At 42.6% G+C, this 142,504-nt stretch overlaps 7 protein-coding genes across 12 annotated transcripts; 5 read left to right on the top strand and 2 right to left on the bottom strand.

Moving 5' to 3' along the window:
• Window positions 1-15,150: 15,150 nt before the first annotated feature.
• Window positions 15,151-16,918, top strand: junbb (JunB proto-oncogene, AP-1 transcription factor subunit b). Its single transcript, XM_030058805.1, has one exon. It carries the CDS (start codon window positions 15,492-15,494, stop codon window positions 16,479-16,481), a length of 990 nt encoding a protein of 329 aa, XP_029914665.1. The 5' UTR covers window positions 15,151-15,491; the 3' UTR covers window positions 16,482-16,918.
• Window positions 16,919-22,590: 5,672 nt separating this feature from the next.
• On the bottom strand, window positions 22,591-32,962 carry rtbdn (retbindin). Of its 2 annotated transcripts, none has more exons than XM_030057597.1 (6): window positions 32,699-32,962; window positions 31,278-31,457; window positions 31,076-31,175; window positions 30,509-30,637; window positions 29,773-29,869; window positions 22,591-24,286 (listed from the first exon to the last, which is right to left on the bottom strand). In XM_030057597.1, exons 2-6 carry the CDS (start codon window positions 31,435-31,437, stop codon window positions 23,948-23,950), a joined length of 825 nt encoding a protein of 274 aa, XP_029913457.1. In that variant the 5' UTR covers window positions 31,438-31,457; window positions 32,699-32,962; the 3' UTR covers window positions 22,591-23,947. The 2 variants fall into 2 exon arrangements, with proteins under 2 accessions (XP_029913457.1, XP_029913458.1); XM_030057598.1 differs by lacking the exon at window positions 32,699-32,962 and adding an exon at window positions 31,683-31,917.
• A 26,817-nt stretch (window positions 32,963-59,779) lies between these two features.
• mast1b (microtubule associated serine/threonine kinase 1b) lies at window positions 59,780-96,783 on the top strand. Its single transcript, XM_030058380.1, has 26 exons — window positions 59,780-59,865; window positions 70,854-70,948; window positions 73,372-73,447; window positions 75,578-75,650; window positions 78,335-78,495; window positions 78,895-78,970; window positions 79,942-80,151; window positions 80,987-81,088; window positions 82,617-82,749; window positions 82,867-82,934; window positions 83,555-83,631; window positions 83,804-84,012; window positions 84,628-84,766; window positions 85,740-85,872; window positions 87,310-87,475; window positions 87,706-87,807; window positions 88,831-88,953; window positions 89,465-89,574; window positions 90,095-90,255; window positions 90,429-90,688; window positions 90,810-91,034; window positions 91,153-91,382; window positions 91,617-91,739; window positions 91,907-92,040; window positions 92,193-92,380; window positions 92,969-96,783. The coding sequence occupies exons 1-26, from the start codon at window positions 59,846-59,848 to the stop codon at window positions 94,672-94,674; spliced, it is 5,100 nt and encodes a 1,699-aa protein (XP_029914240.1). The 5' UTR covers window positions 59,780-59,845; the 3' UTR covers window positions 94,675-96,783.
• Window positions 96,784-97,013: 230 nt separating this feature from the next.
• atg4db (autophagy related 4D, cysteine peptidase b) lies at window positions 97,014-103,564 on the top strand. Of its 2 annotated transcripts, XM_030058377.1 has the most exons (11): window positions 97,014-97,153; window positions 97,851-98,101; window positions 98,232-98,315; window positions 98,491-98,664; window positions 99,517-99,820; window positions 99,922-99,986; window positions 100,701-100,849; window positions 101,527-101,605; window positions 101,705-101,781; window positions 102,270-102,389; window positions 102,641-103,564. In XM_030058377.1, exons 2-11 carry the CDS (start codon window positions 97,909-97,911, stop codon window positions 102,809-102,811), a joined length of 1,416 nt encoding a protein of 471 aa, XP_029914237.1. In that variant the 5' UTR covers window positions 97,014-97,153; window positions 97,851-97,908; the 3' UTR covers window positions 102,812-103,564. The 2 variants fall into 2 exon arrangements, with proteins under 2 accessions (XP_029914237.1, XP_029914236.1); XM_030058376.1 differs by having other exon boundaries at window positions 101,527-101,781.
• A 140-nt stretch (window positions 103,565-103,704) lies between these two features.
• On the bottom strand, window positions 103,705-106,376 carry LOC115363993 (galactose-3-O-sulfotransferase 4). 2 transcript variants are annotated; one of them, XM_030058379.1, is made up of 4 exons: window positions 105,892-106,376; window positions 105,350-105,646; window positions 104,616-104,712; window positions 103,705-104,501 (listed from the first exon to the last, which is right to left on the bottom strand). In XM_030058379.1, the coding sequence occupies exons 1-4, from the start codon at window positions 106,008-106,010 to the stop codon at window positions 103,803-103,805; spliced, it is 1,212 nt and encodes a 403-aa protein (XP_029914239.1). In that variant the 5' UTR covers window positions 106,011-106,376; the 3' UTR covers window positions 103,705-103,802. The 2 variants fall into 2 exon arrangements, with proteins under 2 accessions (XP_029914239.1, XP_029914238.1); XM_030058378.1 differs by having other exon boundaries at window positions 103,705-104,712.
• A 1,001-nt stretch (window positions 106,377-107,377) lies between these two features.
• smarca4a (SWI/SNF related BAF chromatin remodeling complex subunit ATPase 4a) lies at window positions 107,378-125,081 on the top strand. 3 transcript variants are annotated; one of them, XM_030058373.1, is made up of 34 exons: window positions 107,378-107,511; window positions 108,769-109,033; window positions 110,077-110,209; window positions 111,379-111,831; window positions 112,068-112,166; window positions 112,258-112,513; window positions 112,950-113,076; window positions 113,234-113,407; window positions 113,800-113,973; window positions 114,333-114,500; window positions 114,626-114,673; window positions 114,815-114,945; window positions 115,247-115,307; window positions 115,397-115,509; window positions 115,943-116,090; window positions 116,244-116,407; window positions 116,849-116,915; window positions 117,099-117,209; window positions 117,368-117,610; window positions 117,923-118,036; window positions 118,217-118,324; window positions 118,429-118,515; window positions 118,666-118,712; window positions 118,828-118,994; window positions 119,399-119,562; window positions 119,968-120,195; window positions 120,797-120,874; window positions 120,969-121,187; window positions 121,313-121,575; window positions 121,874-121,979; window positions 122,183-122,284; window positions 123,259-123,391; window positions 123,505-123,644; window positions 124,369-125,081. In XM_030058373.1, exons 2-34 carry the CDS (start codon window positions 108,812-108,814, stop codon window positions 124,399-124,401), a joined length of 4,881 nt encoding a protein of 1,626 aa, XP_029914233.1. In that variant the 5' UTR covers window positions 107,378-107,511; window positions 108,769-108,811; the 3' UTR covers window positions 124,402-125,081. The 3 variants fall into 3 exon arrangements, with proteins under 3 accessions (XP_029914233.1, XP_029914232.1, XP_029914231.1); XM_030058372.1 differs by lacking the exon at window positions 107,378-107,511 and having other exon boundaries at window positions 108,812-109,033; window positions 114,623-114,673; XM_030058371.1 differs by lacking the exon at window positions 107,378-107,511 and having other exon boundaries at window positions 108,812-109,033; window positions 114,623-114,673; window positions 121,871-121,979.
• A 5,116-nt stretch (window positions 125,082-130,197) lies between these two features.
• Window positions 130,198-141,863, top strand: ldlra (low density lipoprotein receptor a). The gene is made up of 18 exons (XM_030058374.1): window positions 130,198-130,420; window positions 133,349-133,474; window positions 133,575-133,697; window positions 133,865-134,245; window positions 134,703-134,825; window positions 135,036-135,158; window positions 135,299-135,418; window positions 135,818-135,943; window positions 136,570-136,741; window positions 136,879-137,106; window positions 137,604-137,722; window positions 137,860-137,999; window positions 138,238-138,379; window positions 138,822-138,965; window positions 139,068-139,301; window positions 139,423-139,503; window positions 139,647-139,810; window positions 140,145-141,863. Exons 1-18 carry the CDS (start codon window positions 130,348-130,350, stop codon window positions 140,199-140,201), a joined length of 2,676 nt encoding a protein of 891 aa, XP_029914234.1. The 5' UTR covers window positions 130,198-130,347; the 3' UTR covers window positions 140,202-141,863.
• Window positions 141,864-142,504: the final 641 nt, after the last annotated feature.

Raw genomic sequence — 142,504 nt, 5'->3', positions numbered from 1 at the left:
AGCTCTTCTCGCTGGGTCTCTGTCTGCCTGCCTGTTTCCCTGTCTGTCTGCCCCTCAGTCGCCATCCCTCTCTCTCTCTGTGTCTGTCACGCTTTGGGTTTTCACTTCCTGGCGTCTTGTAATAATTGTGGTGATGCCTCTCTGTCTTTGACAAACCTCCATTATCCTTTCTGGGTGATAATATAGCCAAGGGAGGGTATAATTGTGGTTATGAGATATGAAAAAAGTAAATTCCTGATAAATTAGTTTTAACTGTGTATACTAAATCTGCAACTAACAAACTATTCTACTTTCACAGATCATATTCACTGGTCACATTTCTTCTATAAAGCCTCAAATAAAAGAAGCAGCTTTGTAACAAAACTATAGTGAGCATATTTGAAGCCTCTTAATTTACTTACCAGTTCAAAACTCAGACATCAAAAAGATGTCCGAGTTTCATGAGACAGATATACTGAAATGAACCATACTTCACAGACCACATTAATTACTTTTGTCTCATTCAATGATTTACCTTAAACTTATTCAACATTACTTTAAAGTTATTGCACTGACTGTTCCATGCACATGTAATATATTTGCATAAAACCATTTGATGTCACTCAAACATGTACATGCAATGACACGACAGACTGAAAGGGCTCCAGCCCAGATGCCACAAAAAATTGTTGCCATTTTGCATTTGTGCAACCCAACAAATACATTTCTGAACAAAAAATGTGTTGCATTAGCTTTTTACCTACTTTAGCCATGTTTGTCAGCTTTCTTAGCCACCAAAACTACTTGGTTAAAGTTAGGAGAAGGTTCTTTGAAATGGTTAAGGTTAGGAAAATATACTTTGTCATGATTAAGGTTAGGAAAAGAATCCTTGTCTGGGTTAAGATTAGGCCAAGGATATGTTAATGTTGCAAAACATAAGCTGATATTTGCTAATATTAACTAGCTAATGTAAAAAACAAAACAAAACAAAACAAAACAAAAAAAACACAGCTGTCACTGGACAAACAAAACCTAAGTGTAAACAATTATATTGCACATCATACAGCTCAGAGCACACTGATACTGATGAACTAACAGAGAGTGAAGTGGATAAATAGGTTGCATGAGCTAATAATTCATCATGAAAACCAGCATCCTGCTTCCTGCTGTGGTTACCTATCAGATTCAGGTGGGGTGATGCAGAGGTGAGGTGGAGAAGAGTGAGTGTTTGATTAGCCAGTCAGAGACCCAGCAGCAGACAGGTGTGTCACACAACAAGGCGGTGGCCTGTCTGCAGGGAGAGAAGTATAGAGTACGTGCTGTCTGGCCTGTGCCAGCCTGTGTGTTTGTCTGTATGTGTTTCTAGGGTAACTCTGTACACAGGTAACAGATGTGATTTTTTTTTTTTTTTTTTTTTTTAATTTAAATTTATTTATTTATTTTAGGGTTTTGTGCCTGTACTCAAAATGGAGACTGAAAACAGACATCACATGGTAACATAAGCTTTGGATTTTTTTTTTTTTTTAAATTAGCGAAACTGCCACTTACAATAACTCATTACAACATTAATTTTGAGCTATAAAACAATGTTCACCGATAAGTTTGGCAGCCTTTGTAACTACCACTGGAAACCTGTAGCTTTGCTTTATGGCACAACACAGTTTTACTTCGCAGTTACCAGGCATTGTTAGTCGGCGGTGTACTGGTGGATATACGGGGGTACACTCACCTATCCGCCAAAAAGCCTTTGAAAAATATGGGAAAGTATACCCACTTCCTCCTTAGTGATCTACCTGTCTACTTAACAGTGTTCCCACCTCATCAGCTAGAAATACAGCCCTGTCATTGCTCCAGTTTCAGCTTCATGATGGCTTACGTCATGAAAATGCATTTGTTATCAAGGGAAGTTATCGTCTTTCATCCTTCTTCAATCACTTCAAACGAAATGCTGAGGAGGAGCAGGAGGACAACTTCCTCTTTTTTGACAGAATGCAGGGTTTATGAGTTATGGCCTTTTTTTGAGAAATACAAGATGCTACTCATAGTGCTTTTAACAGGCTATGGATCGCTAATTATCAGCTACTCTTTCGAGACGTGATCTATCAGATATTGAAAATATAGCACAAGAATAGCCGTACTGTCTTCAAAAGGACATCAAATTGACATCATGGAACAGATGGTACAAATAATTTTGGGAAAAAACATTTCTTATTGGCAGGGTCCTGTGTCACTTGATCATTAAATAATAAAACTGGTTTATATAGGAGCTCAGTTGAACAATTTTGGCGAATGACGTGGTTGCGGTTGATAAATTCAGACAGCTGCAAAACATGACATATATGATATTTGCGAAAACATCATCATGTATTCAAATAATAATCGTTAAAACTGTGAATGAGAGGTTTCAGGCACAGATATGATATGTACCCACCATTAGAGAAAGTTTCAGCCAGGATAAGGTGGTAGGAGTCGGAAAAACTGACCTGCGGAAAATGTGACGTTAATAATAATCTGTGCGGCTACGTGTTCAGTGACAGGTATTGGTGGCCTATAGCAGGGGTGGAATCTGCACATAATATTTCAGGCAACTGCCAAACGAGTTGTGATAACCTGACACACAGAAACACACAGACACACACACACACACACAACCACAGGATGCGATGAAAATTCAAACTTCCTCTCTGCCCCCACAACATCCTGTATGAAAACCCTACTACCACAGCAGCACAGGAAGTAACGTCTGTGCGGAAGGACACAGAGATTTGTTGGGACATGATGGGGAATACACCACAGAGCTGAATGAAAAATAACACAGATATTGCAATCGATGATAATAGAATTGAGGTTCAGTATGACCTCTGTCTGTCCCAGCCTTGACATACACAAGTGCTTAGCTGAAAAGTGGCTGACAGGCGCTAGATAAAATCCATTCATTACCACAAGAGACACTCAGCCAGCTGAGCGAGAGTACCAACGTGCATGAAAGAGTCAGTACTAATACGATTAGGTTTGATGCTGCAGATGATTTGCCTCAGGCCATTGTTCTACTCTCTGATCCTTCTTAATTGATACATAGGTGTGGGCGGATGGCTATGGAGGAGGAGGAGGAGAGAGGGAGGGAGAAGGAAGAGGAGGGGGCTTCGCGTTCGAAGAGAGAAGGCTGGAGGAGGCACCTGCTGGGTCCACATGGCTTTGAATAGCCCTGTTTAAGTGGCTAAACTCACGCACGCATCAGTCTGAAGTGCCGCCCCTGCTGCGAGTGAATGTGGTTGTGGGCACACGGTGCCTCTGATCAACTGAGACAGGGCTATTGGTGAGGTGGTAGGTGGTTTCAGAGGGGCAGAACGAGGTACTGGGCTAGTTTTTGTTTGTGGAATTGAAGCACAGGTGCAGACTGTAAAAGGCAAAATAAACAATAGCAGAAGAGATATAAAGAAATGGTTAAGGGTGGGGTGGGGGGTGGGGGGGGGCATGAAAAACAAGTACAACAAGAGGGGGTGATCAATAGATAGATAGATAGACATATTGCTTGGTGCTTTTGCTCTCTACCTCAAAGTTGCCACTTTCCAAATCAAAGTCCAATGTAATGTCATCTTTTTCTTGAATGTCACATTGAGTTTCTATATGTCACAATGTCTTCTTTGTCTGTTCAGACACGGTGGCCATCACTGCTTGTATCGACTGCTCAGCCTCCTTCTGCTCATTCGCTCTGTTGCTGCTGCTGAAAACGTACAAAAATGCCTCACTTCCTATGAACAGGAGGATTTTCCCTGGGAAAGACGCAGAGCAAATGTAAACATTTTCATAAAATGGCCATAGAGCTGATTAGTCACATGGCACCATGGTACAACAAGTGATTTTCTCCATGTCAACCACATGTCCAGCTTCGTTTTGTTGTGCTGATCACAGCCGGTCTGTATCAAGTAGGCTTATCGTCATCTACAGGGTGACACAAAGTCCTCATTATGTGATTACAATCATCAGTGATTGTGACCGTTTCATCCTTGAAAAAACAACCTTTTTATCAGACATATTCATTTCTTTGATACCTGCTGCAAAACCCATGAGTCTTGCCATCTCCTGACCAATCACATGATCTGATCATCTCTCCCAGTCTTACGCACATTCCACTGTCATGTCCTCCTCAGGGCCAGTTTAATATGGTAGATACCTCTATGCTTTGTAAAATCCCTAATACCCTGCGTGCCTGTTTGAAAGAGATTTAGTCTTACTGCACAACTCTGTTGCACTCTTGGGGAATCTGCAAAATGCCCTGTAATTGGTGACAATTCAGCACAAAACCATTTTTTCATTACAGAGTCCGCATTCTAAAGTGCTACGGTAACTGCAATACTTTACCAAGCTAAAGTTATTATGTTAACAGCCTTGTCAGTATAATAACTAATGATTTTTTTGTTGTTTTTCCTCAAATTTCAAAATAAAAATCTTAGTCATCCATTACTCTTGCACTGTAAGGCCTCTGGTCAACTGAACAAGTGGAATCATGTGGAATCCAACTATTTTGAAATCTGTGTATTTCAGAGGAACAGCTGCACCTGAACCTTGATGACGTCTGGGTTACCACACCAAAACATGCCGGAACCATAGAGGCTGAATCACTATTGTATTATGTTATATTGTTATTGCATTATATCAGTAGGTGATTGTTAGTAATAAAAGTGCCATGTGTCTATGAAAATGTAACAGTTTACTAGTTTAACGTTTCAGGCTTCTAGGTGATTTTTTCAGCCCCATATGCTGAATAAAACCGCAAACATCTACTGTTTCATAAGCTCATCATTTCCTTCAAGAGACGAACATTATTTCTGCAGCAGGGAGTGCAAAATGATAATATGCAAAGTTTATAAGCGTGTCTATGCATATGCGAAAGAGAGAGAGGGAGAGGGAGGGGGAGACATCCACTCTGTGTGTGTGTGTGTGTGTGTGTGTGTGGTTGTGGTTGTGCATGTGCATGAGTGTGTGTGTGTGTGTGTGTGTGTGTGTGCAGCCTGTGTGCACGTTTGTGTGTGTGCAGTGAGGAACATCTGCTTGGATCCACCTGCATGCAATCATCTGCACACAACATCCGTGCTTACCCCTGAGTAAGCACAAAGAAACCAATCTACTTATCCAATAACACATTTAAATGCCCAAAATTACTTTTCCATTTCAGTATAGCCATACTCCATGTCCATATATTCAGGATCACATGTCAAGAGTGTTTATGAGTCAGAGGTTTTGAATACCCACGGTCTTGGCAGAGGTTCGAACCAGATAACATCAAATGAATGCAAGTTGGACGCACACACACACACATACACATACACACACAAACTTGGAAGAGTCGTCTATGTGAGTAACTGCAAAAGCTGCACTGAGAAGCTTTAGGGTGGCTGTGGTAAGAAAAAAAAAGCAACCATGTAACTGTTGAGCTGCTGGCCAAGTCTGTATGCAGGCCTTCACTTTTCACATCTAACTCTGAAACTCATGTTCCACTTCGGTGTTTGGGGCGTTGTAGTGTTTCAATCAGATGAATGGAGGTGCTCGCCAACAGTCACTTGTACCGCAGCGTAGTCTCAGAACGTCAATGGGCTGGCGGATCACAACGTATGGGATGAGAGTACAACTTTCACTATTACTCAGAACAGAAGAGAGAGTTGAAGGCTCACCGTATAGTGTTGCTCTTGCAACTGAACCTTACACACCAATACAAACTGAGACTAAGACGGAAGAATATGCTTGTTAAATGTACAAAAATTAGTGGCTCAGGAACTGGGACACAAGTACAGTAAGAGTTTGTGATTAGCATCAATCCCTCAAGTAGGCGACTGCCTCTAGCTGGGATCAGAGGAGTGCTAATCACACCAAAATACGCACAAATCCATAGAGGGACCCAGAAATAGAATCAACCCAAGTAAACACAACAGACTTTAGAGTTGTCCTCACATGAGACATGATAATTTCAGCCACTTATTAGTGTGGAATGGGTGGAGCAATTAAAATCTGAGAAAATACAAGAGACATACAAATGGAATATAGTGTGTGTGTGTATACATGTGTGAGTGGAGAGCGCAAGCGAAGTGAAAAACATCTATCAGCAGCACATACACCGGTGGGCAACGTGTGTGCATGTGTGTTTCTGTGTGTGTCAGTGTATGTGTGTGCAGTGCAGGTTGTGGGGCAGCTGTGTGTGCATATGCAGTGTGAGAGTGCTGGGGGGGAGCGTGGAGACCACCTACACTTCCACCTGCTCTGCCTTTTAGAGGGGCCTCTTCAATCATAAGGCTGGGGTCATAATGGATGTGAGCCTCTTGCCGGCAGGCATTGTTTAGCTATTTCTGTCCTCTCGCTTTACTCTGAAACATCGAGCAACAGCCCCATTAAATCTGCGCTTAAAAACCTGAACAGCCGGAACAGGAAGCATCATGTCTTGTACAGAAGACTATCTCTTTTTTTCTACAACAAGAGGACAGTCATTTGAGGAACAAAACTATCCTTATCTGTTGTTTGTGTTTTTATGTTGCAGTATTACTGCTATACCTTACTGTTAATGATGGGTTGGCTTATTCCAAAAAGATGGCAATTACCACCGCAAATACAAAAACGAAAGTTCATGAGTAATGCTCCCTAAAGCAATGCCTAACTTTATGTGCAATCTGTTCCCTGCAGTTATTCTGCCGTTAACAAAATGTGTTGAGCTTCTTTTCTGACAAATTCAGAGGACAAAATGGAAAAATATCTGGGAAACTTTTTTTTTTTTTTTTTGTAGAACATACAACATGACAAATATCTTCATTATTATCGAGGTAAACGTGATAATAAATGAGAACACCTCTGACTTTGCCCAGACCGTCATGGTGATGAGGAGTGACAAAGCAGTGAACTGTTTGACAGGCACTGTGAAGATGACTAAGTCCAAACTTTCAAAGTGAGAGATGGAGGGGAAGATGTTGTTTGTTCTTGACTTGAGGGAAAACAATTTGAGGGCTTCTCGTGTTGCACAGAGACCTCAGTGAGTATTTTCTGTGTTTCGGTGGCTGTTTGTCTTTGCCTGTCTGCTCTGGTTCACTTCACATCCACCGCATGTTATGATACTTAAAAGGTTTGGGACAAGTTTGAAGGCGTGAAAGACAAAACAAATGTATATTACATAATTGCGTTTCCTTTGCCAATCCACAAGCTTAAGTCATGTAAAATCTCAGTGCTCCCTTAATACTTGCGCGTTGCTGAGCCTCCAAATTCCCCAAAGCTGGCCAAATATTTTCTGCGCCTGAAATCACCAGTAAACAACTCTGTCATGCAAACAATTAAACAGCGATTTGTGATAAAAGGAGGCCATTAAATTGCCCTGAGAGGGAAACAGAGTCTATATTTGGAGAAAAGCTTCCTAAATGCACTACTTAAGGTAAACTACATTAAATGCGAGGTAATTAAAGTGCCGCATACAGACCACAGACTGCTAATTGAGCTGCCTGTGGTAGCCTCTGCTTGTCTCCACCCAACAGGACCTGCAGACGGCTCTTAATGCTAACCTTAAAGCTCAGCCTTCGCTCTTTACACGATCATCTTGGCAGAGCACGCAAACAGTAATTGTCCGCCGACATGAGATACAAAAACATGCTTGATAGCAGACTGAGCTGAGGGACAGGGCAGCTGACAAACATGGTAGTGGACTGTCTGTACAGAATATTAGAGTGAGAGTGTGAGCATGGGCGAGTGTGTGCGCAGGTGACTGGATAAAACATGTGGGAGTTTGTGGGGGTGTCGGGTGATTTTTTTTTTTACACGCACTGATTCACTCGGGGGCATCCGTGTCTAGGCTTGTTTAAGACGTGCTGGATCCCAGGCTCGGGAATGGCACTCAGTTACAGGATCACGCAAGGCTCCCCAAGGCTTAACAGGAGTTGCAGACGCAGACAAAGTCAGAGATTTGTGGTTTTGTGTGTTGACAGAAAACCTGCATGTGAACGTTTGCCCCTAGAAACCGCTGGCACTGCACTTCTTTTGTGGACTATCCCTAACTTGTGAAGCAACCAAAGGATTTCTATCACCCTGACCCAGACCTTTTAAAAATAATAAACTGATAACTACAGCACGCCTTTTTTTTATGATGGATTGTACAGATGTTTATAATGATTTGACGATAAGTGTGTGAGTCCAACCTTACTCAGTCCTCTGTCGTAATACAGAGCTCCGCATCTCCCCTGTTTCACCGACCGGTGATGTCATTCCTATCAAGGTCATGACCTTCCCATCATGATTTGTATCTCCCCTGAAGGGATTCCCTGGTCTGGCTGTAGCTATGACATCCTGATGGCTAACGTTGCTAAGTTTCCACAGCCTTTATTTGGACTTGAGGAGATACCAGGAAGCGGATCAGACACTAAGAATGAGACTCAGTACAGACAATCTAAACAACAACTGCTGACAGGCGAGCTGCAAAGTGGGAACAGGAGTTTTCAGAGGCATACCACAGACTGACGGTTGGGGCTATAGTTCACACACACACATATGCAGATGCACACACAAGCGCACGTTTCTGATATGTCTAAAGGGAATTTAATTTGTTATTTAGGAGATGTGGGCTGCAGTGACAGCAGTAAATATGGAAGCTGCTGCTTTGAAATTTGCCTGGGTCGGCAAAAACCTCCAGAGAGAGCAATAACTTCTCAGGCCTATGATCTGTGTCATTCTGAAACCCTTGTTCATGAGGTCCAGATGGCCTGACATGGCAATAATCTGGTGTCGTCTTGTTTTAATAAAAGCCAAAGCCATGTTTCTGCCATGTGGCAGATAAAGAACCAAAAAGAAAACACAGATAGGGAGTGTGGCTGTCTGCTCGGGCCAAACCATAACTAAGAAGACCCACTCAAAGCAAATCTCAAAGCAGCTTGGCAGGCGACAAAGACACTGGGATCAAATGTGTGTGGATGTTGGGAAGGAGAGGAATTCATGCAGTATCTTATTCGCCACTTCAAGACTGTGAGGAGAAAATGTCAGCTATCTCGAATCCCTGTTTCACTCTCTCTCTCTCTCTTTTCCCTCTCTCTCTGTCTCTCTCTCTCCCTCTCTCTCACATACACACACACAGGAAAGATCTGGAGACAATTGTTCTCTCATGCCACAGCTCCCTCACCCCCGCATTCCCCCGTGTTACGCTAAATGTCCTCTTGCGCTACAGGCTCTGTGCCTTTTAACTTATAACTCTGAATAGGGCAAGATCATTAAGAGCACATTTTGCATTCATTACAACAATCGCATACTTCTCTACCAACAGACTAATGAACAGAGGAGGAGGAAGCGAAGGAGAAGGAGCGGAAAGAGAGCGAGTGAGGGATAATGGAGGCAAATGATAGAGCGGATGATGGCGCAAAACAAGGCTGAACAGAGCCATGGGACACAAGCCAAACATGTTGACCCTTAGCGCTAAACATCAGTGACCCACACTTTTGACTGACTAACAGTTTCCCTCTCTCTCTCCTCCTCTCTCTCTGCCTTCAGTACATGGCCCACTGCCTGCGAGGCTGCCCCTCCGATGCTCTGGTCAGCTACCTGACTCACAGCTCCTACAGGCTTTTTCAGGTTCACTGCACAGGGTGGGCATGGGACCTTGCCAAGAAGATCTGCTGTGTCCCTTTAGTTACTACAACCATGGCCAGCACTGTGCGTGTGACCATGTGTCTACCCAACAGGCTTTTACCCCCTCATTTTATCAGAAATAAGTGAGCAAGGGGTTGTGACAAGCACACAGACGTTACTAGTCTTTAGGGGAAGTAAGGGACATCTTGTCCTTTTTCGACTCAAAAAGAAGCAAAGGACTTGAAATAACAGGCACAGAAAGACACTTGAGTGTAGACATGGTTTACTCTGGAAAAGGCACAGTGGAGAACAAAGACTGGCGATTAAAGATTTTAAAGTGAAAATGTGGGTGTAAATGGTAGATGTGCTCACTCATATGTGCAAATATTCCACTACGTCTCGCTTGTGCCTGGTTGTGTTCTGCACTCCTCCAGCACAGTGCCATGGGCATGGGCGTAGGCGCACACTCTTTTTCCCTCCAACTATCTCCCGACATCAGATTGGCAAGTCCTTTTTTTATTTTGCTTTGGCAATGATTTGAGACTTATAATAAATATGTCCATCACTGTGTCCAAAATGGGTCTGTTATCAGCCTGTTGTTGTTGGCAGTTTCAACCAAGCAAACTGATGGGCAAAGTCGCGTTGCAGCAGTGCTGATAATTCCTGCGAGGCATGGCTAGCCATACCCATAATCACATTAAAAAAAACCTCTGAGGAATTATTCCTATATGTAACAATTTGAATAAAACACTACCATGATTGATAGTAGCACACACACGCATATGATATAGTCCCCTGAAAATACACACCCAGATGATAAACATGCTGTAGGCAGGGTGTGAGCTGCACCATCACGGCCTAATTTCAGTTCTGAAAATGATGTCAAATTGTGACACCTCAAAGTTCTTTCCCATATTTTTATTTATCAGTATGTTAAAAGCAAGTCAAGCATGAAAAACAGAGCTGGAGTCAGTCGTGCATCCCCAGCAAGAAAGTGCATGAACTTTACCCTTTAAATTAGCTGCACACTGAGGTTGGACTCTTTACAAGCCGCCCTGGCATCAATAGGCTGAGTGTTAACGGGTCAACGTCGGTCATTCGGGATCAATGGCTTGGACTGGAGGAAAACACCATCATGTGATGTTGATCGGAATGATGACGATGGCGTAAACGATGATGGATAGCTCTATTAATAAACCTGACAATAAAGTGGCCACAGTCACAGAGCACAACAGCAACGCCGTGGATGAGAGGCCCCATTATGTCCAAATGAAGGAGTCAGCCACTCTGTCAAGAGCCAGCCAAGAGGGCACTTCACAAATAAACCTCATCAAACTAAGCCTGCCTCTCTTTCTTTGTTTCTCTCTCTCTCTCTCTCTCTCTCTCTCACTCTCTCTCTGTCTCTCTCTCGTCTCTACCAAACCCACACCCCCACATCCTTGCTTTTTTCTGCTGACTGGCTGTTTTGAGGAGTTTGTGAAGGTCAGGGGAAAGACTCTGAAGTGAGAAGGGTGGCAGAGCTCCTCGGCTTGGGGCTTTGACCTCTGATTGGCCCCGACTGCTCCAGCCGCTCTGAGTCACAGAGCGGGAGCCGTCTAGCCAACCAGAGGCCTGTGTTGTGGAGGAGCAGAGGACAGTGGGTAGGGCTGTTGTGTATCGACTGCCCGGCTCTGACAAAAGGAGAGTTGTGCAGAGGTGGAGAAAGAGAGACAATGGGACGGTTTGAAAGGAGGAGGTGAGGAGGGCTCAATCCCCACCATAAGCACCTTACCATGAAAGCCTGCTTTGTTAAAAAACAGACTCTATAGGGAGAAAAAAAAATCCATTTTTTGAGGGGGATTTTCTGTTGTGTAGGAATTGGTGATACTGTACACTGAAGAACAGGTTAAAAAGTGCTGCACTGCGTTTTGTTGTGTTGTCATATTACAAAAGATGTACTGGTAATAACCCTTGCACAGTGCAGACTGCCCTCTTCCTTCTCTCTCAGTGCATCTTGCACACTTCATAAAGTATTTCCTGGGAATGAAGCCACAAAGATTAGTTCATCATACATTATTTATTATCGGGGTGAGAAGAAAGTCACTCTGACCATAATGTCAACACAAGAAAAGCTTCAGTGGTTAAGATGTAGGAATATCTTTATCTTTGTTATCCCCTCCCATCATGCAGATGTTCACACTGCGGTCAAAAACTTTTTTAAACTCATGAATACTCCACCCTAAGTGATATACGTGCTTGTTCACACAAAGACACACACACACACACACACTCACTCACTCACAGACACACACACACACACACACACACACACACACACACTCACGCACACACTTTGCTTTATCTTACGGTAAACAGCTTCCTTTTGCCCTCAGGCCTTGCCTTTCCCAAACTCACCCAGGACCAAGAGCAGGTAACACTCAGTTGTTTTTGGCCCCCATCCATGTGATCCCAACTGTTAAACCCATGTCTGTTGCCAAGAAGCTTGTTCTGCCCTGGACCTCATTGAGTGTGTACAAAAATATGCATAAAAAAAACATAAACACAAAAACCTAGTACAGTCTGTGGTGATAATTGCAGAAAAAGCAGAACTATAACAAAGGAAATGTCTGTACTTCATGTAAGTATACAGGACAACTCTAAATCTAAACAGACTAAACAGAGACGTGACTAATCAAAACGTGACTAAGACACATGTTTTTTTCTTTAACAAAAGCTGCAAACCGTAAAACTAAAATGTTCAACCAATTACCAGAAAAATACATAATACATTGCTGAGTGAGTGATTAATACACCTAAGCCGATACACAGATTGTTCAAGGGAAAGAGGAGATCACATATCAGTCTATAACACTGTACATCTGCCTCAACATTCACACATTTCTCTCTCCCATTGGCTGGGTAACATGACCGTTTTTTTTGACTAACATTTGGAGGAATGGCAGCTTGCCATCTCACGAGTGTTCCAGTAAACACTCACCACTCCGGACCCTACTGTTGTGCTTTGCCAAAATGTCACTGGGACTGTGGTCAACCTCTACCGCAAATGCTGAATAAAACCTAAACCCAGCGAGTGCAGAGCAGAGCAGGGCTGCATCAAGCAACCAGCTGCACAGAGAATAGAATTTATAAGGGAGGTGGCAAAGTGGAGGCACAACACTGCCAGGAACTGTTGTTTTCCTCTGTTTATCCATATTCCCATGGATACTGACAAAACGGCATAGAATCAAAATAGCTGTTCTGAATACCAGAGAATCACCTGAAACATGGTTATAATATGGGTATTATCAGGGATAGAAGCCCTAAAATGTCAATCGGTGGACTTAAATTTCAGGTTGTAACTTGAACCAGGAGAAACTGGGCCGACTTCCCAACAAGCGTCAAGATGATTGTAAACAGTTGTTTTCTCCTTTCTGTGACAGTTTTATGGAATCGTTACCTCTGTCCTAACAGGATTATCATCCTTAGGTCTAAACATGATTAGCAGATTCTGCCTGAGCAAATATCTCGTTTGTACTAGTACACTGAATGCATGTTGTCACATTGTCTCTGTTTGACTGCAAGGGGAAAACCTGTTGAGACCTTGATCCTTCTCCAGTACAGGCTGGAACCACTCTGACACGTGTGGATTAGTGTAGCAAAGGCTGAATAATCAAAGGCGGGGCTGCATTTGGATTGCAATATTCAAACACTGCTGCTGCACTCTTTTTTAATTGGAAAGTTTGCTCTGCTGTGCCTTTGTCTTTATCTAAACTGTGCCATGCAGTTTAATCTCCGGCTTGTTTTCTGAACAAACACATTTCTATATTTTATTTGATTCTATTGTTTTCAGTATTTTCAATATTAGTTGTTTCAGTATGCAGTAGATACCTGTAAATAAGAGATTTGATACTGCTGTGTTCTCTTGTATAAATGAAGGTTATTGAACCTGATTGGGGACCCATCCCTGGGGTGCAGCCAGAGGATTTATTGGTTACTGAGGCAAAGCATGCTATCTGACTTGTTTTGACTGTGCAGTGATATGGGATACATCTGTGAGGGCTTTTTTCTGTGTTTGTGTGGGCGTTGGGAGAATTACAAACAGGAGACAAAGGTTCCCTTCTCAACAACTAAAACAGGTGCACCATTGAGGAATCACATTTCCCTCATCTACACACTGTACTCTTGGAAAGCGAACCACAACTAACTCGCCATCAGAGCGAAGCCAAATGAAATACAATTTTTATGAAGCAGGTCCTCATAGATCAAAAGGGTAATTTATTGGACATCATTCTTCCTGCTTCAGATAGTAGCCTGGTTTTGGTTCCTCTTGCATGATTTCCTTTGATTACCATCTATGATTAAAGGAGGACTGCTCTGGGCAGAATGCCAAACGTGGGTCATCCATGCCTGAAAAACCTCCAAACAGAATGTAGGAAGTAGGATGTGTTGGTGAAGTGACCATAGACACACAGAGTTTGGCTTCAGTGGTGTGTCACTCACTTGTGCTGGGGGATCATGAGGCACTGAGGCAGTTAGCCAGCTATTTTAATGAATCAAATGTTTCTGCATCAATAAAAATAACTGGAATCAAGGAAGGGTTTGTTAAAATAATTTTAAATAATCATACAAACAAACAACATCAACCTAATTTGATCATTTGGAATCCATTCAGTAGGGCCTTGGTGGTGGCGACATCACACTGACCCTTCAAAACTATCTGCTGTCTTCCTACTCAGTGATCACAGGTGGATCGAAGATATATAACACTGACTCCCTGCTGACAGAAAGTCCCTAACTAGCACATGGATGGCGTTTATACAGCAGGAATGCTGCTGGAATGGGGCCCAGAGGGGCGTGGCTTCCCGGTTCTCCTGGGGAGGAACTAATGCCCATATAAGGCTGCGGACTTCCTCCAAGGGACGGATCCGCAATATCGATCAGCAGTATGTTTAATTCATAGCTAATGAATCAAACATGGGGTCGCGGATAGATTGAGCCTAATCTAATGTAGTCCAGGAGGGAGATGCTCCATTAGTCAAACAGTAAAAACACAAATAACTCCACTAAACTCTATCAAGGAAAACACTAGACTGTGATGGTTTGCTCTAAACCAGAGGTGGTAGGTGAAAAAAACATATTAATTGAATAAGACAGGTCGGAACCACAGCCATGTATTGATTAGCAACAATGTATCCAACTTAAAAACCGGTACATATAATTACTTTACATTGGTTACAATAACACCATATTTCCCACCATACAATCGAATAAAAGCAGCCATTTGCCCCTCGGGAGATGAGTCTCAGCTCGCCGATTGTTCACCAATGAGCCGACAAATTCAACCTAAACACGCAAAGCCATGTAGAACTGAGGTGAAATCTGTATTTCTGAGCCGCGTCCCTGTTAGGAGCCCTCTGCTCTGCTCTGTCTTGCCTACAGGCTTGTTTACAGTCGCTGGTTCCCGGCAATAGCGTCACTTGACGTTGCGCTGTCTGGGCGTGGAGACGGAGCTGCCCGACCAATCAGGAGGCTCAGCTACCCTTAGCAGCAGGCGTGTGTCTGTGTGTATATAAAATGGCACGTATTGCCCGATAGAACACACCTCATCGAGCAACGCGACGAGTATAGTCAGCACATAAGACTCATAAGGCAGGAGTTTTCCATCATAGGATTGCGAAGAAACCCACTGTCAGACATTTGGACATCACTTTCTGAAACTGCTGCCTCTGAGCTGAAACACGTTTTGCTGGATCGGCACTAGTTCAACACCCCGGACTTTCACTCTCGCCTTTTCGGAGTGATTTTTTATTCAATTTTGGTCTTTGGATACTGCTGAGACAGAAGACGGGTGACTGCATTGATGCATGCTCTCTGCTGACACTGACAATTGTTGATTATCCAGAGACTGTGTTTCATTAAGCAACTGGTAAGCTTACTTTTCCTACGACTTTATGTCTACAAAGATGGAGCAACCTTTTTATCATGACGACTCTTTTCTGTCGGCTTACGGCCACTCAGATGCAGCAATGCACGACTACAAACTGCTAAAGCAGAATATGAATTTGAACTTGACAGAGCCCTATCGCAACCTGAAATCGCAGCTGAGAGCCGAGACAGACCTATACCAAGGGGTGCATCAAGACGTGGGGTCCCTGAAGCTGGCATCCCCAGAGCTAGAGAGGCTCATCATCCAAAACAGTAACGGTGTGATCACCACTCCCACACCGGGCCAGTACTTCTACAACCGAGGCATCACCGATGAGCAGGAGGGGTTCGCCGAGGGGTTTGTGAAAGCCCTGGACGAGCTGCACAAAATGAACCAGATGCCCCCTCCCAACGTGTCCATCGGTGCCGGTGGAGTTACGACGTGTTCGGCGGCGGCCTCTAGCGTTTTCGGCTCCACCTTGCAGCCGGAGCCTCCCATTTACACAACACTGAACGCCTACTGCCCGAACACAAGCCTCTCTTCCGCATCCAGCTACCCCACGGCCACTATCAGCTACCTGCCGCCCCACCAGCAGAGCCACCACCAGCAGACCTCGACGCACGGGACGCACCCGTTCCAGCACACCCTCCCCGGGTCCGGTCTGCACCCACAGCGGCTCGTCGCTCTGAAAGAGGAGCCCCAAACTGTGCCCGACCTGCTCAGCAGCGACGGCTCACCTCCAATGTCCCCGATCGACATGGAGAACCAGGAGAGGATCAAGGCAGAGCGAAAGAGGCTGAGAAACCGACTAGCAGCCACCAAATGCCGGAGGCGCAAGCTGGAGCGCATCGCCCGGCTGGAGGAGAAAGTGAAGGTTTTGAAGAGCGACAACGCGGGGCTCTCCAACACAGCGTCGGTGCTCCGAGATCAAGTCGCCCAGCTCAAACAGAAAGTCCTGACACATGTCAGCAGCGGCTGTCAGCTGATGCTTACGAGCAAGATGGAGGCATTTTAGAAAAGAGAGACTGACTGACTGAGAAGTAATAACACTGGAGTAGTGTTCTACATGAGCAGCACTGGAATACGGGCTGATTTGTTGTCAGCAGTGACAGCAACACAGGGCCGTGGGCTATGTGTAGACAACTCTTAGGCTGTTTAGGGTGAAAAGACTGATTGAAATGGTACTTCCGGATGCTGGTCACCGCTCAAAGGACCATTCAACCCTAATAAAAACCGGGGCAGCATCCTAGACTGAACAGACACTGAGCAACACGCCAGGCACAACCGGCCTGGTTTAGAAAATGGGAATAATTATTGTATTTCTTTGTACTTTTGCAACTAATGATATTGTCATGCCATGCTGCATTTATTCATTGTGTAAGTTATTTTGTTTGTCAGGTTGATCCAGACAAACTATGATGATGTCGTATGTTTACAATGTCCTATTTTTTTTTTTTTTTTTTTTTTTTTATTATTATTATTTGTGATGTGTATTTAAGTAAAGTGTCTTAAAAATGAAGTGGGTCTCCCGATCTTTTGTGTTTGTTTGTTTCAAATTTACCCTTAGAGGAATAATATCATTTAACACAATAGGTCTATAATCTAACACATCATAATAAATATAGCCAATAGATATACACGGCAGCAGGTCGTTGAGATCAAAGGCTGCTAATTAATTCATATCAACGACCACAATCAGTCTCACCAGCTGCCATGATCAATCTGTACTGTTATCATAATGTTATTATAGCTCACAGTGAGAAACTCAAACACGAACACATTTAGGTTTCAGCGTTTTAGACGTACAGAGCGTAGGCACGCAAGCCTTTCCTATTTACGCACGTCATTATCCATATTTGGGCATGTTGGTGAAGACTTCGTCACAGGGGAGGATTTCTGGGAACCCCCGCCCATGTTGCGAACCGGTCTCGTTTCAATTGACACTCCTTTTATTCTATCGATAAGGTCGAAGGCCATACGCGGGTGGCGGAATTTCCTTCTCCCAGTAGGCTACAAATACTACAAACATGACCTATCTCAGCCAGAGGAAGCAAAGTTTAAGTTAGAAAGCAGGAAGTTGCTCTGCGGTCTCATAAAACGCAGTATTTCAGGAAATAAACCCCAATTCACATTATCTCTTGTAGTAGCCTACAGTCAGTGTTATGAGTTCTGCCTAATGGCTTATTATTTGTTCTGGATTCATTAAAAGACTTGAGCTGCAATATAAAGGCGTTCCTTAACCCCTCCCTTACTTCAGTTTTATATAATAATCTCTCTAACACTGCTGCACGCCAAAAAATCTAGCAAAGTGCAAAATCAGCCGAGCAACCAGCGCAGGGCAACCTATCCGTGGCACTCAGTGGTTAAAGTCATGTTCAAGACACATTTCAGTTGTCATCGCAATACTGAAGGAATGCACATGAGGGGAAGTGACAGTGATTTCGGGAATGTCGGGGGCGTCTCAGGATGCCACGACGCTTGGCAGAGCGGTAGGTGAGAGTGGGCGTCTGGAGCGCATAGGGCCATGTGTGTGTGTGTGCGAGTGAGAATGTATGGGGATGTGCGCTGCTAAGGACAAAAACATTCTGGGGCCGCATCAACGGGCAAATATGTGCGGCTTCTTTCAGCAGGGGTTGAACGGAGGGATACAGGGAAAAGTCCCCGCGTTAAGTAGACTAAAATTAACGTGAGTCATCGCTCGTTCACGGTTTTATCCAAACAGTCTGTGTAACCTAAACCAGGGCTTCCCAAGCAGTTTCATCTTGTCTCCAAATAAATGAAAGAACAGCAATTAAACCGGTGCGCGTTTTTTTTTTTCCGAGGGGACCCTTCAGAGCCCTCACAGTGACAGCCTTAGGAACGCGGACCGCATTTTGGAAAACATTTGAGAAGTTCAAACTATATGTGGAAAAAACAGTTGAGACCTCCTGTTGAGAACTTTGGCCGACAAAGACGCTGGCCTCAAGAAAACCGGAGGGGGATTTCTGTCCTGTTAAGCAGTTTGTGACGTACAAGCAAACAAGCCAGCCGGTCTGGTCTCACCCAAAAAAAAAAAAAAAAAAAAAAAAAAGAAAAAGAAAGAAAGAAAAAAAAATCTCTCACAGCAAATGAAAACCTGAGAAAACCACTTCAAGAGAATCGTTGAATGCTGTGGTTTTGAGCGTACTCTCACCTCATCTGTTTTGGAGAGGAAGGTTTAACCTCTTTTTCATCTGACACGCTTTTAAATAGCCTAATTTCCATCAATAACAACTCTCCTATTTTTGCCATAACGTGGAAACAGAACCAGATACACCCACACGAGTTCTCTTTTTCTGTGACTTTTATCAAGAAAGCAGTATTTCAGGGGATGTACAGACTTTGATGTATTTGATGGCTTTAAAAACACATTATAATCATGTAATAAAATCATCAAAGCTGTCAAAAGGTCTAAAAGTGTATTTCTACTGTAGTCACTGTGCCTTCTGGCATCTAGCATTTTATATTATATATTTTATATTTAACTAGAGTGATAATATTAAAAAAATCATTTGGAACCAGCTATTTTGATACTGGTAGCTTACTGAGCTTAATTCCTCCTGGTTAAATATCACTGCAGTGTTGAATCTTCCATCTATATGCATAGGCCTACATATTGTAACACACGCAGACGCACACACACACACACACACACACGCACACACACACAGACAGACAGACACATACACACACACACACACATACACACACACACACACACACACACACACACACACACACACACACACACACACAAACACACACAAATAACAAGCCAATTCAAGCCATACTGGCTCTCCACACGCCTCGGCCCACAACCCACACTTAGTGTCTGTGGGAACATCTGTGATGTGAATGGTGACGTATGAAGAGCTCTGGGTGGGTTTGATTTTCCTCTCCACTAGCCCCCTTCCCCTCCCACAGACACAGGCCTGCCTGGCTCTCTCACTCATTCTCTCCCTCTCTCCTCTCTTCTGTTATCTTCTCAAGAACCATGAATATTCCTCCCACCTTGCCATGGCCATCTGAGGTTCTTACAGTAATTGGATCACAAGTTGCATCACTACTTCTGGAGGGCCTTTGAAAACAAAGCAGTTTTGAAGAGGGAATGTTTTTGTTTTTGCTGCCAAGCCACTAAAGAGTTTTATTTAACTCTAATAATAATAATGATAAACCTTTTTATTTCAGGCCTTTCGAGACCCCCTCCCCCATTGTGGCCCTAGGTAATCAGTCCCGCTTTCCCCCCACTACGACGCCCCTGTGGATGAATGTATCATTTGTCACATAATATTTAAAGCTATGTCAAGTAATATTATATGCATTTGTTTTTACAGTAAAATGACCTCTAGCAAAGTGAGAGTCCTCACTGTGTGTCTTCTTTCGTCTGTACAATTTACAGTCAGCTTGCTATTGCCTGGTTTAAGCTTTCTAAATTTCTGTTGAGAGTAGAGAAAAAAAGTTCCTCCTCTGCCCTCTTGTTCACCCCTTCACTGCCTCAACTCCATTCAAAGCGTTTCTGAAACTGCACACTCTGCAGATTAACTATCAAACTTTCAGATCAACTGCACAAGTTCCTCTGTCACTGCTATCAGCACAGCAGTGATAGAAAAAAGTGCATGGAAAGCAGCTTACCTTGTAACCGAAACTCAGCAGCTTTACCACATTTTCAAATTGAGAGAGAAAATAACCCAATTAATCCAACCAAGAGCCTTGTGACAGTGACATGTATCCCTCATACACATCCAAAAACATATTTTTTTCAGCTTCACTTTTGATTTTGTACAAGTGATCTACCTTGAAACTGGAAGCAGGGCAGACTCTGCTTACAAGTGGAGCTTGAGCTCTCGACAACCTCTAGTGGTCAGAAATCGCTTACTGCAGCTTTACAACAATTTCATGGTTTTCCCATCACCAGAATTCTGCTTGTAAATGTGATTTGCCATTGTATTGTATAATTTCAACCCTCTGGAGGTACCAATTGTTATCAAAAGTGTTCATCATTTGTTATCATAAGCCCAATTTATAACAAATATAGAGACCGAATCTGAAAACACAGCATCTGGATGATGGAGGTGCTATAGACAACACTTACTGATGCACTTCTACGTGTACAATTATAATTTTTATTGATCTCTGACCATTATATCAATGCATTGCTCTGGAAGACTCCTCTAGTCACAGTGAGCTTCAAAACAGGTTTCTGGGTGCACATTGCCATCTAGTGGTGTTGCAGTAGCAGAGCCGCTTAAATGCTGCATCGTGAAGGCTTGAGAAAATGAAGTACCTTCAACGGTTGCCCTAGTTTCAGAGCTCCCTTTGCTCAGTTAATGAAAGGGGGAAAAAAAGACAGTCTAGCACAATTGCAAGCTTTGATAGTGTAATAAATCTATAAATCTCACAAGATGTAGTCACAGGTGTCAGAGGGATATAACAGGATTTGTGGAACATTTGGAGTATTTTGGTCAGTGACAATCAGATGCATTGTACATAATGTCAGCCTATACATTTCCCTATCCTGGATTTGGAAGGGTGTGAGTAATTGACAGAGATAGAGAGAAACCATGAATTGGGCTTTGAAGGTCAGATTCTGTCCTTGCATGAGTACAAAGGTCTCTATTGTTGTTGAACTCAATTAAAAGCAGATAACTTCATGTCATTTGCATTATTTGTCTTGTTACTGGTGCATGCTGGCAGCCGTCAGCTTAATGTATGTGTGGCCTGTGTGTGTGTGTGTGTGTGTGTGTGTGTGTGTGTGTGTGTTGTATCCCCATGTTGTTCCTGTGGTGTCATTTGCCCTGATGATGACATTCAGAAAGGACACATTATTAGCCAACATTATCAAGTATCACCAGTTCACTATATAAATAGCAGTGGTCATTTGCTCAGTCGCAGCCACATATTGTGTCTCGTTGTCTGCCCTTTTAACAGGAAAATGTCAAGTGGTATGTGGCATTATCAATGTGACTGCACCTCTGACGCACATCTTTTCTCCACCGCATTTCCACCTGTAGAGGGCTCACGCTGCTCTATCGAGATCCAAAGTTTCTGTTTGATAACCCCTTATTGGTCAATTTTTTCGAGTATTGTGATGATAATGTCTATTGATTAGTTTGACAAATATTTCAGTGATGTTTGTGCACGCAAGGTTGTCACAATGCCGGGCCCTTATTTGCAGAGAGTGTCAGTTCTCCTGATTCAGGTGATGCAAACTCTCTGTGCAGAAGCAGCTCAGACTGCATGTCAGTTCAAGTGCTGCAAATCTGCTTGACTGGGAGGATTTAAGCAGTTATTAAGGGAGGGTTGCCAATCATTACCAAGTCCAGTTGTAATAAAGCACCCTGTAAAAATAGATAGGGTTTTCATGGTGCATTAATTTTAAACGTTGCTTTAAACGTGTTTTCGCCTTGATCATAATATTATATTAACACAAGAATATTTTAATTTTCACACTATGCCCCCCTTAAGCAATGCTTGTTAAAGGTCAGCACTGAGTGACAGCTGTCTGGAAGGGGAGGGTAAACACACTTGTCATGTTGGATCAGTAAACTGGGGGTTGATAGTGGTGGGAAGAGGTCGGCCAGGGCATCGACACTCTGCCTCCATAATCAGAGGTGGAGGATCCTGGAGGCTGTGTTTGATGATGCTGTGTCACCAGCACATGGTGTTTGACCTGAGGTGATATGTCAAGATGTTGGAACTGATTTAATTTGCTTGGAACAAAAAGAAGTAAACACCTCACCATCTGCATGCACTGACAGACATACCATTATTGTTGTTTTAAAATGTTTTATTTAATGTTTTCATCCCAGTTGAAGAACTACATTTTCATCCATGACTAAAGAACCCCTAGGCTTAGTAAACACTTGAAAAACTAATGTTAAAAATTCATTGTCATCATGCTAAAAAAAACTAGACTGTCTTCCTTAGCTCTTGAAAAGCTGCCATTTTGGGGTTGCAACATTTTCACCTCAGCAATAATAGGAGGTATTAAGCAGAATAAACAAGGCATTCGTTGCACTTAGCCTCTCCTTCCAGAGCTTCAGTTTGCAATCCTTGAATTTGAAGAAAAAAATAATTCAACTGAAAGAGCTACAGCAGGGACAGGGTGACATTTAGAAATGTTTGTCTTTATTGAGAATGTAAAGAAAAGCAGAGAAACACCCATTCCAGCATGCTGACCATAAAGTGGACAAATCAAATTCCCTTTTTTTTTTTTTTTTTACTTTACAAAACATATACAGCTAACAAAGAGTCTGGCTCTAGAAATACTCCACGTCATTGTAAAAGAAACTGCCACAGTACATTGGTGATATGTGATCAAACTACCAGAACATTCATATCTGGCATTAATACTGTCTCTGCGGATTTAGTCTGTCACTTCGGCAGATTTTGTTTCTGGAAATCAAAACATCCTTCAAGTATTAGGTATGCTTCCTCGGTGTCATTATCGTACCTGATCCTTTGAGTGTGGGAGGGTAGCCTCAGTAAAACAGAATATGTTACATTTAATATAATAATCCTCACCCTGCGTGACCTTCTCCGCTATCATACACCTGACAAGTAGACAGTATGGTACATTATCACAACAGTAAGCTCTGCAAAGCGTTTTAACAACTGACTAAGGTACAGATTTGAATAATCTATATGGTTAAAAAGAACTGAAATGAAATCATGGTGGAGGTATACTCATGTATATAATATGTACTTGATGTCATGAACCCAAATAGATCACTGGAGAATGATGTGTTGCATGCAGAGGTGTTGATATGACTTCATATTTCACATGACACCACACATCATAACATCATCTGATGTGTATTGCCCTAACTGCAGGGATTTCTGATTCATGGCCTGGGAGATCTTCATAACTGAGTGAACAAAATGCCTCACTCTTATGATGACCTGGTCAAAGAATCCTCACTTTGCTTCCTCGAAATAATACATGTGTGCAACTATCATGTGGCCATGATGTTATCACCCTACCCTATTGGAAAGTTAAAGATAGTTAATGTGTTATTATCGAAGTTGAAGCTCTTGCGCAAAAGACCAGAATATTTTGCTTCTAAACGCTCCAAGAATACATTATTCATTTGTGCCATTTTTGCTGTTAAGATTAAATTACAAAAACTGCCTTCAGTTTTAGCATGTTGTTGAAAGCCTGGTTATTTCAGGTGGTGAAAGAAAAACATAAAAGAATTGCTTAGGTGAGTGCTGGAGCTGCTGCTGGCATACTGGATTACCTTATACCAGGTATAACATTACTTTGAACCGTGATGATTATATTTGAAAAGATGATGATGATGGAAAAGGGAGCTAAAGTTTGTGAGGTAAGGTTAGTTAAAGAGGAGCAAGTTTATGACTCCAGCTGAAGAGTTGAACAGTGCTATAGATCGTGCTATGGATTTAGCATAATAAGGGGGAGGGGGATACAATTCTTTCTAAATGCATAACAATCATTCCTCTCTACATGCCGCTCCCACTCCCCTCCACATCGTCCACCACGATGGAGCGCTTACGCAGCACGGAGTTACCCTTGCTGCTCCTCCTGGCCTGCAGGGGCAGTTTGGTCTGGCAGGGTGCGCGGTACTGAGGCAGGCCAGTCTTGGTGGTGTCCAGCTCCTCGGGATCGTCCTGCTGGGCCCTGAGGGCAGCGATCACATCCTTGTCTGAGGGGCTGAGGGTCAGGCAGCCGCAGAGACGACCGCCGTCGTTGGCCTCTCCGGCCTCCTCCGCCTCATCCTCCACTGTCATGAAGGCATCCCCCCACAGGCTCTCACACAGATCCCTGCCATGCTGGTACATCTACAGACACACACAGACACAACAGGCAAGTGGTCAGATGCACATATAATAACACACAAACACACACATTCAAAATATTTATCCACATTTGTATGACTGAAAAAATATATCGCAAATAATATGAGATTATCATTTTGTTTTGTTTATACAGCTGGAAGGTATGGACAAAATCAACTCTTTACCTGGACACTTTACATGTAATGTGAATTTGATGACCAAAGAGGTGAAGGCAAACAATAGAGCCTGGACTCAAAGTCTGGACTTCTTAAGTCAGTTTCAGCTTGGAATAATGAATCATTGCAAATGAACCACGTCCATGGAACTACCAACAAGCTTTTGCATTTGCAGTTCAGGCAAGCAACATCTGCTATGTGTGGCTCCCTTTAACCAAACAATGCTGTTGCTTTTTCCTACTATGTTGCTCTACATATAAATATCTGTCAAGAATATAGTCAAAACAACGTGTTGTTGGTAATAGAAGAGCATTACAAGTTGTTGTAGCCTAAAATATATGTTTGCCTTGTTTCCTAATGCATTTTGCTTGACCTGATTCTCTTAGTGCCTACAGACTGTGAGATTTCAGCAATGCTATATGTTTATTGCGAGCCACACTGTGCAGCATGGATCTAATAAACTTACGTGCAACATCAACATTGATAGATATAAACTATATGATGATCACACCTACTGAATCTCATAAGCACCGATACAAGTCAATGTACAAAAAAAAATCGGCATGCATCATCAGCGTGCGTCATCAGTGTGCATCATCCATTTGCGCTGTGATATTGGTAAACAATGACGCTGCGGAGCACTTGCAATAGTGGCATTATTGTGTTTGGACAAAAATGTAAAGAAAAGGATTTTATGCTGCACGCCTTATTGGTTGGTCAGTGGACTTGCAGCAGTCACATTGTCAGATGATTCTCCTAAATTTCTGATGCTGTCAGAATTTTGTCTCCGCTATCTTTGGTCACAAGACCGAGACAACGGCCATCTTTGAACCCGTCTCACAGTGTGACGTGGGACCACTGTTTTGGAGTCATGGCCAAAGATACTGCCACATTTCGTGCCTGCTGATCATCTTTCATCTGAGACAGCCCTGAATCACACAGTGTATGGTGCCTTTAAATATGATAAAAGTTATCATAAAACTCCTGTACTTGTGACTCTGAATGCAGATGTAGCGGGAAATAAGCACTAGATGGCAGTAAGGCATCATAAAATTACGTAGTGTACCTTTAAAACCAGGTAAAGACAACACTCAAATCGCAATATTATGCAACCCAAAATCCCAGACAATTTCTAATTTCTTATCGCAGCATGAGTATAATCTATAATATATCACCCAGCCCTACTTGTTCACATGATTGTTTTGAGGCTATTATCGCTGCAACAACATGGCCAGTCAGGGCAGCGCCGGCCTTGAAAACAAATACCCTCTGCCAGGTGTTGCAAGGAGCTCTAGGCACCTGGCAGCTGCTGTTGTCAACCGGCTTTGTCTCTCTCTCTCACTCGCCTCATCTCCCCCAGCCTTTGCATGCATGACCTTGACAAGTCCACATTAGTAACTGAGAGACTCCATCTCTGGGATCCAGGCTGTAAAAGTCTATGTGACACCGCTTTGTGGTGAAATGGTGACTCTATAGAGCCTCGCAGAGTGGAAGGATGAATATAAACTCACACGGCAGCTTACTTCCAACACCTTTCTCATTGCCATCTGACAGCCAAACCCCACAGCGCTAATAGTCTTTGTAAAGATAAGGCAGTTGTGCTATATGAGGAAAAATTCTTATTACTGCTGACATGCGGTATACAGCTCATCTGTATGGTTCCTGGAGCATGCAAAATTGCACTCCCCTCTAATAAGAAACGTTTGCAGATTAAGAGGGATATTGCATAACAGCATAAGGGGGAAAAAATCACAATTCAACAGACATTTAAGATGACTAAAACCTTCATGGACGATATGGTGCGCATTCTTAGAAATACTTGAAGAAGCTCATTAGTGAAGTTGGAGTGACACACACCATGATTCTCTGTTAAAGCTCCCATTCATAAGCAGCTATTAAGAAGAAGAGCTCCCAGATCATCATCTCTGTCTCCAAACACAGCTTACTGTGTCCACTGCATTGTTTGCACTGAATTTTACACACTGATTTCCCCATGCAGCTACCTTTTTCTTTCTTTCTTTCTTTTTTACTTTCTTTTTTTCTTTCTTGCCTCGGTTATTCGCCACCCTCGCTCTTCCTATATATCTCTTATTCTCCCCGTTTCTCTGTATTGCACCCCACCCCACCCCACCACCTGCTTCATTTCATCCTCCTGTCTGTTGAGGGATTAAGACTGAGTCACACAGGGTGCTCAGAGAAGAAAAAGCTGTAATATATTTACCGTGTTAGAAGGACAAGGAGGATAAGGGCTATTGCGCTCGACTAGATACTCTCTGTCTGACACTCAGGTCTTACCACAACAACCCCTAGCACACACACACACATGCACACACACACATATATCTGTCCTTCCCCAGGCAGACATGGTTAGCTGCCAAAGCTAATTCACCGCAAGTTCAAGCGGCTGTAGCAGACATGGTGTGATCAAATAAGTGAGATTCTGAAATTTCCTCGGGCCCAAACTTGTCCCTCCCTGCTTTCCTGTATTTTGCTTTCCTATTTTGCCTTCCTGTTCTGTCTTTCTCTGTGATATCACACCTTGTGCAAAAGTCCATGGCATCAAAGTTAAAACATGTAAATGTGAAAGGAAAAACCTCAACATCTACAATCAGCAAAAACAAATGGCCCCTCTCTTATTCAATGATGGATATTCGTAGCACCAATGAACAATATACGTGTTTCAGTTAATTATTTGAAATGTGCATCTTACAGTTAACTAAAACATGTCCTATCAAATTTTTAAATATACAGTAAATGAAAAGCAAATACTTCCCAGATACCCAGTGAGATCTGTTTTTTTTTTTTTTTTTTTTTTTTTAACATGTCTGCATGTTTTTTTGGTGACAGCTCCCTGCACATACATTGTCAGCGCATGCAGCTGTTATTACTGAAAATAAGCTCCTGTTAACCTCATTTCTAGACTATGAGGAGTAGGATGTGTGGCATGGTGATGGAAATAACAACAAATCATGGGAACAGGGAGGAGAGAGAGAGAGAGAGAAATAGAGATTGAGAGAGAGAGAGAGAGAGAGAGAGAGAGAGAGAGCTCCAGTGCCAGAGGGATTTCTGCAACCCCACTCACACAATGGACATTTCTGTGTTTGTGTGTGTATGTGTGCATGTATGTATGCAAGTGTATTAGCTTGTCTCTATGCAAAGTAACTGTACTCCCAGTCAGCACATGCAAAAGCCTGTGTGAATCCATTAGACACAAACACACACTTATATTTCACTGCTGTTAGGTGAAAACCTTAAAATCAGAAAATATGAACAGCCTTGATTTCAGATTGCCCACCATGCATTTCTGAGTTCTTCATTATCACTATTATTATTATTATTATTATTATTATTATTATTACTATTGTTGTTGTTGTTGTTGTTGTTATCATCATCATCATCATCATCATCATCATCATCATTAATGGGATTTGAAATGGTCCAAAAAAAAAATCACCAAACCTGGGAGTGCGAGGTTTTCACACAGAATCAGTTGCATGTGCCGAATGTATGTGCATGTGCATATGTGTGTGTTTGTATGTGTGCGTGTGTATGCCTGCAGTTTGGCCCCCCAGCGCAGTGCACAGCAGCCTTGAGGCAGTACCGTAGCGTTATAAAGTCAAAGTCCAGAGCAGCAGCCCCTGTGAACGCATAAGCTCCCCGTCTCCATTGTCTCCAGAGGAAACAAAATGAAGCGTTACGGCTCTGACCTCTAAAACTGTCAGGAGAGCTAGTCACTTGTGGAAGTGGAGTGCTGTTAGTTTTACCATCTCTCTATTAGCTGTGATTTGTTGTGCTGAATGTGGTGAGTCATCTTTCTCTATTCAGAGGCTGTTTAAAAGTCTCTGGAAGGCAGTACCCCTTTTTTATTCACGATTGGGAGCTGCTTTAATTTAGTGGCCCTTATTTTGTGCTATTACCAGCACCCTGCATGAAAATGGGCCACTGCATGCAACTCACACATACACACACACACAAACACAAACAAATACACACAAATACTCTCTGTATTTATGCATTTCCTCCTCATATTTGCCATTTCTTATCAACCAGTGAGCATTTATTTGTGTATATCTTGAGTCTGCTGTTGTGTGTGCATGTTCATTTAAGTGTGTGCCTCTCTGTGTATGTGCATGTGTGTGTGATTGTGTATGAGAGAGAGACAGAGAGAGAGAGAGGGAGTGAGAGGAAGACACACACACACACACACACACAAAGAGAGAAAGACAAACACAATTGCAGGGAAAGGGAGAGAGAAGAGGGAGAAGGAAGGACAGAGAACAGACATGCAAACACACACATAGAGACAGATAGAGGTTATTGTCCGGGTGTCTCCTGCTGTGTGTGTGTGTGTGTGTGTGTGTGTGTGTGTGTGTGGGCTTGTTTAGCTATACTTGTGAGGACCAACCATTGTGAAGCCACTGTTCTTGTAAGGACATTTGAGGTCGTGGGGACATTTTGGGTGGTTCTCACCAGGGAAGCAGCTAATTCTGGCTTGTTGGTCAAGGTTAATTTAAGGTTACGGTTAGAATTAGCGTTTGGTTAACATTAGGGTAAGGGTTAGGGTTAGGCATAATTTGGTTATGGCTAAAATTAGGGAAAGGCTGTAGATAATGAATGTCGGTCAATACAGTTTCCCTACAAATATAGTAAAATCGACGTGTGTGTGTGTGTGTGTGTGAGACAGTCACTTCACCGTTGGTCCCAGCTGTACAGCAGCCCTCGGTCACTCTGCCTCTTTTTATATCATCCAGCTGGCCTCTGCCCACTGAAGCAGGACCGAACCCTTTTATGCTTCAGCCCAGAGCGCCGCCTCATGCTCTTAACCCTTCGTTGACCAGACTCTGCCGCCACCACCAAACACACTCTGAAACGCAGCACCTGACCTTCTACCCGCCAAGATGACAAGGCATGAGGTCAGTCAGTAGGACACGGACCTCCATCTCAAACCTCCATCTCCCACAAGAAAAGTGGTACATGTTCTGTCGAGCTGGTACTTTTGGCTGAAGACGGTGTATTTTTGCTGAAGCAGGAATACTCTACATGTATAAAAAATATTAAGGTCTATGGATATCAGTTCATATTGCTCATGGTTTTGTTCTTTGCCAGGCATCAAACACCTGATTGCAGATTTAGGCCTGATACATCATAGGCTACTGGATTTCAGACTTCTTTTTTTTTTTTTTTTTTTTTTTTTTTTTAAACAATAATAATGATAATATTCTGCACGGATCTGATTTCTACTGATGCAGCAAAAAGCAAGGTCACAGATTTTTTTGTTACCAGTCAGTCCGAGTCAGAGATGTGTCTGCCTACCTGCTGATACTGAACACAGGTGCCAGTGCAATTATGTCCCCTGGGGTCCCTGGCCCAGTTGCGCGCACATGTCAAGTCCATCCTACAGGCGTCAAACCTGGGGAAAGAAGGCAACACCATGCAGCAAATGCCCGCTGTAAAATGCATTGTTTAATAAATCTTTACTAATGTTTAGTTATGTTTTGTAGCACACAGTAACAAAATATTCCCTCCTCAAATGCCAAACTAAAATTCCTTTTTTACTGATACAACAGATACTATATGCCTTGTACCAGAGCAAGGATAGAAAACTTTAGTCCCTAATAGACATGTCTTGCAATGTTAATACCAATTTGATAAAGATTTTGTCCAACTCCATCTATCTAAATGAATGTATTTTGTATTCTTATTTGGACCTCCTGAAGGGACCCACTTCAAGGACCTCTTGCTATCCATGAACTTGTGTTTGGAAATCACTCTTGTAACCACTGTTTGTACCCCTGAGAGAGCCAACTATATCCAAAATGTAGACTAAATTATGTAATCTGGCATTGGACCTGTGTTATTATAGATTTAAAATGTTTATTGAGCTGTTTCTCCCTCACAAGGGGCAGCTCAAAGTAAAGCAGCCAATCTCTGTTTCTTGTTGTGGCCTTGGTAATCTCTCTTGACAGTCTTATGAGCGAGGAGAAATATAAGCCAAGACAGATATTGATTTTGATTTAGGTTTCCTAGGTAATGCGTGCGGTGAGCTCACCAGTCGCGGCAGAAACTGTGGCACAGGGGCACAGCCTGGATGTAGGAGCGGCTGTGAGGGTGAGGCCAGCGGGCTGCGTCTGGGGAGCAGCGGTAAAAACATGAAACGCGCTTCAGGAAGCCTTCACACCTGAGGAGAGAGGGAGGGAGGGGGGAATAGTGTCGGCTTCATTTAAACCTTCATTTATCCTGCACACACCTCTGGCCACAGGGCCAAAGACAAAGTGGTGGTGCTTTTGTTATTGATGATGGTATTTGTTGTGCTGTTTGTCCCCAAGTCCTTATTCATCCAGCTTAATCATTGTGCTACATTACTGCCTCCTTCAACATTACTGTTACTATCATATATTCTGTTGATTTTGTAAACTGCATGCATTTTTGTCTTATCTTCCTTTTTCTTGGTCCTATTTTTCCCTAATTTCTCATCAACAAGCATTTTGTCTCTTGCAGGCCTTTGTTGTAAATAAGAATTTATTCTGATTTGCCTGTTTAAAAAAAGTTAAATTTAACTCATTAAATAAAAAAGTATACAAGCTGTTGAGACTGAAGTCAGATGGGTGGGACTTACGCAGGGCTCAGAGTTCCACACTTGTCCCAGGGTGAGTTCAAATTGCCAGCAGAGGGAACATGAGAAATGTCCTGGATGTCTTCCTCTGTGCAACAGCTATCTGTTGGCAACAACGACAGGGAAACATTTCAACCACATGCCAGCCAGGAGTTTAGGATTAGTTTGTGTATTTTTACTGTCCTAAGTTACCGCAGGCACTCACTGTCAGCATACAGCGTGCACTCCTTCAAGTGTGGCTCCGGACTGGGCGTGGCCTTGTGCTGGCCGTCTTGAAGACACACACCCTCCGAGCATATGCGACCAATCAACGCAGCCGCCAAATACGCACAGACCAGTAGCAGCGAGTGTGACGTGATACCCATCTCTTCAGCCAGCAGCAGGCCTGTAACAAAGCAAAGTTATCCAGTTCAGCACCTTGGACAGCGGGGCACCGAGGTGAGGTGAGCAGGACATTCAACTCGGTGTCAAACACAACTCACCCCCACTGGAACTACTGAGAGGGAAAAAAACAACACCTACAAAGTATAATGAATGTCAGTGAATATCATAGATATTACTGGCTGTCTTCTATTCTGCATTTCGTGTTAATTTCAATGAAAAACATTACCTGATCGATAGAAATTATTCAGCAACTCTTGGAAAGACAAAGATTTAGTCCTAGAAAACAAGGCGTTTCTGCTGCAACAACCTTAATCAAGGTTGTTTTCAGGTTTTAAAAATTTTCTGATCAGCCAAAGCTCCGCTGCAAGTTATATCTGTATGGGTTGTCCACCTCTATGCGTCCGTCTGTTGCGCAGGTTGTTTTGCTCCTCGTCTGCCCTGCGTGTGGTGACCTAGTAGACGGGGTGAGCCTAATTAGGTGGGACTGGGGCATCATGCTGAGATGGATGACATGCGTAGTTGTTTAATCTGACAAGCGGTTGGCCCATGTGTAGCCTACATAACACGAATTAAACAAATCTTTTGGACATGGCCACACGGCCTTGGACAGGACCGGTGCGCCCTGGTTTTAGACGACAGAGAAATTTAAAGAATAAACACGGAGAGATTTGGCGCACATTGATTCTACTCGCCTTTATTTCCAGTTTTAAACCAACTGCTTGGAAAAGCGGAAAGTACAGCTAATAAATATTGTTGAACAAACAGAGGAAATTATTCTTCTTTTCATTAAAAATTCCAACAAAACTGCATATAAGGACAGAGCTTGGCCTAATAGGGTAGTTATACCAAAACTGCCTTTGTAAACATTGAATTAGGTGCCTTAACCTAAAAAAAACAACAACAACAAAAAAAAAAAAAAAACAGCTTCACTTAAACATGACACGCTTAAAAATAAAATAAAATAAAATAATTTAAAAAACACTTTATAAAAATCTAAAACATACTCTTGACTGGTGCCTAATAGTTTTCAGTGACCTCGTGGCACTTTAGGCTTTTTTAAAATATATAAATCTGATATAGCCTAATAAGTGTAGGAATTGATATAATATTCCTACACTTTTGGTATTAAATATCTGTAGTAGCGTATTCTAAAATATATAGGCGCCCCAAGTCAAGTGCTGACTTAATCAAAGCGTGTTTTTTTCTATCTGTTGAAATACTTTTGATTCACATCTGTGTTACCTGTCGGTGGGGAAAGGATGCTCCGTCCGGATCGGTTTCCTCAGTGAAAATCGGTGTGTGCTCTTCAGTGTGTCTTTCTGCTTCTCTCTGTGTCTCTTTATGTCGGTGTCGTGTTGCTGATCCGGCGGCTGTGCGCAGTGCTCGGTCCTCCTCTCTCTGCTGCCCCGGGGCCGCTCGCCCGTTTGTCACCGGTTTAAATGAAGGACGTCTCAGTCCCAGCCGCCAAGCATTTTCCTCCTCGCTCTGCCCTGGGAAGCCTCTCTCTCTCTCTCTCTCTCTCTCTCTCTCCCTCTCTCTCTCTCTCTCTCTCTCTCTTTCTCTCTCTCCCGCCCCCCTCCCTGCCTCTGTCTCACTCTCTGTCCCTCTGTCTCTCTCTGTCTGCCCTCCCTCTATTGCACATACGCCTAATGAAAACACACACACACACATGCACGCACGCACACACACACACACACACACACACACACACAAATGACTGCTGGGCTCCCTCCTTGTTAATCTTCCAATGAAATGTTTACCAAAGCTTTCTTGTTTACAGTTTTCCATCTCCAGTATGTGGAGATTAAAAAATAAATAAATAAATAAAATAAAATAAAATCCCCATGTGCTGTGGTTGGAAACACTGGAATTAGATTATTCAAATTGATTTAGGCCACAACAGACCCATAAGGGACATGTTGCCCTTGGTTTTTAAAGTGCATCACTCACAGGTGCTGCTGAGTCACACCTGTCCTCCCCTTGCTTTCACACACACAGACACGCACACATACACACACACACACACACACACACATACTCACTGAGGTCAGGGTTTTTTCCAGGTGACAGGGTTAGAGGAGGGTATAGCTGAGATTTAATACTGTATGATATGCTGAGGACACAAATCTCTGCGGAACAAAACACTTTGAACTCGCCATTACCTGGAAGCTGCTGCGTGTTGCAAAAAACCCCAAAACATTCTACTTATCCTATTATCACAGAGCTCTATTCAATAAATTTTCAGTTGTTTTGCCACCTGTTTCTGTCTAAATGGACATAATTGATAAATATGGGTCATACGTGTGCAAATTTGAAGGAAAACTACCAGAGCTGAAGTCCCTGTAAGCACTCCAGCATTGCTGAACTCTTTTATAATCGCCTGGACATGGTAACAATTATGTAAAATAGATGTTTACTTAAGCGTCCCTTTGCAAAAACAGCTATCGGCTACACCATGTTTTTTTCTATTTAATATCAATCAAAAATTCATACTAGTTGGCCAATGCGTGGTCAATATTGGCTTTTGGATTGAGAAGGTATGTTATGTGGAGCATTGCCAGTGGCAATCCAGATTGGGAATTTAAGAGCAGTGTACTGGCGTGTTTTTCTACCTATAGCTCTTCCTCTCTTATTGCTCCTGGCCTTTTAATCTCACTTCCCCTCAGACCTGTTGTGCCAAACTAATCCCTAGCTGCCTGCGTCTCTCTCTCCCCGTGTGCCCTCCCAAGGCTTTTGGCCGCAGCAGAGCAGATGGAGAGTGTCTTGTGGCCTAGATGCGCCTGCCTAAAACCAAGACTGTGAAATTGGTGACATGCCATGGACATGATTGGGTTTGGCAACAAACCCGTCCAGAGACAGGAAAAGACCAGACAGATTGGGCATCAAATAAACACACAGATTGACTGGAGATGAAATGGTCTCTGCGGGGAAAGCGCTGTACACACTCGACTCAGATTCATACAATATGAGCCGAGGGACGGCATGCGGAATCTGCTACAGCGTGGCCTCACTTGGGTCCTGTTATTTCAGATTATTTTGTAACTGCAGAGGGTCGTTACACAGAGCACTTTATTTCTAGGGGTGAGAGGAGAGGAGCGAGAAGCAGACAAACAGTGTTCCATTTGGTAATTAGAGGAGGAATAATGATATCCTTTGTGCAGGAGCTATTCAGGGAACAGCGAGAAGGAGGACAAAACAGGCCATGGCTGCTCTCTGTGTACCCTTGTTTTCATTCTCAGTCAATATGGTTGGGTCAATGCTTGCATTTGAGCATCAGGCTTGCCCTCAGCTGGCAAATAGTGTTAACCATCCTTGTCGAATCACTAATTGAAAGACATTCATTCCCACCCCTTTTACAGATTCTTTGATTTTGTTCCACTGACCTATTTATTCCATGATGGCTGGCACAAACTGATTGGGCGTATGCATCAGAGAGACGGGAACATTTATCTGAAACCGCTTCATGACCAGCAGGAATACAATATTGAAGGGAGCTGCTTTTGCAACATGCTCCTACAAATGGTTATGTATGCAGAACCTCACCACGCCAAAGCTTCTCTCTCATGGACAGATTAGAGTTGTGGGTTTTCAATCGACAGGATCTGCCTTCTGAATCACTTCATCATGAGGAAATCCGACACGGAGGATATCCGAGATGGATTATCCTATACACAACAATATAGAAAACCCCTGAAAGCCCCTCAGTACAATCTGGTTGTGAAGAAATTATCTTGCATTTTTATCTCAGCCAGCCTTGGTTTATATTGCTTGATAACATTTCGTGTTGAATGTATTCTGAACTGCAAGTGTATAGGCTGCCTTCAAAGAAAAGATGCAATTCTGCTCGCTTTCAGTGATGGAAATGTCATCGATTTGACAACAAATTAAGATTTTTTGTGCTGACAAGAAATGTTTCAAGTGTCACCATGAGTGTGAAGACAGGTGTTGGAAAGATAATATAATAAAATGAATGAGGCTGTCAAGTCCGGGCTGTTCCGCTGTTTGGCAGACAAATGTTGTCTGTGAAAAACTGATAAAGTACTGAAAGAGTGCCTACTTTGTCTGCGCCCCCACCTCCTGCCCCCCCAATAAAGAAAGACGTAAGAAGGAGAGAAAAAAAGAATCAGGATCCAAAGTCCCTCCCCTGCCATTGAAATAAGAGGCTTTGACACCTGAAAGAAATATGACATAGTCATACAACATTTTTTAGTAAAAGACAATTTATTACAAAGGTTAAAAAAAAACTAAACAAATATCCACAGAACTCAGAGGTCATTTCGTCCTATTTCCAGCAGCTAATGAAAAAACATACTAACACAGTTGTGTTCTTTAATATCATCTTCCTGTCTTATTGGTGCTATTCGTGAACTAACTGAGCTGATATTGACATCCAGCATTTATATACTGAGCTGCAGGTTTGTTGTTGTTGCAAATACCAAAACAGTCCAAGTTCTCCACCCTGTGGTTACATGTCGGTACTGCATGCAAGATGTTCACGCTCATTCATGGACATCACCCCTATCAAGACACCAACACCAAATCCTACTGCTGGTACTCTGCTGGTGTCTAACAGGAGTCCTGACTGACATTGCCGGGCTCAGATGAGGACCTGCTCTTCCCAGCAGGCAAATACATCCTCACAACAATAAGCTGGGATGAGCTGCAGTGATTCATTTGGGTTCAGGTGAAGAATTTCTATTCATTTTTTCCGCCATATGCACAGAGTCGAGAGAGAGACAGAGAGTCGAGTCCAGACCTTTGGTCAGTCCGTCACTGTTAATTGCCATTTGGCCGTAGTCGTCGTTCCTGGATGTTTTTCCCAATGTTCATAGTCAAGGTGGTAACAGCATAGGTGGACAAGATCATTATAGTGCTCCCCACAAACTGGGATGAAGCTCCCCGGGGCGCAAACCTCCATCCACGCCTCTGCAAGTGAGGATCTGCTGCTGCCTCTGCTGCTACTGTTGGTGTGACCGGCTCCATGTCTGCAGTTTGGTGGGGCATCTGCCTCGACTTGTGGACTCCTCTCTCTCTCACTCCTCTCAAACACCTGCTCAGCTTCTCCAAACCCGCCACTTTATCTAGTCTGCCTTGTTCGCATGACATGCCACACGTCAAATCCTCAGACTTAGCAAGAGTGCCAGAGTGCGTCAACCGCAGTGGCAGACAGACAGACTGGACAAGGTTTCCTGCCAGGGGACCTTGTCCAGTCTGTCTGTCTGTCTCCGGTACCGCAGACCAAAGTGTCCTGGCAACACTTAGTTATAGGAAAGAATAGAAGCCATTCGAAAAGAATAAAGGCCCTTCCCTGTGTTTCGGCACCAAGGTCAGCACCAAGGCATGAAATAAAATCCTTGATGTGTTAGAGTGAACTTTGATTTCAAAAACAGAGTTGGGTGCATTCTGAAAAGAGAAATCAACAATCCCCCAAATTTGCTTACTATCCTTGAAAAAGGAGCACATCTTGCTTTCATTGTGCATTGTTTTCAAAGAGTCATCGTGAGTTGTCTTTTTTTCTTTTTTTCAATATTTTAATTAAAACTTTTGATTTGCTTATCCAAGATGAAGGCCAAGTAACGTTAGTCTGCTGTTTTAAATGTCAACAATTAGCTTTAAAAACAGGCTCTTTAATTAGCTCCCAGTTCAGTGAATGCGTCGTCATCTGATCTGTATCTCTGTAAAGTCTAATTGTTATTTTGGGGTGAAAATCAGTGTCTGTGAGTAAATCTGCCTTCACAGTAGGCTGTTCTGTACATTGTTGTCCTCCTCATTATCTCTCTCACGTCCAGATTATTACTCTCTGGAGGGGGGGGGACTGTTATTTGTCTTGGTTCATTTCCTCTGTTCACAAAGGAAGGATACCGCAGACAAGGAAGATGAAATACTAGGCAGAAAGGATAAATCTGCGAGCCACGATCTGATATGATTTTGACTTTGAGGGGGGACACACACACACACATACACACAAATGCTTACTGTACTCACAAACAAATACACACACACCCTTGCAGGCAGAGGCGATTCTTTATGCTTGAGTTGTGTGGGTGCACCTTGGGAAGATATATAACATGACAGCAGCCCCCTAGACGATTCATGTTTGTATTACAAGCAGAGCCTCTTCGGCTGCAGATGGATGGCCAGGGAACGTCCCCTCATTCGGTTGTATTTGTCCCATAACTCCAACACTAAATGACATAGAAGCGGGAGCAGATCAATACACAAAGCTGACCTCGCTCAACCTTTCTTCTCTTTGCAACAATCCTCTACTTCAGCCTGGTGGAAAAGAGGACCTGGTGGTTTCATATGACAAATACTCCAAAGGCAAGGCCAGTAATTATTCAAATAAAGCACCACAGAGTGGCACATTCAGCATATGTAAGGCTGAGTATGTTTTTGTATGTTCGGTAGATTTCAAGGACTGAAATTTCACAGTCCTGTGACTCAAAGCTGACAGTTTTTGCTCTTATCATGAAAGTCAGCAAAGGCTGTAGCACAAAGTGGCAGCTGTGTGCTAGTTGTCGTCCACTCCTGCAGGACCAAAACACACTAACCCTTTGCTTCTTCATAATAGGCTTAGCTGTGTGTGTGTGTGTGTGTGTGTGTGTGTGTGTGTGTGCGTGTGCGCATGTGTGTGTGTACAGGCCACGCATGTCAAAGCCATGTTCGGTTGTGTCTTCATCAACCAAGGGACTAAAAGGTCTAGCTGGGGTTTGCCAATGCTGCTATGACCCTGCACTCAGTTATCCTCTGTGTTAAACACTAAACCACACACACACACACACACACACACACACACACATACATAAAAACACATATACACACAATATATATATTGTATACGAGTCTCTGACTTTACTCAATCCATCAATGTGCTCTCTAAAAGCACTTTCCTCTGATAACATTTGCCTTTGTTCTTTCTTTTCTTTGTTTCTCTCTGTGTTGACTGTCACTTCTCCCATTGCTTTAGCTTTAAGTGATAATGAATTATTCAATAAACGTCCTGTCATGTCTTCTCTCTTCATTTTCCCCCTCTTTCTCTGTCTTCTCTCACTCTCCGGAGACAAACTGATGCGAGGGAGATGAGACGAGCATCTGCCTCTGTGTTGTTTGCACAACTCTCAACCAACAGGACCCAATTTAAAAAATGCTTACAAACTACAAAGGATTGCTGCACAGTCCACTCCGCGAATCTGCATGATCTGCGGTAAATTAAGTGTCCTCATCTCTAATAGACGAGGGTCTGATCCCAGATATAGTATAGTGGCACAGATTTACGGAGATGAGTGATTTTATTGCACTCTTTCTAAATGGACACAGTCTGCTCTGCAAGAGAACATTTTTTACCCAATCCGTGTTTATCTGTGCTGACCCCGTGTCCCTTTGGTTTGTGAACGCTGTGTGGGTGTGTGCGTGTTTGTGTTTGCCTGTGTGCATTACGTGCGTGCTTGTGTGTTTTGGCCAGAGTGAATGGACTGCACCAATCCTCTTATGTTGTCTGTTTGTCAGGAGTAGCAGTGGGTGATGCAGAGCTGAAGAGGGCTTAGGGACGTCCTGTTGGGCCGGTCTGTTGGTCTGCCAGTAGGGGAGGCGCCTCCCGGCTAAGACTCAGAGACTGTGACCACCGGGATTACCCACAATACTGCTGCCACTGTCTGGCCTTCACCGTGGCAACATCAATCTGTGGAGGTGTGTGTAATTGATAAAGGGGCAAACAGAAAGGAAGGGGGAGTTGAAAAAGAGAAATAGAGGAAAATAAAGAATGAGGTGGAAATCTCATGCGCAGAATTTGTTGCTGTTATATTTTATATTAGAGATGGAAAGAGTGATACAGAGAAAAAAGAATGAAGAAGAGGAGAATGAGAATCTCTTTTATTTTCTTCTCTTCCCTTCTTGTCTTTTAAATAACATTTATAGTCTTTAATCCATTCTAGAAAAAAAACGAGAGCAACATCCCTGGTTTAAGACTATTTGCCATGACGTCTGATACCTTGACTTTAATTTTGTCTAATTCTGGCCCCATCCTGACCCTGTGATCGTCTTACAGACTGAGCGCCTCTGCCAGTGTTCCCTCTAACTTGATGAGGGAGGTGACGTGCACCTTTGAATGAGTGAGAAAATAGACCAGAACATGGCTCCAATATCCTCTTAATGGCAAGAACATTGTTTTTCCATTGATGACTCGATTGCCAAGCTGACTTAACCCAAGCAGAAAATAAAACTCATTCAGTAGAGTTGTGAATGCCTTTCCCTGCAGATTCAAGGAGGTTTAAGATTTCATTCTGCTGGGAGAAAAATGGGCAAAGATAAAATAAAGCATATGAGATGTGACATTTCATTTAAGCCTTTGAATTCAAATCAAACAGGACAGCATGCAATACTGTTACGGGATCTCTTTTGCACTGTCACCTGTCACCACAGGGTGGCGCTGTGGTGATTTATTGCCACATGCTACATACAGACACTCACTGTGCAAAGAGAAGTTTTCTACAGCCAAAAATCAATAAAGCATCACACTATTATTCATTAGTAAGGAGTGTTGAAGAAAAACCATTGCACTAGTGAACTGACCGACACAGAGAGGATCTGTGCCAGTGAGCTGACCAGGAGCAACGCCAGAGAAACATCTTTTATGCAATAACAACAGACAAAATGTAAACAGGCAGTGATCGAAGGTTAAGGGAAGGTATTGTAGGGCAATGATCAGATGGGATGCAATTCCAAATAGTAACAAAAGGCATGAATGGTGTTTGTGTTCACACCAACAGGAAATAAAGACGCACAGTTAACAGGATTAAGGGGCCAGACAGCAGGATGACTCAATCAATCAGCAAGTCTGAATCAATCAGGAAGTCTGAGCTACCCAAAATATGTATTTTCCTTTCACAGTAGCCATGCCATATTGGAAAAGGCTTATTGATATTTGAGACAGAAGGTAAGAGAACTGAATACTGAAAAAATGTGCATCTGCAGCTGTTAAAATTCTGTTTTCTTAAAACAAGATGAAGAAAAATGTAATAAAAGAGGTGCATCCTTCTTTGTTCCACAGATGAATCTAAATCATCCTGATATTCTTATTTTGATTTTGCACATAGATACAAAATGAATATTCATGCAAAAATAATGAACTGCATTTTGCAGCGTTAAAAAGATGCGGACAAGCAGCCCAGTGCTCACTGAAGAAATATAACTTGCACACCTGATGCTAAAGAAGAAATTGCACAAATGCAAATCTCCATGTTAGCAAGTCATGTAGTCTCATATACTGAGTCTTAAAATCTTTTTTTTTTCTAAAAACAAATGAAAACATCTGTCAGTGGGATGAGATAATCCCACTTGTTTCCAGTGCTAATCAGCTTGTTTCCATCAATTTTCTTAAATCTAGTGCCATTTTCTTGATATTAGTAGGATGATCCACCTCATTCTGCCTCTATACAGACCAGAAACATTTCTCAAACAAGTGAAACTGCATCAGATACACATGGGATCATCTCATCCCTCTGGCAGATTTTTTTTTTTCATTTGTTTTAAGAAAAACAAGGCTTTAAGACTAAATGTGAGACTATGTCGATAAAGAGTGTAAAGGAGTGAGGAGGAGTAAAGGGAGTAACTCCAAAGTCCAAAACCAAATGCTTTTGTTCTCTTCTCCTTCATCCTCCTCCTTTTGTTTCAGTCTTTACACTCCTGACACGCTGGCAAGACAACAAGCGCCCCGCTTGCTCTCCAAAGCCCAGAGCTGTGTCTGTTTCCTGGTAATGCCAGTCCTCTAGGGGGCTCGCACTGTGTGTGTGTGTGAATGTGTGTGTGTGCGTGTGTGTGTGTGTGTGTGTGTGTGTGTGTGTGTGTATATATCTGTGTGTGCGTGCGTGTGTGTGTGTGTGTGTGTGTGTGTGTGTGTGTGTGTGCGCGCGTGTGTTTGTTTGTGTGTGTGTGTGTGTGTGTGTGTGTGCGCGTGTGTGTTTGTGTGTGTGTGTGTGTGTGTGTGTGTTAGGACTTGTGGCTCAGTTCTTGGGGAAATTGGTTGGTGTTTCTAGCATTGTCAAGCATTAAAAACACTTTAACAAAGCTGTGGATGTTTTCTCTGGCACGCACTCAAACATTGTCTGCAACTCAGTGAGCGAACAAAAGCTTAGACAGTATTTAGTCAAGGTTATTTTTTAGCTCCTAGTATTTGAGGATTATTTCTTTGATATTGTTCGCCTACAGTATTCAGTGGTCAGAGTCAACTTGGTTTATTCCTTACCTCCATGGACAATGCGTGGGGGTTGTATTCACCGTTATGTCCTTTATCAGGTAGTACATGAAATTATTCTGCCATTGATTGTGGGAAGGTTTATGAAAAGCAAGAAGTAAGTGTTTGGAGAAACCAAGGTCAAGGATTATTTTGTTTTTGTTGGCTCAAAATCAAAATAGAAATGAAATTAGATAAAAAGATAAAGATAAAAAGTTCAGAATAAGAAAATGTTGAAAATATGGCTATAAATAAAAACTGGTTTGCTTATAAATGCTCCAGCAATGCTCAAGGGATGTTCTTATATCTCAACAACTCATTTGGTTTCAGATGGATGAGATAATCCCACTTGTTTTCCAATGCAGCTTCATTTGTTTCAGGATTTTTTTTCTGGGAAGAAGTGTAAATATGTTCACAGAATAAAGCAGATCAGCCCACTAGTATCAGGAAAATTTCAGAAACAAGTTGATTAGCAGAGGAAACAATCTCAATTTGTTTTTTTCAATTGTTTTAATAAAAAAAATTAAAACAAATGAAAAAAACAAATTGAGATTTTAAGACTGAATCAGAGACTAAATAGCTTGTTGATATAGGTATTTTTTCCATGAATAATCAAACACATATCTGCACTGCAAAAACTCTAAAAATCTAACCAAGACTTGCAGTCTTATATCTAGCTTTGATCTTGTTTTGAGAATAATATACTAGGCAAGAACAGATTGGGTAAGATTATTGAGATTGTTTTTAGAATCCTTGTCTTTTTTTCTTACTTAGTTAAAAAAAAAATCTTAATTTTACATGCACATCAAGCTAAACTACTGTCAGAGACATTGTTTGAGGCCACATTGTGTCTTTGAATACTGTTTTTAGCTGTGAGAACTTGTTTCAAGACAGTCCAGTGACAACTGTACACAATCACACGTACAATTTGTATAGTCGCATTATTGCAGTTATTCTAAATACTGGTGGTCAACACATTTATCTACAAAGCAGTTACAAATCAGTATTATCTCATCACGCTCCTTATAAACCATATCCAGAATGGTTATGAATTTCCATTTTTAAGTGCAATGACTTCATCAAGGTTATATTTTGCCAAAACACACACACTCTTATTTCAAGAAATCTTACCAAGTGAAATTATCTTATCTTATCTTGGTAGATCATTTCACTTATTTCTAACCTGTATCCAAATCAAGTATTGATTTCTTGTATTTAGATAGTTAATCTTTGCTGTGTGGTACATGAACACTACAGGATGCTGTTCATTCTTACCTCCCTGTGGGCTGTAGGCCATCAGAGAGCCTTTTGTTTTTGCTGTGTAGCTCGGCAGAGAGCTCGGTACACTCAGGATCGGCAGCTGTACAGCTGTTTTTCAGTAAAGCTGCGGCTGGATCAGGGGAGAGGCCGTGATCCGGAAAACATCTCCTTGCTCCCATCTGCGCCTCCCTACCTCAGCTCACATTCCATCTGAGTGCACGATGCGCGCGCATGTGTGTGTGTGTGTGTGTGTGTGTGTGTGTGTATTATGTGCATCAACTGGGATTACACAGCTTCAGTTTATGACATCATGCTAACACTTTTTTACACACACACGTTCTACTGTCCCTCTTTCACATGTCCAAACATATACAGCTGCCACATGTGTTAATTATTGTGTTTGCCTCCTTGCCACAAGGACATGAAAATGCTCCTATAACCTCCACAAACTATAGAGTCACAAAATATTGCTGTCAAGTTAGAAACAGCTTCTCACAAACTAAACTGGGAAAAACAGGCGTTATTTTTAAACTTGACCATCATGTGCTTCTATGTCATATCTCTGGGTTTTAAAAGGGATTTGCCAGCCCAAGTGTTGTAGGATTTTCTAAACACATAGAGCACTTTGTAATCCTGCACTTTAAGATAAAACATTCAAATAACCAAATCTAGAGTGACGGGGTTTCCACCTGACAACAACGGTGTGTTTTAATCAAGACAGAGATGCTCCTATCCAATCTTCTGTCCTACATAAGATGTTCAGACGTTGTTGTGTTCATTGTGTAGGTGTTTCAGCTGTTTAATGGGGAGAGGAGGTCACTGCGGGTCTGAGCACTCAATTGTGCAGAGCAATAAACCTTTGTGAGGTATATCATTGCTTTAAAAGAGCCAGGAAACTAAGTGTTTTTTTTTTTTTTTTTTTTTTTGTCAAAGGTACTGTGGCCCTGTACCTCTAGTAGAGAGTCCAAAACAGCTCTGATCTCCAAGTCTATCCAATGCGGAAAACGTGAAAAACCAGACTCACTATCGTTTCTTTGTGTGTGTGTGCAATGGCAGTGACACGATTACCAGTGTAATTAGGATGTTTTGTACTTAAAAGAGAAACTGGATATCATCAGCTCTTGTTGCAAACAATACTGAGCAGCTGTTTTTCCTGTAAATGCAAAGAGATTACAAAATCATTATGTAAGAGGATCTGAAAGTGGCAAGGTTTCTCCACTAGCATCCATTCCTTCTACAGTGGCTGTAAAAAAATGACATAATGAAACTCAGTGAAGTGTGTTGTAATATCCACACTCCCACCTGGGCTTGGCTTTCAGCTCAGTCAGTGGAGGAGCAGAAATCGATAGTCGCTCCTGCCTTGCAATATGTCCACCAGCTCCGCCGCGGCACAAGTAATGCCCAGGACTTTCACTGGACTTGAGTGGGAGAAGCGACATGGGGCTTTGTGTGTGCATGAAAGGGAGTTGACAGTGCTGGGAGCGTTTTTGTCTGTGTGGCAGGGCACACACAGCACATAGCCTCCCCAACAAAGCGCTGCCATCAGCAATGCGAGACTAGCTGCCTCTCCCACTGCCAGCCAGACAGCCTTGACAGCTCCATTTAATCAGGCAAATCACCCACTGCATGCCGGAGCTTTTCTCCTACTAGATTTGTGCACCTCAGAGCGCATTCTGCCACAGAGGCTGAAGGCTCCTCGGTGTTTAGAGGTTTGTTGGATGTATTTCTCAGGGGCCAAGGCAGCAGCCTCATCTATAAATATAGTACGGCATGATTCTGGGTGACTCTGATGTACTGAATGTGTTATCTAGTAATGGAATAAACAGATCAAACATTTTTCAAGCCTCTATGTGCAGCATATTTGTGATTTTGGATGGATTACTCTGAACCTGTTGGGCCAGGATCTCATCCTGCTGGTTTGGTCTTGGACTGCTGCCTTGCCAGCACTTAGGTAGAGCATTTGGACTGCACACTTATGTGCTTTTGTAAAATGTGGTTTTATGTTTTATGCAGAGTGCTTGTTGTGTGTCTGCAAGATTTATATGTGTTGACTGATTTCTCTTGAAAGACATTCTTAATGTCTGTTGGACTGTGCAGTTAAATAATTTTTTGCTAAAATCAAAATATAAGGCTATGTTTGCTGGTTGGTCTGTCAAGCTATTATTCTTTTCCACAGGGTATTTTGTTTACAAAATGTATCTGTTCTGTGAAGGCAAACCGGCAGTATTCCTGCAGCCTTTCTGGGTGTTTTCTTTCGGACGGGTCAGTGTGAGCCATGATCGGAGGCTGTTTTGCTGATCCCTCGCTGTGTCCGGCACCAATGAGGTCATGGCTGTGTGGGCAGCTTGGACCATATGTTACATAAAAACTGTGCAAAAGTCCTAATCCTCTGCAAGGTGTTATGCAACCGCTTTGCCCAAGGGCCGCGCATCTGTCAATCACAAAGAAATAATATCACAGGTGAAAACACAGTGCTGTCCGGTGTGCGTGCTCTGGAAAGGTCACAGCTGATTCTATTGCTTTTCTTGCTGCCTTCAGGTTGTGTTACATCTGAGATTCTCTGTCTGTTTCTGTTAGTCACAAAGGCTGAACGCAAAAACAAAGCAGAGGGATGGCCAGCTCAGGTCAGAGGAAAACATTTTTTGTGAGGAACCCTTAAGCACAGAATGAAATAACCACTATTCAAAACATCCAACAAAACTCTTCCCTATCTATCTATCTATCTATCTATCTATCTATCTATCTATCTATCTATCTATCTATCTATCTATCTATCTATCTATCTACAGAGGTGGAAAAAAGTTTTCGGACACCCCATGCATTTGTGAATTATTGCATTAACAAATCAATTACTTTTAGTACAGTCACAGCCAAAATACTAAACAAATCCTAAAAAAGCCATTAAAAACTTAAAATTGATTGGTTCCATAAAAATACATAAGAAATTTTGAGTATTGGGTCATTTTGGTACCAGTGATGAAGGTTGTTCTTTTTATTAAAAGACGCAATTTTTGTTGCCAAGCTTCGTGTCTATATAAAGCCAGCACATTTGAAAGTTCTTCAGACACAAAAATGGCTAAAACAAGGAACCTAACGCAGGAAACACGCCTGAAGATAAAGATTAAACTGTCAAGAATTTAGTTTTGTTAGTTTTTCTTGTAAACAATAAACAAAAAAATATATAATTTGTATTTGTTTGTATCTGTCTAATGTAGCCACACCTTTTGAAACACAAAAAAGATTTTTCCACAAATATTTCACGATAAAATTTGAGATTGTAAAATTTTAAGGGTGTCCAAAAACTTTTTTCCTATCTATCTATCTATCTATCTATCTATCTATCTATCTATCTATCTATCTATCTATCTATCTATCTATCTATCTATCTAATTTTTTAATCATCGGGGAAATTTTCACTCTGCTTTAGGGTTCCTACAGAAAACACTTTATCTTCATTTGAACAGTGTTCAGACTCAAAAATGCAAAGATAGTTTGCTTTTATTTCTGACAAAATATCCCAGCGCTTGTTGGGCAGAAGGCAGGGGAAACACCCTGGACAGGTCACCAAAAATAAAGTATCTATCTATATATTTAGCTATCTATCTGTAACTCAGGGCTTTTGGTATCGGGTATTCATATAATCTCCACCACTAATACTCCATTTTAGCCTGGTAACAGCACCAGTAAGTACCAGTATCCATATCGTGGATCATTTTATACCACACATAATGTCATGGGTCTAAACATACAGAAGAAGCAGTACAGACACAGATATGTTGATAGTTGTTGATATTTTTTTCTCACAGGATAAGCCTCTTTATAGGGTCAGGTTTTGCACACTGACAGCTTTGCCACCACACCAGCTACCTGCTATTGAAAAAAATACAACAGATGTTCAAACCAATAGTACAGACTTGCAGACTTACTGGTTGGTTCATTGCTTACACTGGGGGTGAATTAATAATAGAGAGACCTTGAAATAATAAAAATTATTGTTATTGAACCATAAAGCAAGGCTGCACTCTGGTGTCCTTGCTCAGCATGAACAAGCTGTGTCTGTGTGTGTGAATGCATTTGACTGTGCATCTGAGTGTACATACTGCCTGTGTGTCTGTATACATCCATGCATATGAGCGCACATGAACACATGTACTGTGCATGTGCGTTTGCTTTCAGCAGAATTCAACCCAGCGCTACGAGCAGAAGACAAATAAATGTCCGTGATGAACTTTCAACACAGCTTGTCTTATCATGTGAGAGCAATACACAGAGGGCAGGGAAGATGATCCTACCCATTTTTACAGGATCTTCTGGACCTCCTTGCATTTAAACTTGAGTGCCATAAAAATTGCCATTCAGGCAGCATATAATTTTCATTTTACCCAGTACTATTGAGCCACCTTGGATCCTTCAACAACGTTAGAGTAACTAGTTAGATTACTCAGATTACTTTTTGTGGTAACTCGTTACTAGAAGTATTAGTTTGTCAGTTCTTGTAATCCAAATAAATAAATAAATAAAATAAAATAAAATAAAATAAAATAAAATAAAATAGAATGCAGAGTCTTCAATTTTTCATTTCACACTTTAATAGACCTTTCACTATCAAAGACCACACCAATAAATATATGGATTTGGAAAAAACAAAGGGGAAGGGATTGAATAAGGTGTGCTTTAATACATTGAGATGGGTAATGGGATGTGTTCAAGGCATGATTTTTGTTCACAAACCTAGTTATACTCTTCACAGCAACCATTTTGACATGAAATAGCAGGTAAACACAGGTATTACTGATGATATTGATGAAGGTTCTGTTCCACTTCTAACAGAGCAGGGGTCCTGGTGCTGCTCATGCTGGCTCACTAGAGAGGCTCTGCTCCACTTTAATGGACCAGAACCTTAACTGATGTCATTAGAAACAGCTGGGTTTACCTGCCATTTTATGTCAAAATGACTGCTGTGAAAAGAATTCTGAACAAATTAGTGAAAATCTCGCGGGATTTGGTCACAAAATGCCACTAATTAACAACATGTGGCCTACCTATAAGTCTGACATAAATGAGATTCCCCATAATAACATGACTTGACTTGCTCAGACTTATTTTGCCATTGTAATCTTCTTTATCTAAAGAAATAAAATAGCTTCTCTGTATAGTTTTTTCCTCAACACTGACCTTCAGTGATAAACTTTCTCTACCGCAGGACGGAGTGTGTAGCCTGTGCTGCTGTCCCTGGTGCTGAAGTTGACTCATTTTAGCTGACACACTTAAAACACCTCTACTGTCAAGTGTACTGCTTGCATCCACAATGTGTGAACTCTTCAGGAACGAATATAAACAGCCCTTTACCTTGATCCTCAAGCATTACCGAGTTGGCCGAATTGTTTTTATTTATTTATTTATTTTCAGAGGGTTTAATAGACCAAGAGCCGTTTCTCTAATCCATGTAGAAGCTCGCATTCCTTTAGTCGTGGTTAAAACCTGAAAATCACCCAAACTGCACTTACGAGGTTTTCAGCTGAGAGCGGAGCTACTGTTTTATGGCCCATAACAAAAGGGTGCTATCTCCTCATCACGGGCCTACCATTCATCTGAGGAGAGTCAACCCGCTGCGCGTGTATGTGGGAGGAGGGGCGAGAGGGAATCCCAGGAAGGGGTTACAAATATCGCGTTGCTGCTGTGGCCCGTCCAGTATCCAGTGTTAGAGGAAGTGGAAGTGGAGGAGCAAGGAATGAATGAATGAATGAACGAACGAAAAAGGGGTAAGAGTTAAAACTTTGCGTCTGGGTTTTGTAGAGACGGGAGGGGAGGGCGTGCTCCCCTGCGTGTCCTCACACACGGTGATGTTTCCAGACCGGACACACTCCTCAGCGGCGAATCAGCGGCAATGTCAACACGACCGAGGAGCTCGAGGATGAAGCGCGTCTCAGAGCAGCGACGCTCAGCCGCGGTGCGATTGTGAAGGAAAGCGCTCGGTGGTTTTTATTTTCGCTGGCGCTTGCACTGATCGCGTCACCGTTTGTGGAAAGAAACGCCGATTCCTCTGGAGATTCTTACAAGAACTTGGGGTCACTGGTCGGATCGGCTTGTCCTGACGTGAACATTGCGTTTGCAGCCTGCCAGTGATCGTTCAGGCCTACAGAGGAGGTCTTAGTCGCTCGGTTGGACAGCATCAAAGCCTACAAACCTTTGGCTAAATGTCAAGGATGCCCCCAAAAGGAGAGCAGACCGCAGAGGCAGCAGCACACTGCCAGCATTGAGACGTTTTCAGAGGACACAGGGCACAGCTGAGCCTGGGAGAAACATTGACTTTGCATTTTCAGTCCAAGCAGCACGTCGCAAAGCTTTTTTTTTTTTTTTTTTTTTTTTGTGAAAAGCAGACAGAATGGGAGCGCTTGCCATTTGTGTATTTCCAAGTGGTTCTTCAACGTGACACCGGACGCTCCCTCTGTGCGCCTCTTTGGCTCAAAGTGCACCAAAGGACGCCGCTGCTGCTGTGCAGTTCGGGTGTGAACCGGACCGCCGGTGGATACCGCAGCGCTGCCGGGACCAGAGCTAGACAAGTGTAGGGTCGAGTTACTGTTTTAGGCGGGGAAATCCCCCGCCAGGAGCTCCACTGCGCTTCATTACGCCATGGATGACTCGGGGATAATACGACGCCGGAGGCTGCAGGTGAGCTGTCCACGGCTCAACTCCTATTCTCGGATATTATCAAACTGTGAAGTGTCCCCTCTCTAAAAAAAAGAGTGTTTCTGCTTGAGGTCCTGTGTAGTGACACACCATGTCCTCCATCATGTAGGCACCCGCTCACTTATGCATGTGTAATGACAAGTTTATGTTATAGCCTGTTCATAATCAGGAGCCGGCTGTGGCACTCAGTTTACATTTTATGGTTTCATCGCCACAGGAGAAATCATTATCACGGGGCACAGCGATGACTTAGCCCCCTGCTTCATGCACCAATGCAAGCCTCATTATCAGTCCAAACGAAAAATATTCCCACTGGGACTGTCTGAGGCACAGTGAGTTTAGAGCAGTCTTATTGTAGGCCTACTTTGTGTCTTTGTTTTGTTTCCTGTGGGGTCACAATGATATCCCTATAATACTCATAATAGCAGGTTTAGAAATCGCTACAATTTATTACAATTTGCTGTAGTATCGGTCCTTCTAAAATATAGGCCTATTGCAGGATTACTGTTCTTTTTCAGTCTTAATCTAAACATAATACCTTGCTCAGACAACTCTAAAGAAAAATCCTCAAGCATTCATAACATAGTACTGCAGGGTCTTTTTTTCTCAGTGGTGGATGTATAGTGACCTCCTGGTGACTTTTTTATAATCTGCAATGTTATCACACTTCTATAATACTCTTGTGGCTTGGCTGTGATAGTATCCCTTTAAAAGTCATTATTGTCTTACTACAGTTCTCGTTTCTAATAGAATAATGCAGTTTATTTTGCCAAACGTTGACGGTAATAACGCGTCACTCATGCATGCTGATATGACGTGTTCACATTACTGTGGCCACTGAGGCCATACGTATTCATCCATTATGAAGCAGCCTGCTTATCTCTCTCTCTCTCTCTCTCTCTCTCTCTCTCTCTCTCTCTCTCTCTCTCTCTCTCTCTCTCTCTCACACACACACACACACACACAAACACACACACACACACACACACACACACACACACGCATGCCACCCTGTATGATTCAGTCAAGTGAAGTGAGCAGAGCTGAGCAGCCTTCAAACCAGGCGGAGCAGCTCTCCTAACTTGGGGATGGAGATCAATGTGTGTGTGTGTGTGTGTGTGTGTGTGTGTGTGTGTGTGTGTACTGGGGGCACTTACATGTGAGTTAAAGGGGATATTGAAAGAGAGTTTGCATTCATTATGGTAGTTTATTTAAAAGAGGGATTTTCAGTAACTACGCTGAATTTCACCTTTAAAATGCTCAGAGAGAGAGAGAGAGAGAGAGAGAGAGAGAGAGAGAGAGAGAGAGAATAAAGGAGGAAGGGATTAGAGCTGAGGTGTGTGGATGGTTTCAGGTCTCATCATCTCCACTGCTCAGCTCACTGCTGCTGTGATGTATGACAGAGGCTGCAAAGAATTCATCATCATAGAGTCAGACTCACAAAGTCACTGGCATTTTATAGGTATAGGCTGGCCAGCAGAGTGATTTATTACATGTGTGTGTGTGTGTGTGTGTGTGTGTGTGTGTGTGTGTGTGTGTGTGTGTGTGTGTGTGAATAAGTCTGCGTTTAGCACATCTCCTTAGTCTTATGCCTAGGTTTTCACAGTGTGTGCATGTGTGTAAAATTGTGTTTTGGTGTGTGATCGCCTCTGGATGGTTACTCCCTGTCTCATCCAACTGCCATCCTGTTCCCCTGGGTCTCATCATCCCAACTGTCTCTCTCTCTCTCTCTCTCTCTCTCTCTCTCTCTCTCTCTCTCTCTCTCTCTCTCTCTGTCACACACACACACACACACACACACACACACTCAGCTGTTGGTGTGTTTAAAACCCCCTCTGTCTCCATCTTTCTCTCAGCACCATATGGTGACACACCCCACTCCCCCGCAGTTGGGTCAGGGGCCATACCCATGATGCATTGCTTCAACATAACTAACATGAAATGAACATCTTTGTGTCTGTGACACTGTATAGCCCCCTGGCTTCCTTACTGATGTACATATATTTAGCATTATGAGTGGCTAGCAGAGATACAGCATTAATAATATGCAGAAGGAAGGAATATTATAACCTTCCATTAAAGTCATGATAATATTGTCATTATCAGTTATATTTCAGTGATTTTATCAGAATTATGAGAAACACATCTAACTGAGTGGCAGCCACATGTTTTAATGAGCAGCCATTGTGTTGCAATTGCAATCACAAAGCCTTGCTAGTAGCAATAATGTGTATGGCTGCACAAAAATGGATGAGGGCAGTGCCAGGCCATCTAGAATGCATGACACTCTTGCCTCCTCCCCACCTCTCAGCCCTCCGCCTTCCCCGTCTGTCAAACAAGCCAATCCCTGCTGTGCATGATGAGCGGCCCGGTTTCTGTCTCCTGGCAGCATGACACTCCTTGATTGATCCCCGTTGTCCATCCCCAGACTTGCTTCTCACCATTGTTCTCTGCAGCATCCACAAAACGACCAGGCTGGCCAGCCAGCCAGACAGTACAGCGACGTGCTCCAGGCATGCAGCCCAGCTAATGCATTCCATTATAATTTTCCTCCAGTGCAGACAAGAGGAGTTGAAGGACAAAATGGCAAGGGGCCATTTCAGAGACGTAGGTTTCACTTTAGTTTTGAGGAGGATGCACTCTGGGAAAAACCCTGCACGACACTGATGGTCTCTCAGTATAGAAATAGCCTAAATGGGAACCCTTCATTTTATCATCACACTGACACAAGATATACAAATTTATATAAGAAAAAATTCTAGTATCAAACGAGGGGAAAGGATTACTGGACAGTGTGAAAGGCAGTAAGACACTGCAACACTGAACCCTGAATCTGACAGGCAAAACATTACACAGTTGAAATTTTAGGGAAAAATGCCCTAACCCTGTGAAACCGCAATGAAATTACCTTAATTTCTTTCAGAAATATTTGATAACAATATAGGCCTCACAATGTATATGTTTTTATAATTTGCACATCAGGGTCAGAGGCATGCATGCACATAAAGGAGCTTCAAACACACTGGGAAAGAGCTCTATTCTCTTGTGAGTGAAGTAAGTCACAAAATGTGTTTCAGTAAATCTCAACTATGGCTGTAAAAATGCAGAGCAAGGCATAAAAATTTCCCTCCAAATATTGAAGAGGACATGCCCATGTCTCCCTTCAAAATCTCTGCCTATATGCACCATTTATAGAGGAACTGTTTGTCATATGTTGAAGGGTATGTGTGGCAGGAGATGACATCAGCTGGCCTTCCTAGATTCAGTTACTGTTTAACGTTTGCCTTTATATGTTTACCCCCTGGCTGTTTGAATGGATGGATGGATGGATAGATGGGTTCATGGATGACTTGTTGACTGGCTGGAGGGGCGAGTCAGCATCTCAGCCACCCAGTAGCATAAAAAAGGCTTATAAATGTCAGGAAGTAATTATTAAAAATCATTAAAGGGGCATGGAGACACAGGTTCACCTAAGTGGACCTCTACCAGGATTTTGCCTTTATAATAAGGTTTATGTAATCCCAGGGAGGCAAGAATATAAAATATCTGTTTTGCATTATAATTATGTACATAAGGATTTACAAAGACTACTTAAATTTCACTTGACATTCCTTCTGAAGGGTAAAACCCCAACAAGCCCATGTAGCTGCTATGTTAATTTCCAAGGCCTCTCTTCTCTGCACGTTTTTGCCTGAGGTTGAGTGAATTTACAAATGATGCATCAAGGATGACAGTGATTCATAATAGGAGTCGAGCTCTAACAGGCCCCTGGAGTGTTTGCACACATACGCACACACACACACACATGCACACGCACATGCACACGTGTGCATGCGTCAGTTTAAACGTGAACTGGGTTAGTGGTGATGATGTCAAAGTGAACATGCTTTGACAGAAATGGGCCGTCTGCAGGTTAGATGCTAAAAAGCCCACCATTCATCTTTAATTACAAAGAGGGAAGCACTTCATGTAATCTCAGGGCAAAATGCTCCTATTCACCACCGCGGCAATTACACTATACAACAACAGCATAAATACCCTCCAGTGAGAGCATGTGAATATTCATAGGCTTGTGACACCTGTGCCAGATTTTACATTTCTCTCTCCTACACACTTAAATACACATGAACTCACACATAACCCCATGCACTCCTGTCAGTGTGATACCCAGAGACTAAAAGGGGAGCAGACACATATAAGCTCAAGCCTCGGCAGCACACAGCTAAAGCCTGTGGAAAAAAAAGCAGCCATTCCCGTCAGGAAAGGAAACAAATATAGCATGTAATTGCTTTGCTTTCCAATCTGCGATCAGCGAGCGCGTCACTTTTCTGACGGAATCGCCAATCTGTTGTCAGTCACCCCTCAACACCGGCAGACTTCATTAGTGGGACTCAGAGCACAGGCAGCTCTAAAGCCAGCTGCACATCAGCGTCACATTATGTTGTCGTTTCTTTTTTTCAGCTTTTCACATGTTCTGAAATGGGAAATTCAGCCATGCAGTAAGCAACAAGCTTGGCATTCTGACACACTAATTATACCACAAGAGAATTAAGTTAAGAAGAGCTAAAGATAATTTTACCACGTCTGTGTTTCGGAACATGACACAGGACCTGGTTATAGAGTGAACAGTCATATTTTCTTAGTGATATAACCGCCCGCTCACTCATGCCAGTGTCTGAGAGTAATGCTTAATTCGCTCTGTGGAAATGATGATGATGAAAAACACCGGTGGAAAATGGATTTCTCTCATCTTGGAGCTCATGAGTCACAATGTCAGTTTTAGAAATGAGTCTGCCAGCACATTGACCACTGATGAAGTCTGGGTTGGAACTGGGAAATTAGTTTTATTTCGCTGACCTTTTCATGAATGAAAGGAGAAAATGCAGTGGAACTGGGCATAGTGAGGGAAAATGAGACAGTTTCTATGTGACAGTGAGCACTTGGACAGGCAGGACTCTTCTTACATGATGGATTCTTACGCCAGGTTAATAACTGTCATGCCGCTTGAGGATCTAATAATTGAGCTACTGCAGCTCAGGGATATAGCCGGGATCACATGCATCAGTTAGGACCCACTGTCATAACTCTGGGTTTGTAGCTACTTTTCTTGCCTGCAGTCTCAATCCTCGAACCAGGGCCAGAAGACAAGACAGAAAGGGAAGATGGAAGCATCATGTTTATGGTGCTTGTTCACTCTTGCAGGCACCAATAGATGGCTGCGCTTTGTTTGATGTGCCTGCTGGTTCTATTTATTGTCTAGACATGCCTGAACATTAAAGAGCCCTGCAGAGGGCCATCAGCCAGACAGCCAGCAGATGTTCACAGATATAAGAGAGGTGCATCCTTCTTTGTTCCACTGATGCGTCTAAAGTATCGCCATATCCTTGATTTCTTTTTGCACGTAGTTTCGTATGGACTATTCATGCAAAATAATGAGCTGCATTTTGCACCATTAAAAAATTGCTATAAAGCAGCCCTGTACTCACTGAAAACAGTTGCACACCTGAGATGACACTGCACTGCAAATCTCCTTGTTATCAAGTGAAAGTCATATAATCCCATATTGCATCTTAAAACGTCTTTTTCTTAAAACAAGTGAAAACATTTGTCAGTGGGATAAGATAATACAACTTTTTTCCGGTGCAATTTCACTTGTTTCACAAATTTTTCTTGGAAGTATAAATATGTTGAAACAAGGAAGACGAAGACAGATCAGTCCATTAGTATAAAAAAGATACTTGATATAAAAATTTGGAAACTTTTGAAAAACAAGATTTTACTTGTTTAGATGAGATTTTATACAGGTTAAATTACAAAGTTCTCCATGTTAATTTCATTCTTCTTTGATAAGTTGAATAAAATACCACCTTGAATCACTGGTAGATGATGTGCACACGCAACATCACCAGTTTTTTTTTTTTTTTATGTCCTACCTAGCACTGTTTTATGTGGTTGTATTTTTACTGCTGCCATGCCATTAGCTGTCAGGTCTAATACAGTGAGTGATTGTTTGAATTGTTAACCCTCCCCATCATTGGGTGGCTCCTTTAAGGCCTTTTTATGCCTCCTCTACGTGTAAGTCATCTTCTCCCAGGCCTTGACGGCTCAGGGTCAATTAGCCTGATCAATGAAGGACAAAGTGAGGGAGGATCAATAGTTTGAATATTCAGTTGTCCTTGTAAAGAGGGATTTGTCTCTTTTAACATGAGAAACCACTGGAGGGGTGGGCGCAGTCGAACAGGTTTATAATCTGTGGTTAGCCTGTGATCCTGACACAAATGTTAGGATGAGTAGGAGGCAAGATTTTTTTCTCTCTTTAACCGCAGTGAGGTTTCCATTTTGTTGCCTTTTTAGCTGTCATTTTTAGAAGCAACCAGAAAATACTCTGGTGTGCTGTACAGCACACTGCAAAGACTGCAAAAACAAATCACTTGGTTTCATTTTCAGACTTAAATTCTTGTCTTTTTGTATTATTTATATTTGTTCCCAGAAAAATATCCTGAAACAATAGTGCAATTGCATTGTAAAGAAGTGGGGCTATGTTATCCCACTGGCAGATTTAAGAAAATGAGATGCAATGTCTTGTGAAGATGGAGATTTTTTTTGCTGTGAAGACTTAGCCTTTTGTAACAAAGCGGCCAGGTTTCTACAGTATAACACATCTCTGCTTCAAAGGGAACTTTATTGAACAGGAAATCAGCAGCAGCATATCCATAAGCTTGTTCACATGCACTTGTGCACACTCACACACATGCTCACAAATTTTTATCTGAAGGTTAACCTAATAACTGCATCGACTGTGGTTACCAGGCTGTCAGTGGAATGCTAACAGCATCTTAACTGTGTGCAACAGGAGTGGGTGTGAAATGGAGCAGCTAATGCATTAATTGCATCGGCTCAAACACCACAGACCTGAAAACACTCAAAACAGCGTTTACCAGAACCTGACCAGCGGTGCACAGCCTCTCAGTGTGCCTCTGTGTCCGTTAACCTCCACTTGACTTCATTAGTTACACTGTCTACTCTCTCCACTTTCTCATCTCTCTTTTATGCAGTGCAGTGCTGCATTTCCCTGTGAATTCATCTTTCCAATTCGTTTGTCAGACGCACACATAAACAAACTGCAGAAGGCCAGAACACTCAGGCTCAAGGATAAGGCTGCAGGCATAAAATTTAAAAAAAAAAACAAGATGATCTTTCCCTCTCTGTTCTTTGCTCTCCCTCTCTCACCGTCTACTTCTACCTTATTTACACCCTCCATTCCTTCCCCTTTCTCTAGCTCAGCATGCAGGGTTTTGTAAAAAGCCAGGCTGTGCTGGCATGAGATCTGGCACACTGCTCACAGTGCCTTCATTCAGTGCAGTGAGTGTCTGCTGCTGTTCCAGCCCAATGTTCCCTGTCCATCTGGACTCAGGAGATGGCCGGATGGAAGGAGAGAGAGAGAGAGAGAGAGAGAGAGAGAGAGAGAGAGAGAGAGTCCAGTTAGTTAAGTTAACCAAGTGAATTCAAGCACACTTTTTCACTTGTTCCAGTTAACCAGTTATTATAATTGCCTGTTTAGTGTAGCGCTTTTCCTCTGCCACCCATGTGTATGCCATATGTGAAAGTCTCAGTACCTGATCTCTTTTTTTCTGCTTTCTTCTTTGTGTTTCTTCCAGAAGGATTTGCCCCTGCCCCGCAAGAACAGCAGGTGAGTGTTTTCTCCCCTTCATCACTCCATTCCTGCCTCCCTCCCAAACCCAAACCCCCACCTGACACCCCTTTCCTCTCTGGCCAATTGAATCCTCCATCCTGAAGGACAATCACCGCCAGGAGAGTTGAATGTCTGATCATTTATCAGCAAGTTCTCTCCTCCGGAGCTTACATCGGATTGGCGGTGCTTCTTGGAGGAGCAGGATTTGCATTTCAGCGCCCCGTTGAATGGGTTTGAGGATGCTTCAGTGGTACTTGTGGTGTCGAGTGGCGTCCTTGTGTGAATGAGGGGAAGGCAGACTGGAGGGGATCTTGTCTGGGAGTCTGGCTGTGTCTGATTAAGTCTGGCCGGGAGCTCTGGAAGCTGTCCATGGTGCTGAAAGCCTTATTCACTCGCTCGGCTTTTTGCTCTTTATTTCTCCTTCTCTCTCCCTAATGCTTTGTTATTAATCTGCCTCTGTTCTGCTCTTGTACCTCCCCCCTCAAGCCTTTCAGTTCAGTTTCAGTTCATCTCGTTACATTGCTCTTTCTTTAATCCTTTCTCAATCCTCTTTTACTCTCTTTCTCTCTTTCTTTCTGATTTCTCACTCTCTCACTTGTAGCTCATCAGGGAAAAAAAAGATGGTTATTAGTTTATTTGTTTATTATGGATCCACATTAGCCGACGCACAGGCCAATCTTCCTTATCAAATAGAAACCACAAAACTGGACAAATGGTAACACATCATGAGTATGAAATGAAACAGCAAAGAATAAATTATCATCAAAGGGCAAAATTATTATTAAAACAACAAAGAGCACAACGACGACGGTGCATGCACAATTATGTACAAAAAAATGAACCTTTATCACATCAAAGGAATTTCAGATAAGGAAAATGCATTAAAATGAATACATTTATGCAGAAAGAAAATGTATGTGTGTCAGAGGTGGAAAGTAACCAAAGTAAATAAGTATAGTACGTAAGTGCAATTTGGAGGCCCTGGCACTTTAGTTGAATAATTTCATATTGTAAGAATTTATACTTTTATTGCACTACACTCATCTGATGACTTACTATTTACTATCCAGAATTGGTTATACATGCAAATCGTAAAATATGATGCATTGGTAGAGTTGAAACTAGTCAGTTATACATGAAGAAAGACTTCTTACAGGTTAATGAAGAGTTTAACACTCTGCAAGTAGCCATTCATCACAATGATTACTTTTAACTTTCATACTTAAGTACATTTTACTATTATTACTATCCTTTTACTGAAGTAGCTTTACTGAAGTACCTAAGTATTTTGAATGCAGAGCTTTACTGATGCATTTTTGCATTATGGTATTGCTACTTAAATAAAGGATTTCAGAAGTCTTTCCCCCTCTTGTGTGAGTGTGTGTGTGTTTTTCTGTCTATGTGTCTGTCTATGTGTGTGTGTGGTCACACCCCACTACCTCTATTTACACCCCCTGCTCTTGTCCCCATACCCATCTCCCAGCCCTATCCATCTTCTCTACTCTGCCTCCTCATCCCTAGTCATCATGGGTAATCAAACATGAAATGAAGCCACAGGCCCGTCCACTCTGTTTGTGCGCGAGCCATGTTTTCCTATCCATCTCACTATGTTTTGGTTTGTTTTGTTTTGTTTTTACTTTCCATCCTTATTCTCCCCTTTTCGCCATCATCCCCCCTCATGAGACGGGGGATTCATCCTGTCTCGGCCTCTTTCCCACCGTGTCCCATCACTCTCCATAGAGCGCTATCAGGCCACCATCCATTATAGATGGGCTCAGTGGAGTTGGCCTCACATTCAATCTGTCGACTGTATCCATTCATGGGTAAACACAGCACACCCTCCGAGTGTGTGCGTGTCATATGTTTACCAGTGCAGTCATTCACCAGCTCTACTTTTTTGTTTTGTTTTATTTTTTGTTGTTTGTTTCCATTCAATATCTGCTTTAAAGTTACGTAATGCACATCCAGGCACTCAGAAATCCACATGACCCCATCCCTAAGTCATCTGCCACTCTGCTGAGATGAATTAACCCGCCTCATTCATTCATGCTATCTGTCCCCTGCAGTTAAAAAGCTTTTAACTCCCGGTCAGAGGTGCTTTCAGTGCACAGACACAGAGAACACGCACATGCAAAACATGAAATATGCTGCAAAACTTCCCCCCTCGCTGCACTCTCTGTTATGGCGCCTTACCCTTGAGAAAATGACCCACAATTCCCTGCTGCCTTTTTGTTCCTTTCTGAAAGGCAGATTCACCCTGCCTCCCTCCATCCCTACCTCTCTGTCCCTCTCTCTCTCCTCTCCTTTTGGTGCTCTGCCACACTTGCCCAGATACACTCACACACACACACACACACACACAGACAGACACCAGTGCAGATCTAAAAGGTTGTGGGAGCCATGCGGTGCATTGCGATGACATTTTCGCAGAGACCTGCTGCTTGCTGACTGCTCTCCCTCACCGCTCGGCTGCTGCTCCTGTTGCTTGGAGCTACGCCCAGATACTCATGCATGCAACATGTTTCGACGCACCAAGAGGTACAACCAAAGACGTAGACCGATGATGATGATTCAGTCTGTGATGATGATATGGGGTGTGGTAGGACTGCTTCTCTGCTTCTTTTCTCCCCACTTCTTTCTCTCTCTCCTCTTTCCACCCTCCCTCCGTGTCTCTCTGACTCTCTCTCCCTCTTCTTGTGTGCGTATGAGCAACTGTTCCGGTTAAGTATTCATTGCACAGAGGCTTGCATTGACAGTGCAAGCCGTATGTAAGGTCAGGGTGTGTGTGTGTGTGTGTGTGTGTGTGTGTGTGTGTCTAGCCTGGTTTTAGATTTCTGTTCTCTTCTGCTATCTGTTGAGAGGCTTTCATGTAGTTTTTCTGAAAGGTCAGTACAGTATATCAGCTGCATTTATAATGAGACTGAGTGGAATCATGACCGAGGACTGAATGTTAAAGCTAACATATCATCTTTAAATCATTATTTATTAGGGAACTACTTAACCCACATTTTTAAACATTTTTAAGATATTCAGGGTATGCTGATTTAAGTTTTATGACAAGGAAGAAAAAAAAGAAAAGAGTGTTAGTGATTTTTTTTTTTTTTTTTTTTTTTGTATTGCACTGATCATTTCCACATCCAGAAATTGCACACAAATTTTTCAGTTATTCAAACTTTTGTTTTGCAGTTTGGGGAAGTATGATCAGCATAATGTATTTGAGTGCTGTTACACTTACAACTATGCATTATAGACTTCACATTTTATACTGTATGTTGTTGTATTTGTTATTGTGAAGGATAACCCTCACAATCGAGGCATATGACCCAGATGACAGTCAGATTTGCCAGCCACTATCAGCAAATGAAGGCCTAGAAAAGCGTTTTGAGATATGTGAGATAGTCTGCAATTTTATTTACTGCTACATCATTGACGCTGACCATAGTTTAGCTGACCCTGCGAAAACACCTATTTTCTTATTGTATATGACAATGAGTAGTTGGGTGTCGGTAGCAACGATTATTCATCTTAATAACATGTTCAGTGGACCTCCAGGTAGACTGATTCACCAGTAGCAATCGATGAGTGATTTTGCTCTGGTGTGAGTCAGACAGAATCAGCTCTCCTGCTCTGTTTGATCCACTGGTGCTGTGAGATTGATTCTGAAGCCGGCTTATCGGCTGATCTAGTTGAGGATGGTTTTTTGCTTCAGAGGAGAACAGCAGGGCAGCAGCTGGAGGACATGGGTTTAAGCCCCCGTGTGGGCAACCATCCTCACTGCTGAAGTCTTTGAGCGAGAATCTGAATCCTTACCAGCTGCTGCAGCAAGGTTTTGTCTTTGCTTCGGTACAATTATCAATAAAGTATCATATTATCACATTTCATATTAAAAAATTACTGTCCCCATCATTTTCCTGTGCGCTTACAGCTGATGACTGATCACACTGATGACGACAGCGGAGATATTTGAGTTGACACTCAGACACCAGGGGTTTCTTCTTCTTCAGCAGCAGTGGATGTCATGCAGAGTTTCTCTGTATGACTTCACTCTCCCCTGGCTGGTCAGGATTAAACTGGCTCTGAGGGCTGTGATGATGACCGCATTACCGCAATACTGTGGTCATGTGATGCCTACTGTGGGGTTGAGCTCATCACATAATTTTTTTTTCCGAAACCCATGTTTTCAAATAGCATAAATGGACTGTAAAGTCCAAGTCATTTATTTATTTATTTATTTTTTTGAAGAAGTGAACACATTGGCACCAAACCACAGGGAGATGTTGCTTTTTCCCTGCGGTAAAAACTCCATACCATCACAAGTGTAGCTCTGACACACTCGTATTACAGCAACACATCTTACCACAACACACCTGAGCCCAAACACACAGGTGCACAGATGCACTGAAGTCTCACTGTTCTTACTTTCCTGCTGCACGTCTACCACAATGCTCCACCCCAAGAGGAGTGTTGTTTTGGAAACCCTGCGGTGCTACTCAAATGCAGAACGGATTAAGGGAGGAGCTTTGTACATTCATACATACACTCATCATCAGTCACTCTGGATACCAGTATCTTGCTTAATGGCAAAAATATAAATTTTTGCCATTAAGTTGAACATGTGTGCCAACATGTCCATGTACAAAAAGCACACATACATACATACATAGTATAAACACACATGGAGGCAAAACCCAACAGCTTTTTCCATTTGAAAAAACAAAATTTGTTCATTTTTCTTCCAGAAAATGACTCTGATTTTTTCCTGTCAGAGATTAAAATATTGACTTTTCCATACAGTTGTGCAGCCTGGAAAGTGGATTGGGGTTCTTATTTTCAGTGACACATCCCCAACTCTCAGGTCACATCCACATGATGACTTTTTTTAAATTCTTTTTTTGAATTAAAATCAGTGAAGGGAGTGGCAAGAAATGAAAAAAGGGAAGAAGATGAAGCGGCCAAGTCGAGTCATGGAGGAAGCAGAGAGTAAGGGAATACGTGAGAAGAGGCTGAGAGAGAATGTAAGGAGTAAGAGAGATTCAAAAAGAGGGACGCTGTGTGTGAGAGAGAGTAAGAGTGCAGGGCCCTGGGGTGATATCTCTATCTCCTCTTCCATTAGGGACCAGCTCACTGGGGTTACGTGAGCAGGGGAGACAAGCATGCTAGCGTACAACCAGCTCTCATCTCTTTTCACTCTGTTTCCTTATCTCTTTCTCTCTATTTCCTCTGTCTGTTTTCTCCCGCTAAGACTTGCATGGGTGAATTACTGTTTATTTAACAGCCCAGCACATGAGCGCACACGTGCCTCTCCTTATTATATGTGTGCATGTGTTCTCTCTTTGCTATTATGTGTGTGTGTGTGTGTGTGTGTGTGTGTGTGTGTGTGTATGTGTGAGTACCTATTGGTTTGATGCTGCAGGAGAGAGGAAAGTGAGCTGAATATAGAAGAGTGGAGAGCAGTGTGTTAGAGATAAAAGGAATAATAATGATTGCTGATGATTAGTGTATGTATATATACAGTTTATATGCGTGTGTGCGTGCATGTGTGTGTGTGTGTGTGTATATGTGTGTGTGTGTGTTTCCCCCATGCTGTGGCTCAGGTGCACGCTGTACCTCAGGGCAAACAGCAAAGACAAAAGGATAACATGCTCTCACACTCATACACAGACACGCTTTCACATACATGTACTTCCCCTCCTCTGCCCTCCAACACACATGCACACACACACACACACACACACACACACACACATACTGTATACAGAGACTTTATGCACATAAATACTCCTCCACTGGAACTGCATAACCACATCGGACAGCCATTACACTTCACTTAACCAATTGTGTGCACACCAAGGGAGGTCAGTGGGAGGCTGAGGCACCTGGGTCAGACCGCGGAGCGTCTCCTTCTGCGTGCTGCTGCTTCTCCCCAGAGGAGCCCGGCGTTCAATACTCACTGCAGGAGTAGCTTAGGTGCTACAGCTCCCATTAGCTCCCGACTTTACTAACAGCCAAGTCTCCCCTCGAGTAATGGGGCTCTTATTCCCTTTGATCCTTTCCTTTTCCCCCCTCGCTCTCTCCTTCACTTACAGGAAAAAATGCTTTTGGGAACGCCGGCTTCCCAGCAGCGCCGAAATGTGCCGGCGCTTGACTGATATTGCTACCGTCAGCTTGCTGTGTACTTTCCCAGACTCAGACAGAAGACTTTGGTTTATTACGGGGGGAAAGAAAACAAAGCAAAACAAGAAATTATAGTCACTTTCGTCGAGGCTGATGGGCTTTGAAGTGTTGTCGAGGATGAGGCGCTTGCTGGGACCCTGCAGAGAGAGAGAGAGAGAGAGAGAGAGAGAGAGAGAGAGAGAGAGAGAGAGAGAGAGAGAGAGAGAGAGGGGAAACTGGGATGGAAAGAAGCAAAAGAAGGACCATCATGTTGGTTGGCCTGGTGTAATACACAATGGCAAGGCGGTGATTTTGACATTTAACACAATGCTCAATGCGGTCGAGTGGAGATCTGATAGAGCTCGGTTAGGGCAGCGCTTTGCCTCAGGCTGTCACCGTGACCATTTTAGCATCTGTCCTTGCCTTTTACTGTTGGTTTGCATTTGACCTGTTGGGCAATACTGCTCGATTTACATAAAGAAAGCTGATTGGGTGCGATTGGAAGGATTAATACACTCTGCATGATTTATATGATTTATTACTGAGTTTTTAGCATGTGTTTTTGTGTGTGTGTTTCTGTTGTGTTTGGCTTGACATTAGTGTTTTGTCTTTGTTGTGTTCTTGTTGTGTACAGTTTGAAACTTGCATTTCTTTTTTATAGAATTGTTAAGAACTTTGAGCTGCATTGTGTGCATGAAAGGCACTATATAAATAAAGTTCATTCATTCATTGCTTTCAGATTCTACAAAATCTGAAGAAAGAATGGTTAAGCACACGTATCCCATTTGTCCATCTATTGTATTTGTACTATCCTTTCCTTTTCCCATGTGTTTTATCAGAACTTCTCTTATGTGATGTCCAATGCCTTTCTCAGCACTTTGTCATTGTTCTTCCATTTTTCATTGCATTGTGTTGTGTTCAGTTTAGTTCTGCCTTTGAATGCCTACTTGATTTTTTTTTTATTGCTTCTTTAGTCTGCTTTCAGTTGCGTTCATGGCTCCTTGCACCCTCTTCAGACTGAAGGATTTTCCCTTTCCACTGCCACATCGTCCTCTGTCATCTGTCTTCCTCCTTCTTAAGTGTCCGTATATCTTTTCCTTGCGCTCACTCTTACCTGATTGCCTGATGGTCGCAGGACCATTGCTAGAATTACTGTATGTTCCTTATTGTTCACTGGGTTAAATTTTGGGTAATACATGAACTGAGCCTTATTCTGCTGTTGCACCTATTGTAAATTGTTCTGGATAAGAGCATAAACTAATTCCTTTCTACCTAAAATTAATGATGCTCTGATGAGCTGCTTGTTGTTTTGTTTTGTTTTTTTTGTTTGGTTTTTTTGTCACCTGCACAATTTATCACTTTGATTTTCTTTATCCCTAAATTTTAAGAAGTGAAAATGCGTCTTTCAGTGCTTCTGCTCAGACCAGGCTGAGATGCTGTGTTGTGCTGATGTCGGCAGCTGTAAACTGGCTCCAGCCTGAGAGGGTCAGAAGGAAAATGAAAAGGAAAAGATTGAAGAGGACGAGGGGAGAAGGAGGATGTGACTTGAAAGTGATCCAGAGTGACCTACAAAGTGTAGGCATGAAAATGTTTAGTGTCTTACTAGAGGACCATTCTGATTTCATAAATCTGCATACAAATAGCATGACTTTACACTTTCAAATTGCATGCAAGTCTAGTTTTGCATGCAGCTGATCCACCAGTCCCTCCTCTTAACCTCTGTGGAGAGCAGATTCATCCAAATACCATGCATCACCTTGAACAGTCATGAGGTCACCAGTGAGGCTCCTTAATGCCGATTTATGGTTCTGGGGACACTGGACGCCGCGTGCACGCAGCTGCTACGCAGATGGTGTGTGCCTCTCATGTTTCTGTGTCCTGATGGTCTAGTACGCTAAGCAATTCCCCGCCTTTTCAAAAACCTTATTTGTAGCACTGTAAATAAACAGTGATGTTTTTACAATACTTGCTTGTTTTACTTTCTCAAACAAATAGTGCAAAACAAGGTGCCAAATAATTGAAATGTACATGTTAAGTACAAATGGTGCAAAAGAATTGAAATGCGCAAATCAATACAAACAAAAGGTGCAAAGTAGTGAGGTGAAAACTATTGGAATGTGATACTACAGAGGCAGTGAAGCCGGAGGGGCGAAATGCTGGACATGATGTAGTTCAGAGGACCAATCATAGCTCTTGTAGTCTGTGTAGTTCCAACGCATAGTTACAATTTTTGGGAGGTGCACGGCAGAGGGCCCGCAAGGGACGCATTTGCTTCGCAAACCCTCCGTAAGCTACGCGTACGCAGAACCATAAATCAGCCTTTGGGCTCACTGGAAGCTTGTTAGCTAAATATTAGCTTATTATCTAATATTAGCCACCAAAACTCCTTGGTTAAGGTTAAAGAAAAGCTGTGGTTAAGGTTAGGAAACAATAAAAAAAAAAAGTAGCTCATTTAAAAAGAATACAGAGAAAAAGCTGCTAAATTACTTTTTAGAAAAAGAGAGTCGAGGGCAGACTTCAAACTAGATTATTTTAATGGGAACAGTTTGAAAATATAAAATAATCTGAATCTGAACTGTGAAAAAGCCTTTGTTCATTGCAAAGCTGATCAGTTTTCCAGATTTGTCCTGATTCAGATGGTTAGGGGGAGTCCACGAAATTTACTCTCTGTAGTGGACGTGATGAAAAATGTTCTGTGGCTGAGTGCAGCACTTCAGCAAAATGTGCCTCAGTGCAAGTAAATTAATTAATGACTTTGAGGAGTGCTCAATAAAGAAGAGGGAAAAAACCTACTTAATTACAGTGACTGGAGCAAGTGTGATATTGCTGCCACCCTCGGTTTCTTTTTCCAAGTGCCAGGTGATGTGTTTGGCATTTTATACTGTTTCACAATTACAGGACATACTCCCACTCTTTGTTCTGATCCTCCCACAGCACTTTTGTTTTCTGTCTACCTTTATGTGCCTCTCTCTCTCTCTCTCTCTCTCTCTCTCTCTCTCTCTCTCTCTCTCTCTCTCTCTCTCTCGCCCTCCTCTCTGAAATTGAACTTGAATAACTCCTATAATGAGCAGTATTCGTCTCCTCAGCTTCGGTCCCCACTCAGCTCTGTCAGAGAGCCTCCCTGCTGCATGCTGCGTAGCAACAAGACGTCACGTGACCGCGGCTCTTTACTCCCTCTGCACGCTCCTCTCCCTCCTCTCCCCTCCCCTGTAGACTCAAACTCAATTTCCTGTGCTTTTTGTCTCTGAAATAAAGTCCTCCCATCTTTTTATGCCATTACATAAAACTTAACGACAGATCTGTGCGCCATAGTATACCTTACAGTAAAGGGCGTCAGACAGATGCGAGTTGCATGAATATAAATTTTTATTAAGGAACAAAAGGAGGAAAAGTTTATTTCTTTGTTCATAGTGGTGCTCATTCCCTCTGAGGAGTGCATCGTTTGTTCTTGTTTTTGGCTTTACAGCACTGCACACCTCTTTTACCCACCTCTTCTACCCTCTCACCCTCCTCCTCCTCTGCCTATCCAGCTTCTCCTCCTTCTCGCTTCCCTGCATTGTGCCTTTCATCTCTACCACCTACATATCCCATCCTCCTCTACTGCTGTGATTTCCCCTCTCCAGTCCTTCCTCATTCCACTGTCTCTATTTCTGCGCCCACCTCACTCCTCGTGCTGTGGAAGTAAACAAACCAGACTTCCCTGACTCCTCATCCGCAGCTCCACTCCTCGTCTCTCTCTCTTTCATCTCAGCGAGATGCCCTCGCTCTCTGCATCACTTTCCCCTCTACATGCCCTCTTATCTCGCTTGTTTTTTTTTTTTTTACTCTCTCTCTCGCTCTCTCTCTCCGATCATTCCTCCATGCCTCAGATTTATCACCTGCACTGCTATTTGACTTTGTGTGAGATGGCTATTTGTGTATTGCAATGTATGAATAGGTGGTTTGGTTTAATCGATATTAATAGGCCGTATCACACTGCTGTTAAGTGGAAGGAGGAGCATGAAAATGCAGATGGTGAAAGCTCCTATTTGTCTGGCTTTGTTGTAGTCCTGGCTGTCATTGCATTTTCCTGTGTTCCATGTACTGTGTTTGTAAGCTCTGTTTATGGATGGCGTCATGTTTGTACAGCGTAAATATACATACAGTATGCACGTGTGCGTGTGTGTGTGTGTGTGTGTGTGTGTGTGTGTAGGGGGGATGTCACCGTGAAAAAACTGGGTCATGTTTACCTTATGCCTGTGTGGGCGAATGGGTGATGAGCACCACTGGGAGCCTTCAACACGACCTCTTTCTCCAGCTCTCATTTTTCCTCTCTCTGTCCTAAGGCTGCTCAGTTGTGGCAAAAATCATGATCACGATTGTTTTGGTCAAAACTGAGATCATGATTATTTAACACACTGAATTTGGAAACACCGCCACAAAGGAAAGGCCTTCCCGCTAACCGTTATACTGCCACTACCACCCTTCTCTCTCCACATCTTCACCTCAACCCCCAACCCCACCTCCCAGCATGTCAGCCAGTTCAGCACAGCATTTACTGCGTGCACACACACTTCTTGCTGATTTGTCCATCTCTCAGCCTTGAACTTGGATGACCATCAAACAAGACACTGGCCTGAGGCACCTGTCTGAAATTTGGACTCTCTCCCTCTCCCTGCATTAGCAATGAACTGGTTATGTGCATTGCTGACTGACTGGATGTTTAAAGTAAATACGCACCAGTCAGTGTCTACATGTGTACTCATGATACTGAATACTGGAATTCAAGGCCAAATATTGTGTGTTTGTGTGCATGTGTGTGCCTTTCCAGCCAGCTCCCATTGATTTCCTGCGGCATTTGAAATGCATTAACCAAGGATGGTAGATATAATATCAGCCTCGGGAAGACTCTGTGGTCTTTTTGCCTTTGTTTGTGTCCCTCACTTTCTCTATTTCTTTTTCATCCCTCTCTTTCTCTCTCTCCCCCTCTATCTCTCTTTCTCTCTACTCTGAAAAAGCAATTACAAAAGTGACGAAAGCCCCTGAAACACTGCTGAACCCTATACCCATATACACACATCGTAGCTCACACACGTGCCCGCACACACATTAAGATTACTGCAGCTGCAATACACCAACAAATCGAGGACTCCCATAAAGAAAAAAAGGTGCAGTGGTGATGAGGTTAGAACAATGTCACGACATAATTGATCTGCTGTTAAAAAGGGTGAAATGGCACAGTCGCAGTTATTGGATTTGCACATTAAATCCACGCTATTGGCATGCGTGATCAATATCCATAAGGTTAGTTATAGATCTGTTTGATCAGAACGTCCTGTGCAATTTAAATTATGAAAACAGATAGAAAAATGAGATCGAGCGTGCTCTGTTTTGTGATCTGCTGTATTTTAGACGGGATGCTGTGCATAAAGGAGTCGCCTTTATTCCTTAGCAGAGCCACAGTGGTGTTACTGAATAGCTTTAATAAAGAGTCATGAGCCCAATCAGTAGTTTGAGCTCCAGATGGGCAGGAGGGGCTGACTGAAAAGGACACATGTGATTGGCTGATGGCAGCACTTTATCATTCTGTCACTGTCACCCTGTGAGATGGGAGTCTTTTTTGTCTGTCTCTGGCCATTTTTACCCTGGAAAGCATATTTTAAAATCTCACATGAAGTAGGAAAGAAAATGTGTCCTTTCTTAGGTTCAGTCAGGGTTCCACCACTGGTGAGGGAGAGTGTCTTATAAATGAGATCCCTGCCACTCTCAGTGTGTGCCCATCTACATAAGTGTCCTGTCAAAGTGTCTTTGGGAAGGACAGAAAGTTAATAATAATCATTAATTTCACAAAGCACCTTTCATGCAGGATGTGCAGCTCCAATAGCAAGAGCAAACATTAAAATGAAGCCAAACAATAAAAGCATGAGAATATGATGGGCAAAAAATATAAGGAAATGAATACAAAGGAAAATAAAAGGAAAAGGATACTACTGCTACTAATGATAATAATAATCAATGCAAGGCAGAATATAGTCAATTAAAAGCAAGACTAAGTAGGTATGTTTTCAAGTGTCATGGTTAAATGGAATGAAAAAAAAACTGAAAACACTGCAGTGTCAGAGGTGTGTGTATAAACCCTTTCCATCTTGTCTTGTGCAAAGATTTCTCCTCACCGTATCTTTGCCTTTGCTCTTCTCTTTGTCTCTTTTACCATTTCTGTCTGCTGTCAGCTTCACTAATCTGCGTCTCTCTGCTGCGCCTCAGCTCACCGTGTCGGCTCAATCTCAGTCAGCTCACGTCTGCAGTCTGCAAGTTTCAGTGGAGGTGTATGTATGTATGTATGTATGTATGTATGTATGTATGTATGCGGCGAGGGTGAGTCCTGCTCACGTGCGGGCCCATGTGACTGGGGTGGTGAGGGGAGAGCAGGAAAAGAGCCACTCTCTTCCTTCGACAGCGAACACAACTGGATGGTATAGAGGAGTGAGTGGGAAGGTCTGCCTTCCTGTTGTGTTTCCCTCCTCTCGTGCTTTCCTTTGCTCTTGTTTTTATTTTGTATTTGTTTACACCCTTGCTTACAGAAAGCGGAGCGCCTTCTGATGTACCTGTTCTGCTTAAGCCTTTGAATTAAATTGCACCGCCGTAGCTCAGCAGCGGGTGTTCTCAGAAAATGAGGAGCTCTCCGTTAAAGAGGAAAAACTTGCTCACTTATTACCTAATGGCGTGTGAATCAGATACAGTCATTTCATGTGTAATAACAGCGTGTGGGGAGTCCACGGGCGGATTTGAAGTGACTCAGTGTGGTAATGACTGCTATTTAGTGTCCCCACTGTGATTAATTGAGGGCATGGAGCTGTGGAGGGTTTCTCAGTGAAAAGCTTGATACATCTGCTGTGTTTTTTTTTTCCTGAGAATTCTGCATCCTTTTTAAAAAATTTGTCACCCTTTTTCCTCTCTCGTTTTATGCTTATTATCTGTCCTTTCCCGGCTCTCTCACTCGTGTACGTTCTCGCTCACATCTTGACCTGCACCATGCTCCCTCTTCTCCTCTCACTCTTATCTTGGCTGAGAGGAGCTAGACAGGGATGGATGGCTGAGGAAATTGGATTCTCTTTATCACTGCGGTACTCCTGCAGTCAGCCCCGCATTTGCACGTCTTCTATCTATTATTCTATGTCCAACCTCACGTTTGTATATATAGCAGCACGCGCATGTACATCAATGCATTAAATCAAAGACATAGCAGTGACAGCATTCCCCCAGTGGGCCCGTATTTCATATTGCCAGTTTAACTCTTTCTCTCTCTCTCTCTCTCTCTCTCTCTCCCTCTCTCTCTCTCTCTCTCTCTCTCTCTCTCTCTCTCTCTTTCTTTCTCTCTCTGTTTTTCCTTCTAGTTGTCGAGCCAGTAACAGGAAAAGTCTGATCCTGACCACCACCTCTCCCACTCTGCCTCGCCCACACTCCCCTCTGCCCCTGCCTGGACACCTCGGTAGGTACACCTCACTCTTCTGCCACGGTCATTTGTTGACAGTGAGCGGTTAAAAAAAAAAAAAAAATTACCTAAACCACCTAAACCTTAGTGCAGTGTCAGCTCTTCCCTGTCTTCCCTAATACAGTGGGACAGGATCTGTATTTCTTTCTAGATAGATAAATAGATAGATAGATAGATAGATAGATAGATAGATAGATAGATAGATAGATAGATAGATGGATAGATGGATAGATAGATACTTTATTCATCCCGCAGGAAATTCACAGTTTTTCAGCAGTAGCCACAGATTACAGATTAAATAAATCAATAAAAACAAGATAAAAAATAAAGAATAAGATCTAAGTACAACAGAATAAGATCTAAGTACAACCCAGTGTGCAAAAAGCAATGTGCAACAAAAAAACCCAGAAAAAAACGTGTGCATGGGTGTATAAAATGTGCATAGAGGTAGGTCAATGTGCAAATTTAGAAGAAATATACAGTATACACATGATAAATAGCAGTAAGCAATATAAACACTATAAACAGGGATTATAAAAAAAATAGAAATATGAACAATTTAAACAGCAGTGGAAACTCAAACCATCAAAAACTTAGATGTGAAAAAACTCGGCAGCAGCACCAATAGTTCTTTCCAACACCCGGACACCCAGCATAATCCATAGCCCTCAGGGACGAAAGAGTTTTGATGGAAACTACTTCCTTGCTGAAAAAAACTGTAACCTGTATCTGTTCGATCTAGCTATTAAAATTTGCACTCATTGTGGGTGGATAGATAGAGTTTCCCTGTGTTCTCAAACAGGAAGTAGGTCCCAGCAAAACTATTTACCCCCGAGGGCTGCAGCAGACTGGACACCTTGCCAAATCACATAGAAACGTTCTGTAGGGACTGGTAAGAAAATATTTTTTTTGTGTTTTGGACGATTTGTTCCTTTAAGTCAAGTTTGGTCAAGTGAAGTTTATTTATGAGCAGGTCTCAAAGGACTTTATAGAGAAGGCTTGTCTCTCTTAGAGCTAACTAATCAACAATCAGTCATAAATAAAATGATTCAATACAACATTTAGCCACCTAACCTGCTTGTCCTGCCTTAGACTGGCGGGCACCATCAACCCGAGACCCTTGGTGAAGGCAAGGAAGAGCTGCCTAGAAAATCCTTGTAATGATTAAAAAACAAAAAACAAACAAACAAAAAAAAAGCAGATAAGATAAAGAGGTTGTTTAACTGTTTTCAATCACATACATAAATGCACATTTAAACAGGTGGATGTATTTGACAGTTTGTCCAACTGAGCAGAGCTGTAGTTCTTGAGTCTGGTCTCGAGGCCATTGCTCTGACATTTTGGACTTGTTTTTGTCCCTGTTTTGACATCTTACCTTTGTTTACTTTATCCCCAGCACCCGAGTTGACCTCAGATAGGGTTTTTTTTCAAAATTTTGCTATTTTTCCTACCTTCTTAGAGTCACACAAATTTGGATTTGGCCATTTTTATGTATTTGCATGCAGCTTAAATTTACGTTGAACAGCAATAATAAACTCACCTAGTTCAATTTTTCAACGTCTACAGGATCAAATAGCAGAAACATAGCTATGCTTTGTCTGCGGGAAGTCCCACAGTGAAACCCCCTGTTTTAATTTAATAGTAATGGTCCTTCAACTTCCATAGACTGATTAGTCAGAATCGTAGGCATTAATAGCTCGGCTGTTGAAGGGTATATTACAGAGCTTCTGCAGATTTATCTACTCAAGAAACTCTTTAAGCATTGTTCTGGTGTCAAGCTTGACTTTGGACGTGGTCTTGGACTTCACTAAGGGTGCTTTTCCATTACATGGAATCTGCTCTAGTTGCCTCAGCTCTACCCGCTTTTTTGGCTTTCCATTGGGCAAACGTTTTGAATAGTATCTGGTACCATATACTACAGAGGTGGAACCACCTCTGTTGACGTCAGAGAGAAATTGAACAGCAAAGCCCTGCCAGTCGCTGCTTAAAACTAGGAAATACAAAAATTTAGTCTCACAAAACTTGTGTCATATTTGATCATCTCTCCATGTAAAAAAAATTTCACTGAATTTCTTAGTTACACTAATAGTGTTCATGTGTTGTTGTTCATGTACTATCTGCAATGGGAAATTTAAAAGCAGTAGAGCAGATTCTATGTAATGGAAAAGCGCCCTAAGATGGTCTTGACTGCAGCTCTGCTCTGCTCTGTTGGGCTCCACCAATTCTCACATCCCCAAATCTGCAGACAGTGCAAGAGGAAGGGATTGTGTAGATTAGACTGTGTCCTTAAGGAGAAATGGGAAAAGACGTAGGAAACAACAGCTTGCAGATTTCCTCATTAGAAACCTTCTCTTTCTCCGTGCCCCATCTTCGTTCTGTTCTGTCTCTCACCCTGTGCCCCTGTTGTGTTGTGCCTACAGGAAGCAGCCCTCTGGACAGCCCACGAAACTTCTCTCCCAGCAACCCGGCACACTTCTCTTTCGCCTCCTCCCGAAGGTCACTGCTTTATGTCACCGTGAACTTGAGCATGCTCACACACACGTGTTTGTGTTTCAGTTCGTGCCTGTGAGCCTGCCTGTGTGTGTTGTGTGCACAGAGAGAGATGAGTTTGTGAGAGAAAGCGAGATGGAGGGAGTGAGACAGAGAGAAGTCGAGTCAGCGTGAGAGGGAGGGAGGGAGTGAGGGAGGGAGGGAGGGGAGAGAACAAGTGAACATCAGAGAACAAGAGGTGCGGATCTGACACTGCACCCGGTCTCGCACCTCCTGGAGAGCAGGGAGCCTCTCGCTCCGCTCACAGGTTCTTGCAGTTGACTCATATGTGCCGGGGCCAAGCCATTACATTCACAGCACCTCTGTGTTTATTCACACTGCTCCAGTCTAGAGGCAGGAGGGCCACGTGTATGTGTGTGTGTGTGTGTGTGCGTGTGTGTGTGTGTGTGCATGTGCAAATGAGTCCTAAGATATATCTGTTTATACTTATGTGTGGATATCTGTGTGTGGTATATGCGCTTTTACATTTGGTTTCATTTGAGATAAATATTACATGTTGCATATTCTTCCTCTTATTATTGCTGTAAAATTGCATGTATTGCATGTTATTGTGAATTTCTTGTTGTAATGTAATTTAGAACTACAGAATGTACGTTAACAATCTACAGTATACCAGGCAGTGATAACTACATTGGTTGTATTGTTTTTTACTGAGGACATTCATTATTATAAGCTCTCTTTTGTTAAACATCTCAAGCAGAAAAGTTAAATACATATGTTCATTTTCTTGGATTTTTAGATGCAGAGCACCTATATGAGCTGTAATGAAACTCAGTCACTCACAGGATTGTGGTTAGCTATAGTTGCCCTCCATTGCTGGCTCTTCATCATGCCAAATGTAAAAATCATCTTTATGCTTCTGCAAGCACTGTGATGGTAATCCAATGACATTTGCACCAGAATTAAGCTAGAATATGTGCCATCGGGTTTTGGAGTGTACCCAATCACTTAAGAAGCAGCTTTAATCCGACATGTGCCTAAAATATAAAATTGTGTGATTAAGTAGAGCGCATGCACAGGTGTTCACTTCTCTTATCAGTTATCTGCTCGATTAGTTATTTATGCCTCCGCTCATTTAGCTGGTAACATTTCAAATGCAAATTATGTCGCACTGAAAGTCCCAGCAGAGCTTTGAGCCTGTCAGTCCGTCTCCAAGTGCACAGGTAATGCTTCACATCTGTGACACTGCCATCAGAAAATGTGAAATCCCTAAAAACAGACGGTTGTGCGGTGAAACATATCTGTCTACAATAACATAAACGAAAACCCAAAGAAAAGCTTGGTACTTGATATGACATGACATTTATCTTTTAGTACGCACAACCACTTTTTATATAGGTTTCTTATACTGTTGGTGAAACACACCTAATTTTAGGACAGTGCTGTTTTTTACCTCCAAAATCTTAAAAATAACCACAAGGCAAAAACCTCGTGAACAGTGGAACAATGCTGACACCCGTATATTTAAGAAGAACCAAAGTGACTGATAGTACAGTACGAACATCTGATGTAATGGTAATGTAGTGAGGGTGCAGTAATGAGAGTGAGTCTTTGCCGTCCTCACTCTTGTGCTCCGTAGGCAGCTCTGTATGTGAAGAGGCCCAATTAGGCCTTTGTTTACCTCCGTCCACGTCACCTCTCCTCAGTCAAACGCAGCGCTGGGAACGGAGGCTGCTGGAGCCTTGTTCTCCTGTAAATCCTCTGTCCTCATTTATCAAATCCGTCTGCCTGTCTGTCACTGCGCTCGGCGTACAGAGACACAGTGAACGGGCTGCTCTGTGCTCCTGGGACTAACCCAGTTGTGTTGTAAGTCATTGGCCGCCTCAATGAAAATATCAGTGTCGCTGACAGTGAAATTGAGATGGATCCAGGTGGTAATGGGATCGGACTGGGCTCTTAGTGTTTTGTCTTACACTCACAGTTTCAGGCAGCAAAAGTAATCACAGGAGGGATGTGGTCAAATCAGTTTGCCTTGTTTTAGCTGCTGGAATATGAAATGCAGGCAAGTCTTTATGGCAAGGTGTATGTTTTGCATTGAGCTGTGAAGTAATGTAATGTTATTTTCCAACTCTGCAGAGCTGATGGGCGCCGATGGTCACTGGCATCTCTGCCCTCATCTGGATATGGCACCAACACTCCCAGTTCAACGGTATGTGCTTTTACAACCTCCGTACAAAGCAGATTATGTCACTATAAAAAAAAAAAACAAGACCCAATACCCTTTTTTTTTTAGTAAATTAAATATATCTGTCTTCTTATTTTCCTATTTGAAATGGAAAGCAGATCTGGGAGGTAGCATCAAGGGGGAACTTCCACATCGCTGTGTCTGGAAGAAATAACTAGTACTTTTACAAGTAATCACAATTACATGAAAAAAATGGCTACCAGGACTTGTTGTTCTTTATATTTGGTCTAATCTGCTTTGTTCATCTATGTTTACCTGCTAAAAGTGTTATTTTCAGACCTGTTTTGCCATGTTATGGAAGTGAATGGAGAGACACAAATACAGTATTTTGGATTACTAGTCCAGGGGAGCACAGAGCAACTAGTAAGGATATTTTGCCACCATGTGGAGTCACTTTAATTTAATTTTACTTTAGCTCAGATCCCATCTCTAGAGCTGGTTTTAGTGTCTTTTAAATCAGGACTCACTGTGCCAGGACTTCTCTCCACTCTTCTTTTGCTCTTGCTTGTCACTTTCATTCTCTACCTTCGTCCGTCTTGTGTAATTCTGCAGCTGAGAGAAAACTGCAGTCCTTCTTTAAACTCTTTCTTTCAACACACACACACACACACACACACACACACACACACACGCGCACACACACACACACACACACAATCACCAACACAAACACACTTTGTCCAGCATGTTGTCCTCCCTTCCACTCCCTCAGGTCTTTCTGTGCTTGGCTTATTGTTGCATAACACCGACAGCACAGGCCCGGCTCCTGCTCTCCATCTGGCCGTGGATGGAGGGAGGAACAGAGGAGGGGAACTTGATAAGTGCCAGGCGGGTGGGATGAGAGGGACACGAGAAAAGTGGCATGGAGAGGAGAGGCTGGCGCGAGAGAGAGCACACTCTGTTCTGCAGTCATTTACTACAGGCTATATTAAGCCAGATACTATCATTAGAGACAAAAAGATATTTTAACTAAATTAGATGTCAGACATATGGACGTTTCATGAATCACAGCGAGCTGTGTTGCCCACTGCTCACACCATGCTCCCCTCTCCTTTGAACCGGACTTGACTGCAGCCCTAATCAAGACAAAGCCATGCGAAGCAATAATCTTACATTTCCATATTAATACATACATTCATATTAATAATAATTTCATTTTAATTTATTTGTGTTGTTGAAAGCAGCGTAGCATGGTATAGAGAAAGATATGCCAAACCAAAATGACATTGTAGGCACCAGTTCACCTTCTGACAACTCATGTTCCTCCCTCTGTGTTGTAAATGTGTCAAAAATGCCATTGGATCTATTCCCACAGAAATATGATGCTATAGTTTTTAGTTAAAGAGACTGAGCAAATGCATGATCCTCAAATAATCTATCTATCTATCTATCTATCTATCTATCTATCTATCTATCTATCTATCTATCTATCTATCTATCTATCTATCTGTCTATCTATCTATCTGTCTATCTATCTATCTATCTATCTATCTATCTATCTATCTATCTATCTGTCTATCTATCTATCTGATGATCTATTAAGTGTGAACTCATCACATAAAGTCATAGTGACTTGAAATAAAAACATCATGAGTCGTGCATTACATAAACATTACTAACATTACTTAGGCATAGGATTTGTACCCATATTGTAAAGTGTTCCCTGTATGTTTACTGAATGATTGTTTTGTTAACATGATATCAGGTATAGCTCCTATGGCTGCACAGTCAAGGAAAGTCCCCACCTACTAAAACTCAAACTTCACCAATCCAAGGAAAAAGACATCGTAATACTGACCAAAAAAAAAAAAAAAAAAAAAAAACAAGAGGCCTGGGGATTACCACTTTAAGATTTTAAATAAGGTGCTGACACACTCACTGCCCTAATCAATGAATACAGAAATAGATAGGTATGGTAACATCAATATAATCAGTACACAACCTTGACCGACATGACCGCCTCCACCTTTTATTCCATCCACCTTTTAAGTCGGACTCGCTTCAATTTGTCTGTCACCTTTGATTGATCTCGTGTCGAGCGAAGTGAGCAGAGGCGGTCGGGGTCTCGTTGCTTTGAGTAAAGCAAATGAGGCTGTGAGAGGTGGCGTGTCTGAGACAGATTCATGTGTCTGGCCCTGAGGCCTGTTGGATCGCTTCATTACCACCTCTCAGTTTTGCATGATGGTATAGAATGATGTTAAATTAAATTACAATATTTTACATAATATTTTGTAATAAGTTCATGAAGACGTAGAGCTGTACCATAGTAATGACGTACTCAATCAGTCATGTTATCACACAGTTAGAGACAGAGGCTGAGGTTGGCAGTCATTAGCAGTGCTTCATGACTTCATTTGCTGGAGCAGAATTGAAAAATTTGCTGTGTTTTGTCAGTTTTAATGAATTTTCTGTCCCGTTTTCCTTTTGATCTCTCCAACTCCTTCTCCACCCACTCTGATCTTGACTCTTCCAAACACTCATTCTTTTTTCCTCCTCATCTGCCAACACCTCCGTCTGTTTCCCCTCCTCAACCCCCCTCCTCCTAATCCTCCCCCCGTCCTCTCCTGCTTCCTCTTCCTCCTCTATCCCTCGCTCGGGCCCTCCCTCCCTCCTTCCTCCTCTTCCTCTCTCGTTGCTCCCTCCACCAGTCCTCCAGCTCGTCTCAGGAGCGGCTGCACCAGCTGCCTTTCCAGCCCACCATGGATGAACTGCACTTCTTATCCAAGCACTTTGGCAGCACCGAGAGCATCACAGATGACGATGGGGGCCGCTGCTCGCCCCACATGCGCCCACGCTCCCGCAGTCTCAGGTCAGCAGCAGCAGCACCCACAGGGACTTAACGGGCGCTTCAGCTGCCCAAAAGCACTATCCTCTTTTAAAAGCAGGTTTTTATAGGGGTTACCTATCACTGTTTTTGCCTAATATTTGATTATATTATTCTAATGATGCACTACATTTCATTTTTTACATTTTAATAGTCTTGATTGGGAAGTTGTGAAGGAAGAACTTTTTAACTTATAATTTTAATGTTTCATTTTAATACAAAGCTTATATTTTTTAGATGTTGTATTTGTTGATATGTATTTGATATGTATTTGATAATAAAAGCAATATTTTTAACAGGTGTAATTTCAACAGCCCAGAATTGTGAATATAGGGAAGCCCGTAGTTTTTGACTTAATTTAATTTGTTCCCTCTCTCCCTCCAGCCCGGGACGCTCCTCCTCCTGCTATGACAATGAGATAGTCATGATGAACCATGTGTACAAGGAGCGCTTCCCCAAGGTAAGACACACAAGCAGGCACACACACACACACACACACCACACACACACACACACACACACACACCAACAATCTGCTCATTAGTACATGCAGAGATTAGCATGTTAATCACTGAAGCCATTAAAGCCGCTTCATGATAAACATTCATTTCCATTAAAATACAAACCAGATCAAAAAATCACCAAGGTTACAGGGCATTAAACCAGTCTTTAGATCCACAAAAAGCCGATCTAATCCCATAAAGTCAAAAGTCAGATATCAGAGACTTGAAATGAACTTTTATTGATTGAAAGTGTTTGGCGCTTTGTACGTATGATGGCTTGATAGCACACATCTAAACACTATATAGAAAGAGCACGATGGAGGCTGCTTCACCGTAGTGAACAAGATTACTTGACTCCTTCGAGCCTTGAGAGGTTTATACTGTCATGGAGAATATTATGTTTATTTACTGTCTGTATAAAAACTGTCACAGCTAGGAACAGTTGAATAAAAAAAGGCTCCTTCTTGTGCCTCATTTTTCCCTCGTTTTACTCTCTTTAAAGAGCAAATAAGAAGCGTTGGCTGGCTGAGGCCAGTATCAAAAGGAAATGGGTTGAAAGCTTCCAGCGATAAAAATCAAGCCTTAGGAAATTGGGCGTTATAGCTGGGAGTTCAGCTGAGGTAAAAGCTGGGTTTGCTCTGACACAAGTCAAGTCAAATAAAAAAAATGACATTCGACAGAAGTGAATGTAAATCAGCAGAGCCACAGTGTCTGGGTCGCGAATGAAATTGCGCCCTGAACTCTCTCTCAAATAGCTGTGGTATTTGAAGGAAATTGAATGTTTTTTTGAAACCTTATCTCTGACACTTTTTCCTCCATTCTCCATCCTCTCTATTCTCCTCTTTATATCTTTTGCTCTCTGTCCTCACCCATCTCCCCTGTCCTCCTGTGCCCCCACTCCCCACCCCCACCCTCCATTCTCCACCAGGCTACGGCACAGATGGAAGGCAGGTTGGCCGAATTCATCCAGGCCTACTCTCCTGAAAACGTTTTGCCCCTGGCCGACGGGGTCCTCAGCTTCATTCATCACCAGATAGCTGAGCTGTCCCGGGACTGCCTGGCCAAAGCCCGCGAGGGCCTCATCACCACTGTCTACTTCTTTGAGCTGCAGGAAAATCTGGAGAAGCTACTCCACAATGTGAGTTTAAAAAAAACACATTGTCCAAACGGACTCAAAAAATAAGAGCAATTAAGACCTCACAGTAGCCAGAATAACAACTATTAACTAACAATTTCATTTTTATAGCATTTTTTAAAAGCAAAGCGGGGGGGTCATCAATATAGTTGAACAGTGGCAGTGATACTTTTGTTTTTGTAGCACCTTTCTAAAGCATTTGAGAAGACACAAGTAATTAATACTTTCAAGGGAGGCAGTGTAACACAATGAGATATTATGTTAGAAATTATTTGAGCCGAGATGTTTTCCTACCAAACTAGAGTTGACATCAATCACATTTTCACCGTCACTGAGCTGTGGTTACATCAAAGAGTTTGTGTGAGGCAATTGGTAGGTAGATTCAGTTCAAATCATCTAATTTCATTCAACTGTGTGAAGCCTTCAGCGGGAGATAAGAATGAAATAGCAGCGGTAGATGGAGGCTAATTGTGTTCATGATTTGTCAGAGGAGATAGCAGGTATCAAGGAACTTCATCTGCAACCCCACTTTGACAGCTTGATTGGATCCCTCTGATTATTGTGGATAGCCTGGTTTCAGTTTGATTAAAATCTGTTATGCCTGCTGTGATACAAATGTTCTCCAATCTTGCAGTTTTATGGATTTTTTTTGAGCACTAAATCACTCATTCTACCTCTGTCATGCTGCCTCTCTTTCAACCACCAATGTCTCAGTAGAAGCGCAGGATTGCCTGTGATTTTAAGTTCATGCTATTGATCTGACTGTGCCACACCTTGTACTGCAAATGATTTATATGTTTTTTGAGAATACCTTAATCTCTCTCTCTCTGTATCTCAGGCTTATGAGCGCTCAGAGAGCTCTGAGGTAGCCTTCGTCGCAGAGCTGGTAAAGAAGCTTCTCATCATCATCTCCCGGCCTGCCAGGCTTCTGGAGTGTCTGGTAAGGGGAAAAAAAATCACTTTCCACACTCCTCACGCAGAACTTCACACCACAATAAAAAATAAAAAAAAAACACAGCAGTCATGATTGAAATTGTTTACTCTACTATCTTCACAATTCCTATTCAGTCCTGTTCTGCACCACAAATCATTTCACAGTTCACATCCCTCTCTGTCTTTTGTGGCTAGAGACAATCCATTGCTTTAAATAAACATGAGTGCAGATAGTCATTTGCCAGCACATTATAAACTTTTAAACACACTGATTTATTACACAGCAGGACAAAAAAAGAAAAACAACTAAGCAAACACTCAGCACTGCGGTAACAGACGCAGTCCGGTCTGTCTGGCGTGTGAATACATTTGCATTTAGATTAAAATTCCATTTGCCTTGCCACAGTACGACTAATACCAGGCAGAGGCCCCCTGCTGCTGGGAAGTCTTCCAGTCTGACTGAGACAGACTGTGACCATGCTGTCATTTAAAGTTGGACCATGCCTGTGTGTGTATGCATGCATGTGTGTGTGTGTGTGTGTGTGTTTAACCCACAGTGACTGTTTCATAATAGTGTCAAAGTTGTGTCCCTCTGGATGAGTCATGCCACATGAACGTGATGCTTGATTGATGACTGACAGCTGAAATGCTGACGTGGAGAATTGATTTGTCGATGTAATTCCAGCCTCACTTCATGCATATTACTGCAGCCTATGTCCATAGTATCACTGCATTTGGATACCTGTGCATTATTTATGATCCGCTGTGCTTTTGGGGTTTTGGACCAGCAGCCATTTTTGCCACATTCCCCAGGGTTCCTCATGATAATATTGCATATATGGTTCAACGGCAGATTTATCGATTTCTAAACAAAATTCTTTGTTCAGTTGCTGGCCAAAGCATGCGGTCTTTGGCTTGGCAGGCTGGCCTTGTGGAGATTGTTGTTCTCCTTGAGGACCCGGGTTCAAGGAGCCACCTGCTGAGCCACTCTTAAGGAAATTGCTTAATCCTTACCAGCTCAAGAGATGCTGCTCTTTTTCAGACCCTGTGCTCCTTCAAAGTTCTAGCTATTCTTTACCTTGTTTGGAAACATTTGTGTGTAATGTTTCATTGAGTCTGCATAGGGAACTTCTCTCTTTTATTCCTTCCAAGGCAGAGACTAACAAGAAATCATGTGACTTGACATCAGCACACTCATTTTTACCAAACCAGCTGGTCAGAGATTGCTTTATACTAAAGAATGCCAAAAGGATGAGAGAGGGAAAAGATGAATCCAAATTACATATTGCTCATTATCTGCTGTTTGGAAGATAATTTCTCTCTTTTTTTTTTTTTAAAAGATCTGATCGTTTTTGTTTAGTGTCCACATTAGCACCAGGGCTGAACAGGGACTCCCCCTGCAGCCCCACTTTGGGCTGGGATGACAGGTGTATTTTTAAAGAAAACAAAAAAATCAAAGTGCATAGGTTTCAAGTACAGTGCAGCTTTAAAATGCCAAATGTGTCACCTTGAATGTTGTCCCGGTATCTTTTCAGGAGTTTAATCCTGAGGAGTTTTACCATCTGCTGGAGGCAGCGGAGGACCACGCGAAGGAGGGACATCTGATGAAGACGGACATCCCCCGTTACATCATCAGCCAGCTGGGACTGACCCGGGACCCTATAGAAGGTGAGAGGGAGAGAGATGAGAGAGGAAAATGTAGAAAAAAATACAGCATACTGAATTTAATTATTAGAAAGTATATTATATGATAGCTCGTTTAAATTGGTCTGTGCTTGTCTTCAGAGATGGTAAACCTGGATAGTTACGACAGCGAGGGGCCGCTCACACCCGAAACGGATGACTCAACGGAGGTGAGAGCCAAGAAAATCCTCAGTCTAGTCATTTCTCCAGTCTCTCCTCCCACCTCTGGCCTCCATCACCAAACCACATCCATCTACCTTTTCCTCCCTTTGCAAAGTGACAGTGTTGGGACTGCCAAGGTCCTTGTTGCTTTTACTGAAAATGACTGATTCATCCACTAACGACTTGGCACAAATGCAGTCATCCAACTAATTGAGCCCATTTGTGTTGATTAGTGTGTGCACTAGGAAAAAAAAAAACAGGATATCCCTTTCTTTGAAATCTCTAGGCCTGAAATAAGGCATCCCTCTACCATTAAATTTGTCTCCAGCTGCCAAAATTCAGCTTGGTAGACAAGAAAGAACAGAGTGAGGTGAGCAGGACAGAACTGCGGTAACTTTACTGTTATCTGCCAAGAACATTTGAATCTCAACAGACCCTCCCTGTTTAAATGTGCATCAGCAAAAAGAGAGCACCAGCATCCCCAGAGTAATTGCATCAGTAATAACTAAAATTAAGTTATCATAACATGCAGGACCAGCTTTGTTTTCGGCAACCGTGTCGGTTTGGGGATGGGATTGTGTTACACTGGATTGCAGTTAATTATGGCATTGTGATTTTCGTTCCACAGGGTAAGATCAGAGCAATGAAACCGCCAGGGGAGGCCGACTTCCAGACCATCAAGCTGATCAGTAATGGGGCTTATGGGTGAGTGGAGGACATAGGGGCCATTCGTACTCAGCTAATGAGGATGTAATGACATGCAAATGAGCAATTTCCATTTCAGGCATTATAGTATGCACAGAGGAGTTTTACCAAGCAACGCGGAGGTCACACAATCAGAATAATGTGTGCGTTTGTCTGTATGCCCGTGCACCAGTGCTGTGTACCTGGTCCGCCACCTGGAGACACGCCAGCGTTTTGCCATGAAGAAGATCAACAAGCAGAACCTGATCCTGAGGAACCAAATCCAGCAGGCCTTTGTGGAGAGAGACATCCTCACATTTGCAGAGAATCCCTTCGTCGTCTCCATGTTTTGCTCCTTCGAAACCCGTCGACACCTCTGCATGGTGATGGAGTATGTAGAAGGTGAGAGTGTTTGTGTGTAGATGCATGAAAGCAAGGTGGTCATGATATTACAGGAGGGTAGACTCTCCTCGCGGCTTCTAGACTCCCGTTCATACGCTATAATGTTGGATCATCAGTGAACCACATCTGAAAAGCTATTTTGCATGTCTGCTTGTCTGCCAAGATGTTGTGTCAGCTTTGGCACATTTCTCCTCTCATTGAGCTGAAAAATGGAAATAATTAATAACACCAGCACTATAATATTAAGAGCCAGACGGATAACATCACTAGCTCATTAGCTGCACTAGCTGCTCTGCTCCTTTGTATTTCAATAGTAGTTATCCAGATAGGTGAGTCTGCTGTACATACCCAGTGAAACATGAATGCAAACTAATGTACAGTATATGACACATGCATATGACCTTGACTTCACTACACAGGTTGACGCAAAGAACAATATTATTATAGTCCACAGAGCTGAAGACACTGACTGGGATCGTGTCCAAGCATGCACTTCTATTGTATATGTTGTAAATCAGCCTTAAAGGAAGATTAAATAGACTGGGACAAGAGATACAAAGGGGCATTTACGGTAATTATTAATGTCAAGTTGGTTGATGGTTCATTCTTTTGCAGGAGGAGACTGTGCCACCCTGTTGAAGAACATCGGGGCTCTACCCGTGGAAATGGCTCGCATGTACTTTGCAGAGACTGTCCTGGCGCTGGAATATATTCACAACTATGGCATTGTTCATCGTGACCTCAAGCCTGACAAGTAAGAAACGACAAACGATGCAAACTGTGCATCTGGCAAAATGTTGGCACACATTGCACTGCTTTACATGAATATATTTGCGAAGGACTCAAGTGTGCATCTCGACTGTATATATAATATATCCAATAAGCACTGATTACACTGAGGACTGGCACTGACTGACTTAAAATAGAATACACTGTTGATTTATTTTTCTTCTTTTTTGTTTTACTTTTCTGAAACCAGCAACTTTCTTGAGACGTGTTGTTTTTACAACAGAGTCCTGGCTAAGGCAGCAGCATGAATAACTTCAAAAGCAGATACACATCACACATATCGCACACATTATATACATTTGACCAGTTCACATGGGGCACAAAGAGCTTTGTTAAAGGCAGTTATAGTGTTCCCGGAAAGATTCCTGAGTATGATGCTTAAGATTTTAGATCTTTATTCAGGGTCAGTGCCACCAATTTATTGTTGTCCTGTCAGTTTTTCCATGCCCAGGTTGCATAATGAACAAAAGCCAGATAAGAAATGCAAATGAATGTACCAAAATCAGGATTAGGTTTAGGCACATTATGAAAAAGGAGGCTTGTGGATCTAGTGTGGCATCTGTTTGAAGTAGGGGATGAAATATTACAGAGATATGGAGGAAACATACCAAGAGTAGTTTCTCAGATATAAAAATCCAAGTGAAGCAACAGTACAGTCCAACCACCTGAATTAATAAGACCACAATTATATATTCATGATGTAGCATTCAAAATGAAGCACATAAATGTACAATAAAGAGAAGCTATCTTGCATTTCAATGAGCAAGATGCATACAGGATGTTACTACTACTACTTGTTGTTTCAGCGTGTTCACAAAATAGCTTATTTTATGTTGTGTTGTTCTGTGCTGTTTATCCCAGAAAGGAAACAAAGGAAATGCTCTGATTTTATTGCAAAATCATCCAGTAACGTTAATCATTCCTACCTCTGTTCCCAGCCTCCTGATCACCTCCATGGGGCACATCAAGCTGACAGACTTCGGCCTGTCGAAAATGGGTCTGATGAGTCTGACCACCAACTTGTATGAAGGACACATAGAGAAGGACACACGGGAGTTCTTAGATAAACAGGTATGATGCTGACTAAAATGACTAAAACGACTAAAATGACTAAAGAGGCATTTTACACATGGATCCACTGTGACAAATCCACTTGAAGTATCTCCAACAAGGAATCCCAGCTAAACTTTTAATTTTACTGTCATAGATAATTTATGGCATGAATTTGTCTAAGATGTGTCTTTTTAAGATAGCAGAAAATATCCTCCCTTAATGTGATTAAAAGTGCATGGCAAGATTACAGTCATCAAATATGCAGTATCAGCATTGTTTATTGATGTCTCTTTTTGGCTGTGTTACTGACAGTATTTTTATACCAGGATCCAAGCAAGGTTGAATGCACCAAATGCCCTTTGATTTCTTCTTTTCTATGCAAACAAATCCTCCTCCATTGTGTGCCAGGCATATTGAAAGCATGATAAAATGAAACAATTCACAGCCGAGAGAACAATAAGTCAGCTTTCCTCAGCCATTATAATCGGTTCCCTTTACAGTGAGGTTTGTTTTCTCAAGATCCGAGTGCTCATGCTTTGAATGTAACCCTCATTACGTCTTTGGTAGGCACGATCATGGCCAGAAATCAGCATTCGATGCATACCCATCTGCACATGAAAACCCACACCGCGGCTTTCATCTTGTCTTGGCATCCTGGCATTGATCTCCTCAGTTGGGCGGAAAGGTGCACGTGGTGTGCACATGTGCCTTCCATTCTCTGTGTGAAATCACTTCCAATTAGGAGCTATAGCAGTTCAATAGCTTCCTACCTTGTCCAGAATAGCATTAGTGTTATTGTGAATTACAGTTAACTCTCAGGCCAGGTAGTATAATTATCATCATTAGCAACCATCAGAATGTAATTTCCTCAAAATAAATCAATCTGCAGAAGTGATGTTATATGTTAGAGGATCTTAATTATGCGAGCAAAAAATGCTCAAAGCTGTATTTGGGGCAGGGACTCCTAAGGGACCATGCCAGTGATTTTGTAGGTTGAGCATATCTATAAAATGTATATACTTAATGATTGGTATTATTTTTCCTACCTTTAATTCAGACACTGGTGTCTAGTCATTCCACTGTGATGTGAAAATGATCTTTCAGAGACTTCATATTTCTTCACACTGGTTTTCCATCACTGCAATAAATTTGTTTTCTTAAAAGCGGCAGCACTGAAATTCTAATTTGAAAAAAGGGATTTTGATTATATGTTGTGAAATTTTTAGTATGCCTTCATGATTTGCAAAATGGTTCGTTGGCATGTAAAATGTGGGCAAGCTGTAGGAAATGCAAATGTTCAAAATCACTGGTACGGTCCCTTAATAGACTGCTCTTGCACCGGAGGGTCTGGCGTCACGCCCTGCAGTCAGCAAGCATCCGTCCTAATGAACAACTAAACCATTTAGGGCAGGAGTCTCCAGAAACTTTATGGAAGTGCCTCTTGTTTTCACGCAGGTGTGTGGTACTCCAGAGTACATCGCTCCAGAGGTGATTCTTCGTCAAGGTTATGGGAAGCCAGTGGACTGGTGGGCCATGGGCATCATCCTCTATGAGTTTCTGGTGGGCTGCGTGCCTTTCTTTGGAGACACTCCAGAGGAGCTGTTTGGGCAGGTCATCACAGGTGAGGGCTCCAGGGCCAGAACTGAACCGGTGACTTTAGACCAAGAAATTATACACTCATTAGTGACACAAAAGCCGCATTGTAATTGCAGTTTCACCTGATTTTTCTCCGTCTCTGAGTGGCATTCTGTTGATTTCACCAATTTTTTCGTGCTTTATATTTTCCACCTTCTCTTATCACCTCCTTTCTGTGTCCTAATATCCTCGTCCCACCTGTGCTGTGTGTCGTAGATGACATCGTGTGGCCGGACGGAGACGAGGCTCTCCCTGTTGATGCCCAACATCTGATCTCCACCCTTCTGCAGACAAACCCTCTGGTCCGACTTGGCACAGGTCAGTTAGCTTGAGCGGTTTCTAATTTACCAGAGAGGTTAAGGTGGTCGTCTTGTAACTGTAACAAGCCTCAAGGTCCAAGTGCCCTTGAGCAAGGCACTGAACCTCCAATTGCTCGAGGCATGCATTTCCCATTTGACATTGCCCTGTGAGCCTTTGGTGACTCACATACTGCATGTTTGAGAATAATATTTATGTGGATTATCCTTTTTTCATGAATGGTATCAAAAATACTGATACTGAAACAGTGGAAGTCCACATACCTTCCTACATTACCACACTGGAAAGAAGAAATGTGTGAACATGGAAAAGACAATAGCCGCCGAAAAGAATAAATTAAATCAAGTTGAGGACATATAGGGAAAAGAATTACACACGCTGAATACATAAAAATGTTGCTTTACCTGGTTTGAGGATTTTTTTTCTTTTGTTTTGTTGTTGTTTTTCTGGAAGAATGCCACCTAGGTCATAAGAATTGAGTAGTCTGAATCTAACAGATCGTATTGTTTTTGAAGTTTCAGTTCAGTTAAAAATGAGGGTACCTGATAGAGAGGATTGTTAGGGGTATGTGTATCTTTATTTATAGTTAATATATTCCATTTAAGTTGTTGCGACATGAAATGTGTATTGATGTTGTATGTTCGTATGTTTTTCTATTTTTGTTGTGTTTTGTTTTGTTTTGTTAAGAGTCTTTGTTAGGAGTCTTTGTTTCGTGGATGTATATACTGATAAATCGAAATAAATCTTACAAAAAAGAAAATGTATGTGTGTGCCTCAGGGAAAGATTAACAACATCTGCACTACCCCTGAGGAATAGGATGAGTGAAGAATACTGAAAAAAGTGTTTGTTCAGTGCCGCATAATTAATAACAAGATAGAGATTTACATAAGTATTGTAAACAAGCCTCCAGTTTGTCTCACAATTCTTCCTCTTTTCCTGTCTACGGCTACCACTCTCTCTCTCTCTCTCTCTCTCTCTCTCTCTCTCCCCTCCATCTCTCTCTCTCTCCCTGTGCCCTCTAGGTGGTGCTTTTGAAGTGAAGCAGCATTCATTCTTTGCAGAGGTGGACTGGAACAGCCTGCTGAGACAGAAGGCAGAGTTCATCCCTCACCTAGAGTCAGAGGAAGACACAAGCTATTTTGACAGTAAGTCTACAGAGGATGCTGCCAGAAATGCTCGACCCCCTGGCCAAATTGAATTCAGGACACAGACTACAGCCCTCTGTGAGCTTAGAAAATTAATATTCATCAAAACGTTTTAGGCTGTTTCCAGCTCAGGGTCTCCAGATAATTACCACTCTACTCCCAACCCCCCCTGTTCACTCTCCTGTGTTGCCATAATTCTCACTGGATATGTGGGGAGGCAGCAATTGGTGTTATGTTGCATTTTTAGGCTTGAAAGTGTAAATTCAGCATGTACAAGGAAATCCGTCTGCGTTTGCAGCTTTGGAGCTTAATCTCTCAGCGCAGAGTGATTGCTCTTGTGTCACGGAGATTGGGCTGGTGTCAGTAACAAAGAGGAGTGAGAGCAGAGAGAGAAAAATGAGGAGTAAGGAGACCATAGCACTGCTGCGTGGGTTCCCTGTGGGTCAAGGAGTTCCTGTCCCTGTCCTTCCAGATTTTAAAATGATGATATCTTGTCCCCTCTCCTGCCCAGCTCGCTCTGAGCGCTACCACCATGTCCACTCATATGATGAGGATGATACCAATGACGATGAGCCTGTGGAGATCCGTCGCTTCTCATCCTGCTCCCCTCGATTCAGCAAGGTCAGCCTCGACAGTAATAACAACAGTAATGGCAATAATATTGTTATTCATCTCTTGTCAGGCAGAGCTTGTTTAGCACTGTTGATCTTTGTCAGCCATGCTCTGAAGTGCACTCACACAGTTACAAGCACACCTGGTATTTGCCAGGGACAGCCACGTCCCAGACTTCTGCTGTCATACACTCAGACCTTGATCAGAGAAAAGTGATGCAAACCCATTTGACCCAGTAGAATGAAAGATTGTATGGGATTTGCAAATAGGGCAACCCAGTAGATGATACAAAAAAATGTAGGACAAACCTTTGAAAGTATTTGATAGGTAGGCTTTCAGTTACAACCTTGCTGACCATATTTGAATATTTGAACTTTATTCATTATTAAATTGCATTATGCCTCATGCAATTAGTGTTTAAGACACAAACATGTTCTCACATACAAACACACCCTGTCACTATTCTGTCTTCAGTACTCTTTGCATGAAACATGAGGTATATATCCCATCTCCTTGTGATGACTTATAGGTATATAGCAGTATGGAGCATCTGTCCCAGCTCGAGCATAAACCTCCCACTGCGACTCGGTGGGAGCACAAGGTCCCCAGGGAGGAACGGGTGGCCAAAAGAGAAAGCCTGGGCAGCCTCACGCTTAGGGACAAGAGCTGGAGGACAGGATCACCTGAATTGTGAGTGTGGCCTTGGCTTATACAGTTTTGACTGATGGTGAAGTGACAGTATGAGAAATTGTAATGTTTAATTAAAGAGTGTGATGTGTTCAGTGATTTGGTAGACTGATTTAGACTGATTCATGACAAACAATTGGCTGTGGCTCTAATTTTGCCTCTGTTTTGCTACACAGGAAGCGCTTATCCTGCTCCGAGTCTTCCTTCACTGAGAGCGACTCCAGTCCTCCCTCTGGAGCCCGCAGGCGCTTCTCTGCCCTCATGGACACACACCGCTTCGCCTCACCTCTGGAAGTTGAATCTGAGCTTAGTGTCCCCACCAGACAGCCACAGGTCAAGACCAGGGGGGCTTCACTGGAGGGAGCAATGGGCACCACCTCCAGTCAGGGGGATTTGAAAACCATCCCCAAAGAGGGCAATGGGCTCGTTTCTGGAGGTAAAAGCAAGAGAGGATGAGGAAGCATAATTTATGATATGGCTTGAATTATGGATTGATGGTAATAGATGTCAAGACATGTCAGTTACATTTACTATTTCATGTCTCTGTCGTGTCACAGACAAGCTGTTGAGACCTGCGGATGCGTCAGTGCCTCTATCAGGCAGCGCCGCTGTTCTGGGGGTCCCAGATCCACAGGGGCCCCGAGGAGCCACAAATGACCTGGTTCTGCGGAGGGTCCGCCACCAGCAGCTCTCAGCTGAGGGCGAGAAACGCAGCTCACGACCGGGGACAAAAGTTATTAAATCTGCGTCTGCCACTGCTCTGTCTGTCATCATTCCTGCTGGTAAAGACACTGTTAGGCATTTCTCATCAAGATTCATTTGTTATGGTGTAAAAAATATGAATAACTTTTTCAGTTTGATTTCTGTAATTTAACCTCCTGTATATCCCTCTCTCCACAGTTGAACAGCATGGAACGTCCCCTCTGGCCAGCCCCATGTCTCCTCGCTCCATCTCGTCCAACCCCTCCTCCCGTGACTCCTCTCCCAGCAGGGACTACTCCCCCACGGTCAGCGTGCTGCGCTCTCCCATCACTATCCACCGCTCCGGGAAGAAGTACGGCTTCACCCTCCGAGCCATCAGAGTCTACATGGGCGACAGTGATGTCTACAGCGTACACCACATGGTCTGGGTGAGCGAGCACAGCTTGTGTCATGAGCAGATTTTGATGGCTCTATTCGAGAAGCTGATGAAAGGTGCAACGGTATTTATGTGCTAGCCGCTTGCTTGTTGTTATAGTGTGTTTGTCCTTGGAAGGCCATAATCATCAGTTCATGACAGTTTATGGACACATCAAACCCCCATCAGAGCTAAAACATGCAGATAATGACTAAATCTGACTTACAGTAATTTGTTCCAATCACAGCATGTTGAGGATGGAGGGCCTGCTCAGGAAGCTGGACTTAATGCTGGTGACCTCATTACTCATGTGAACGGGGAGTCGGTCCATGGTCTTGTACACACAGAGGTGGTGGAACTCATCCTCAAGGTGAGAGGACAGAAAAAGGAAATTTGTCGGTCTCTCTGTTTATTTGTCTGCCTATGTTAATGTTTGCATTAAATCGTATTTAAGACTTTAACAATAAGATAGTTGAGATCAATTTGCTAATATGATGCTATAAATAATATCCCTGCATGATTGTTTTTCATCTCCAGAGTGGAAACAAGGTGACAGTTACCACTACGCCCTTTGAAAACACCTCCATAAAAGTGGGTCCTGCCCGCAAGTCAAGCTACAAATCCAAGATGGCACGGCGCAACAAGAGGGCTGTTAACAAGGAGGGACAAGAGTGGGTTACTGCAAAAATGACACATATTTGAAAATACATACGCAGAATTTCTACTTTCAGTGTCCATCCTCCAGTTATGCCTCCACTTAGGGCCTGTCTACTTCATTCTCCTCAGCATAATAACTCTTAATATCTGTATTGTTGTCTTTCAGTAAGAAGCGCAGCTCCTTGTTCAGGAAGATCACCAAGCAGTCCAACCTGCTCCACACCAGTCGCAGCCTGTCCTCCTTAAACCGCTCACTGTCATCTGGAGACAGTCTCCCAGGCTCCCCGACCCACAGCCTCACTGCTCGCTCTCCCACTCAGAGTTACCGCTCCACCCCCGAATCTCCCTACCTAGGTTAGTATACAAGGCTGAAAACATATATCTAATATGTTATACTTTTGCCATTGTTTGATTTGTTTATTGTAAAACCATTTGATTTAAAGTGCCTAGGCACAGTATTTTCTCTCCAAAAAATCATGTCAACAAACCATGTAGTCTTACTTTCAGTCTTAAAATCTTGTTCTTGATAAATGAACACACAGAGAGCATCCTGGCCAGCCGGCCGGTATCAAACCCAGGACGTTCTTGCTGTGAGGCAACAGTGCTAACCACTGAGCCCCTGTGACCCTGTGACCCCTGGCTCTTTCAGCTGTGCCCCCCGAAACAAGTGAAACTGAACTGAAAATAAATTAGATTTTTTCACTCTGCTGACAGATTTTTCTTCCACTTGTTCAAAGAAAATCAAAGGTTTGGACTGAATGAGTCCAAAGGATTTGTTAAGAATGAGATTTTACACTGTGCTTGGTCTCTATATCTCTCCACACTCCTTACTTTTTATACTTTTTAAAAAAAAAAAAAGTATGGAAGAAAAAATATATTCTATTGTGATAAACAACAACAAGACAAGATATTGCAAGTGAAAACTCATATTTGTTTCCTCAGGTACTTCTTCACAGAGCAGTTCTCCAGCTTCCAGCACTCCTAACTCCCCAGCAGCCTCTCAGCACATGAGGCCCAGCTCCCTGCACGGCCTTTCGCCCAAGCTTCACCGCCAGTACCGCTCCGCACGCTGCAAGTCTGCTGGCAACATTCCCTTGTCTCCCTTGGCTCACACCCCCTCCCCTACCACGTCCTCTCCTCCACCTCTCGCGGGCCACACGGTAGGGAGCTCCAACACCACCCAGACTTTCCCTGCCAAGCTCCACTCCTCGCCCCCTGTCGCCCGCCCACGTCCCAAGAGTGCCGAGCCACCCAGATCCCCCCTGCTCCAGCGAGTGCAATCAGCTGAGAAGCTAGGAGCGCCCCTCCTGCCCTCCTCATCTTCATCATCATCATCGCCTTCTCCGCTCACAGGGGGGGTGTCGATGCGTAAGCATAGCCTGGAGGTGACGCATGGTGACTACAGGAGAGAGTCATTCCACTGTGAGCATAGCCTGCAGAGTCTGCTGGAGATGGAGGGAGAGAACGGACCTGCTCCCCCCTCTCCTTCATCGTCATCCTCCCCTTCTCCGCCCACAGGAGGGGAGATAGGAGGCCTGAAACCTGTGAGGAGGCTTGGAAGGCAGGAATCACCTCTTAGCCGTGACACACTGCTCACAGGGAGAGAAAAAGACACCCATACCACAGCATCTCAGCCTGCTGCGTCCCAAACTGAAAGCATAGCTCCTAAAACTGAATCAAAGACCAGTGCAGTTGATGCAGGTAAGACGTTGCCCTCTGCTGAGGTTCCAAAGAGCAAAACAGCTGTGGCTGCAGTGGAGACAAAGGCTGGTCCAGTATTGGCTCCATCCTCTACAGAGACCAAGCCCGGCCCTGGGGATAAACCTCCAACTGCAAGCACTCCCAGCTCTGAGGCAGCTGTGGCTAAGAGTAAACCCAGTGAGAAAATCTCCACTCCAGGCACATCTAAAGCCCTGCAGCCACAGGAGAGTAAGCAACAGAGCTCACAGACAGATGGTGGCCCTGCAGCTAAAGCTCAGGAGAAGCCAGAGGAGAAAGGAAAAGGTATTGCAGGTACAGACAAAAGTACCATACAGAAGCCAGCAGCTACAGAACAGCCCAAGACAGGTAAAGGCACAGACAGGGGAGAGACAGGGGAGAACACTGTGAAAGGAGGAGCCAATGGCAGCGATAAAGCAACTGAATCCCCCAAGGTCAAAGGTCCTGCACCTCCAGTACCAACCCAAGCTCAAACCCAAGCTCCAACAATATCCGCAGCCCCTGTTCCGGCTGTCACCAGATCGAAAGCAGAGAAGGTATCAGGCCCATCGAGCAGCTATCGAGGGGCCAAGGAGGAGAGGGCCCACCTAGAGGTCCTGGAGGAGAACCCCATGTCCCCTTCCTCCAATGCAGCCTCCCCTTCCTCAAGCAAGTCCCGGCCTGTGTCCCCAGGGGACAAGGCCAGCTTTGTCACCCAGCTCACTAGTGTGGCCAAAACTGTGCTAGGGCCTATGAAGGTGGGATCCCAGGAGGGGGCCAAGGGAAAAGACTCCCCCAAGGCAAGTGAGGAGAAGCGAGGAAGCGCAGCAGCAAAACCTGAGGCTTCGTCTGGAGTTGGTCGCCGGGGGGCCCAGACAACATCCGCGGGGAGCGCTGGCTCATCCCAGTCTGATAAGGCAAACACACGTAGCTCCAAGCATCACTCATGATCCAGGAATATAGGAAAGACTCGTATACCATGCCTTTTATGTTTGAAGGAATACTGTAGCATCATAATGACATATCTGGGATGGACAAGACTTTCCGCCCTTGAATGAAGGGGAAACATAAATGCCTGAAAAAACACCAAATAGATTGACATGTAGACTAAAGAGATGTGGACAAAGATGCATCAGCCACTGTTTGCAAATGTGTGTACATGGTGTTGTACTGTAGGCCTACGTATGTACTGTTCATCACAATGTGTTGTATATAGTAAAGAAGCGTATGTCTTAATGCATGTTCAACATTGTACATGGAAAATGAAAGAGAATATTTAAAGAGAAGTTAAAAAAAAATATAAAAGCAGACCTAATGGTAGTGAACACTGTGAACAACTTTTCAACAGACCACAAAAAGCATACTGTTACTGCACGTGAACAGGCAGGATTCTGTTATGAATGGGCATTACTCAGTCAAGTTAATCACCATTCAGATCAACTCCAGTGCCATCTTTTAGTTCAGCTGAGATAGCAAAACTACTGCACACATTTCCCTAAAATCCGGGCACTCAAAGGGTTTAGGCACAGTAAGAGCTGTCATGTGGTGAATAGACATAACAAACAGTCATTTGCTAACATATTGCAGACAGGGTCAAGATACAAAATGCTTGCAGTGACAGAGACAGAACAGAGGATAACTTACTTTGTTTCTGATCTGTTTAAGGGCTGAATTCCAGTAGAACTGACATGGACTAGAGGAACTTGCACAGGGACACTATGCAATGTGCTTTTGATGCCACTTTTTGGTGTCCCCACTTACTAAGTTTACATTGTGCTCAAGACAAGATGATAGTAGATGTGGGAGAGGGTTGCAATAAGCCAAGCAAACAGATTTTGTTTTTAAAAGTTGTCTTTGTTGACCTTGTGAAATGTGCAATTATATAGTCTAGGCTATGAAGTGAATACATTGGTGTGTCGAGATGTAGAGGAGGCTTTGTATGCGTTAATGTAAGTCTGGTCAGGTGATGAAGTGTGCAAAGAACCATAATGAGACTAGCACTATAGAAAAGTAGGCTAGAAATGCTCTTTCTCTTGTTCCCTTTTATGTATGCAAAATTAGTATTGTATAATGTAATGTGTGAAAGAAAGTGCCAGTGTTTTCATTTAGGGACAATGTGTTGTTTACAGTGATATTTATAATAATATGCAATCCTACAGTGCCCAGTTACAGTAGAGCTGAGTGCCCTTGTCAGTGAGTAGTAGGCTACACACACACACACACACACACACACACACACACACACACACACACACACAGGGTTAGGTTTCTTAGGAGCATCTTTTGATCGCTTTGGGGACACGAGGTTCAGACTTGGCTTAGACTGCCACCTTGTGGTAGGTAGCATATGACACCAGAGGAGAGCTCTTGAGATAGAAAACGAATGATCACTGATTAGCATTCACCTGATTAGAAGTCAGATACCTTCTGCCTGCAGATCTTTCCATTTTGTACATTTCAAGGGTGTTGTATCATTCTTCACTGATTAACCTGTTCAGATCGATGTCAAATAAATTCCCCGACAGTCTTAGCTTACATGACATGCTCACTCTATCCATGATGCTGTGTTTAACAGAGAAGAACCCCATGTTTAGGTGTTAAATGCCTGTGTTCTTGTGTGTGATGATATGAGAAAACTGCACTTTACTTTGTGTCAAATACGTTTATTTACTATTTATTCTTTTTATTTGTCTGTCAATTACACTTTTTTATTTATTCAAATGTTTTTGTATGTCATCCGCAGTTGAATTTCTGCTTTACTACTGAATTTTGTTCATGATATTTCTGAATTTTACATCTAAAATGAGAAATCTACCAAATCTTTGTGGCTGTCCTATTTTGTGCAGTTTTACCCCTTGTCATTCCATTGACTTGACAGTCGCAATATTACTGTAATGTCTGTTTTTTTGTTTGTTTGTTTGTTTTTTGTCCAAATGTATGACTTTAACACAACAGCAACCATCTCTGTTTGTTGTTGTGCATTACATTGCAACATGTTTCTTCGCCCACCATTGTGAAAAACTAATGCAAAAAAAGTATAGTGCAGAAATGTAATAAAATGCAGACAAATCAATTGCTTTCTTTGATTTTTTTTCTGAGGGGAAACAACTTGATTGAAAGGCAAATATTTTATTACTGTTGAGAAAAGACAAAGTTAAAGGAGATGAAAGTGGTCAAGCTTTTAGGGCACAGAGGCCTTTATCAATGGGAAATTGCAGGCTGAACGGTGATTGGTCCACTCTTGACCAATCACAGCAACGATAGCAGTTCCCAGGGTTATAAACAGGAAGTGAAACGCTAGGCTTCGTAAATTCATTTGGTACTGAGACAGACTTTTACATCATCCGAAACACACAGGCATTTCTATGACAAGTGCTCCAGCGTTTTGCTCTTAATGAAAGGACACAGAGTAACCATGTCGGAGTGCAGGTAAAAGAAGAGTTTTACAAGCTAATATTTTCATAGTCCCTTGAGCTTAAGTTAGCTAAGAATGGACGGTGTATGTCAAAGTTATCGTTTGGAAACAGCCAGATAACTAGGGCTGAAAACGTACCAGTGCTGCTTATTCAACGCAATGGACATTTTTATCATCGACTTGTATTAATAATATTGCCACAGTAGGCCAAAACCAATACATTTTTTGAAAAGGAAGGAAAGGAAAAGGAATGACTGGCGTATTTAACTGGTTGCACCTAGTTATTTTATTAATGTTAAACTTACTGGACACCCTGCCTGTGTGAATGAATAACCATGAAAACTGTAATACACAACCAGGAAGGAATAAAGTGCTGCTTGTCGGCCCTAACCTTAGCCATGCCCATAAGGTGACAGTTTACAGGAAACAGACGTAATGAGCAGCAATTGGACGCCGCCTTGTCCTTTCAGCCTCCACTTCACTGGCATATTTCAAATTCCTGAAGTCACAGGATGCTAGTCACAGGGTTTTTCTTGCCGACATGGAGAATTATTGACTTACTGTGCAGGGGTTAACGGTAACTCTCTAAGACCCCTTCATTTCAGCGACAGGATCTAGTAAACAAAGCCATGTTGCGACACAGAGCATATGATTAACTTGATTGCATTATCCTCAGGTTATGCCATTCATGCTCTTATTGCTTCTACGTAGGTTGCTATGGCGATAAGGAGCAGTTCTCCACACTCAGCGTTGGTCATCCCCAGCTGTTATGAATCCCAGCTCTTCCTCGGGACGCTGTGACAGCCAGTCCCCTGAGGATGACCACATGGACGACTGGCTCTACCTCTCCTCTGACTCCGTTGATCCGCGGGGCTTGGAAGTTGGCAGGGATGGTCGGGAGTCTGAGGACAGAGGCAAACTCAAATCCAAATTGGTGTCAGCATGGAACAGTGTCAAATATGGTCAGTTTTACTTGTCTAACTTTTTTAACGGCCTTATATTGTCGCTGTGTTGTTGTGGATGAGGACCACTTATTTTGCTTTTCCTCTGTTTTGTTAAAGTAAACTGTTCCTGTTCCTTTTATCGTGTCAGGCTGGTCCTTGAAGCAGAAATCCCACTTCAACAAGAGCTCTCCTGTGACTATGCTCGGACACTCCTACCTGCTCAGCCTTCAATGTGAGGCCTGCCTTTGATGCAGCATGCTTCAGTTTTCTCATTTTTCTTCAAGTTCAGTTCAATTTTGGCAGTAGGCCTGCATAATTTCTAACATCAGTTCAGATATGCAAATCAAAAATGAGTGGAAACTGTAATGCAGGCTCTGTAACTGTTGCCCTTTATACGTTTGTGTCAGTGGACAGGGAGCATTTCCGTCGCTCCTTTACATCGCTGCTGTGGTTGACGTACAGACGGGGCTTCACTAAGCTCGGAGGCTGCTCTCTGACCACCGACAGCGGCTGGGGATGTGTTCTCCGCACTGGACAGATGCTGCTGGCACAAGGCCTGTTCCTGCATCTAATGCCACCGGGTAAAACGTCCAGCCACCACGCAATGTCACAAACTGTGTATAAGCCTCAGCAGAACATACATACATACATACATACATTCTTAAAGGCACTGATGAAAAATAAATTCATAGGAACTATCAGATCTCACTGCATGATTCTGGTATAATGCTATAATATTAAGAAATAATAAGTGTAAGTCATTTGCTCCTTCAAAATGCATACAGTATAATATATAAATGAGCCAGACAAAGTGGGGCAATTGATTAGTGTTATTTAAATGGCTAGGTGTGGACCATTATGTATTTGTAAATGTAAACTTTCTTCCAAAGCTATATTTTGAGCCAAGGGAGAGCCAAGAAAATAATAGACCAGTATTATCCAGTTTATTCTGTGGAGAGCTACACATAACACTGAGAATGGAAAAATTACCAAAATATTCTACTCAAGAAGTAATGTTATTTTACTGAAATTTCACATAAGGAGAACTAAACCATTCTCTCCACATGCATGCATAGGCTTGATGCAAATGCAGTGTACCTTGTGTGACCCAGGGTTCGTTGAAAAAACAAGAACTGAAAACATTTCATGAAAGCACTACTCAATCACCGTTAATTTTTTACTTCCACCCTTTCGTCACATGTTAATGGATGAACCACATTTTTCTCACATTTCAGGCTATATGGAACATGTGAATCTTAATCAACAAACAAACAAACAAACAAACTGGCTGTCACCAAGAAGAAACTTGGTGCTAATTTAGTGCCCATTTTGAACCAACTGTAAATTTGTGATATCAATGTAATCAGAACTCGCACGGTGGAAAAGAATAGAACAGGTTTCCTAGATGTTGCAATTCACTCCATCACTTTCAGACTGGACTTGGTCTTCAAGTCTGCCCCTGGTCAAAGACGACATGGATCTCCCAGAGAATCGACCGCCGGCTGATGCAGGCAGCGGATGGAGTTTTGTGGAGGGGCCTAAAAAGAGGGGCCGAAAGCTCAGCCTCGGTTCCTGCCTGGACAGACGCATGGATTTTACACACAGACGGGTGGTGTCATGGTTTGGAGACCACCCCTCAACCCCTTTTGGAGTACACCAGCTGGTGGAGCTGGGGAAAAGCTCAGGGAAGAAGGCAGGGGACTGGTATGGCCCCTCCATCGTGGCACACATCCTCCGGTGAGAGTTGTGGTGATGAAATACTTGCCCAATCATCCTTAACCATCCACTATCAAGACATAACATCCACATTTAGTGATGTGGATGTCTTTTTGTTTCAGTAAAGCTGTGGCAGCTTCAGTTGAGCTTCCCAATCTGGCAGTGTATGTTGCACAAGATTGCACCGGTGAGTATGTTTCTTTTTATCAGTACATATGCTCTCTACTTGGGAGGGCAGACGTTTTCCCCTGCCACCTGTGCAAACAAAGTAGTCTATCAATGTTGAACACTCATTCAGCCATTCCTCTATTTTATTAAGGAGAATGCTTAGTGATTCTCTGCATTTAGACAGCAAGAAAGTAGTGATTCAAAATAGAAATATCCAGCAGGATTCAATACCAGCCGAGCAGAGTGACACATTTGGTCTTACAGGAATAGTTCACCACAAAATGAAAATTCAGTCATTATCTCTTCACTCCCATATCAGTCAAAACTCCACTTAAGTTCACAAGACTACCAGAAACACTGCACCCTTCTTTAACTTTCTATGTACTCATGTGTTGTTGAATGATAATAAATTTGAACTTGAACTTGAAGTTAAACTACTTCAGTTAACGGGCAAATTTTATCAGCTCCAAAAATATGACAAAATGTTTAATTGTTCTTAAAAACATTTGTGCAGCATTATCCAGTGATTGCACCGTGGGTCCAAAAGTCCAGTATTTGCCACATTATTTTATTTTATTTTTCAAGGCCCCATTAACTTAAACGTTTTAAGACAAGGCCGATATGAGGCTTTCCCTACTGGGGCTAAGATATTGTTGGGTTTGGTTTTTATGTTTGAGGTGAATCATTCTAATTATCATGACACTTTCTTGTGTGTGTGTGCATGTGTGTGCAGTCTACAAGGAGGATGTGAAGCGGTTGTTTGAGCGGCCTCTCCCTGGAGGCCCCACAGGCACCAGTCAGCCTTGGAAGTCTGTCATCATCCTGGTGCCTGTGCGACTGGGAGGACAAGACCTCAATCCCACTTATATATCTTGTGTCAAGGTATCCTAATGTCATGTGCACACAAACAGTCTCTTGTATAACTCCAGTAACATGCATTCTTTCTTACTTGCAATCCTTGTATCCAAGCAGTTTATGAGGAAAGAGTGCTTTTAGAGCAGCGGGCATCAATGTGGAGTTTTGAGGTGGATCCAGGGATTACCCAACAGAATGTGTGCAGTATCATGGTAATTTAATTAACTGAAAAATATCCCAATTACATAACATATGAGAGAGACTGGCTATGTTACGGAAAGTGTTACTGTCTCTCTACATAACCTCAACTTACTACTTCATCATCAACAAGAAAAATCTGTTTGTCTTAGGGGTGTAACAGTGCAGTCATTGCATCTATTATAAATTATGCTGATTTGCCTGAATCAGTCTGCTAAAATTAATGAATAGAATTAATCGATTCAAATCGATTCAATTCAAAATAAAAAATAATGTCCTCGTGATCTAATAGAATATAACATTTTGTAAATAGGCTTTTTTTCTCTAATAAAATAGTCTAATATTTTTTAACATATCAGAGGTAAAAGGATAATCCTGTTATTGTATGTTCATTAACACATATAAAATTCAGGCTGAAAGCATCTCTCCAAAATGAAAAATCATCTGTAGTAGAGAATAACTGATATGATTACAAAGAAAAACTCATTCCCCAGTTCTTCCCATAGAAATTGTTGGCGTTAAAATGCTGCATTGGAATCATCGGGGGCAAACCGAAGCACTCTTTGTTCTTCGTTGGCTTCCAAGGTACGTGCACTACTTTGTACCGGTGGCCTCATTATTATTCTGCTCAGCTGCTTGTTGTCAGTTGTTCACTTGTTCTTGCTCTGGCCTGCTGTGCTATAGATGACCATCTGTTGTACTTGGACCCTCACTACTGTCAGCCCACAGTGGACATCACACGGGAGAACTTTCCCCTGGAGGTAAGAGGAAGTGCTGTGTTCCTCTTTTGGCTCTCTGTTTTGTTTCCTCATTTGACAGCTGTTATCAGTCTTATAATCAATGTGGGAACAAAGTGGATATTACACAAAGCAGGTTTGGCCAGAGAAGTTGAAAAAGCATTTCACAGTATAAACTGAAATTGTTTATTATTATCAGTTATCAGGGATGACTGAATCGTATTCCTTAGCCTAACATTCAAACTTTATTTTATGGATTCAAACTACTATCAGCACGATGTAGCATAATCTTTTCTACACTTATCTGAGAAATTCTAATACTGATTTGTGGAACAATCCCTCCTCCACCTCCCCTCCCCCAGATAGACTCATAAACTCGTGCATGACCACGTTCCCAGAGGAAATTAAAGAAATGGAATCTGAATTATTTCCTCTGAATTTAATAGGGCGTTGTTATGTGTTTTTTCTCTCTCTCTCTTTGTTCTTTAATCTCCTTGTCACACCACTTGCAGTCGTTTCACTGTAAATATCCCAGGAAAATGGCTTTCACTCGCATGGACCCCAGCTGCACCATAGGCTTCTATGCCAAAGGCGAAAAGGACTTTGAGGCACTGTGCTCAGATGTTAATGCGGTATGTGTATGAGCTGTGTGAGTTTTTATTCATGGGAGCGTCAGCTTGTTAGGATGCTCCTGTTCAGCCTTTGGAAACTATCCATAGTAGAACAAGATGTGTGTGTCCTACTTAGTGCAGTTTCAGCCATGTGGTTGTAAGTCTTTTTACACAGTGACACAAAATGAGTAACAAATACTGTATGAATCTGGAAGAGGAAGAATTCCCCCCTGGAGTGGTTGATTTATTGGTCATCCTCTTTTTTTCACCAGGCTCTGTCCACATCTGCAGAGAAGTACCCCATGTTCATATTCGCAGAAGGACATAGTCAAGAGGAGGAGGGAAACTGCACACCCTCCAATAACATCACCCGCATTCTGAGGAACAACACATTGAAAAGATCTGACACTAACAACAGCATGGATGAATTTGTTCTGTTGTGAACAGACGGAGACAATCTGGCATAAAGTGATCACTCATCACACATAACTGACACCTGCACTGTGTGGAAACTACTGACAATTACAAGAACAAACAACATCCTTAACCTCCTCAAGCAATAACCTCAAGGGACGGAAGGTCTTAATAAAGTTGTCCAAACACCATTAGGCTGCTGATGCTAGACCTATTTTATGCCATTGTGAGCTCAGTTTTATTTTTTTATTTTTTTATTGTTTGAGGGAGATATGTTTCAATGAATGTAGCTCAGTTAATGAAGGGTTTTAATTTGTTTATGAAGTATGTTTTTGTTTCTGTATCTGTTCTATTGTGTTTGATTTTATAACTGTCACTGTATAAGAGCATTAGCACAAAATCTCATCGCATCCGGTATGTGTTTGGCTATTAAATCCCATCATACTGCAGTTGCTCCTCACTTTCAGAAAGAACAGATTTCTGGAGATGAGTCAGGCAAGTGTTGTACTATGAGATTATGAGGCTCTCACTGTTTGACGTCACGTGACAGGATGTGCTTTTTTTTGAGTGGATTAGAAAATTGGATTCCTGTGACCATGTGACTTGCACATGATAAACACTGAATGAATATAGTAAGTGAATGTTCTTGAAGAACTGGTTTTTAAGTGTAATCCAGTGGAGCATATATGTTGTTGCGGGAAAATGACACAGCATCAAAAAACTCATTCTTTTGTGCTGGGTTGTTTCTGTTGGTTTAACAAAATAAATATTTTATGATTGCAGGAATAAGGAGTCGTTCGTAACTGGATAACTTTCCTTTATGAAGACTTTTTAAAGCAATGAAACATAGGTCTTTGATTTGTTTACTTGTTTATTAAAAAATCAACCACTTAGAAGGAAAAGAGTATCCTTTAGTAGAGTCTTTGATTTGTTTACTTGTTTATTAAAAAATCAACCACTTAGAAGGAAAAGAGTATCCTTTAGTAGATGTAAGTACTGCATTCTGAGCTTATACACACATTAGTCTGTAGGCACAGCCCTCATATCTCGGCCATATTGCTGGAAATATAGATGGGCATGATACTGAAGTTCAGGCAACACCAGTCGCACACAGAAGCCCAGTTCCTGCTGTGTGAGGTTCCCTTGTACCTGATATCCCAGGATGGTAACGGTGTCAGTCTGCCAGGGCCTTACCAGGTCTTCCAGTTCCCCAGGAGGCACCCCTTCCCTGGCCACACAGCCCTGTCTGATCCTCTCTGTGGAGGCCCTCAGCCGAGCCACCTCCATCTTCAGCCTCTTCAGGCCGTACTGCTCTGCTTTCTCCCAGAACAACTGGACGAAGAAGTCGTAGAGCACAACGTCCAGGTTGTTCCAGGACCGAATCCTGGCCTTAATTTTGTCATCCAGCTGGGTGACGTCCTGGGTTGAGCGAGCATTGAGGCGGACATAGGCCAGTTCCTCAGGCTGTAGCTTCAACAGGGCCCCCAGGAGGACCAGGGACTCATCAAAGTGCTCTGCGATCATAACGAGCTGGAACGTCTCCTCCAGCAGAGTCAGGTCAGCCGGCCAGGAGGAGTTCCACTGCTGGCTGTTAAGACCCAAGTCAAAGCTCATGGGGTTCTTTCCCAGGCCATTCCCATGCTCCTTGGGATCCCAGTATGACTCTGGGGACTCCAGGAAGAGTGACAGTGCAGATTTGTTCTCTGCTGCCTCAGCGGCCTTTTTGGCCAAGGTGAAGGCAGGGATAGTGGAAGCATAATAAGAGAAAATGGACTCAAATGTCTGTAGAGGATCACGAAGGATGGTGAAGTAGATGGTGTTGGGTGGCATCACCTGTTTCAGCTGTCCCAGGTCGAGGCGCATGTGGCTGCAAATTATGTCGAACTGAGAGGCACCATCAGGTAACTCATCCACAAACTCTGCCCTGAATCTGGAACCAGAGAAAACACAGGATACTTTGTGTTACTGTAACGGAGATGTTGTGTGCTTATACCTCTTCAGTGTTTTTAAGGTCAGTACATTTACTTTTATGTAAGTGTGATTTACTGAGGTATTATGTTTTATGTCACATCCATTACATCGCACAGATTTTGTGAACACCAATAAACATCAGAAACTTGCCCAGCGTAAATTGTTCAATTGTGAAGCCATTCACACAGTGACCAACAAAGAAAAGAAGAGTAATCTGGCTTCACTTTGTGCACTTGATTTTGTAATTTCCATATTTTAGATTTAAAAGAATCTAGGTTGTTTTTAGTCTGTCCTCTTGTCTGTTTAGAAGCAAATGGAAAACGGTCAAATGCAACAATGTCTTCTTTTCAAAAAACTAAATTTTACTCTTAGCATATTTTAAATGAGATGCTTTTCTTTTAGATTCTTACAACAGTAATGTCACTTTTGCTCATGCAGAGCAGCAAGATAACAATACTTCTGCTACAGTGATATATTTAGTACCATTTGCACAACTGATTCATGACTGTGTAAGACAACAGTTCATTAAATGAATGAAGAGCAACAACATCCTAGACATTCTGGCAGACTTGGAAAGCATAATCATGTTGGCATACTTATCTGGATAGCTGAACTGGTAGGTGTAATAAGGGAAGGCAAATGTGGCGCCCTCCCTCTCTCCCATGCGGAACAGCAGATTCTGGACTGTGCTGCTTCCAGTTTTGTGTGTTTTGAGAAAAGCAACAGGTGGAGAAATTTTCCTTGTCATCTGCATGTTATAGCCATTAACATGACTGTCACTTCCTCTGTGTTCTTGGGATGGGTTGTTATTTGGCCTTTCACTGGCATCATCAGACAGTCCCTCTCTTCGCTCAGTTGGCATTTTACTCCGCCCTTTCTGCCGGACATAATAGCTTATAAAAGAAAGAAAATTTCAGTGCAATCACCTTAACACAATGTAATCTGTGCAATTCTGCATTTTGTCTGTCAGAGTAAAAATGGCTATTTGCAGCCATCACACTGCTCTACATTATAGTCTGCTGAGGATAGTTTGTTTGATGCACATATGAAAGACAAAAAGATGGGACTACAGGCTTTTTGAGGATTGTGGAGATGTGCACAACAGGAAAAAACCTCGAAGAAACAGTCTGATCCTTACCTTGAATCCTGCAGTGAATGAGTACCTAGGAGTATGAGCAGAGAGGTAACCCCCAAGGTCAACAGGAGAACCGCCATACGGTACCTCCAAAATTGGGTGGCCAGCCAGCGGAAGGTCATCTCCCTAGAGCAGTCCACTCTGACCAGACTTCGTCCTCTGGAGGGTTTCTGTCTCCCAACATACTGAGCTCAACATGGGACGCTCAAGGTGAACATACACTCAAAGACGGGCTTAAAGACACTGACAGACCTTACCTCCCCTAAGCTGGATCAGTCAAACACCAAATGGCGGTAAACATGTGAAGAACGTACAACTAGACAGAGATTTACAATAGGGGAATGCAATAAATGCTGATAGAAGGAAACTGTTTTTGGTATTTCTGTGAACTTTATTTTGTAATGTCCATATTTTCCACTTAAAAGAATCTAGTTTGACCTCTGTTCTCTTGTCTTTTCAGAGGCAGAAGGAAATGATCAAATGTGACAATGTTTTCTTTTCAAAAAAGTAACAGTAATTTTTACTCTTATTATATTTTAAATGAGTTTTGTTTCTTTTACTTAAGTTGGCTTTTACGACAGTAATTTTACATCTACTTCTGTCTCCAAAAATGGTCGCAAAAATGTAAAGAACATGCAATTAGATAGAGATTTAGATATAGTTATATACAAAAGATGCTGATGGAAAAAGACAGTTTCTGGTATTTCTGTGGTGGGCTCTTGGCCAGTGTTGTTGTTGTTGTTGTTGTTTGTGTGTGTGTGTGTGTGTGTGTGTGTGTGTGTGTGTGTGTGTGTGTGTGTGTGTGTGTGTGTGTGTGTGTGTGTGTGTGTGTTGTATATGCGTTGTCTCAATAACTACAGGTAGAGGAGGCCTGTTGCAAGGGGGAAAAACAGCTCTTTGATAAACAATAGAAAATGCATGAACTTGTGCAACAAAATAAAATAAAATAAAATAAACAGGAGGGGTCAAAAACAACTCCAAATTTCACAAGGCACTCAAACCCATCAAAAAAGCCTAAATGGCCATGTATTGTTGATAAGGCAATAGGTTCAGGCACAGTTCAGAGCTCATTTGGGGCCTCAAAGGTCAAAGCTTAAATACAGAGTGACATATTTTCAGCACAGTTACAACTAAATTCAGATAGAGACATAATAGCCTACCTAAAACTGTAGGCTACTATCCCAACCAAGGGCAACTCTGGGCTAATCTGACTTTGGTCTCATCTAGTGTTCAGTTCTGGCACATTGCAGAGCATTTGGAAAAATTCAAGGTAAAAGAGAACTGCATGGGCTACAAATTATGGTTTTTCTCGCTGCCCCGCTTCTTTACTATACAATACTGTGTGTGCTTCTGACTTGCACTCCCCATCCCCCACACCGGCTTATTGCGCTTGCATTCCTCTCTGCAGCGCAGCCATCACTGGGCATGCGGGAAGTGTGCGAGACGGTGGAGGGGGGCGCTAGAGACTTGCATAGGCCGGTCCCTGCGATACAATCTGCCGAGAGGGGGGGGGGGTTGAACGAATAAAATCAACTGGGTAGCTCGGTCTTTGTTTCTCGCTAGAAGGAAAACCAAGGGACGCTGCTTCTGGCGAGAATTTATACTTCACCGCTCACCGTTTTTGTAAGTACACGGTTATTTCATTGTTGAACTGCGGCATTTGGTCAGCGTTTTACGTAAATGTTTTGCGGATATACGCGCTTTTTGTTGGGTATTTTCTGAAGAGAAAACATGAGTCCTGACCGACATTACAGTGCCGCTGCCGTGGCGCGGCAGACTGTAATGAATGAAAACTGTTTTTGGAAATGTGTTTAGAGCGGAGCGCTGAGCCAAGGGTACGGGAGGCGCGTTGGATCAATCAACTTCGGTGTGAAGGATGCTCAAACCCTTCACATATCGCCGCATCCGGCCAAAACTCTCGCAAAGTAACACATTTTCTTTGCTAATTGGCCCGGGAGAGCATGGCCGGCTAAGCTAACATAACTAGCTCGCCTAGCAGGCTCGCGACCGTCAACAGCTAGCTAATGTTGTGGTATCATCACTTAGCCTACTTACTTAGCAGACACACCTGACCTTTGTTCTCTGTTGTTTTGTCATCAGTTCAGCGTTATTTTACGGCTAGGGCAATGCCGGTAAGCTCGGATAAAATGATGAAAAGCCGGGCGATGACAAATGAGGCAGTTAACATTTGCTAACTGACATAAAGTAGCTAACCAACAGAACCCGGCTAGGCCCGGCTAACGGCAGCCTAGCCACAAGGTAAGCTGAGTATAGTCAACTTTAACTTCTTGAAAATATAAACAAAACTGTGAGTTGAACTGATTAGAGAAGGCTGGGAAAGTGTTTACACTTGCCTGTACAAGTTCATCAATAATTCAACTAGCCACCCGTGTACTGAAGTTGAAGTCGGATCATGTTTTGCTGAGCCATGTTTTCAGAGGTTTTCAAATTGAAGTTTCTGGTGACCTGTTGTTGACCCACTGGATATGATGATCTTATTGGTAGATGCTGCAGCATCACACTGTTGCCTGACTTGATGTGAGGCGTTAAAGACAGATCCGCTGTTGTATAATTATTGGTTTACTAAGTACAAAGAGCAGAATCTTTGTCCGTTCAGCAGCTCATCATCTGTCATTGTTCAAAGCACTGTGTGGGGCTGGATATTGTTCATATTAAAGAGAGAGAGAGAAGAAAAAAAGAGAAAAGTCAATACAGTACTAACTTTAATTTAAAAAGTATTTAAAATTCATGTTACTGTAAACATTTTGACTGCTGTCTGATTGATCAGCTAATGGTTATGTAATGGAATACACAAATATGAAGCTTGGGTATGGATAGAGTCTGCTCTGTTTCTTAGTGCGTCCTGCTCTCTCTCCATAGTCGGGTACAGCTGCTGTCACACATTCCCGGTCTCCCTTGAGAGATGTCCACCCCGGACCCCCCAATGGGTGGGACCCCTCGGCCGGGCCCCTCTCCAGGCCCTGGACCATCTCCAGGAGCTATGATGGGTCCAAGCCCTGGTCCCTCTCCGGGCTCTGCCCACAGCATGATGGGGCCCAGCCCGGGACCTCCTGGATCTGGACATCCACACCCTCCACAGGGACCCTCAGGTTATCCTCAGGACAACATGCACCAGATGCACAAAGTATGAAAACAGTTTGTTGTATTGCTTCTTCAAAGATTTATCCGTGCCATTTTGTCAACAAATTCATATTCATAGTGGTGTTTCTATTGCTAGATTATGTTCAGCATGTCAGTCCTGTTCAGCGTGTCACTGCCACAAACATTAAAACCAGACGTGTTAGGTGTAATTTAATTTGTTTTGTTAATTAGATATAACCGCTTGACCAATTTAGCAACAACCTCTGTTTTGGTATTAATTTTCAACATAGGCTAAAAGTACCCATAATTAAAACAATATTGGCACATATTCATCTTTTGATCTAAAATTCAGTTTTTAAATTTAAATAAATAAATAATTCTACCCAGTTTGGCAAACCTGTCATCGAACATATACACTCAGTGGCCACTTTATTGGTTCCACCTGTACAATCTAATACAATCCAATACAACTGTGCTGCTATAAAGTTTAGTTTTATCATGCCTATAGTACTCAGGTTTTCTTTTTGTCAAAGTAATAGGTGTTAATTCAACTATATGTTTGGCATTGAGCTCATAGTTAGTGGTGCTGTTGTACTGGACTGCATTTTATTGAGAAGTGTTTCTAATTTTCTGTCTCTCTCATGTATATAAATAGAGAGGACAAAAAAATAGAAACACTTCTAAATATAATGTAGTCCAGTACAAGACCTCTGCAAACTACGACCTCAATAATAAACACAGAATTAAATTTACACATTCTCCACAATGTCAACAAAAATTGAACATTATGAACTTTAAGGTAGAATTTATGGCAGAGATGTTGCATTGAACTGCATTAGATTATAAAGGTGTACCTAATAAAGTGGCCACTTAGTGTGTGTGTGTATATATATATATGAAAATACATTCAGTGACTGAAAAGGTTGGTGAAAGTTATTGATAGAATTAGATTAAATTTTATGTTTTACAATATTACTTCTAAATTATAGCTTAAGGCTTTATCAAATATAGCATGTTTATTGTATGAATCTAAAGTAAAACTTAATGTTCCTTTCCACATATAATTATACTTTGCTTCTTTCATAGCCCATGGAAGGCATGCATGAGAAAGGAATGCCCGATGACCCTCGCTATGGCCAGATGAAGGGCATGGGCATGAGACCAGGGGGGCACAGTGGGATGGGACCCCCTCCGAGCCCCATGGACCAACATTCCCAAGGTGACACACCACACGATATGACCGTAGATGTCAATTAATGCATGTTATAATGACAAAGGAGTGGCTTAGAAAACTTGCAGGACATAACAAAAATAGACAAGATTTTTCATGGTTATCTTCCTGGGATGATGATAGTCTGCATGTGAACTTGAGTTTGCCTGTTGGAATCCTCAGATCGATCGTAAAAGTACTGAAAGTGAATAAGCAGCGGTGCTGACTTGTCCATCCACCACTGTCATTGCCAAGGTGTTTAGCTTGCAGGAGTGGCACTACTGAGTGGCTGCACTGGTGGGAAGTATTCTTGTACTGTTTAGCCTACAGGAGTGTACATGTAACTGTCTGGATACGTTTCAGGGCTTTGCTGAAAGAACAGGTTTGCTCAGTCAACACAGTGGGTGAATAAAAGATTTTAAAAAGGACCTATAAAGACCTTTTGGTAGATTTGTGTCAGTGTGACTTTTTTTTTTTTTTTTTAAACTTGAATCTCCCATTTGTTTAGAAAACTGGTTAACTCAGTCATGCAAACATATGAGCAACAAGTACAATGTGCGTGTGAACTCATCCAGCCAGTTTCTCTTCTTGTGTTACTGCCGGTTTGCTCACTTGGCTGCATGAGCAGACAGCAGGGGGCGGGGCAAGAGGAGGAGGGGGTTTCCCCTTTCAGACAACAACAGAGGCAGCTGCAAATACAAAACCACACAGTCATTAAGGAATAGAGGATGGGAAGAGAGAAGCATGTAGAGGAGGCAGTGAAATAATAGATGTTTTTTTTATTCCTCTATCCTGCAATTACAGTTTGCATGTTTAATACAGAAATGGAATGGTTTTTAGGCAACAAAAGGTCTGGTATGATCAGCTGGAGGGTGTGTATGAAGTTCATTTTGTCCTGTCCTGTGCCACTATCGGGAATGTTAGTCTGAATTTTTCCTCAAGAGTTTAAACTAAGCTACTAAACCCACAGTAGGTGTTTTTATTATCAGTACAGTCATATCTGGCTTGTTCTGTCCACAGTGTTTCTTTTGTGTACATCATCTCTGCCACTGTCTTATTTTATTTGCAGCAGTATGTAAAATGTTCCCTTGAAAGGTTTTTCCTTCAACATATCTTAGTAAAAATTATTACTTACCCAGCACAATTTCTGCTTCACTCATTTATTCTGTTTTCCTCAGGTTACCCCTCCCCTTTGGGAGGCTCAGAGCATGCCCCTAGCCCTGTCCCAGCCAATGGCCCTCCCTCTGGCCCTATGATTCCTGGAGGCCCCTCTGGCCCTGGGGCTGGCCCTATGGAGGGCAGTGGGGACCCTGGCCAGGGAATGGGCCAGCAGAACCGCGGTGGTCCCCAGGGTCCAGGCGGGCCTGGTGGTGCGGGAGGAGGACCGGCTGGCACAGGTGGACCCACTCCTTTCAACCAGAACCAGCTACACCAGCTCCGAGCCCAGATCATGGCCTACAAGATGTTGGCACGCAGTCAGCCCTTACCAGAGCACCTGCAGATGGCTGTACAGGGCAAGAGGCCCATGCCAGGGATGCAGCAGCAGCCAGTGCCTAGCATGCCACCATCTAGTGGTCCTGGAGCTGGGGCTGGGCCGGGACCAGCTCAAGCCAACTACAATAGACCGCATGGTGAGTTGAGGAAGGCACTTACAAAGCCTATATTTACAGTGGATTTTTGGAGTGTCCCTCTCCACAAATGATACCCAAATATATACACAGTAGTTTCAAACAAAGAAATTACATTTGATGGCTGAACAGAGACCCCTGGTGGCTACTTGTGAATCTGTTCTTTCAAGTGTGTAATTAAAAAAATGGTGAAAATGCTGTTGTTTTAGTATTTATTTGTATGGCATTTATATTCACAGGTATGGTAGGTCCCAACATGCCTCCTCCTGGACCTGCAGGTGTTCCCCCAGGTATGCAAGGCCAGCCTACCAACGGACCACCAAAATCATGGCCCGAAGGTAAGCATAGACTTGTCAGCTTGAACAGTACTGTGTTTTTGTGCACATACACATAAAGCAAAACTGATCTCCTCTCATTCATCTCTTCTAGGACCAATGGTGAATGCGGCTGCCCCTTCCAGCGCTCCTCAGAAGCTTATTCCACCTCAGCCCACCGGCAGACCATCTCCTGCTCCTCCCTCCGTTCCTCCTGCTGCTTCCCCAGTCATGCCGCCTCAGACCCAGTCTCCAGGACAGCCCGCTCAGCCTCCGCCCATGATGCTGCACCAGAAACAGAATCGCATTACCCCCATTCAGAAACCCCGTGGGCTGGACCCAGTGGAAATCCTACAGGAGAGAGAGTACCGGTGAGAAAGCATAGAGGGATTGGATACACCATTGATTGTATACCGTATAATTATGGTTAAACCTTGAAATACAGAGTTCTTGTAATCAGTTCTGGTTGGTTGAGTTGCATTCAGAGTAAAATAATTAACAAATGCATAACTGTGATTATATTATTGTTCACAGAAAGTCACCAGTGATACTGGCACTAGCATTATATTGCTGGGGGCAGAAAAATGTTCATTTAATCATAATTATTTTATTTTTTTTAAAGAATATTGAATAACTGTAAGAGTTCACATTGTGTGGAGCAGGACTCTTAGTTGTTTTAAAATCAATGCAAAGCACAATCTCTTGTGCCTTATTGCTTAAATATGTCGCTGTTTTAATATTCTGTTTCCTGACTGAGAGCAATAGCGTTGATTTTGAATGTCTGTCATATTGTTTTAAATTCTTCAGGCTACAGGCTCGCATTGCTCATCGTATCCAGGAACTGGAGAACCTGCCTGGCTCTCTAGCAGGAGACTTGCGTACCAAGGCTAACATCGAACTTAAGGCCCTGAGGCTGCTTAACTTCCAGAGACAGGTAGGCATGCAGTTATTTATAGTTAACCACAGGAAATTAAAGAATCTTCTTGCAGTCTTATTAAATAACCAGTCTTCAAACTTGCCTTCACTACCATTTTACAGTGAATTTTCCAGTGGAACAGAAATCTCATTCCTCTTATTTCCTGTGCTCACAGCTACGTCAGGAGGTGGTGGTTTGTATGCGTCGGGACACTGCTTTGGAAACCGCTCTTAACGCTAAAGCCTATAAGCGCAGCAAACGTCAGTCACTACGGGAGGCACGCATCACTGAGAAACTGGAGAAACAGCAGAAGATCGAACAGGAACGCAAACGTCGCCAGAAACACCAGGTACACACTGGGAAAGTGCTGTTGTTGGTGAAGCAGGCCGAAAGAATCCAATCTGTGTTTTGTATCATCATGCTTACAGACTGTCTAATCAAAGCTACCTCCTATTGAACCTATGTTAATTTACCCTCTTTATGTTGCTTTAAAATTCATTTTGTTCAAGCCCATTGAGATCAGTGACCTCTTTTACAAGAGGACATTGAGCAAGACAGTATCAGCGCAGATTATAGACAGAGCAACAATGTTCTTATTGTTGTTCTTCCCTGTTTCTTAAGTATTATCTGGGGAAAGGTGATAAAAGAGGCAGAAAGTGCCTTGAAGAAAAAATATTATTTCAGACTGTTGTTTTTAGATTCTTGTTATATTGGTGGTTTTGTATGCTCCCGTGTCAACAGGAATACCTCAACAGCATCTTGCAGCATGCAAAGGACTTCAAGGAGTACCACCGCTCCATTACAGGGAAGATCCAGAAGGCTACTAAAGCTGTGGCCACCTATCATGCCAACACTGAACGTGAGCAGAAGAAGGAGAATGAGCGCATTGAAAAGGAGAGAATGCGGAGGCTGATGGTACGAGTCCCTGTCATATTCTTAAACACATGTAGAGACACACAGACACATGACTACACCAAAGCTTGTTTGAGAGTATGTGTGTAGCTTACTCCCTTACTATGGTACCAGTCCTTTTTACATAAAAATCACAAAATTCATTTGTACCTTTTTACACAGTCAGATGACTATAGACAGTAAATATGTTAAAGGAAATATTTACCAACATCAACACAGGCTAACAGAAATATGAAACAAACATACATATTTGATTTAATATGATCTTCAAATATAGAATGAGGAGCTTCTGTTCTTTTCACCTCTGTATGTTAATGTGTCCTAACACAACACATCTGTGTAATATCTGTATCTTTTCCCAGGCTGAGGATGAAGAGGGCTACCGTAAACTCATTGACCAAAAGAAAGACAAGCGTCTGGCCTACTTGCTGCAGCAAACAGATGAGTATGTGGCCAACCTCACTGAGCTGGTGCGGGCCCACAAAGCTGCACAAGCTCTCAAGGAGAAGAAGAAGAAGAAGAAAAAGAAGGTGAACGGGCGTTATATTATGGACAGTCATAATTTGTTGCGCCCTCAAGTCAACTGAGTCTAGAGTGTGTATTGTTTTTGTTTGAAATGTCTCGTTTTTGATGTTTCAAATGTTCCCCTCAGAAGCCAGAGATGTCAGATGGTGGGGCACCTTCCCTGGGACCAGATGGAGAGGTGAGCATAAAATCAAAATATTCTCAGGAGTCACCTTTATTAAGATAGCACAATTTTTAGTCCTTTTGTGCGCTACAGTGTTGATTTACTTGTTTGTCTTTACTCCACACCAATGCTCTTTGTCTTCCTCCTCTCTCTCAGCCGTTGGATGAGACTAGTCAGATGAGCGACCTGCCGGTGAAGGTCATCCATGTGGACAGCGGAAAGATCTTGACTGGGGTTGATGCACCCAAGGCTGGCCAGCTGGAGGCCTGGCTTGAAATGAACCCTGGGTTAGTCTAATTCCTTACTAACTTTTAAAAGTAAAATAATTAGGCTGTTTATTGGGCAGGGATATATTTTCACAGTGGAGATGAGCAATACATTTCTTCACATTCTGATGGTAATGCTGGAAGAAATGTGGCTAAAAGGAGCTAGAAAGCAGCCCATTGTTCATTGTATGACTGCACACAATTGCCATGATACACAAAAAATGGAAGACCATCGTCAGAACAGTCAAAGACATCATATTAATTTAAAAATTGTTTTTTTTTCATTGTTTTTTCTTTTCCAAAACATCTTGTTTGCCTGCAGGTATGAAGTAGCTCCACGGTCAGACAGTGAAGACAGTGGTTCTGAAGAGGAGGAGGAGGAGGTACATAAAACTATTGATTCTTAATTGATATTTCAGCAAAGTGCTGTTTCTTCAAACATTGTTTTTACTGTCCATCGGTGTCCTGTCAGGAGGATGAGGACGATCAGCCACACTCCTCTTCAGCACCAGCAGAGGAGAAGAAGAAGATTCCTGACCCTGACAGTGAAGATGTATCTGAAGTGGATGTCCGGCACATCATTGAGTGAGACTCCACCTTTGTGATCTTGGTGTTACTAGTTTCTTAGGAACACGACCTTTTCTCTGTAGCCTGTGAGGCTGTAGCCTGTCTAGCTCACTGCAAGGATCTGGCTTTTCATGTGCTGGCTTTTCAGTGGAGACCAAACCATATCATACAGTGGCTTAACAAATCAAGACTAAACAGAGATATTAGAGGCAACGTAGTCTTTATGATTAATGACAAATTGCTTTTGTAATGAAATACATTCTATAATCAAATGTAAAATATGAACATGAGTTTTTCATTTTTAGTCAGCAAAATTGAGCCTTGTTAGCAAAAGCTAACAAAAATAATTTAGTCAGTGTTAAAAGTTTGAGACTTAAGATGGCACTGTTTTTATTTGGTATTGTTTCTCCATTAAGTTCAGGCCTCACTGTATTTTCTCTCCTTTCCTCAGACATGCCAAACAGGATGTAGATGATGAGTACGGAAATGCAGCCTTCGCCAGAGGCCTGCAGTCATACTACGCTGTGGCTCACGCTGTCACCGAGAAGGTGGAGAAACAGTCCTCACTGCTGGTCAATGGGCAGCTCAAACAGTACCAGGTACACAGCCTAGACAGACTATGTGCAGTAGAATTATTTTATATAATAGAATATTACACATCTATCATAAGTATCTTGCTCCCATGTCTAATGAAACTCAGAGGCTTCAAAAAGTTCAATAGAGTTGCATTAACTTTTTCTTCCTCTGTTTAGATCAAAGGCCTGGAGTGGCTGGTGTCGCTGTACAACAACAACCTCAATGGCATCTTGGCAGATGAGATGGGCCTCGGAAAAACAATCCAGACCATCGCTCTCATCACTTACCTCATGGAGTACAAACGCATCAACGGACCCTTTCTCATCATTGTACCACTCTCGTGAGTCCAGACACGACTTAACCATTGAATAGTCGTTGAAAACAAACTTTCAACAACAAGGGATGCTTACACATAGAACATCAAGATTTGATATTGGTTTCATGTAGTTTTATTAGTGTCATATCAAGCATGAAGCCGATCTGTAGAAATGGTTTTACAAATGCATGCAGTTACAATATCTGTTTGTCATTCTGTTTTCTGTTGAATACTGCCTTGCATTTCCAAGAAATTGTCCTTTGGAAATGCAAGGCCAAATAGTCAAATTGTTCTACAAGAGTAAATTATGTTGTTTTTGTTGGAGGTACCTTAGCTAACAAAGAAGAATCAGTTGTTGTCAGGGTTCTTGTATTCCCAAAAGTTTTACAGCACAGTGTGTTTTATGTCAAGGCCCTCTGGCAGCCAGCAAATAGAAAGAAAACACTTGTCTGTTTTTGTTTTCAGGACATTATCCAACTGGGTCTACGAGTTTGATAAGTGGGCACCATCTGTGGTGAAGGTGTCCTACAAGGTCAGTGGCTCCTGTTAAAGTAACTTTCCTGGACATATTGTCTGTCATTTCAAGAATACAGCATGTTTTGTGGCATTTGTAATATAGTGTGTCAAATCAACTACAGATGGCCAATAATGTGTTTTTTTTGTTTGTTTGTTTTTAAATTGACGTGAGAATTAAAATGATTCTGGTCATTTCCAGGGTTCCCCAGCTGCTCGTCGTTCATTCGTCCCCATCCTGCGCAGTGGCAAGTTCAATGTGCTTCTCACTACATATGAGTACATCATCAAGGACAAACAAGTACTAGCTAAAGTAAGGAACAATCTTCAACATCACACCGTTTAAATCACATTCAAGTGTGTGTTCATTGAATCATTGATCACTCAATCCGGTAGTTGTAATAGTTTAAGTTTAATATGCAAGTCAAGACTCCCATTCTAATCCCCCACTGTTGTGTTTCCCACCCATAGCTTCGCTGGAAGTACATGATTGTGGACGAGGGCCATCGTATGAAGAACCACCACTGTAAGCTGACCCAGGTCCTGAACACACACTATTTGGCCCCGCGGCGTCTATTGCTCACAGGCACCCCGCTGCAGAACAAGTTGCCTGAGCTCTGGGCGTTGCTCAACTTCCTCCTGCCAACCATTTTCAAGAGCTGCAGCACCTTCGAGCAGTGGTTCAATGCCCCCTTTGCCATGACTGGAGAGAAGGTGAGTTTGGCCTTGTGGGTGTATGGGTGGGCGGTGGAGGTCACATTGGTCCTTGGCTCTTTGTCATGATGACCTGACCAGAGAAGTTGGGGTGGGGTGTTATTCACCAGCTCTTGCAAAAGAATAATACGTATGTTTTTTGTTTTTTTTTCAGTAGTATATATGTTTTTTGATTTTACTCCATTAATCTTCCCCTGAATTGTTTTTCCTCTTTAAATTAATATAGTGTCATTGAATAGCATATAACAGGGCAATCTGCTGCTCTTTACCATTCTGATTTCTGCATGTGCTGTGCATCTCCTCTGCATTAAGGTGGACCTAAATGAAGAAGAGACCATCCTGATCATTCGTCGTTTACACAAAGTGCTCCGACCCTTCCTGCTGCGCCGACTCAAGAAGGAAGTCGAGGCCCAGCTGCCTGAGAAGGTCCACCCTCTTTTACTGTTGATTTTCATGAACAGTGTTTTCATGTCTCGGAAATCTAACCCTTAACTAGAGTTTTCATACATGTGCTTTGTTTCAAAATCTGATACATTAATACCTGTGGCCAGGTACTTGATAGTAGTTTGGTGGTTTTCCTGAACTTTTTTCTTTGTTGGCCTCTAGGTGGAGTATGTGATCAAGTGTGACATGTCAGCCTTACAGAGAGTTTTGTACAGACACATGCAGGCCAAGGGTGTCCTGCTCACTGATGGCTCCGAGAAAGACAAGAAGGTAAAAGAGAGGGGATAACTTCAAATCTCTTTAACTAAAGCTATGTTTATATGTGAGTGACTGCATGGAAAAATAATTGGTGCATTTTTTTCATTATTTTCCAGGGTAAAGGTGGTACAAAGACACTGATGAACACTATCATGCAACTGAGGAAGATCTGCAACCATCCCTACATGTTCCAGCACATTGAGGTACTAAACATTAGCTCTACTTTAACCAGGCATTTACAATGATTGTTGTATCACGGTACATTACATGTTTGAAAACAAAAAATATAGATGTGCAATGCATATAGAATACAAAGCAAAAAAGAACACATTTTTTTATTTATGTTTTTACAGGAGTCCTTCTCTGAGCATCTGGGTTATTCTGGTGGAATAGTGAGTGGGTATGTGGACCTTCAATGTTTTGTGTGTTCTGCTACATGTGCATACATAGTGTTTCATGTGTTGCTATACATGCCCGATACTCATCCTCACCCACATTGTCCTGCCCCTGCCCAGACCTGACCTGTACCGCTCCTCTGGGAAGTTTGAGCTGCTGGATCGTATCCTGCCCAAGCTGAGGGCCACCAACCACAAAGTGCTGCTCTTCTGTCAAATGACCTCACTCATGACCATCATGGAGGACTACTTTGCCTACCGCAACTTCAAGTACTTACGTCTGGATGGTGAGACATTGATTTTGTTCTTTCTCTTATCTTGAAGCTAAACATTGAACTTGAACTTTCTTTCAAATTTGTATTCTTGCATCTGTGATACTTTATGAAATTGTACACAACTCAAATACTGAAGAAGAGCCAGACCAATGAAAATATATTAGGATAATAACATAATTTATTTACTCCCATAGATTTTTTTTTTTTATTTACTTGTTCCTCACCACACGGAGGTCAGGTTCAGCTATAATACAGCACCCCACAGCTGTTTGAGACTCAGTGTCTTGCTTAAGGACTCTTAAGTGCAGTGGATGCTTCCTCACTATGCCACCCAATTAATAAACTTTCTGTCTTTCTAAGAGGACTGCACACATTTTGGAGTTCCCATTCCAACATGCCGATCTTTTTATCCATAGGAACCACCAAGGCTGAGGACCGTGGCATGCTACTTAAGACTTTCAACGACCCTGCCTCTGAGTATTTTGTGTTCCTGCTCAGTACCAGAGCGGGAGGCCTCGGCCTCAACCTGCAGTCTGCTGACACAGTCATTATCTTCGACAGCGACTGGAACCCACATCAGGTACTTATCAGAAATCCAAGTATACCTTTTCTTGGTACAGGATGTTCAAAATCGTATGCCATATTTACTAGAAGCTGCCATTTAGGGAACAAACAGTCTCTTTTTTTGTAAACATAAGCTGGACGAGTCTTTTGCAGGCTCCTGTAACTCCCACTCCAGTTTGTGTGATTTTTAAATTCACAGGAGTGATTTGGGATATGTGACTTAAATATATGATCACTTCCAGTACATGCATTCACAGTACATGCATCTGACATTTCTCTGGTTACTCTTCAGCTAAAAATATTACATTGTATACATGACAAGAGTGTGTGGTCTAAAACTATCATTAAGCCTTTATATGGTCTTTGCCTGAATAAATACTAATGTGAACAACCTATCACTCATCTGCTCATCATCCCACAGGACTTGCAGGCTCAGGACAGAGCCCATCGTATTGGCCAGCAGAACGAGGTGCGTGTGCTGCGCCTCTGCACTGTCAACAGCGTGGAGGAAAAGATCCTGGCAGCGGCCAAGTACAAGCTGAACGTGGACCAGAAGGTTATCCAGGCGGGCATGTTCGACCAGAAGTCCTCAGGCTATGAACGTCGGGCCTTCTTGCAGGCCATTCTGGAGCACGAGGAGCAGGACGAGGTCGGGACTCGGGGGGGATGCCGCACTAGGGGGGCGTGGGTGGGTGTGATCTGAACCCGTTCCCACATTGCCCACCCACCCACATCCCCCTGTGCGCAGCTCCACCTATTTTGTCTCTCCCTTTCTCCCCTTTTGTCTCTTTCCTTTCTCTCTCTCCTCCTCAGGATTTACATGCTTTCATCAATCCAGTTTCTTACTTGATATTTTTCCTTCACACACCTCTCATATAGTTAACAAAGATGTTCTGTCCTCTCCACAAATTTAAAAAAACCCTCTACTCAGCTTTTTTCCTCCTCTGTGCTGTTTATTTTCTCTGCAAAAACATATTTTCTTATTTTTTTAAAAACTAGTTCCAGTGATATCTGAAGTAGTTGAATATGCTAAATCTGAGCCAAGTCATACAAGCCTAAAAAATATACGTACTGTGTATATACATATTTTTCCCAATACTTAAATCCAGTAAATGTTAACATACATTTCAAGATAATTGTTCATTACTCAGGTCAAAGACTGAAGTACATAATTCAGAGATTTGGCTCTGAGGTACCACATAAATCTGCTGTCAGCATTTTCTCACCCGCTCAATCTCATTTGCCCACAGGAGGAAGATGAAGTGCCTGATGATGAGACTGTCAACCAGATGATTGCCAGAAGTGAAGAGGAGTTCGAACAGTTTATGGTTAGTCCCAGTTCTATTCCTAATCAGGTAAACACATTGTTTAATTTATACTCGGGTAACACTGCGGCTTTTTTTGCCTCTTCTCCTTCTGCAGCGAATGGATCTAGACAGGCGCCGCGAGGAGGCCCGCAACCCTAAGAGGAAGCCTCGGCTGATGGAGGAGGACGATATGCCCAGCTGGATCCTCAAGGACGATGCTGAGGTGGAGAGGCTGACCTGCGAAGAGGAGGAGGAAAAGATGTTTGGCAGAGGCTCCCGCCAACGTAAGGAAGTGGACTACAGTGATTCACTCACTGAGAAACAGTGGCTCAAGGTGAGATCTGACAGTATTCAGTACATAAAAATGTAATTTATGAATTTTATTTAGGGAAGGAATTTGACAACTATTGGCTGCTTCAGGAGTGTTACATTTGCCTAATGACAACCCTGCTCCCACAGGCCATAGAAGAGGGTAATCTGGAGGACATTGAGGAGGAAGTGCGTCACAAAAAGACAACCAGAAAGCGCAAGAGAGACCGTGACCACGATGCCGGCCCGGCCACACCCAGCTCCAGTGGTGGCCGTGGACGGGAGAAGGACGAAGAGGTGAAGAAGGCGAAGAAGCGCGGCCGCCCGCCTGCTGAGAAGCTCTCTCCCAACCCTCCTTCCCTCACCAAGAAGATGAAGAAGATTGTTGATGCTGTTATCAAATATAAGGACGGGTGAGAATGTTACGTTTTTTTCTGCAAGGAAACCATCAGGAGGGTTTTTCCAGCTGATGGACAACCTTTTTCCTTACGATTCTAAAACTTATGGATGTGATCCAGAGCACAAAAATGCAGGAAAACTCATCAGAAGAAAAAAGTTCAAGTATGACAAGTGAAAATGAAATTCTGTACCAGAGATTGATGGTGTGTTTATCACTAATTTATTAAGTATTAATTCCAGATTTGACATGATCTTGACAGTGATAGCGTGTCACTGAGACCCCATTTGTTTTTGTCCCGTATTTCACAGCAGCAATGGGCGGCAGCTGAGTGAGGTCTTTATCCAGCTGCCCTCTCGCAAGGAGCTGCCAGAGTACTATGAACTCATCCGCAAACCAGTCGACTTCAGGAAGATCAAGGTGAGGATGAGAGAAATTGTCTGTTCTGCTTCTTATTAAAGAATAAATCAACACAACTTGGTATCAGGCAGAAAATTGCTGCTGCCCTTCTCTTGAGTTAAAACTTTCAAGCACAATTTTTTCTTGATAATGCACTCTTTTTGACTGCTGTTGTGTATTTCCCTCGCCCCCACACACACATGCACACACACACACAACCTCAGGAGAGGATCCGCAGCCATAAGTACCGCAGCTTGAATGACCTGGAGAAAGATGTGATGCTGCTGTGTCAGAACGCCCAGACCTTCAACCTGGAGGGGTCTCTGGTGAGTGAAGATAGACTGTGGTCTACCTGATGATATAGCTGTTGAAATTGCCATGCATTTGTGTTTTAGGCATCTAGAAAAAAGTTGTTAGCTATTTACAATGGGGAAAAAGGCAATGGAATAAGTCTAAATTCACCCTCATTACAAGATGCAAACCTTAGTGTAAGGCTCAGAGATATACAATACTGAGGGGCTGGGTACAATAAGAAGAAGCAAGCCAGGCATTTTTCTTCATAGTTGAGACATGAACAAGATTAGATGCAGATCAAAAATATTCCTAAGAAGGCATGACTTTAGGCCTGGAACCCACAGTTAAAAGAACACTCCAATGTTTTGGGCAAAATACCTTTTTTCCGACTTAGCCAGACTGAGACAACATGTTCGATTATTTTCACCAAACTCCAGTGTGTCGGTTCCCATAAGTAGCATTTTGTGATAGCTTAGCAAGAAGACTTGAAGCCTATGGGAGTCATTAGCCTGTCTCTTTCAAAGTGAAAAAATAAACCATATAGCAACTCCGAAGCTGTCTTATTTACAGTGTATTGTGGACTTGAGCTACACGTCCTGGAATTAAAAGAAAAAAAACCCTTTAAGAGAAGTTGGATAGTGGAACTATAACCATGAACTGCTTAAGGTATAGGAAGATCAGACACAAGTTAACTTCTCAAAACCACTATTTTCAGAAAAGGGGTGTTTTGCCCAAAACGTTGGAGTATTCCTTTAAGGCTTCTTTTAACTGCCTTTAAATTGATTTTACTTCATTTTTTTTACTACTACTGCTTTCCTGCTACTGAGCCTATGTGAAGAATAATTTTCTTACTACATGTGAAGAAAGAGTGCCCCTCACTACTTGAAACTTCCATTTTTTTGCCAGTTCTATGTCTTTGATGTCTTGTAAATTACATGATAGTGGAATGAAAACGTTTTTAAAGTTTTCACTTCACTGCATCTCATGTCTCCGTGCTGACGTCCAGATCTATGAGGACTCCATCGTGCTTCAGTCGGTCTTCACCAGCGTGAGGCAGAAGATTGAGAAGGAGGAGGACAGTGAGGGTGAAGAAAGCGAGGAAGAGGAGGAGGAGGTAGACGAAGGCTCAGAGTCTGAATGTGAGTATCAGAAACACACATACTTACGAGCTAAACATGATCTGTTAAAACGTGTTATCAGCAAGAAAAGCACTCCAAACATGAATCTGCTCCTGATCCTCCGTCTCGCTCAGCTCGCTCAGTGAAGGTGAAGATAAAGCTGAGCCGGAAAGAAAAGGGGGAGCGAGGAGGAAAAGGACAACGCCGGAGGGGCCGAGGTTCCCGGGCCAAACCTGTGGTGAGCGATGATGACAGTGAAGAGGAACAGGAGGAGGTGAGAAGCTGCCTCACACACGAGAAAAACAAGCCGTTTACGCTTAAACAGTGTTCCATCTTAAAATTTATACTATGTTCCACATTGTTTTGATGCGTGAACTCTAATTGCACAGCTGACCTAAAGTTGCACCACAAACGTTTGTCTGGAAATCAGGCAAATTTAATCTTAAAAATGTATGGAAAATTTACGTCAAGGTACACAACCATGACTTCAGAATTTAATAAGCATAATTTAACAACACTTGCGTTAAATGTGTTGCCAGAAAATGTAGAGACTGAAAGGATTCCAAAGCAAACAGCTACGTTTTTGTTGTTAAATTCTGCTTTTGAGTGGCAGGGATAGTAGGCTCTATATTACATATCCATGTAGCTCAGAAGAGACCTGAAATTGAGATCACGTTTTGAGCTGTTCAGCCAAAGTACTGTAGGAAACATTTGTGTCACATGTGAGGAGAAAACATCAGAGCTGCAGTATGAATGTAGCCTTTTGAAAACTTTGCTGCTGTCCAATAAATAAGATCTCACTGCACCACTTGACCACTTCAAGGCTGATGCCTGAACTAACAAGGGTAGCACTCATTCATCTAAATGTGCAACAGTGTTTCCAAAGGTGGCACGCTGTTGCTTGGAGCTGTAAATTGTAGTGTTGGTTGCATTAAACCTTGTGCATGTTTTAGAGAGTGAAGGTTAAGTGTTAGTTTCCTTTGTGCCGCTTGTTTCAGGAGCGCTCGGCCAGTGGCAGCGAGGAGGACTGAAGTGAACCACTCCTGACCGGACCAACGACCCACTGAGCCCCTCGACTGGAATTTATATATTTTACTTAGATACCACAGCGGGGAGAGAGCCAGTGGAAAAGGCCTAGTTTTACTTAGTTCAGCTGATTTTTAGTGAGACAACTGTATTCTCATTAAATCAAACATTAATTAAAAACCAACAAAAAAAGAAAGCTCAAAACCATCCACTTCATATTTAAGCCAGGTTTCCCCAGTATGAATAGTAGAACTGTGTCATTTTTGCCTTTTTTTTCTCTTTCTTTTCTTGTTAAAGTGAAATTTGACAGGGCCTCAGTTGCAGACTGATCGTGGACCACATGGAGAGCTAACTGACATTTTTTAAAAAGTGGTTTATATTAATTTTGTCATCTTTTTTTCTCTCTTGTGAGGCAAAGCTTATGTGTGGACAAGAGTCACTGTTGTTCTGTAAAGCCCATTTTGAATGCATGTCGTGCGTGTCTGTGGAAATGCACCTGGATGTGTCCTTGGCTATTATCTATGTTTAATTTAAGACTTACATGCAGGAGCACGGTACGTCCCACCCTGAGGCCCCTCCCTCTCAGGCTGTGTATGAAGAGAGGAAGGTGGGGTGGGTAGGACCATTTCTCGTGTCGGTGTCACTGGATTCCCAAAAAGTACAATAAAGGCATCTCATAATTACATGTTGTGACTTGACTGTGTTTGCTTCGCTGATATGATGTCCAGAATATATTCAGTTTTTTTGTTTTGACAACCAGTTTTTGTCTTGACAGGAATGTATTTTAGTTTTAGTCACGAGTTTGAATTTTTAGTTTTAGTTTAGTTTTTGTTGATAAAAATGAATGTTCAAGTCTAATTCTACTGAATAGTTTCTCCATAAATTCCTCATTATTATGTATTAGTGATCTTTTATACATAATTTTTTGGTTTATGTTCCTCATTACAGCTCCTTGTTTTTGCATCTAGGTTTTATTTTTATGCTGCCTTCAATATCAAAAGTACAGCTCTCCCATATTTGTTCCCTTCCAAACTGAGGTCAGGAGCCGTGTTTTATTTGTTTGTAGCATTTTTTTTTTCTTTTCTATTTGTTGATGAAAACGTCATATTTTACCATAGTTCTTGTCAACTGAGGTTAATAATTCTCTAGTTTTTGTCCTGGAAAAGGTGCCATTGACAGAAACACAGTGTCCACACGTCCTTAAAAAGTCTCAAAATGTCTTTAATTTTATCAGCTTTAAGCGTTAAAAGTCATTCAATAGTCTTAAATTTGAATTAATGAGGTCTTAATTTCCATATAAAACGTATAAGTCATTTAATTTCTAGTCAAAATTTGCCACACTCTTCTGCATGAAAGTCAACCTTTATGCTGTTAAAACACAACAAACCTAATACTTTGTTTATGCTTGTGCTGCACTTCACCCATTTTACTCTACATTTATATGCACATAGAAGCCAGATGAATCACTTTAGCATCTGTAGCGAGAAATAAACAGAAATCCACGGACTGACCTGGTCCCCCCAAAAAAATAAATAAAAAACTGCCTAAAATGGACCTCAGCACACTGCTTACCTGCAATGCTTATTTGAATGACCAAAATGTAATTTTTCCAGAAATGAATCTCAAGATATGTCTTGAAATGAGCGCTGCATCCAGGCCAGGTCAGTGGTAGCTGTGCTGATCAGTCCTGTACACTAGATGGCCCACTGACCACGACCGGCTGCAGAAGGTGTGACGCTGCTTCTCAGAGGCTGTGTGTTTTGACCTGGATTTCCTCACCAGTTATTGTGATTTCAAAGGAGAGGCTACATAATTACAGATTCAACACATCCCTGACCTCCTCACTCAAAGCCCAGTCACTTCTCACTTTTCTAGCCGGGCCTCTGTTCAGTTTCTCTTGGCATGGACTCAAACTACATTCCCTCTCTGGTTGTGATATTCTCACTGGGCCTCCATGCCTCTGATCTTAACTTCCCAACACAGCGCCCTTCCTCAGAGGTCAGTCATTGACCTTGACACACCTATATCCTCCTCGCCCTCACATGATTTCGCTAGCTGCTAGGGTTCACATGCCGTGACACCTGTGCAAACACCGCCTCATGTATCTGTGTGAATCTGCTGCGTAGACGGCCGTGCCTCAGCTGAGTTTGGGGCTCATGTGAACAAGCTCACACGGGACAATAACCCCAGCCTGATCAAACCTCCTTCCTCCACTCCCCTGTGTGTTTTTACAGTTGAGATTGTAGGCGTCAAAATTTCAAAATTCTTTTTATGTCCCCTGCCAAATATTCTCTCATCTCAAGGATTATTTGCAGACGGGTTCTGTTTTATGGGGCGGGTTCACCTGAGCGATGACAGGAGAACCAGTTGTGTGTTGTGTCTGATCCTGCGAGGAAGCAGGAATGTTGATGCCTCCTCTTTGAAGCTGGAAGGCTGGTATACATCCAGCCTGTCCTTCACAGACGGACTGAATCTAATGAGAGGAGGCTCTCTCAGTAGTTCAAAAATAATTCATAAAAATCTGTGTTTAATTTATGTGTGTATTTGCTTGCTCATCCATTTCAAATTTGCTCTCAATAATTATTATTTTTGTTGCTATTATCCTTACATTACTACTACATATTATTATCATTATATATATATATCTATATGTCTTTTTTTTTTTTTTTTTTATTATTTTTGGTACTCCTATATTATTTTATTACTCATATTCTATGGTGTATTGGTTTTGAGATGTGTGTGTAAGCTGCTGAATTTGGCTTGGGATCAATAAAGTATCTATCTATCTATCTATCTATCTATCTATCCAGTCACTTTTATTTGGTAGTTATCAGTTCATCCCCTACACCTTTTGACACAACCTTGGTCCACATCCTCTTTCCTCTGGCCAAGGGGATGAGGCCAAAGATAAGTCAGGCGCTGTATCATTTACTGGGCTGTAATTCCTCCGTCACAATCACAGCCAAACAATCCATTAAGATAAACAAGTGCTAGCGGGAAGCTTTTTCAGCTCATGATGGATAGCTGTACACATAAACAAGTTTTCTGTCTGAAGCATCTAGCGTAGTCGTAAAACATTCTCCGCGGTGCATCGGGAGCAGGACAGAAGCCCACATCACACAATAATAATTCCTCTGGCAGGTCTGTGGCACTTGAGGACCTGAAGCCAACGGTGTGCTCCACAGCCGCTGGCAAAACCTGCTTTGACCTTACCAGGAAGAGACAGAAAGAGAAAGAGACTCCATTTGAGCCAAAGCCGTTTGTTTTGAGTGAGTGTCAGCAGAAAGAATGAATGTGAAAAGGAGGCCTGGGTGTCAGCATACTGGAAGAACCAGAAGCAGACTGCTGAGTGTTTACATAGGCAGGGCTGAGACTGAGGCGCTACAATGGTGGAGGAGGGGACATCCATCGATTGGGGGGGTGCGGGCGCTACTCAGGTGAATGGAAGACACTTGTGCAACTCATGGCTTGTTTTGTTTTGTGCCTCAAGCTGTATCGATGCCATATCTGTTTGGAGATAACAGGAGTTCCTCTCTCTCTCTCTCTCTCTCTCTCTCTCTCTCTCTCTCTGCAGTGTGACCTATCTGCTCAGCCAGCATCTCACCACAGGGCCGAGTGAGGAGGAGGGAGAGCAGTGGAGTAATTAGCGATCATCTCATTAGGCTGTTAACTCAACTCTGGCACAGTTTTGGAAGCTTTCATGTTTCAAGGCCCTCTCAGGAGCGGGTCACCCGGAGGACCCACTTTTACCAGAGGCCTGCAAATGTACGACTGTCATTTCTCATTAGGTGCACCCCGATGTAGAGGAGGCTATCCCTCTCAGAGGGAGGCCTGCATTAATGAGAAAATGTCTCTTGTACATTGTTCCGGTGTGGAATAAGCTGTCAAATAGTTTTATCGATGGGATTTTTAACATGGAACTTGATTGAACTTTATTTCTTGGTTCACTTATTTCATTGTAATGTTTCTCTCCCTCTCTCCACGCCGTAGCCCTTCTCCAGTCCTGGTCAGTTTTGTCCTGTGCTTGGTGTCTCCGCACAAGCTGTACAACAGGACATTGTGTTGATTAGTGTAGCAACAACAATCCAGTTCACTGCATAGGTTAATAACTCCTTCATCGGGAATAAAAATTGTTTTATCTTGTCTTTATTCCCAATTGTGCTGCTCCCTATTGAAGTGGACACCACACTTGATCTTCCATAATTTATGACTGGCAGCAGATCCTCCCTTCATTTCTATTTGCAGCTTCTGTTATGCAGATCTGCAGACTGCACATGAAGCTAAGGGGTGACCCAGGTCCTTTTGGCTCACACACTGCCTCCACGCTCACAAAAAACAGCGGTGGCCACAGTTACTGGTTGACAGAGGTACCAACACAGACCTGGACCCATGAGAACTGGCACAGCTCCAACGCTTGTTTTCACTGCGAGACTTTCTCACGTGCTCAGTTTGACTGTGAGGAGCCGTAAGGAAAACATAGCTGGGCGGCTTTTTTTTTTTTTTTTTTTTTTTTTAGCTCTATGTGTATGTTTCCTTGAAGTGTCTTTATGCACATTATGCACGGTTTGAATAATATTAAAGATAAAATGAGCTCGGTAAATAAAGGCCATGCTAGAGGGTGATAATGTTATCTGAATGTACAGCCCTTAATGCATTAGGATATCTAACAGATTGTGTGTATTTACCTACCTCTGCTATCCATTTGATTTTTACCATTGTTAGTTTTTAAATGCAATATCAGTGTTTAGTGCCTATTCTACAAGGTGAGTTGTAAAGGTCATACCTGTGAGGCAAAAACATCTAATTTTTCCTATAAGGAGGTATCTCCACTGGCCTGGATTCCTTTTCCTGGCACTTTTCCTGTGCGGTTCAAGGCTGCTGCTCTAAAGTTTTATGCCTTTAAGCTTCACTCTATCTCTGCTCTTCCTCTGATGGTTATCTTAATGTCAACAGTCTTATGAGTTTCAGACTTTGAACTTGAAATCACATGCAGATCGTAAATTTTTATGATAAAGCCGACACACAATTTCAGTTTAAAAGGCCTGATTTGACCAGGATGTGAAGATTACAGCTGTGCTAATTGTTTTATGACCCGTTTTATCTAAATGTTGTATTTAATGGGCGCCCAGTTGCAGTTTAAATCACTTTCAACCAGCATTTTAGCTGCTTAAAGTGAAAAGAAAATAGCATGTGATATTTTGAAAGATGCCAACAACATAACTCATGTATCTTTTTCTTGTAAAAACGATTTCAGGAATCCCTGCTGTCAGAATAACATAATGTGAAACAGATTTTTTTTTTCTTTTTCTTTTTTTTTTCTTTGTATTGACCAGGAGTATTTTGGTTTTGAATTGAGTCCAACTGAGTGATTTACTTAAAGATTTAACACCTGCCAGAGCAGGCTGGCAGCCAAACACAGACTACTAGTCTCTCTCTCTCTCTCTCTCTCTCTCTCTCTCTCTCTCTCTCTCTGTGTGTGTGTGTGTGTGTGTGTGTGTGTGTGTGTGTGTGTGTGTGTGTGAAAAAGGAGTTACTCATAGTAGAATTTCATCTCCACAAGCTCCGCCTCTCAATTGTGAAGCTGTGTGTTTCAGAAATCACACCACTCCAAATCCCGCCCTCCCCTCCCGGGCCCCTCCTGTCCCCTCCCACTGCTGGACCACATTGAAATTGGTCTGATGTTGTTGCCAAACACTACAGTGTGAGGAGCATCCTTACTCACTCTTCCAACTGGAGCATCTCAGACTTCAGAGCACACAGGGGAGCCACAAACACCACCACTGGACCACTGGTGCAGGGGGGAGAGAGAGAGAGAGAAAAAAAAAAAACAACTAAAAAAAGACAAAACAAAGCGTTTAGCGGGAAAGTGTCAAATAGAAATCACATTACTGACAGAGTTATAGCTCTATAATCTGTGCGGAGTCTCTCATCAAGTGTAGGTGCCTTCCTCCATGCGCCTGAAAGCTATGGGACCGCCGTGCTACGCGTCACTGGTGCTTTTGATCTGTTGCCTTGCTCAAACAAGTAAGTTCAAATTCACTGCATTTTGCACTTGTTAATTCTAATTCCTCTTGAAGTGGCATCTCTGTAAAGTAGACAATAATGTTTTCTCTGTGCGTAATGTTGTTTATTTGGAGAATGATTGCGCACTCATATCATTTTTTTTTAATAATAAGTCTAATTTTGGCCAATCATGCAGTCCGTATGGTTTTAAATTGCCCACTCCTCTGACAGCACCGGATGCAAGGTGATGGGGGAGGGGGCAATTATTCCCAGAATGTAGGTCAAATCTTTTTTTTCTCTCTCCCTCTCTTTCCCCCCGAGTGTCCTCAAATGGTTTGTTTCCGCTTAAAGGAAAATGATATTGTATCAGAATATGGATCATCCATGCATTTTATGTTTTTCTACGTGCCTGCAGCTTTTATTGTCGGGGCATTGCTTTTTCGGAGAAGCGACGCTGTTTATTCATATATGTTATTCTAACTGTTGAGGGGAGGGAAGAAAAGCTGCGCGTTTTGTGCTCTCAAGTTGCTTTAAGTTCATGAGCCAATGAGGTTTCAGGAATATGAATACTGTGCAACATGAGGTCAAACGGGGTTTTCTGAAAAGCCGGTTCTTGAGGTTATTTGTGTTGTAATTTGTAATGCAGAATTAGGCGCCGTTTACAGCTTTCACCACCGCAAAAGGAATTTCCTAGCAGGTATTTTGATTACCGGTAAATTGATTGTTGCAGGTGCACACGCAGCCTACTGACTCATAACCACTCCTTTAACTGCCCGGGCATTATTCCCTCATGATGCAATATCCAGCCAGTTTGCAGAAGCATGGCTAATACCCCTCGTTTTTTTTTTTTTTTAAGGAGCCCTGTGTTGTGGAAATGAAGGGATCCCCTCACACGTTTTTGGCAATACAAAGACTTTTGTGCATTTGTCCCTCAGGCAACATTCTTCAGTTTTGGTTCAAACATTGTCCTCTCAAGACATGAAGTCACTGTCAGCGTGTTTTTGTGTGTGTGTGTGTGTGTGTGTGTGTGTGTGTGTGTGTGTGTGTGTGTGTGTGTGGTGAAACATGTTGGAACCGGCTCTTGTCCCATCCTCATTCATTTTCACTTCAGACACCAGCAGCATCAGCCCAGCCCTGTGGTGGCTTTCTTAAATGCCATGTGGCTGTCCTGTTTAGCCAAGGACACGAGCAAAATGCTAAATGGCTTATCACAAAAAAAAAAAAGACAACAGCCAACAGCTTCCTCTCTGTCTGTTTACAGATAGCAAATCGATTAAACACACCAGACATCAGAGAAAGGGCAGGTAAACAGGAACACCACATCATCAGCAGCAGCACGGATTTGCGGTCAATCATTAGCGCTGTTTTTCAGAAACTGAACTTTAAGCCCAATAAGTAAATATGTGAACTTGCACTTGAGCAAAGTGTAATCTGTTTCAGGGAAGGAGATGGTCTCAAAAAGTGGGAAAACACCAATTTACAATGTAGTTACCTATAGTTGTTTTATTAGTATTATTATTTTTTACACTGAAGTCATTTGTCTATTTCTCTTTGAGGGAAAGCAAATGTGGTAAATCTCGCTCTCTTTCAGGTTTCAGGGCTGTATAGCCCAAGGGCTGAATGTGAAGTTTGTTTTTTGTCATTCAGGTATTGCTTTCTTCCTCTTTCATGGTCACTTGGGCCACAATAACCCCCCCTCCACCCACCTCACCCCCTTTGGTAAAATCAGGTTAGACAAGACGAAGCCGCTGGTATCTGTATGTGGTGCGCAGGAATCTGAGGTAACCGTAAAGACGCGACACTCAAAAAGACTATTTTCAGTTGCAAACTTACTGTCATTGATCCAGTGCCAAAAACAATTCCCCAAAGTTAATAAGATAATATAGCACTGATAAAAAAGTAAATGTCTTTTTATGACATTATGATATGAGTCACAAGATAACCATTCTTCATGAAATATAAACCTCAGGAGCTGGCATGATTTGAGACTCCTGTCAAAAACACAGAGATATGTAGGATTTATTCATTTTCCATCCATTCTCCTAAAACGTACCCTTATGAGAAATGCAAATATTTATGCATTTTTCATGATAAGTCTGGAGTAAGAAGCAAGTCATAAACATGCAAACCACCCACTTTGACCCAGTCAGCTCCTGGTGGTGTGATGGCAGAGCTCCTCCCTCTGACCCCTGTCAGAAACAGGTGGTCATCCAGGATTTTGGTTTTGTAGGGCAAGGAGGAGGAATTCTCCAAGGGCCTTTAGTACCCCTCCATAAACGACCCTCTCTAATGTACATACAGTATCTTAATGGGTCCTTCCAGTTCAGTGGCTTCATTCGGTCCATTAGTGATGGGGGCAGGGAGGATGACACTCTGGAAAGTGTCAAGTGTTGCTTTCAGCCGATGAAGTCCGTCCAGATGAGCAGCGTGTCTGCTGTCATTCAGTTGTTGTGATCATATGATCATGTGCTAAACGTTGGCTAGAGTCTTCTTACACAGGTAAATAACTATCACTCTGTGCATAGCTGTACTGTAACCATTTATTGGCCCTATTTAAACAGATATAAACATGTAATATGAATCTGTCTGTAGGTACAAAGGAAGAGGTAACCCAATCACAGGGTCATGCTTCAGTATTTTATTTCCCATCCCCCATCACATAGCATCTTACCCGTGCTACGTCGCCCCCACCCCCACTCAGTGTCACAACCGTGATGCAAAGTGAGCCGAGATGCACCACAAGGTCCTCTCAGGAAAACCTCTGTCTATGTGAACCATTTGATTTGTGCTGAAAACAGAATTGGTTTATTGCTCTATATGACTTCACTTTCTTTCATTTGCAGCCATGTCTTTGTTTATGCGGATTCTTCCTGTAATGGTCCTTGATAGATGATAACTAAAACAACAGCCCTTTTAGCTCAGCTGTGTGTTTACATTTTCCTGTCACAGACGCACTGACAACATGCGGAACCAACCAGCTCCAGTGTGGTAATGGGAAATGCATCACAGTCCGATGGGTTTGCGATGGCACAGACGACTGTGGAGATGGCACGGATGAACTCCCTGGCACCTGCAGTGAGTGTCACATGTGGGACTAATCAAAAATAATGGATTCCTTTTTTTTTTTTTTTTTTTTTGCTTGGGTCAGTTTTAATTCTGTATTTTTTGTCACCAGTGGCCAAAACATGCAGACCGACAGAGTTCAGCTGTGGCGGCCGCCTTAACCAGTGTATACCTAACACCTGGCGCTGTGATGGAAAAGCTGACTGTGAGAACGCAGCTGATGAGGAGAGCTGTGGTGAGTTGGCGATATTGTCCAGCACATCTGTGTTACCATTTCCTCCGTCGTGTGTTCTCAGAACTCTCCAAACTTTAATTTCTGGCTTTATTCCCACGCTGCTGTTTACTTCATGATAAGTGCTCCCACATTACTCTGAGCGCCCTGCCATGTCTTCTCGTTCTCAGCACCCAAGCTGTGCACCAACAACGAGTTCCGCTGCAGGAACGGCCAGTGCGTGTCGTCCTCCTTTGTGTGTGACGAGGAGGCCGACTGTGATGATGGCAGCGACGAGGCCTCCTGTCCGCCTACTACCTGCAGCGCCTCCTCCTTCCAGTGCAATAACACCGTCTGTGTCCCGCGCCTTTGGGCCTGCGATGGGGACGCTGACTGTTCAGACGGCTCAGATGAGTGGCCCAAGAACTGTGGCATGATGAAACCTGCCGCCACTGCCGCTCACCCCTGCTCCTCCCTGGAGTTCCACTGCGGCAGTGGGGAGTGCATTCACAGCAGCTGGAAGTGTGACGGAGGAGCCGACTGCCTTGATCGATCAGACGAGGCCGACTGCAGTAAGTGATCCTCTCATACAAATACAGTTATAATCTGCTTGGATTTATCTTAACCCCCAATAGGACTGGGCAATATATCAATACGATATCAATATAATCTTATATCATCATATATAAAAACATCTGGGAGTTTGGATGTCATAATATCATGATATGGCATAAGTATTGCATTACAGCAGGCTGCATTACAATAATGGGATGCAATTTTCTGAACTTGTTAAGCCGTTTGAGTTGTTCTATCCACCTGCTTAGTTACCATCCCTATAATACCATCACAATATTGACATCAAGGTATTTTGTCAAAAATATTGTGGTATTTGATTTTATCCATATCTCTCATCCCTTTTTTCATACTTCTTCTTTTCATGTTTCTCTTTGATTTACTATATCAAGATGTTGAGAGTATCAGTTGGCTTTGAAAGGCCAAGGATTTCTGCTCATTGTCTTCTCTTTCTAGCTCATCCCACCTGTCGCCCAGACGAGTTTGAGTGCGGTGATGGCAGCTGCATCCACGGCAGCCGCCAGTGCAACCATCAGTACGACTGCAGGGACATGAGTGATGAAATGGGCTGTGTCAATGGTATGAAGCTCTTCCTTCTCCTCTGCCCTGTTCACTTATACCTAAATAACCTGCTACAGCTGCAGTGAATTCACTATAACATCCATAGTCTGTGAGAAAAATAATAAAAAAAACGATTCATTGATGAGCTTGTTATAATTAAACAGTATGGTGGTGTTGCAGCATTCTGTTGATGCATTTTAGTTAAACGTGTGTGTGTTTCTTGCACAGCGACTCACTGTGAGGGCCCGACCAGGTTTAAGTGCCGCAGTGGGGAGTGTATCAGCATGGAGAAGGTGTGTGACAAGCAGCGTGACTGCAGGGACTGGTCAGATGAGCCTCTCAGGGAATGTGGTGAGTATAGAGGCCCGCATTCATGACTGTTCAGCTAATTGCTAGTTTCACACATTTTAATGAGGGTGTCTGCAATTTTAGGATGATAGTTATATCCTGTGAAAAATGGCCGTGGTAATCCTTTTCTTCCCCTTCTTCAGGTTCCAATGAGTGTCTGTATAACAACGGCGGCTGCTCTCATATCTGCAATGACCTTAAGATCGGCTATGAGTGCCTGTGTCCAGCTGGCTACTACCTTGTTGACACGAAACGCTGTGAAGGTAAAACATCCCGAACATACATGTACATAACATAGCATCTACATAGTTAGGTGAAGCCAGAAATATTCAACGTGTGATTGTAGTCACAAGTCAGTTTTGTCACTTTTTGAATGCTAAATCCAAGGTCCATGCTAACATGAACTTCAGTCAGATTATGAAAATGATGCCCAGCAATCTATTTACTCTGATGCAAGCCTCTCCATGGCACTGACTGTACCATTTTAGTTAGAATGGGGTTGATGAGGTGAGGAATTCCTCTGGATTCACAGTGACTTGGCATTATTTCAGCTTTGTTGGACCACCTTGTCCTTTGCATCACTTGTTTACCATGTCAGTGGACTTGATGTGCCTAAAACTGACACATCATAGTTTCTCTCCCTATCTGTAAACTCCTCCCAGATATTGATGAGTGTGCCAACCCAGATACCTGCAGCCAGATCTGCGTCAACCAGATGGGCAGTTACAAATGCGAGTGTGAGGAGGGTTACCAAGTGGACCCAGCCACCAAAGCATGCAAGGCAATTGGTAAAGAACAAATCTTGGTCTGCTTTGTGTTTGTTGCTGAATAAAGAAGGAAAGAGCTCCCCCTTGTTTAAGCAGTGGTAGTAAAGTAGAAAACAATCAAATACTCTTCAAAACAAGACAACAACATCAGATGTAGACATCATCAGACCTTGCATATATATATATTTTTTATTTATTTATTTATTTTTTTTACTGTTGCTATCAAACACGTGGAGAATTCCAAAAAACGGTGTAAACCCAATTCATGATTTTCATTGGATGAAACTCCAAAAAAACTCTTTCACATGTAATCTCTGCTTAAGAGATGAAGCAAAGTTTGTTCAATTCAGACTGTACAGTTAAGTTGTTGGCCGGCAATATAAAAAAGCCTGAGCTGCAAGTCCTTAACGGATGTTTTTCAGATTGCCAACCACCAATAACTTACCTGTGCAAAGTGGGATGGGCAATCTGGGCTTTATCTTAGATACTCAGAGAATTTTAAACTTGTCGGATGTTATTTTTTCTGTACGACTTTAAAACATTACATGTATAAAGAACAAAACTCCGTTGTGTTTCCCCTGTGCATTAGTCTGAGCCAGACTGAGAGTGATAAACCGGCGATAAACACTCCTCCTCTGATTCTCTAGGTACCATTGCCTACCTTTTCTTCACCAACCGTCATGAAGTCAGAAAAATGACTTTGGACAGAAGTGAGTACACACGTGTGATCCCTCGTCTGAAGAACGTTGTGGCTCTGGACATGAACATTGCCACCAACGAGATCTACTGGTCAGACATCTCCCAAAAGAAGATCTACAGGTGAGCAAGGCCTCTTGGTTTCTTGGTGTATAGATCCATTCTAGAGGACGGCAAGATCTACGAGGTAATAATCTTAATTTCCTTCACTCCTGCTTGATCCTGACCCCCCTTTTTTCAATCTTTCATGATCAATCCAGAGCCCCCATGGACACGGCTTCAGATTCCACCCAACATAATATAGTCATTGGTAGTGACATTGACGCTCCTGAGGGCATCGCCATCGATTGGATCCATGGAAATCTGTATTGGACCGACAGCATCCGCAGCACTATCTCCGTGACAACTGCTGACGGGAGCCGCCGCAAAACTCTCTTCCAACAACACCTGGCAAAGCCCCGTGCTATTGTGGTTGACCCCCACAGCAAGTAAGCCCAATGCTAATATTATCAATAAGTATAATAGCAATAGCCTTTATGTATAATATATTTTCTTTTATGTGTGTAAAATATCCATAGGGATCCATAGTGCTGCATGATATGCTGATATTGTACTGATTCTGTAGTATGAGACTAGATATAGTCTCTCTGGTATATTGTGATATGGTGATATTTCATAAGTGTTGTGTTTTTGTGGTTTTAATGGCTGTGTGCAATTCTTTAAAAAAAAATCAGGTCCTCCCGTCTTGTCACATATGCACAATACTCATGATTGTTCAGCAAAAACCTATATTTCATGAAAGCACTAACAGTCATTCCTGCAATATTGTCACAATATGAAGGTATTGTGGCTTTTATTTTGCCCATTTTGCCCATCCTTAGGATTCCACTGATCTCAGTTTTTTTTTAACGTCCTTCACACAATGTGTCCTAGTTGTTCTCACATCATATATTCATATATCCTCATAATCTCTCTGCCTTCACAGCTTCATTTACTGGACTGACTGGGGCACTCCGGCCAAGATTGAGAAGGGAGGTCTCAATGGAGGAGACCGCACCGCTCTGGTCACTGACAATATTGTTTGGCCTAACGGAATCACACTTGGTAAGCTCTGCCATTCACATTTATGTCTTTCTCTGCTCTCCGCTATTTCATTGTGTGAATGGAAATGCCAGTGGTAACTCCGGTCTGACATGTTTATCTCCTGTTTGCTTTCCCACCCTTATCTCCCCTCTCCCCAGACCTGCTGAACCAGCGGCTATACTGGGTGGACTCAAAGTTGCATACCCTCTCCAGTATCGATGTGCAGGGCGGCAGTCGACGCACACTCATCATTGATGAGCACAAGCTGGCTCACCCACTGGGACTCACTGTGTTTGAGGTGGATATTTATCACCTGATGAACTCTGTAACACATGAACCCAGGCCTCACGTGCAACTTGCCATAAACTGCAACAACACAGTTTCAGTCATTAATATGCCCCAATAAAGGCCTCTAAAAATACATTAATCCTATAAATACACCTATTCTATTCTATTCTATTCTATTCTATTCTGTTCTATTCAATTCTATTCTGTTCTATTCTAATGTTAAAACTTGCTGTACTATCTGCCTCTAGGAAAGAGTGTTCTGGACAGATGTCAGCAACAATGCCATCCTGAGTGCCAACAGGATGACGGGCAGTGACATCCGACCTGTGGCAGAGCACCTGTCGTCCCCGGAGGACATTATTCTCTACCACAACCTCAAACAGCCTGCAGGTGAGCATTTTCACATTTACTTTCACGCTTCCCTGAGAACACTGACAAACAGAAATTGATAAGGGTTAGATTTAGGTTTCTGATGCGTGGTTGTATCAGCGTTGGCTCTGTTTCCACTTTAGAGCTGGGGAAATGCATTCTCATCAAACTCAGAAATGTACTAACTAGGGCTTGACAGATATTTTGGTTTGATAATGTGTCAGGTCAATAATAACTTTTACAAATTAATTTAAGGACAGTAATGTATCCTAATATTTTGCCTACTGTTGGATAAGTGCAGTCTAATCCTAAAAGCAGTTCTAATCTGGGTGTTTTTGGGCCACATGTTTTCATAGATAATGGCAACACTGGATCCAAATGTTGTTTATCTGCTGCCTTCAGCCTGCCAAAGCTTGTGTATGTCAAACTCTAATACTGACTTTTACCCACTCTTCTGTTGCAGGCAGGGACTGGTGCAAGGTGGCCAATGGTGGCTGTGAATTCCTGTGCCTGGCAGCTCCTCAAGTGGGTCCACATCCCCCAAGATACACCTGTGTCTGCCCTGATAACATGGTACTAGCCAGGGATATGAGGAGATGTGTGCCAGGTCTGTACATTATTGAACAGAAAATCTTCAAAGGCAGTTTCCATATGTTTCCATCTGCTTCTTTTTGTTTTTGTACTCAAACTGCTGTGCCAATGCCTGCAGCTCCTGCGCAGCCCCAAGCTCCTGCCACCAATCCCCCACATGTGCCACCAACGCCGGCCAGCACCCCAGTCAAGCCCCAAGCTCGCACCACCACCGTTGCACCCATCATACCCACCAGCACTGTGGCCAGGCCACTGCCACGCACCATCAAGCCTCTGGTTAGGACCACCACACCTCTACCAAAGCTGCCTAAGGCAACACAAACCACCACTGAGGTCCCAGTTACCTCTCAAGGCAAGTCCAGACTCAAGTTCACTGCTCTTAAAAACTGTACCTTTGGGCCAACACTGACACAATGGACCTTTGCAAGTTAATTCCCTGCTTATATATGAACTTGTACTTGTGTCTCTTTCAGATGTCCAACATAAATTTGCTGCTGCTATACCCAAAACCGCCCCCTCCACCCCAACAGCTCTCTATATTGTCTTACCTCTGGGTGAGTTGTGCCAGCAACACATACAAAGTCTGCATCTTTGGTATGAATTATCTGAATAACAGTGCAGACTGTTAACTGTGATATCTCTCTCTGTATTCCCATCTCTGTTTTTTGTCTGTCTCCCTGTCTCTATCCACATGTAGTGACTGTATGTCTTGTGGCCGTTGGTGCCATGCTGCTATGGAGGAACTACAGGCTGAAGAACACCAACACCATCCACTTCGACAACCCCGTCTACCAGAAAACCACCGAGGACCAAGTGCACATTTGCAGGAGCCACAGTCCTGATGGTTATACCTACCCACCTGTGAGTGTGAACAGTGTGACTAAAGCAAATATTAAATCAAATCTGCCTACTTTAATTGGTGATTTTTGACATAATGATGTAGTTTAATAATGCTGACTATCCTAGTAATATTTCCTTCTATCACTTTACATGACACAGGGCCTTTATGTCTTTCTATCCTTTTTTATGAGTCTTCTTACAAATGTAATATATCGACAAAAAAGACTTTCTAAAAATAGCATGGGGTTCTTAAAATGTAACACCACTTGTTGTTATGCAGGTTGCAGCAATTTTCACCTGTGAATGTAAGCTGAGCAGCCATGATCTAACTGCCTCTTCTCTGCTGTCTTATCAGAGGCAAATTGTGAGCTTGGATGAGGAGGCAGACAACCCGGCCTTCACAGAAAACTGAAAACAAGACAGGGCAGAGAAGTAAGAAGAGCCTTGATAACACGCTACCATGGAAGTCCTTTATACCTCACATAGCACATAAATAGGAAGAAGAAGCCAGTAACGGTATCACACAAGCTCAAACCACAATATCCTCACATAGAAACATAGCTTTGTACTAAGGAAAACCAGGGTGAAGAGAAGAGTGTTTTTACATCTTCATTGCACATTTGTTTTCCATGGTCCTTTCACCAAAAAAAATCAGACTGGGGACTCCTCAAAATTGTTTCTTTTTCTCAGCGACATCCTGCAATGCCTTATAAATGGAGGGCTCTCTTAGCATTAAAGCCCAAATAACTTTTTGTTTTTCATACATAAATTCAGCTAGACCCATTTAATGCAACCTAGGATGGACGCTCTGTCTCACTCTTATTACGTAACTCAGAAATGATGATTTGTAAATATTGCTGTTTATTTTTGTCATTCAATAGAAAAGTGTCAAGTTGTTGATGGAAGGTGATCATATCTTGCACTATCTATAGATGAATAGTTTTTTTTTTTTTTTTATCTCTTCTTCGGAAATAAGAAAATCTGCACCTGAGGGTGTGTCCCAGGATAAACACTAACAGTAGAGCTGATTGTTTTAAAGTTGAGTATCCGTAGGTCAATGTGATTGATGAATGCTAATTAGAATTCTGCAGATGCCAAGTTAACCAGTGTGACCTCTTTATCAGCCTCATTATCCTAAGCATAATAATGATGGGGTGAACTTTTGCCTTTTTTTTTTTTTTTTTACACCGGTCATTGCCTTTGTCAAGGAGCAAGGGTGTCATCCAAAGGGACCTACAGCAGCTGTAGCCTATAACTGTGCAGGAAACACACTGTAGCCTTGTGTATGTGATTGTCTGGAGACTTGACATTTCACCGAATGTCTTTTGAGCTCAGCCACTGGCTCATTGGTCACAATATCCTTTTAGCAGGTATCAGTTTTTTCTCACTGTCTCAGGATGCCTTTTCAGTTCTTTTCTCTCTGACATTTCATTTGAAATCTATAGAGTGGAGTGTAGAGTTTCAAAAAAACATCGCCTCGGTTTATACCTTCCATGTTTCCCTCTCAGGAGGGCTTTATATAAGCGAAACATTCCTGTATGACAGAGGAACATAAGGGTTTATGTCCAGTGCTGTGTACCATGCAACAGTGCACAGGCTAGTTAATATTTATGTGCTCCCTTAGGGCTAGAAAGGTCTAAAAAGAGGGCTCAAGGTCCCCAAAACGGATTTCCACACGGTTCTCAGCGGCTGTTCATTCTCATTTCATATTTATGACAAATGTGTGCCTTTTCAACAACATATTTTGTTCACACATGTTCGCACTGGTGCTACTGAACTCCAAGGACTTGTGTGACTTCAGTTTGTTTACATTGCGACGCACAAGGGAAGTTACAGTGTTACATGCAGGCGAGCGATGGTTAAAGCCTGGCAGAGACGTTAGCGCGATGTTGTGAAACCTTTATGCTGAGACCGAAAAACCCTGATTGATGAGTGCTGGTGAAGCTGTACAGACAGATGAAATAATTGTTGCTTTACAGTCATCCACCAACAGTGCAGATTAAGCTGTATGTAAATAATGATGTTCATAATTGTAAATATGTTTTCTTTACCTTTTTTTTTTTTTTTCCTTTTTTTTGGTCATGATGTTATTGTGTAGAGTTTGTTGTATACTTTGAAACATTTGATGTACATAAATAAATGCTTTTATTTATTCTAGATCACAATGCTTACTGTTCGTTCTTTTGCAGCCCCTTTGCCTAAGGTTACTGTTAACCTATGAGTTACTATTTTAAAACAATTAACATCTTGTAACTGACCGCTTTGTGCACATACCCAGCTAAGATGGTTACAATTCAACTGCTCTGTCAATCTCATTTATTACTGTAAAATTTTAGAGTGAATTTTAAACTTCTTTTCTTTGCAAATTAAAGTTTATTTACTATTGCTACTTCACTAAAAAATGCCTGCACAAACAAGGAGTTTGTAAAATTGTAAGGAGCTAAGAGAAGCTATGCAAATATACAAATCTACTGTGGATTTTATCACCTGCCAAAATGTTTTTAATGTTTATACCAGTTTTCTAAGATCCATGAACATCTCAGCTCCTCCACATTCAAAACAAACAGAATCTTCAGTGATCTTGGGCTAAAACAGGATACAGCAAAGACAGACAGAAAGAAAATAAACAGGAAAGAAGTGAGGAAAAAAAACATGACTTCAGCTGTAGAAGATCATGAGTAGAAATCTGTGAATGGAAGTATGAATGTCAGTATT

Source organism: Myripristis murdjan, chromosome 8 (assembly GCF_902150065.1).
Source record: "Myripristis murdjan chromosome 8, fMyrMur1.1, whole genome shotgun sequence".
Lineage (NCBI taxonomy): Eukaryota > Metazoa > Chordata > Actinopteri > Holocentriformes > Holocentridae > Myripristis > Myripristis murdjan.
This window is presented reverse-complemented; position numbering and strand designations above follow the sequence as displayed.

Bases quoted from the DNA above. Each gene is read 5' to 3' on its own strand.
- junbb (XM_030058805.1), top strand. From the start codon at position 15,492: ATGTCTACAAAGATGGAGCAACCTTTTTATCATGACGACTCTTTTCTG.
- rtbdn (XM_030057597.1), bottom strand. From the start codon at position 31,437: ATGGGTATCACGTCACACTCGCTGCTACTGGTCTGTGCGTATTTGGCG. The intron at 30,638-31,075 runs GTAAGTCCCACC...CTCTCTCCTCAG, and splicing joins TGTGGAACTCTGAGCCCTGC to GTGTGAAGGCTTCCTGAAGC. The intron at 24,287-29,772 runs GTAGGCAGACAC...GTGTGTCTGTAG, and splicing joins CCTGTGTTCAGTATCAGCAG to ATGTACCAGCATGGCAGGGA.
- mast1b (XM_030058380.1), top strand. From the start codon at position 59,846: ATGTTTCGACGCACCAAGAG. The intron at 87,476-87,705 runs GTGAGGGCTCCA...TGTGTGTCGTAG, and splicing joins GTTTGGGCAGGTCATCACAG to ATGACATCGTGTGGCCGGAC. The intron at 90,256-90,428 runs GTGAGTGTGGCC...TTTGCTACACAG, and splicing joins AGGACAGGATCACCTGAATT to GAAGCGCTTATCCTGCTCCG.
- atg4db (XM_030058376.1), top strand. From the start codon at position 97,909: ATGAATCCCAGCTCTTCCTCGGGACGCTGTGACAGCCAGTCCCCTGAG. The intron at 98,102-98,231 runs GTCAGTTTTACT...TTATCGTGTCAG, and splicing joins ATGGAACAGTGTCAAATATG to GCTGGTCCTTGAAGCAGAAA. The intron at 99,821-99,921 runs GTGAGAGTTGTG...TTTTTGTTTCAG, and splicing joins ATCGTGGCACACATCCTCCG to TAAAGCTGTGGCAGCTTCAG.
- LOC115363993 (XM_030058378.1), bottom strand. From the start codon at position 106,010: ATGACCTTCCGCTGGCTGGCCACCCAATTTTGGAGGTACCGTATGGCG. The intron at 105,647-105,891 runs GTAAGGATCAGA...TTCTTTTATAAG, and splicing joins CATTCACTGCAGGATTCAAG to CTATTATGTCCGGCAGAAAG. The intron at 104,713-105,349 runs GTATGCCAACAT...CTCTGGTTCCAG, and splicing joins CAGTTCAGCTATCCAGATAA to ATTCAGGGCAGAGTTTGTGG.
- smarca4a (XM_030058371.1), top strand. From the start codon at position 108,812: ATGTCCACCCCGGACCCCCCAATGGGTGGGACCCCTCGGCCGGGCCCC. The intron at 111,832-112,067 runs GTGAGTTGAGGA...TTATATTCACAG, and splicing joins CAACTACAATAGACCGCATG to GTATGGTAGGTCCCAACATG. The intron at 113,077-113,233 runs GTAGGCATGCAG...CTGTGCTCACAG, and splicing joins TGCTTAACTTCCAGAGACAG to CTACGTCAGGAGGTGGTGGT.
- ldlra (XM_030058374.1), top strand. From the start codon at position 130,348: ATGCGCCTGAAAGCTATGGGACCGCCGTGCTACGCGTCACTGGTGCTT. The intron at 133,475-133,574 runs GTGAGTGTCACA...TTTTGTCACCAG, and splicing joins TGAACTCCCTGGCACCTGCA to TGGCCAAAACATGCAGACCG. The intron at 135,159-135,298 runs GTGAGTATAGAG...CCCCTTCTTCAG, and splicing joins TGAGCCTCTCAGGGAATGTG to GTTCCAATGAGTGTCTGTAT.